General features: G+C 41.5%; 2 protein-coding genes and 1 long non-coding RNA gene across 5 annotated transcripts; 2 read left to right on the top strand and 1 right to left on the bottom strand.

The window, feature by feature from the left end:
• Window positions 1–1,010: 1,010 nt before the first annotated feature.
• LOC131494904 (uncharacterized) lies at window positions 1,011–23,167 on the top strand. Its single transcript, XR_009253634.1, has 3 exons — window positions 1,011–1,442; window positions 12,447–12,508; window positions 22,715–23,167. It is a non-coding gene; the product is annotated as an uncharacterized LOC131494904 (long non-coding RNA).
• Window positions 23,168–33,168: 10,001 nt separating this feature from the next.
• Window positions 33,169–42,812, top strand: LOC131494902 (cytochrome P450 7A1). Its single transcript, XM_058699641.1, has 6 exons — window positions 33,169–33,334; window positions 35,194–35,434; window positions 36,801–37,378; window positions 38,865–38,995; window positions 40,354–40,529; window positions 41,121–42,812. The coding sequence occupies exons 1-6, from the start codon at window positions 33,255–33,257 to the stop codon at window positions 41,418–41,420; spliced, it is 1,506 nt and encodes a 501-aa protein (XP_058555624.1). The 5' UTR covers window positions 33,169–33,254; the 3' UTR covers window positions 41,421–42,812.
• Window positions 42,813–71,415: 28,603 nt separating this feature from the next.
• UBXN2B (UBX domain protein 2B) lies at window positions 71,416–99,954 on the bottom strand. 3 transcript variants are annotated; one of them, XM_058699642.1, is made up of 8 exons: window positions 99,819–99,954; window positions 95,554–95,657; window positions 89,559–89,709; window positions 86,700–86,783; window positions 85,796–85,905; window positions 82,073–82,210; window positions 76,752–76,913; window positions 71,416–72,474 (listed from the first exon to the last, which is right to left on the bottom strand). In XM_058699642.1, exons 1-8 carry the CDS (start codon window positions 99,897–99,899, stop codon window positions 72,168–72,170), a joined length of 1,137 nt encoding a protein of 378 aa, XP_058555625.1. In that variant the 5' UTR covers window positions 99,900–99,954; the 3' UTR covers window positions 71,416–72,167. The 3 variants fall into 3 exon arrangements, with proteins under 3 accessions (XP_058555625.1, XP_058555627.1, XP_058555626.1); XM_058699643.1 differs by lacking the exon at window positions 71,416–72,474 and adding an exon at window positions 74,970–75,792; XM_058699644.1 differs by lacking the exon at window positions 76,752–76,913.
• Between the last annotated feature and the right edge of the window lie 22,704 nt (window positions 99,955–122,658).

The raw sequence follows: 122,658 nt of genomic DNA, 5'->3' as shown, positions 1-122,658 counted from the left end.
TTTAAACTGGGCAAAAGATCTGAAACAGACACTTCATCAGATAAGATATGTAAATGGCAAGGAAGTGTATGATGAGACTCAACAGCATATGACCTTAAGGAAATGCAAATTAAAGCAACAATGAGATAGCACTATACGCCTATTAGAAAGGCTAAAATCCAAATGACAACACCAAATGCCAGTGGGGGGGGGGAGGGGTGCAAAAAGAATGCCTATTCATTGCGAGAGGATAGCCAAATGGTTGATCTACTTTGGAAGATGATTTGGATATTCTTACACAGATCAACATAGTCTTGCCGCACGAACCAGTTACCACGCTTATGGATGTTTGCTCAAATGAGTGGAAAACTTATTCCCATGCAAAACCCTGCACGTGAATATTTGGAGCTGCTTTATTCATAATTGCCCCAAACCAGACACAAACGTGGTATCATTCAATAAGTTAAATGGATAAATGAACTGTGATACACCCATACAATGGGAGATTATTCAGCGATAAAAAGAAGTGAGCTATTAAGTCATGCAAACACATGGGGGGAACTTTAACTGCATATTGCTGTGTGAAAGCAGCCAGTCTCAAAAGGCTACATACTGTATGATTCTAACCATACGACATTATGGGAAAAGTAAAATCATAGAGGCAGTAAAAAATAGCTGTCAGAAGTCTGAGGAATAACAGGAAGGATGGGTGGGTGAAACATAGGTGGTGAAGCTCTTTTGCATGATACCATAATGGTAGACAATGACATTATGCATTGGTCAAAGGCCATAGGACAGTCTGTGGTCTTTATATGTTTAATCTTTGTCTCCAGTTCCTGGACCAGAGCTTCAGAAACCCTTCAAGTTTCCAGTGATAATGTGCGTCTTTGTTATGCTAATGAGGTAGCTAATGGCCGGATGTGAAAGGAGCCCTAGATAGCTTCGTGATGGAGGCTGGTTGCCAGAAAGACCAAGCTTGTGATTAGAGAGTTGGTACTTTCAGCCTTGGTTCCCAGCGTTTAAGGAGGAGACAGCATTGGAGACTGAGTTCATGCATAGGTTCCCAGGTAGAAGAAACATGTCCTAAGCTCCCGACTGAGAATCTGAATGGATTGGACTTCCCACCAGAAAGTCTTGAAGCTACGGAACAATGGAGCCATGCCTTCAAAATTCTAAGGGAAAGTGATTTCTAAGCGACAACTGTATACTGAACCGAACAAGATCATTCAAGTGTGATAGAACGAAAGACTTTTTCTACATACTACAAAGAATCAATCATAAAGTTTCTCTCTCATGCTCTCTTTGACAGGAAGTAAGTGGCAAATTAAATGTGCACTTGCTGCACAAAAATAAGACCGCAAGTCAAAGGAGGTGAGAAGTTTTCCACAACACAGAGGCTTCAGCATCAGTAAGAGGCAAACATTGGTGAAGGATGTTGTTGAAGGGAGACCCTGGGATGACAGGTGTGTAAGAGGCCCAGAAAGGAGCGATCCCATTTGAAACTGGATGATAGAGGGCTCTAGGCGGCATGTCTCCAAGAAAAGTAATGTATGTGAACATAGCAAGAGGTTCCTGCTTCTGGGAGAGGGGAGATGAATTAATAAGAAATTAGAGTACAAACCAGTGGGAAAAAATGAGGCAAACTGACCAAGAAAAGAAATGTAATCATATCGCTTTACATGACTCATCTTTGAATAATATTTATGTAGGCATAGTAAGATCAACATATTATTTATTAGTTTAGGCCCAAACCATGATCATGGGGTAGCCACAGACGCTAATGTTATTTTCCAGAACATGTTACTTTCCTTGGTCTGATACAAAAACAGATCCACAAATACGAATATGCTCTGACAATGACCATGGTAGGGTATGCCTAACCAAAGATGTTACTATATATTGGGGCGCCTGGGTGGCTCAGTCGGTTGAGCGTCTGACTTCGGCTCAGGTCGTGATCTCACGGCACGTGAGTTCGAGCCCCGCGTCCAGCTCTGTGCTGACAGCTCAGAGCCTGGAGCCTGCCTCTGATTCTGTGTCTCCTTCTCTGCCCCTAACCCACTTGCATTCTGTCTCTGTCTCTCTCAAAAATAAATAAACATTAAAAAAATTTTTTTTAAAGATATTACTATATATTAAAATCTCTTTATATTCCACGCAATGCCTAAAGTATAGTACTATTATTTAAAAATTGCACCTTGGATCTCTTCCTGGTTTATAATGTTGCTTATGGGTAGCAGTAAAGATAGGAACGACTATGATACATTTTTATTCAATCTCCAGAACTGAGAACTTTGTCTTTTTCAGGCCCTTGAAATACTAATAATGAATAGTACTATCCTAATTAGCATTATTGCTATTTCTAAAGATTTCATTTTACCATAAAGACAAAAAACAGTCAATCACTTATAGGTCACTTGCTCTATTGAATTATGTAACTTTCTCTTCCTTTTTAAACTCTCAGCCACATGACTAACTGGACTGCCCTAAACTCTTTATAATGTTAACCTTCATTCCGGAACACATTTCCTTCCTCAGGGTTTTGCATCAACGAGGTTATGAACAATGTTTTATTGAACAGTGAAGCCACCACTTAAAACCCTCCTCAGCTGACTTTTCTGGAACAAATTTACGTACATTCTAGAGAATCTCACTTAAAAGAGAATACCTTCCTGGAAAACAAATATGTGAATAATATTATGTCAATTCAGTTACTTCTTAAATATGCAAGGGTTGCTCCCTATTTCAAAAGAACATTGAAGTAAGTGTAAAGACACTTGCGAAGAGTGAATAATTATTCCTTAGTAAATATTACTTCTTAAGTTTGGATGTAGTGTGACTGGTTATTTTACAATAGAACACTGATGTGTAAATAATAATCGTCTCTGTTGTTAAATTACCATTTTTTCCCAGGTATTCACAATTTTTACAAAGCTACTTTTAAGTTTTAATTGTAATTCCAGTTAGTTAACATACAGTGATGTTTCCCCCCCTTTGCTTATTTGTCTTGTTTTGTTTCTTAAACTCCACGTATGAGTGAAATCATATAGTATTTGTCTTTCTCTGACCGACTTATGTCACTAAGCATCACACCCTCTAGCTCCATCCTTGTCATTGCAAATGGCAAGATTTCATTCTTTTTATGGCTGAATAATATTCCATTGTGAATATATGCCACATCTGCTTTATCCATCCATCAATTGATGGACACTGGGTTTGCTTCCATATCTTAGCGATGGTAAATAATGCTGCTATAAACATAGGGGCACATGTATTCCTTTGGATTGGTGTTCTTGCCTTCTTTTACAAAGCTGTGTTTAAAATTCCTTCATCATAGGTGATTTCGTCATGTTGAACTGGTCGTCTGCACTAAAAATTCCATCACAGGGGTGCCTAGGTGGCTCAGTTGATTAAGCCATCAACTCTTGATTTCAGCTCAGATCAGGATCTCACAGTTGTGAGATCTAGTCCTGCTTGGGGCTCTGCACCGGGCGTGGAACCTGCTTAAGAGTCTCTCCCCGGCCCCCCCAATAAATAAATAAATAAATATTCCATCACAGTCATGAGCCACACCTTTCACAGGTAATAAAAGTATGGTTGGATGACATACCAATAAGTTGAACATAACTCTTAAATATAGTTGAATTAACTTACATCATGGCACTTGACTCTCATTTCAAAGGTGTGTGTTGAATTCCGCTTCCCTAAGAAATTAAAATACATTTCATCTCATTTAGAAAGCCCTCTCCTCCACAAAATAGAAATATTCTAGGGGGCTACTGAAAAGTTTTAAAGCAAAGCTAATGTGAAGTGAGTCTTAAAAAAAAGAGTTTCAACTGTCAGTTGGGTCATTTGCTTTGTTTCAAGGTTCTATTTTCTATATTCTTTCACTGACCCTGATGAATAACACTTCCGAGGCAAGAAATATAAATACACTGTAGTGCACTGGATACAGAATTCTTATAACAGAAAATATGAGGAGATGGTCAGCAATATACAAGAATTTACTGTAGCGCATGCGAAATAGCCATGTTGATAAAAGGACACGGCTCTTTCTACACCAGTGTCCGTAACGATTATTGAAAGAACACCATAATATGTTGTGTCCACTCAAATTCAATTTAATGTTTAATAATACCTGGAATAGTTAGGAGCGTCTGGGTTCTATTAAGCAAGTAAAATCATTAAAGTCTCTGAATGCATCCGCATTTCGCAGGAGATGTGCCACATTGACATTTAGGTTACCCTGGGCTCCATCATTTATCAGCTGGGTATTCCTCTATCTCACAGGCCAGTACTCTTTCGGTATATTACAAATGGTATTTGCTTTTAACTGTGGCATTCTCTCTGGGATTCCTCCCTAAACGGTGAAAGCACACACCCTTCACAAGGATGCCAAATGCTCTGTTCCAAGTTTCGCGTGGCCAAAAGCGTTCCAGATGTTCAGAATGAGCCGTAGCAGTTGCATTTACACAGCCAGGAAAATGCATAATTTCTGAACTGTACTCATATGGAAAATTACTACAGTTTCAATCATTCAGTCTCTCGCGTGTGGATAATGAGGCAGTTGTAGTAACTTGACCTTTGGATGGCTCCCTCATCCTTCAGCTCTTTCGATAGCCTTCGTATGTAATTTTGCACGTCATCAGAAATGGCCTTGTCTTTGCTTTTCTTCCCTATCGTTTCTTCTATGTCATCATTACTTCATCTTATAGAAACTTCCTGAGGGCTGGGTCTATGCTGGAAATGGTCTTTGATGCCTGGCGCTGTGCCCGGGGAACGGCTATTTTTCTACACGTCTAGAGTTACCATATTTTTTGGTTCCTCGGATCCACGTTCCCATTGTTGTTCCCATTAAAAATTTTTTTTTTAACGTTTATTTATTTTTGAGACAGAGAGAGACACAGCATGAATGGGGGAGGGGCAGAGAGAGAGGGAGACACAGAATTGGAAGCAGGCTCCAGGCTCTGAGCCATCAGCCCAGAGCCCGACGCCAGGCTCGAACTCGCGGAACGCGAGATCATGACCTGAGCTGAAGTTGGACGCTTAACCGACTGAGCCACCCAGGTGCCCCTGTTGTTCCCATTTTAACAAGTCAGAACTTAAGAGTTCTGTAATCATCAGTGTCGATAGGATGTTTCAGCTGCCGGACCAAAAAGTAAGTTGAGACAGGTTTTTAAAAAATGTTTTGCCTGCTCATGTCGCCAGGCTCAGAAGATATCCCTTGAACACTTTGTCACCTGGCTGTATTATTTGCATTCTTAACCACTCCAACCGGTAGATTTTTAACATAAGTTTGGATTCCTTGTTGTCACGGAAAATGCATTCCAAAAGATTGCACAGGGAAGTAACTCAAAACCGCAAGTTAAGCGGCAGATTGTGCAATGAAAAGAAACAAAACAAGGCCAGAGGGAGGAATTCATGATCTCACTTGCATGTGTATTTTTAATTGTTTTTTCATCATGATAAGCATATTCTTTAATCCTCATCAAGTACTTCATCTATCTCCTCACCGTCTCCCCTCTGGTGACCATCAGTTTGTTCTCTCTAGTAAAGAGTCTGCTTCTTGGTCTCTCTGTCTCTCTCTCTCATTTACCTCAGTTCTTCTGTCTTGTTTCTTAAGTCCCAAATATGAGTGAAATTACAGGCTATTTGTCTTTCTCAGTCTGACTTCTTTTACTTAGCATTACACTCTCTAGCTCTATCCATGGTGTCGCAAATGGCAAGATTTCATTTTTTAATAATATTTATAGTATAGGTATATACACCACATCTTAATCAATTCCTCAGTCAATGGGTGCTTGAGCTGCTTCCCGATTTGGGCTATTGTCAATAATGCTGCTATAAACGTAGAGTTGCATGGATCCCTTTGAATTAGTGTTTTTGTATTTTTGGGGGGTAAATACCCAGTAGTGTAGCTACTGGATCATACAGGAGTTCAATTTTTAACTTTTTGAGGAAACTCCACCGTGCTTTCTGCAGTGGCTGCACTAGTTTGCATTCCCACCAACAGCGCAAGAGGGTTCTTTTTTCTCCATATCTTCACCAACACTTGTGATTTCTTATGATTTTGATTTTAGCCTGACAGGTGTGAGGTGGTATCTCATTCTAGCTTTGATTCGCATTTCCCTGATGATGAGTGATGTTGAGCATCTTTTCACACGTCTGTGGGGCATCTGGATGTCTCCTGGAGAAATGTCTGTTCATGTCTTCTGCCCATTTTTAAATTGGATTATCTGTTTTTTGGGTTTGAGCTGTATAAGTTCTTCATGTATTTTGGATATTAACCCTTTATTGGAGAAGCCATGTACAAATATTGTCTCCCATTCAATAGGTTGCCTTTTTGTTTGTTTTTGCTTTGTTTTGTTTTGTTTTGTTTTGCTATCAGAAACTTTTTATTTTGAGGTAGTCCCAATAGTTTATTTTTGCTTTCATTTCCCTTGCCTAAGAAAAATGTCCCATAGGGCCACCTTGGTGGCTCAGTTGGTTAAGCATCTGACTTTGGCTCAGGTCATGATCTCATGGTCTGTGAGTTCCCAGTCCTGTGTCTGGCTCTGTGCTGACAGCTCAGAGCCCGGAGCCTGCTTCAGATTCTGTGTCTCCCTCTGTCTCTGCCCCTCCCCTGCTCATGCTGTGTCTCTGTCTCAAAAATAAATAAAAACATTAAAAAAATAAAAAAAAATAAACATTTTTAAAAATTTTTTTAGAAAAAAGAAAAGAAAAATGTTCTGTGGCCAATGTCAGAGCCATTACTTCCTGTGCTTTCTTCTAGGATTTTTATGGTTTCAGGCCTCACATTTAGATCTTTAATCCATTGTCAATTTATTTTCGTGTATAGTGAAAAAAAGTGGTCCCCTTTCATTCTTTTGTGTGTAGCTGTCCAGTTTTCCCAACACCATTTGTCGAAGAGACTTTTCCCCTTTGTATATTCATTCCTCCTTTGTCAAAGATTAAGTGAGCATATAATTGTGGGCTTATTTCTGGGCTTTCTCTTCCAGTCTGTTGATCTCTGTGTCTATTTTTATGCTTGGTATCATACTATTTTAATTATTACCAATTTGTAATGTAACTCGAAGTCTGGAACTGTGATATCTCCAGTTTGGTTTTTCATTTTCAAGACTGCTTTGGCTATTCAAGGCCTTCTGTGGTTCCAGACAAATTTTAGGATTGTTTGTTCCAGCTCTGTGGGAAATGCTGTTGGTATTTTGATAGGGATTGCATTAAATCTGTAGATTGCTTTGGGTAGTATGGCCATTTTAGCAGTGTTTGTTTTTCTAATCCATGAGCATAGAATGTCTTTCTATTCTTTGTGTCATCTTAAATTTCTTTCATCAGTATTTTGTAGTTTTTAGAGTACAGGTGTCTTTCACGTCTTTGGTTAAGTTTATTTCTAGATATTTTATTTTCGGTGTAATTGTAAATGGGATTATTTTCTTGCTTTCACCTTCTGCTGCTTTATTATTAGCATATAGGAATGCAACATATTTCTGTACGATAATGTTGTATCCTGCAACTTTACTGAGTTCATTTATGTGTTCTAGTCGTTTTGTGGTGGAGTCTTTAGGGTTTTATATATATACTATCACCTCATCTGTAAACAGTGAGAATTTTACTTCTTCCTTACCAGTTTGGATGCCTGTTGTTTCTTAATGTTGTCTAATTGCTGTGGCTAGGACTTCTAGTACCATGTTGAAAAAAAGTGGTGAGAGTGGGCATCCTTGTCTTGTTCCTGACCTTAGGGGAAAAGCTCTCAGGTTTTCACCATTGAGCATGATGTTGGCTGTGGGTTTCTAACATAAGGCCTTTATTATATTGAAGTATATTCCCTCTAGACCTACTTTGCAGAGGGTTTTTATCATGAATGGATGTTGTACTTTGTCAGATGCTTTTTCCGCATCTATTGAAATGATCACACGGTATTTTTCCTTTTTCTTGATGTGATAGATCACGTTGATTGCTTTGCAAATATGGAACCACCCTTACATCCGGGGTATAAATCCCACCGGATCATGGTGTATGATTTTTTTTTTTTTTTAATATCTTGTCAGATTCAGTTTGCTGTTTTGTTGAGAATTTTTGCATCTATATTCACGAGAGATACTGGCCTGTATTTCTCCTTTTTTGTGGTGTCTTTATCTGTTTTGGGTGTCAGGGTACTACTAGCCTCAGAGAATCCATTTGGAAGTTTTCCTTCCTCTTCTATTTTTTTTGGAATAGTTTGAAAAGAATAGGTATTCACCTGTATATATTTTAAGAGGTTGTTTCCTCTCCAAGGATCAGCCTCTTCTTCAGTGATTGACCTTATGAAGGCCCACCTTTTGCAAGGGAGGCCTATATCACAATAAACCCAGTATCCGTCAAAGAGGCATATAAGATTCGCAAGGAATCTTTCAGGAGCAAGATCGGGGCTGGGCATAGGAAATTGAGAGAAACAGGTGTACTATTGTTATTTGAAGCCAAAGGTCTAGATAAGCACACTCAAAAAGAGCAACTAGACGATCAGAATTTTATACCTCTGGAAAATGTGCAGAGATGATGCTTCCTGACCAGGGTTTTAGGACGGAGGGAAACCCTCTGAGCTAGGCCACCGGCACAAAAGCACAAAATATCCCATGGGCTCAGGGCAAGTAAATCTCCTATTAAAAGCACAGGACTGTTACTGGAACTCTTGAAATGTAACAGGATGACATCCATGTTGTTATTCTTCAGTCCTAATGGCCAGCGTAGGATGCGTGACCCACACTGTATAGTGGGAGGTGCGAGTGTTGTCCTGTCTCTTGTTTCTTGAGTCAAGTCAGGACTGGCTGTCTGTGGTCTTACCGCTGATTCTTCCTGGTGTCCCCAGTAGAGCTGCAAAATACCTTTAGATGTTACTTTTCCATAGGCACAAGCGGATCCCCTCCTTTGCATTTCCAAGGAAGCCCGTCTGAGCCATTTGTCTTGTGTTAGCCCCAGAGGTTTTCCGGGACCTTCCGTCACCATCGCCTTAGACCTTACCCCACTGCTTTCCTGCCCTGAGCCCCTCACTCTTACATGCCTCCATTCATGCTCGCAATCTGCAAGAGTATTTCCCCTAGTAGCCTCCTGAGAAAAGGAGCATGGAGGGTAAAATGTTTAAGGCTTGGCGTTTTTCAAGATTTTATTCTAGATGATAAGAGAAATGAAATTATAGAAGGAAGCGGGTTGGAAAGCCAAGCTGGGCTAAAGAATTGGTGCTAAGATGTGGAAGAGGAATACTTTATCAGTTATAGTTTGCTCTAGAGCTATTCTTATTGTTTTCTTAACATCTAATTTTTTTATATGTATAAAATCATGTATGCATTCACTTAAAGCTTTGCATTCTACAAAAACATGTGCTAAAAATAACAGGCATATGGGATAAATAGGGTTAGGGGCAGACCATGCCATGCAACTTTATAACAGGAGCACTAACAAAACAACAAACATCTTTTTTTTTTTTTTTTTTTTTTTTTTTTTTTAAGGCTCAGTTAGTCTCCACTAGCAGCTTGCCCTGGGTAGCGTTTGAACTTGGTGGCTTGCACTTTCTTCCTTAAAACAAAAGGTCATTTGCTTGCAAGAGACCAGATTATCAAAATGAAACATCTGATTCAGGAGGCTTCATCTTTTTTTTTTTTTTTTAATATAGAAGGAAATATTGTTGCAACTTCCTTATCTGTCTTCACAACTTCATCAAAAAGTTTAATGTTGGAAAATGTGTAGCAGTTCTTGGAATCACCACCCCAGCCCTTGCTTTCGCGAAAGGAAGATACCTTGTGGGATTTTTCTTATGGCGTTCATGTATTGCTAAGGCTTGCTTTCATTGTGGAGAAAGTTTGCTCCTGATTTCTTGGAAATCACATGCAGGAAAAATGGTTTATGAACCAAAGTGACCTCACCATTGTTTCACTGATACCATTTCCCTGCTTACCAGTTGCGTATGAGCTAATTCGTGTCGCCAACACACGTGTGACAGCAGCACACATATGTACCTTTTGTTCTTTGAAAGACTTCAGGGAATACACCACCCCTAGAATCTTAACACTGTTTTGTTTTCCTTTCCGCCCACCGCCCCCACCCTCTGCCATTTCCTCCGTCCTCTCTCCATGTTTCTTTTCTTCTGTTCTCTACGGGCAAGGAAAAATATGCTTGATTTGGTCAGGATTATATTTAGCTGCCCACAGAAATCCAAAATAAAGTGGCTTAAACAATAGAGCCGTTAATTTTTCTCACATAAAAATAATCTAGAAGTAAATGACGCAAGAGTCCTGCTCTGCTCCAGCCGCTATGTTCATACTCCAAACACAGGAAAAAGGAAGAGAAGACCTGCCAAAAGGCAGGTCCCCTCCTTTTATGGAGCTAAGCCTCAGAGAATACTTAGTTACATCTCACTGGCCATATCTAATTGCTAAGGGTCTAAGAGATATCCTCTTCTAGCCAAACACACTTCCTAGGGTTTTATTATTAAAGAAGGGAGAATGGATATGGTGAAGCAATCAGTATTCTCTGCTACAGTATAACTTCAAAGTAATTCATGTGTACTGGGCATTTTTAATATGCCAGGAACCGTGTCACTTGATTTCTACCATTAAAGATACACGACAGCATGAGGGGCAAAGTTCGTCGGAAGAATTCATGGAAAGTCAGAGTAAGGATTCCTGCCCAACCATGGAAGGGTACACAGTCAAAAATTACGTTTGGTTCACTTGCTCTCTTTATAATTGCTACGTGCTTCACAGTCGACCCCAGGGACAGGAAAATCACCTGGAAGCACATTTTTCTTGTGTGGGGAGGGGCAAGAAGCAGTTAAAGAGTTCAGAGACTTTTTCGAGGCAAGGAAGCTGTGTTCTAATTCTTGTTCTGTAAGATTTGAAGTTATGGGGATCTCCCAGATCAACCAGACTAGATATGGGGAATAAGGCCCCTGAAATAGAGTTACTGTAAAGGTAGAGGGTGAGCCAGCTCTGCCGATGAGTCTCCGTCTCGCTGTCCCTCTCTCTGTCTCTTAGAGAGAGAAGTGAAGGGATGGCATGTCTGGGTCTGGGAGGTCGGGTCCGGGGACTGGCCTTGGCCCAGTATCCAGAGGTCAACTTGTGCTTATGAAGCATTGACACATATCTGCAAGAGCAGGTTGCTTCTAGATGTAATAGCTGGGGTGAAGAACTTTCAGGAAATAATCTGGAGATTTCTTTATCCTGTGGTCTCACAGCCGGGGTAGAGAATCTAGCCAGTGAGACTATGCCTTCCACCCAGCTCTCCGGCGTGGTTCATCAGGGCAGAGGCCCTTTCTTTTACTTGCTTCTTCTTCCCACATCCCTGATTTCATCTTTCACCAGTCCCAATGACTTTCCTGGGTTGTTCTGCCTTTATAGTAGCCAACACAACCCAATAGCATTGTTCCACTGAAGCACAAACCTCCACGGATTCCCATTTGTAAGGTAACTGGCACCTGCCCGTTCTTCTGACTCTAGGGCAAGGAAGAGGAAACAGGTTTCTCTGAAGAGCTTTGGCTTGGACCACCCTACCTTGAAGGGAGCATGGGGCATAGAGAACCCACACCCAAAGAGTCATTATTGCTGGAGAAAGATGCCACTGCATTAGTTTCCTATTGCTGCTATAACAAAGCATAACAAACTTAGTGCCTTAAGACAGCACCAATATATTACCTTACAGTTCTGGAGGTCAGAAGGCGGAAATGGGGTTTTAGGGGCTAAACTCAAGGTGTTGGCAGAGTTGTGTTCCTTCTGGAGGCTGTAGTGGAGAATTCATTTCCCTGCTTTTCTACAAGCTGCCTGCGTTCTTTGGCTCAAGTCCCTTCCTCCATCTTCAAAGTTCATGTCTCTGAACTTAGCTTCTGTGGCCACATCTGCCTTTCTGACTGTAACCCTTTCCCCAGTCTCATGATTACATTGGGCCCACGTTGGTAATACTGTACAGGACGTTCTTTCCAACTTAATGTGATCCTTCATCACAACCGCAAAGTTCCTTTTACCATGTACGTTAACACTTTGGCCAATTCTGGGCATTACTCCATGGACATCCTTGGAAAGTCATCACTGAGTCTACTGTACCACCCTGTACATATGGCCACTATGAAACCATGACACCGTTTAGCTTCTGGGCTTTGGACACAGCTCACCAGAGCCGCATCTGACTCAACCGGCAGACCGCTCTGCTGTTGTGAGTGCAGCGAGGGAGGTCCTAGTTAAACAGAAACAGACTCTTCCCCTGGGACACTCAGAAGCAGCCAAGTGATGGACAGAAGTGTTAAAGTGCCATGTTCCTTCACCCAAGAAAACTGTAGCCCGGAAGATATGCAGAAAAGCTTCAGTTTGAGGGTGTGGACATTTTACGGCAACTCCAAGGCCAAAGAAGTAAGTACGAGAAGCAGGAGAGAGTTCTTGGAATATTTAGAATTATCCATGGGCATCTGGGTACAGAGCAGGCACACTTCTTCTTCTCCTTCTTCCCAGGTGGACAAAGGGCGATTGCGGCCTCCTCACAGATAGAATTCTCAGTGTGGAAACTGGAGCAGGTAAGCCAGACGTTGCTCCAGCTAAGTGGTTCCTGGAAAAACTGAGGAGCCCTCATGGATAAGCAGGCTAAGGGGCATAGCCACTCATTCTTCCTAGAAGAATTGTTTGGGCATATATTCTAGGAAATTAAACAGCGACTTGAAAAGTGAGGGATATGTGTGTGGGATGTGAAAAATAGTGGTAATACTAGCAAGATACAGAAAGTCTACTTGTTGGTATAAAATGTGAAAAGAGCCAAAACTTTAACACAACAAACTGGAACTTACCTTGCACATTATCTGCACGTAGAAGATTCTGGAATGGAAGGAGGGAAGTCAAACCATGCTCAAATCACGTTTGAGAACATAAAAAGACACTGAATATCTCTAGATGTTACTAGAAGACTACAAATTAAGTAAGTGCATTAAACATGTGAGTATAAGCACTATTCTATTAATACATCATGTATATGTTAGGTGCTAGGAAGATAGATATATCGATCCATCTATATAGATACAGTTATCTGTCTATATATATGCCATAAAAGAGAATGAAATTAAATATGCAGAGAAAAAAATCCTCAGTCCAACAAAGGTAGGAAGGGGATGAGGAATAGGAAAGAGTGATAATTGGCAAACAAAAACTAGGATGGGAAGATATGAGAAACAAAGTAGACATACAATAATTTCATCCAATTAAAAGGCAGAAGCTCTCAGAGATGTCTGGCTGGCTCAGTGGGTAGAGCATGTGACCCTTGACCTCAGGTTGTAAGTTTGAGCCCTACGTTGGGCTTAGATCCTACTTTAAAAAGAAAGAAAAGGCAGAAGCTCTCATAGTGGGGTAAAAACAAATTCTAACTCTTCAATATTCAAAAATCATACATTAAAAATAAAAAGGGACCAAAAAGGGATGCCTAGGTGGCTCAGTTGGTTGAGTGTCCGACCCTTGAATTTGGCTCAGGTCATGATCCCAGGGTCGTGGGATCAAGCCACACATTGGGCTCCATACTGAGCATGCAGCGTGCTTGAGATTCTCTCTCTCCCTTGGCCCCTCTGTCCCTCTACCCAGTCATGCTCTCTCTCCCTCTGAAATTAAAAAAAAAAAAAAAAAAAAGCGAACAAAAAGAATGAGAAAGATATACAAGGCAAACACTAATATAAAGAAAAGTATGACTATAAAAATGAAAACAACTGGACTATATGGCAAAAATCTTTATTAGTGAGAAGGCATCCCTTATTGATGAACAACTAATGTACCTATCAATATACCTTCAAATGTATAGCAAACAAACTTGACAGAATGACAAGGAGAAAATGAGAAATCCCCAACCAGAGTAGGAAAGTTAATTATAACGGAGAAATAAAAATATCAAACTGAGAACAGCAAAAATTTAAAAATTTTCATGTAATTAACAATTTACATTAACATGTAAAAATTTTCATGTAATTAACCCATTTTACATGGGTGGCTCAGTCAGTTTTGTTTTGTTTGTTCAGACCCTTAGTTTTGTTTGCCAATTCACTATAAAGAGCCTTATACTGAAATCCACATGGAATACTTACCAAAACTGATGATACATTAGGCCACACTGAAGAATTTAGAGTCCCCAGATCAGAATTCACATAAGACCACATTCTTGGACCATAATGTAGAAAATGTGGAAATTCACAACAAAATAATAAAAAATCAAAACAAAATACATTCTTTCCATTTGGAAATTTATAATTAGTCTTTTAAATTACTCAGGAGCAAAGAAAAAAAAAACAAGAGTTCTAAATTAATTATCTGAGGGTATTATTTTCCCTATATCAATTAAATTTAACAAACAAAACACATACCAAATATTGATGGTTACTAACCATTTTTAACAGAATTAATAGACTTTATTTTAATCATTTATTATTCAGATTAGAATCAAATTTTACTTGGGGCGCCTGGATGACTCAGTCGGTTAAGCATGTGACTTCGGGTCAGGTCATGGACCTCGAGGTTCGTGAGTTCAAGCCCCGCGTGGGGCTCTGTGCGGACAGCCCAGAGCCCGGAGCCTGCCTCGGATTCTGGGTCTCCCTCTCTCTTTGCCCCTCCCCCACTCGTGCTCGCTCGCTCTCTCTGTCTCAAAAAAAAAAATAAACATTAAAAAATTTTTTTAAATAGAATCAAAGTTTACTTGTTTGCTTAGTCTTTATAAATCCTTGTTTACATAAACTGGGGAAACAATGTGATAGCAATTTACTGAACAAACCCAGAAGAAGAATTTGCAACCTTATTTATTTATTTATTATTTATTTATTTATTTATTTATTTATTTTTAAGTTTATTTTAAAGTTTATTTATTTATTTTGAGAGAGAGAGAGAAAGAGACAGAGAGAGAAAGACTCGTAAACAGGCTCCAGGCTGACAGCACAGAGCCTGATGTGGGTCTTGAACCCACAAACGGTGAAACTGTGGCCTGAACCAAAAGTCGGACACTTAACTGACTGAGTCACCCAGGTGCCCCCACAGCTTTATTAATGCTACAAAAGATTTAGGCAAAAAAGGAAAATTAACTGTGTCCAAATGAACTGTCTAAGAACTAAGCCACCAAGCTTAGTGAGTTGAGTAGGACTGACAGAAGGATATGTGGTAAATACAACATAACTTAAGATCCACCAAGTTTTTGAGTTGACCCTTTATTTATTTTTTTTTATTTAAAAAAATTTTTTTAATGTTTTATTTATTTGTGAGACAGAGAGAGACAGAGCATGAGCAGGGGAGGGGCAGAGAGAGAGGGAGACACAGAATCTGAAACAGGCTCCAGGCTCCGAGCTGTCAGCACAGAGCCCGACGCGGGGCTTGAACTCATGAACCTGGAGATCATGACCTGAGCTGAAGTCGGACGCTCAACCGACTGAGCCACCCAGGTGCCCCTTAAGTTGACCCTTTAATTTCATTCTCCTTTTCCAGTACATTTTCCCCAATCCTGTCGCTCTTGACACAGCTACTCTTCAGAGCTGGAGTTCTGTGCATCTACAGTATCCAGAAAAAGAGCCGTTTCCCTGTACCGATAAGTGGCACGAGTCACAACATGTGACAAACCCTTACACGTAGGGAAGACCGAAGGTGCACCGGCGGCCCCTTGCAGAGTGGGCCCCATTCAGAGACCTAGCCAAGGACTTCAGTGATGAAAAACGCCCCGTAATATGTCTGGGAGGGATCTGTGGGAAGAGGCTGAGCTATATAGGAGCAAACCAAACTATGGAGAAGTGATCAAGCTCTCTTTTGAAGGAACCAATGAGCGTAATCAAGGTATTGAAATAAATAATAATGAAAATCGGTGTTTACACGTTTGACTTTAAAACGATGTCTAGGGGCGCCTGGGTGGCTCAGTCAGTTGAGCCTCTGACTCTTGATTTCAGCTCTGGTCATGATCCCAGGGCTGTGGGATCGAGCCCCCGTGTTGGGCTCTGCACTGAGTGTGGAGCCTGCTTAAGATTCTCTCGAATGCCCGCGGGGCGCCTGGGTGGCTCAGTCAGTTGAGTGTCTGACTTTGGCTCAGGTCATGATCTTGCGGTCTGGAGTTTGAGCCCCGCGTCGGGCTCTGTGCTGACAGCTGAGAGCGGGGAGCCTGTTTCAGATTCTGTGTCTCCCTCTCTCTCTGCCCCTTCCCACTCATGCTCTGTCTCTCTGTCTCTCTCTCTGTCAAAAATAAATGAACGTCAAAAAAAAAAAAAAAAAAAGATTCTCTTTCTCTTCTCTTCTCCCCTGCTCATGCTGTCTCTCTCTCAAAAATAATTTTTTTTCATTAAAAAAAAAAATAAAACAATATCTAGATGACTGCCCTGTGGACAGAGTGAGAAAGTGTACCAGAATACAGCCAACAATATTTGAGTATAGGTTAAATATTTTCATCCACAAGGCAAAATATTCACTAAGCACTCACTGATACTACTCCCAGGGATAGAATTTGTAAAGAAATTCTTTTTTAACTTCATATTTGTGTGGTGTGATAGGAATACCACGTGGAAAGATTTCACTGCCTCCAGTCATTAAAAGCTCCATGACCAACAGAAGCATGCAACCTGGACTAAGAAAGCATAGGAAACCATAAACTCTGATCTGGCTGTAGGACTGGATGCGGGGCAGGACGGGGCCTGGGATCCAGGTAGAAAGGAGGGAAGGGATAGGGGTGGGGCAGTGGGGTGGGGTAGGGACTGGGGGAATTCGGGGTCAGGTTTGCAGCTTGGACAACTCACGGTGCATGTGTCGGAACCGTCACTATTTAGCTAATACGGCTTATCTGCCGTGACACTTGTGCCCAGCCAAAAGGCATTGTGGACCAGATACAGACAACCAGTAACATGAGGCAACATGTTCAGATAAATTGGGAAGTCATGTTTTATAATGAGTCATGGTATGCTAAATGTGTATGTCACAGAGGAAGCAGAATTGATAAAGGTAAGATAATAAGAGACGAAAACTATGCCTCAGTCCTTGGGCATGATATCAGAGTCCTGTGGTATATCAAGATGTAAGTTCTGCCCAGAAGTTTCACATCCACAGAAGTTCTCTATGTTTCTTCTGACCAGATGTCAACGTCTAACTTATCCAGTGATTCACATCCTCCCTCTCTATGGTGCTAATCCTACAGGAGATTTTACTGGCTCAGTTTGGGAACCCAGGTTTCTGTCATTACAGCTTCTGAAACATACCTGCCTTGGTTCTTAGCCCAAGGATGATGGGACCACATCGTACCACTAGTAGCAGGAAAATACTAGGCAGTTCTTACATTGATTCAAAGAACAATGAATGTTGATCTAATGAAAGTAATTAATGTCATTGCCAATGCTGCTTTGAAGGCCATAGCTGTCAGGGTTATGGAAAGTGTCTCCTCAGGAGCTGAAGGAAAATAGAATACCTGAAGAGGAGAATTTATGTTTGGATTAAAATTTATGAGAGCCAGAAATAACATCACCGGGCCCACCAGCTTAAAACTTAGATTATCTTTACCATTTTATTTTATTTTATTTTATTTTTTTTTTCAACGTTTATTTTATTTTTTGGGACAGAGAGAGACAGAGCATGAATGGGGGAGGGACAGAGAGAGAGGGAGACACAGAATCGGAAACAGGCTCCAGGCTCTGAGCCATCAGCCCAGAGCCTGACGCGGGGCTCGAACTCACAGACCGTGAGATCGTGACCTGGCTGAAGTCGGACGCTTAACCGACTGCGCCACCCAGGCGCCCCTATCTTTACCATTTTAAAACCAAAGTAAAACTTGTCTCATGCTACATGAAAAGCAAACACAATAGAAAGATGCCATAAAAGTATTCGTTAAACAAACCTACCAACAGGGTAGACACATTGTCAACTTAGTAACCAGTTTGGAACTCGTCAATGGTGATCTCTGAGCAGCTGGGTGAAGCCACCGTGCGTGACAGTGCCGTCTTTGTGTGTCATTATTTCCTGATTTGACGTCGTGGCTGAGTCAGACAGTAGCTATCTTCTTTCACTTTGTGTTGGATAATGGCCAAACACAAGGATTTATCGTGCCCGACATGGGCACCCATTGATTTCCAATCAATCCGAAGTGCTGAAAAGTATGCCTCGTGGCCCTGCTCTATGTCTCACAAATCAAAGACGTTGCAGTTCCCCCTCACGATTCTGATTTTCCATTTTTACTTTGTTTTCCCCTGAACATTTCCTCTCGTTCCGCTCTTTTTGTTATATACATACAAATGTTAATTCATTTTTGAGAGAGTAAGCATGAGCCAGGAAGGGGCAGAGAGAGAGGGGGACAGAGGATCTGAAGTGGATTCTGTACTGTCAGCAGAGAGCCCGATGCGGGGCTCGAACTCCCACACCCTGAGATCATGACCTGAGCTAAAGTCGGTTGCTCGACCGACTGAGCCACCCAGGTACCCCTCTCGTTCCACTCTTTTAACAAATAGCGCCCGCCTTTTTTTGTGCCAACACTGTTCCAGGCGTTTGAATATAGTGGTAACTAAAGCAGACAAAAATTATTGCCCCAAATATTCAAACTTTTAAAAGAAAATATAAAGGATATATTATCTATATCTGTAGCTACACCTTTATGATGTTGGGATAGGATAGATTCATTTGACCAACATGCAAATAGCACAAAAATATTTTTTGAAAGGCTGACAAGTTGACTACATTAAAATAAAAGTTACGCATATGTAACTTTCTATTAGTTCTGTTTCTCTGTACCGCAGTTTATTTATTCATTCACTTATTGAAGGACATCTTGGTTGTTTCCAATTTGGGGCAATTATGAACAAAGCTGCTATAGACATTTGCATACAAGTTTCTGTGTGGACATAAGTTTTCAGCTCATTTAGGAAAACACCTGGGAGCACCATTATGGGACTATATGGCGTATGATGTTTTGTAATAAATTGCCAAATGGGCTTCCAAAGCGTCCAGCCCGTTTTGCATTCCCACCAGCAATGAATGGGTCAAGCTGGGGTAGAAGGTAACGTGTTGTAAAGCACTGGCAAATACTTGGAAGGATATTTTATCTAATCTGCTTAACGTCTTCTCCTTTAAGCATCTAACTAAGGGGCACACGGGTGGGTCACTTTGTTGAACATCCGACTCTTGGTTTCAGCTCAGGTTGTGATCTGACAGTTCATGGGTTCGAGCCCTGCATTGGTCTCTGTGCTGACAAATTCTCTCTCTCTCCTTGGGATTCTCTCTTTCTGCCCCCCCGCCGCCCCCCCCCCCCCGCCAAAGTAAATAAATAAATAAACTTTAAAAAAAAAAAAGGATCTAACTAAAACCTGAAGGTTTAGTCAGCTGACTGCTTTTGCTTGTGTGTCTTTTGCCTTCTGGCCCTCCACTTCCACTCCTTACCACTGGGAAAGAAAAGAAGTATAAATGTTTTATATAACTCCAATTCTTAGCCACTTACGACTTTATAAATATAGATGCACCCTAGACTTTTGGCTTTTTAGCTTAAAGTTGCACGAGAATTTTCAACTGGGATTGAAAACTCCCTTTACCATTTATTAAAAACACACACACACACAGGAGGAGAAAATACCTTAGCAGTGTTCAGTACTTTCCGATAAATAACATGTCCAACAAATTGAGTAAATTAATGATGGCAGGTAAATTTCGAGCTAAGAATAGTCAGGTGTGGGTGGTGTGATAATGGCTCTGAAATGTTTCTTCATGGTTCTGGACATTTCTACGTATAATCTGTGTTTCTGCAGGCTACTCTTGCCTGGGAATTCAGGAGGCAAACGATAACAAGAGTAAAACAGGGTTCACGTTCCACCCTGTTTCATTCTGCAACACCACCCACCCCATCTCCACATACATCTCAAATTCCTCCGGGTCTACCAATGCTGTATTCTAGGCACTAAGGCAGACCATTGGAAGAAACCTTGATTATGTATCTGGAAATAAAAGTAGAACATGTCCCTGATGTAGAGTTTTACAAGTCCCAATTGATGGGGGGGGGCGCTTCTTGTCATTTGCCCTGCTTTCGCCTGGCCTTGTAAATATATGGTTTCTAGGTTGTTCCATATGGAGGAGTGTAAGTTAGTCTGGCTCTCTCTCTGGGCTGTTTTGTTCCTCTCTTCAATGTATATTTGGGACAAAAAGTCCACAGATCTGCAGTCCAAAGGCCTAAGAATGAGGAGAGTTGATGATGTAAGTTCCAGTCTGGGTCCTAAGGCAAGAGAAGACCTTCAGGCAAAGAGAGCGAATTCTCTCTTGCTCAGCTTTTTGTTCTATTCTGGCATTCAGTGGGTTGGATGGAGCCTGCCCACATTGGGGAAGGCCATCTGCCTTATTCAGTCTGTTGACTCAAATGTTAATCTCATCCAGGAACACCCTCACAGACATACCCAGAATAATATTTAACCTAATATCTGCCTGCCTCCTCCAGCCCGCCCTCCACGGCCCCGTCAAATTGACATGTAAACATTAACCTTCACAACATCCATACAATGGAATATCTTCCAACAGTAAGGAGAAATGAGCTATCAGGCCATGCAAAGACACAGAGGAATCTTAAACATGTGTTGTAAGTGAAAGAAGCCAGTTTTAAAAGGCTACACACTATATACTTCCAACTCTATGACATTCTGGAAAGGGCAAAACCGTACAGGCCGTAAAAAGATCCGTGGTTGCCAGGGGGTTGCCAGGAAAGAAGTCATGAACAGGTGGAGCCATGAAACTAGGAATATGATGTCCTAATGGCGGATATATGACACTAGGCATTCATCAAACCTCATAGAACTATACAACACAGGGGGCGAATCCCAATGTAAACCAAGGACTTTAGTTAATAATAATGTATCAACATTGGTTCATCAGTTACAACAAATGTACATTGATGCAAGATAATAATAGGGGAAACTGGGGGGCGCCTGGGTGGCGCAGTCGGTTAAGCGTCCGACTTCAGCCAGGTCACGATCTCACGGTCCGTGAGTTCGAGCCCCGCGTCGGGCTCTGGGCTGATGGCTCAGAGCCTGGAGCCTGTTTCCGCTTCTGTGTCTCCCTCTCTCTCTGCCCCTCCCCCGTTCATGCTCTGTCTCTCTCTGTCCCCAAAATAAAAAAAAAAAAAAAAAAAAACACGTTGAAAAAAAAAATAATAGGGGAAACTGGGAGGGGGTATATGTGAACTCTTTACTTTCTGCTCATTTCTTTGGTAACCCTAAACTTGTCTTAAAAATGGAAACCCATTAGTTAAAAAAACAAACAAACGAGCAAACTTTGTTGCGTACAGCCAGAGGTATCCCTGCTGCGTGTGATGTTGTTACTTGTCTGAATCCCTGTGCAGGCTGCAGGGTGCGTCTTAGACTTGATATTTTATTCTGTGGCTTTTAAAATGTTTATATTCACGCACTTTGCTATTTTTGCCAAAGCCTGGCTGCCTTATGCGGAGGCCTGGTTTCAGAGGCCCTTTCTACCTCCGTCACATATTCTACCAGACTCAACTCTTGCCCAGAAACCTCCAATTAGACGAGGGTCCCCAGTACAGATTCCCCCTTCTCTCACAGTGAGTTCTTATTTCCTGTTCGCTAACGCGGATGAATTTAAACATAATCACAGATAGCTTCTACAGAAAGTAAGAAAAGTCAATCCGTCTTCAAGGAATAAGGCATTCAATGGATCCAGACTCAGAGATGATCAAGATGTGAGAATTGACAGGGAATTTGAAAGAACCACGATTAAAATGTTAAAAGATCTGATGGAACAAATGGACAATGGGCATTAACTGATGGCGTGCTGATTGCATTAGAAAGATAAAAACTATCAAACAGTCCAAAGGAAATGCTAGAAATAAAATTTTAAAAATGGGATCAGAGATGAAGAATTTCTTCAATAAGCTTACTAACAGCCTGGAAACTTCAGAGGAAAGAATCAGTGTAGTTGGAAATAAGTCGACTGGAATCATACAAACTGAAACACAAAGAGGGAGTAGAAGAAGGAGGAGGAGGAGGGTGAGGAGTAAGAGAAAGGTGAAGGGGAGGAGGAGGGAGGAAAGGGAACAACTGTGGGATAAGGAGCTAACACACTTGTAATTGGAGTCGCAGAAGAAGAGAGTGAGAGGAAGTGTAAAGGATATTTGAAGAGATAATAGCCAAGAATTTTCCAAAGTCAATGAAAGAATATAAGCCAAAGATATATTAAAGAAAAAAAAATGTGAGGGGCACCTGGGTGGCTCAGTCGGCTAAGCGTCCGACTTCGGCTCAGGTCATGATCTCACAGTTCGTGGGTTCAAGCCCCACATCAGGCTCCATGCCCACAGCTCGGAGCCTGGAGCCTGCTTCGGATTCTGTGTCTCCCTCTCTCTCTGCCCCTCCCCCCACTTGCACTCTGTCTCTCTCTCTCAAAAATGAATAAACGTTAAAAACATTTTTTTAAAGAAAAAAAAACATCATTGTCAAACTCCTAAGTACAAAATTAAGGAGATCTTGAAGGCAATCAGAGGAGGAAAAACATTACATACAGACCTGCAACCACACCATGCCAAAACAACATTTGCTCAGTATAAGTCAAGCAGAAGCTGTGACCAGCTATCTGACCCGCTGCTGGGTTTCTCTTCTTTGTTTGCTATGAAAACAGGAAAACTTAAATGGACTTATCCTAGTATCTCTGGGTTTGGAACCTCCCCAGGATCCTCCTATCACCAGCTAGACCCCAAGACCTGACCTTTCCTGCCCACCTGCTTGTACTCACTGACCTTTGTCATACATTTTTTTTTTCTTAAGCTCTTCTCTCCAGCTTATCTCTTAACTCAGGCTAATGGACAGCAAAACCACCCTTCAGGCAATAGTGAATGATGTGACAAGACCTCCAGTTGGACCAGATGACCCAGACCAGTTTGAACTAAACCCCTGACTTGCACCTGCACAGAGGGGCCATGGAGTAACCTCTGGAATGACCAACAATCACCTTTACCTCATTATAATACTAAGATCTCCATTCAAGGAGGGAACACCAGCCTCATTTACATAACATGTATGTGTAGGCATGTTCCTTTGAGGCCCATGCATGACCTTAGGCCCACCTCTGCATATGATGACAAGACTTCCTCATCTAAACATTCATCTTAACCCTAAACAAAAGAAACCCAATCACCCTTGCTTGAAGAGTCAGGGGTTTGGAAGTTATTCCTTGCCATCTCCTGATTTGCTGCAAATAAAGTTTCCTTTGTGTGACAACTCACCTGGTATAGCTTCTGTGATTCACCAAAGGAGCAAATTCATGTTGTTTTGGTTACACTGCCCCTAGTGGTCTTACTGCTTTTGTATATCCCAGGGCGTTGGCTTATAATAAAAAATGGAGGCTTCCCCACGTCCAGGTTTTGCTGGCTCCAAAATGTGAGGTGGGAAACTGGGCTCTGTTTCTATGGGTTGGATTTATACAGCTTTCTAGGACTGTAGTCCATGGTTCCATCAGTGAGAGTTATGAGTGCTTCTTCTGGTTTCCTTCACTACAGAGGAAGTGTCAGTGTATATGGTTGTCCACTAGAGAGCGATATGAGCATTAACTTCTTTAAACATGGCACTGAGCCAGATTTCTAGCACAAATGTATTTGTACACTAAGGAAAAAACAATGAACTCTAAAACAACCAAAATTTAAATGATTTTCACACTACCTTGCGGTTGGAACATATTTAATATTTTCTAAAATTGCACACTAATGGGAGAAAAAGCAAGCAAATGTAAGAGCAAATTATTGTTAGAGACATTCTAGAATAAGAAAGGGGTCAATTCGTCAAGAAATTATAACAATTATAAACATATATGCACCTAACAATAGAGTTGTAAAATACATGAAGCAAAACTGACAGAACTTAAGGGAGTAATAGGTAATTCAATAGTAACAGAGTAATAGGTAATTCAATACTTAACTTCCACTAATAAACCGAACAATAAGAGACCAAAAGGGATCTAAAATACTTGAACAACATTATAAACAAACTAGAGTCAATAGATGTATACAGAACATCCCACACAACAAAAGCAGAATACAAAATCTTCAGCAGAATACAAAAAGTACACATGGTATATTGGACAGATATGATTTGTCCATAGAATAAGTCTTAACAAATATAAAAGATTGAACTCATGCATCTAATCATGATGGAATGAAATTAGAATTCAATAACAGAAAGAAATTTGGGGACTTTGCAAATGTGTGGAAATTAAGTAACACACTTCTAAACAACCGATGGATCAAAGAAGAAAACACAAAGAGAAGTAGAAAATACTTTGAGACAAATGAAATTAAATACATAACATGCCAAAAATTAATGCACCGAAAGCAGTTTCTTGGAAACTTATAACTGTCTATATTTTTAAAAAAGAAAGACCTCAAATTAATAACCTAAACTTCCACCTTATGAAGTTAGAGAAGTAAGAGCAAGATAAGCATAAAGCAATCAACAGGAAGGAGATAATAAAAATCAGAGCAGAAATAAATGAAATGGGGTGGAAAAACAATAGGTATAATTAATAAAACCAAAAGTTGGTTCTTTGAAAAGATAAAGGAAATTGGCAAACTGTTAGTTAGCCTAACCAAAAAAAGAGGGAAACAAGACTCAAATTACTAAAATGAAGACTAAATGAGGGGACATTTCTACTAACATTATAGAAATAAAAAGAGGGGGAAAATAAGGGAATGCTAAGAACAACTACGTACAAACAAATTAGATAACCCTGGTAAAATGGAGGTATTCCAGAGAGACCCAGATTATCAAAGCTAACTCAAGAAGGAATAAAAAATCTGAATAGACCTATAATAAGAAAAGACACTAATTTTTTTAAAATTCCTACAAGGAAAATACCAGAATCAGACAGCTTCACTGGTGAGTTTTACCACACATTTAAAGAAGAAATAATACCAACTCTTCACAAATTCTCCAAAAATTAAATGAGGAGATATCACTTCCCAATTCATCCTGTGAATCTAGTGTTATCTGGTACTGACATCAGATAAAGATATCACAGGTAAAATAATCTACACACCAGTATTTTTTAAAAATATGGATGCATGGGGCGCCTGGGTGGCTCAGTCGGCTAAGCGTCCGACTCCAGCTCAGGTCACGATCTCACAGTTCGTGGGTTCGAGCCCCGCATCGGGCTCTGTGCTGACAGCTCAGAGCCTGGAGCCTGTTTCGGATTCTGTGTCTTCCTCTCTCTCTGACCCTCCCCCGTTCATGCTCTATCTCTCTCTGTCTCAAAAATAAATAAACGTTAAAAAAATTTTTTTTTAGGGGCGCCTGGGTGGCGCAGTCGGTTAAGCGTCCGACTTCAGCCAGGTCACGATCTCGCGGTCCGTGAGTTCGAGCCCCGCATCGGGCTCTGGGCTGATGGCTCGGAGCCTGGAGCCTGTTTCCGATTCTGTGTCTCCCTCTCTCTCTGCCCCTCCCCCATTCATGCTCTGTCTCTCTCTCTGTCCCAAAAATAAAAATAAAAAACGTTGAAAAAAAAAAAAAATTAAAAAAAATTTTTTTTTAAACTAAAAATATGGATGCAAAAATCCTTAACAAAGTGCTAGCAAACTGAATACAGCAACATATAAAAAGCATATACGCCATTAACAAATGTGATTTATCCTAGGAATGCAAGGATGGTTCAACATACAAAAATTAATCAATGAAATACACCATATTAATGCAATAAAGATGGTGCAAATAATGCAAAAATAACACGGTCATCTCAATAGATGCAGAAAAAAGTACTTAACAAAAATCCAACACCCTTTCATGACAAAATCACTAAAAAACCCCTGAGAAATATGACACTGCCTCAACACAATAAAAAGTATCTACACAAAACCACAGCTAACATCATATTTAATGGTGAAAGGCTAAAAACTTTTCCCCAAAGGTAAGGAACAAGACAAGGACATCTGCTCTTGTCACTTCCATTCAAACTGTATTGGAAGTTATATCCAAGGCAGTTGGGCAAGAAAAAGAAATAAAAGACATACATATATGAAAGGAAAACTACCTCTATTTTCAGAAGACATGATATTCTATATTGAAAATCCTAAAGAAGCCATAAACAATTTCTTAGGGCTAATAAACAAGTTTAGCAAAGCTGTAGAATGCAAAATCAACATCTGAAAATTAGTTTATTTCTATACATTAGCAATATACAATCTGCAAATTAAATTAAGAGAACAACCTCCTATACAATAGCACCAGTAAGAATAAAATAACAAGAATAAATTTAACAACAACAAGAAAGTGCAAGATTTGTATAATGAAAACTGTAACACATCATTGAAAGAAATTAAAGACCTAAATAAATGGGAAGTCATCCGGGGCGCCTGGGTGGCTCAGTCGATTAAGTGGCCGACTTCAGCTCAGGTCATGATCTCACGGTCCGTGAGTTCGAGCCCCGCATCGGGCTCTGTGCTGACAGCTCAGAGCCTGGAGCCCGTTTGGATTCTGTGTCTCCCTCTCTCTCTGACCCTCCCCTGCTCATGCTCTGTCTCTCTCTGTCTCAAAAATAAATAAATGTTAAAAAAAAAAAATTAAAAAAAAAATGGGAAGTCATCCTATGTTCATGGATCAAAAGACTTAATATTGTTAAGATGACAATACTCTCCAAATTGATCTACAGAGTGAATGCAACCCTTATCAAAATTGTAGATACTTTTTTTTTTTTTTGCAGAAATTTACAACCTGATTCTAAAACTTATATGGACATGTAAGAGATCCAGAATATCCAAAACAATCTTGAAAAAGAACAAAGTGGGAGAATTCATTCTTCCCAATTTCAAAACTTATTACAAGCCTAAAACAGTAAAAACTCTGAGGTTCTGGCACCAGGATAGACATATAGATCAATGGAATATAGAGTTGAGAGTCCAGAAATAAACCCTTACATGTATGGTCAAAGGGTTTTCAACAAGGGTGCCGAGAGATTTCCATGGGAATGAACGTTCTTTTCCACAAACTGTGCTGGGACAATTGGATATCGATGTGCAAAAGAGTAAAGTTGGACTCCCTACCTCATATCATATACAAAAATTAACACAAAATGGATCAAAACTCCAAATAGAAGAGTTAGAACTATAAAACCCTTAGGAGAAAACATAGGTGTTATGTTTTCATGACCTTAAAGTAGGCCATGTTTCTTAGATACGACACCAAACGTATAAGTAACCAATACATAAATAGATAAATTGGATTTCATCAAAATTAAAAATGTTTGTGCATCCAAAGACCTTACTAAGAAAATGAAAAGACAACCCACAGGATGGGAAGAAATATTTAAAAATCATATCTGCTAAAGGTAAAGTATCCAGGATATGGGAGGAATTCTAACAACTGAACAATAAAAAGACAAATAACCTACTTAAAAAATGAGCAAAGATTTGCGAGGGCAAATAATCACATAAAAAGATGCACAACATCATTAGTTACTAGAGAAATGCAAATCAAAACCATGAGATATTACTTCATACCTAATGGGATGGCTATAATAAAAAAAAAAGACAATAATAAGTGTTGACAAGGACATGGGAAAATTGGAATTCTCATACATTCCTGGTGGGAATGTAAAATAATATAGCCATTTGGAAGCCAGTCATAAAGTTAAATATGAAGTTACCATCTGACCCAGAAAATCCAGTCTTTGTTATATACCTAGGAAATTTCAAACATATGGTCACACAAAAACTCGAATGTGAGCGTTCACAGTAGCACTGTTCGAAACAAGTGAAAAATGGAAAAAAAATGGAAGAGGGCTCAGCTGACTCCCTCTCCTCTGGCTGCCCTCCCCTTTCTCCCTCTTCCTGAGCCCTCTTAACCTCCTAGCAAGGTTGGTTGGGCCCAATGGGTCCAGTGAACCATTGCTTCTCTTCTCGCACTGTCCAGTTGAGCTTCCTGGACTGAGTTCCAGAAAGTTCTGATTAAGGTGAGACCCATCAAAAAAGGCTTGGGGCCAGAGCTTCACAGAGTCGAGTCATCTACAAATGGAGACAGCAGCGTCCATCTCATGGTGCTACCGTGCGGACCAAATCAGGCAAGCCCGTGAAGATCTTGGCACAAAACGCCAATGCGCTGCCTGACCTTTTCTGGTAACGGACACAATGTTTCTTTATCAGAAATCAAACAGTGGATTTGTGCTCCTCTGATTGGCAGTGTCCCCTTGAAGCCAGAGACTTTGCCTGTCTTAGCTACCTCCGTCCCCTCAGCACCTAAAAAGTGCCTTGCACAAAGTAGGTGCTAAATTAATATGAATGCATGCACGAAACAAGTGTTTGCTAAGGAATCTGTCCATCTCTCCCTCGTTACTTAACAGTGCCTTCTACATACTCAGTGTTCAAAACATGTTTGATGAATCATCTTCATGTCTGAGTATGTAGGTGGCATGGGAACTCTTTCCTAAATGCGTGGTCAGGTGCCCTTCGGTTGCACTGAACTTCTTGTGAGGTTCTGAGCCGTAAGGGAGGAATGCTGAGCTTCAACACAGAAAAATCGAGGGTTGTGGCCTGGATTTGCCAGGACAACAAACATTTGGAGCACAGGTTGTGCCAAACCCCAGGCCAAACATTTTACACACGTTGCCTTACCTCACCTTGACATCTATATTAGGAGTCATGCAGTATAATCATTCCCATTTTACACAGAAGAAAGCAAAGCCTTGGAGAGGATAGCGCCTTGTTCACAGGTATATACTTAGTCAGTGGCAGTCTAGACGCAGACCCAGATTTAAGGCCGGCTTTGAGCTATTTGACCTATTTCAAGCCATGTGACATTCAGCCACTAAACCTTCACGCCTCTATTTCCTCATCTTTAAAATAGCTAAAATACCTACCCTGCCCACCTGAGTTAATTATTCCATTCAAGGAGAAAAGATACAGTGGAAGCTTTTAAAAAGTGAAAACTTCAAAACAAATGTAAAAATGATTGTGATTCTCTGAAACAGAACTTACCAACCCCTTCTTATTCTCTAGTCTTGTGAAATTGTATTTGTCCAATGGACACATTTGGATATACCAGGCATTTACAACCGCAGAACCATGTGTTTAAGATTCAAAACTATGTTTGAGAATCAGATACTCTCTATCTGCCATAACAGAATGGGGTTTTTTATTTTCTGGAAAAAAAACAAAAAACAAAATGGATGATGGGGCTCAAATGTGAATCGACATACTTCCTAAATGCTTCTTTAAGAGCCCTAATTACTCATAATGGAATTTCAGCAGCTCATTCCACTTTCCTCTCCCACTGACTTGCCCTGAATTAGGAACCTGATGTGCAGTCTTGATCTGGGGGAAATGAGATGCTTTTGAAAAAATGCAAAGCACTGCATTAATTCAGGCAATCTATGTTCCACCATGGAGAGCTAGTCTGACTTGTAAATTCTGGAAAACCACTTGTTCGACTCAATTGTCTGGCCACATTCACAGTTCATTTTATTTAAAGCAATCATACTGATGTGCAAGTTCTTCATAAACCATGTTTCCTGCATTTATTTTTTTAATATGAAATTTATTGTCAAATTGGTTTCCATACGACACCCAGTGCTCATCCCAACAGGTGCCCTCCTCAATACCCATCACCCACCCTCCCCTCCCTCCCACCCCCCATCAACCCTCAGTTTGTTCCCAGTTTTTAAGAGTCTCTTATGTTTTGGCTCCCTCCCTCTCTAACCTCTTTTCCCCCCCCTTCCCCATGGTCTTCTGGTAAGTTTCTCAGGATCCACCTAAGAGTGAAAACATATGGTATCCGTCTTTCCTGTATGACTTATTTCATTTAGCATAACACTCTCCAGTTCCATCCACGTTGCTACAAAAGGCCAGATTTCATTCTTTCTCATTGCCACGTAGTATTCCATTGTGTATATAAACCACAATTTCCTTATCCAGTCAACAGTTGATGGGCATTTAGGCTCTGCATTTCTTAATAGAAACTACTGACATGTGTCATTAGCTGACATAAGTTGATAGCTGTAGTTGTCCTTTTTACTTTCTGTTCCTCTCGTCTGAGTTTCCTTGTTTTGTATACGTCTGTTCGTGGCCATGGGGTATCGACTCAGGCCTTATATTCTTTGAGGCTCAGAACAAGATTTTTCCTCTGCACAGCAGCATATGCTCTCTGCTACTATCTACAAAGAAAGAGGAAATTGACAGGCAATGGAGGGATTAGAGAGTTTAGATAAACTCGGTTTATCACGCCTGGCCTTCTGGCAACTAGAGTATCCTTCTTTGGGCATCAGGGCACTTAGTCGTCCCCCCAACTGCAGCAGAAGCCCCACAGAGTCAGGGCTCACAGCTGCCTAACAAAGCACTGTGTCCCCAGTGTTGATGTAGTGCCTGACACGAGTAGTAGGGGCTCAGTGTGGTGTGTATGAGTGTGTGTGTGTGTGTGTGTGTGTGTGAACGAGCATGAGTGTGTGAGTGTGGAACCAGAGAGAGCAGGGAGGCAAAGACGACAAAGAGAAGTTTCACATTTTGAAACATAGCAGAGAATAAAAAAGCAAGCAAAGGGCTTTCCAACTCAGCTAGCGTTTACTTAATGCCTGATGCTCTGAGCACCATGCTGAACACACTGAGATGTCCTAAAATTCATGCATGAAATTTTTACACCCTTAGGCATCAGGAGAGCTTGTAGGGATTTCCATGAAGTTTACTGATTGTTTTGACAACTGTAACAAGCATCTAATTCCCACTCATTGGAGTAGAAGCAGGATGTTAGGGGTGTGATGGAGGTTATTTGTGGACATATGACAGCAGCAGGAAGTGATATCCTCAGAAGGAACACATAAGCCGTATATAACATGAAAAAATATGAATATTTGTATTCAAGCCATTGCTTTCCCTCAGCCAACTGAAGGAAACTGTGTGTATGTGTGTGTGTGTGTGTGTGTGTGTGTGTGTGTTTCCGGGGCTGTTGTTGTAGAGAAGAGGGATAGCAAGTAAAGGAGTAAAAAGAATAGATCAGGGTAAGGAAAACGGAGATAAATACTAACCAGGCTGTATTTGAAAGGAGTTGGTAGGATTATAAGAGGTGGTAGGGAGGACAAAACTTCAGAAAGTTTGCCTGGGGTTGTGAATGTATTTCCCCTTCACCATTTGAAAATCTTTAATTTTGACATAATCATAGATCGACAGGAAGTTGCAAGATGATAGTAAGAGGTCCCATGCCCCCTCTCCTTTAGGTATTTTGCTTGTTTTCATTTATTTGAGGGGCAATTCTGAAGGGCTTAATTGTTCAGATATTAGGTTGGTGTTTTCTCTGTGATATCCTGCTGTGACATTCCATACAACCCATCCCTGTGTGTTTATATGTGATTCACCAACCATTTCCATGTTGTAAAATCCAGTGTTGGTCATTTTTTTCAACCTCCAGGTAGTATGCGATAGTTAATCACTGATCTCTCTTCAAATGCATTCTCCTTTTGCTTCCTGTGACACCTCATTCTCTTGATTTTCTTCCTGGTTCTTCCTTACCCTTCTCCTCTTCACCTGCTCTCCGACTGACCTCAGTAAGTGGAGTGCTTTGCGGCCTGGTGTGGCCTTTATGGTCTCCCTTGGTGATCTCGTAAGGCCTTTTGGCTTTAAGTACCACCCAAATGCTGAAGGCTTGAGGTTTCTATTCCCAGCTTGGTTTTTCTTCCTAGCTGCAGACTCTTTCAAGTTCAGTTGTCAAGTTGGCCACACATAGCAATCTACAGAACTAAAGATTGTATTTTGAGCTGTTGCCCTCCAAAATCCATCTCTCTCTACTCTAAAGCATCGCTGTATACGAACTAGCTCGTGTCTACGTCAAGCTCTTTGTATCTTAACCACGTCTCCTCTTATTGCCTCTGTTTGTTTCTGGTTCTTAGACATCCTTGTTCATCCTTGACTCGGGACCTTTCATGTGGTGTTCCCTCTTCCTGAAATTCTTTTCCTTGCGGTGCGCCTGGGTGGCTCAGTTGGTTAAGCATCAACTTTGGCTCAGGTCATGATCTTACAGTTCGTGGGTTTGAGCCCCGCGTCGGGCTCTGTGCTGACAGCTCAGAGCCTGGAGCCTGCTTGGAATTCTGTGTCTTCCTCTCACTCTGCCCCTCCCCCACTCGCACTCTGTCTCTCTCTGTCTCTCAAAAATAAACATTAAAAAAATTAAAAAAAATTAAAAGGCTCTTCCTTCTGATTCTCACTTGACTAATCGCTTCTTGTCATTCAGATCTTAAATGTCACCTCCTCAGACAGCCCTTCCCTGAACACCAAGTCTAAAGTTGCTCTCATCCCCAATACTCTCTACACCATGTTTTATTTTATTCATAACCCTTATATTTTAATAGCTGTCTCTCTACTGAAAGAGAGTCTCCATTAGATTAGGAAATCTGTCCATCTTGTTAACACCTATAACCAGAATACTTTTGAAGAATTCTTGGCACAGAGTAGGTGCTCAAGTAATATATATGTGTGTTGAAATAAAACTTAGAAGGATACGTACCATACAAGTTAACGGTTGTTGGCTCTGAGTGGGGAGTAGTAGGGAAGGTTAGTTATAAATTGACTTTCACTTTCTACCAAGATAGGTTTCAGTTAGTCTTAAATTATTTGAAATGAAATTGCATTACTTTAACAGCTAGAAAAAGTAACAATGTATTTTCAATGAGCAAAAATGGTTGATAAAATTTTGGTGCTTAAAATAAACTGCTTAATTGGCAGGTGGACTTATGTGGGATACCTGCTTGAGAATGTTAGGTAAGTAACGTGTTACTATATATAGCAAAATATTTATGATTTTGTGAAAGCGCTGAACCGTGAAGCAGCAGAAACATTTCACCCAGTTCTCTTTCCTTTGAACTTGACCACGATTATCTGTTGCAAATGATTTAAATTGATTTCTTCTTCAAAAGGTAACAAGATCTACTCATTAGCTTGATGATAATGTATGTTTATTTTTCTTTAAATTATTACATTTTACATTGCTATTCGATATCCTGAACACGTTTATGTTTTGTCCTTTTTATAAGCATACTAAACTTGCAATATTACCTGTTGTTGCCAGGTCTGAATGTTAAGTCAGTGTATGTTTGAGAGACCTTCAACTTATCAAGTATTCCAGGTCTCTGATTGTTTTGGAACCTCTTCTGATACCTGTGGACTTAGTTCAAGGCCAGTTTTTTTTTTTTTTTTTCTAATAAGATGAACAAATGGTTAATTGTTTGCTTTGGTCACTCAAGTGTAGGATCCTACCTTATATAAAAGTCTAGCTAGAGTCTCTGTTCGGTGACATCCTTACCTTTCTAATCAGAGAGTCGGATTAGAGTTTGCACTAGATTTGTAAAATGATGACCGTATCTTTGATCTGGGGGATTGTGGTAGCAGTGTGCTGTTGTTTGTGGCTTATTCTTGGAATGAGGAGAAGGTAAGGAAGGTTTTATCTTTAAATGGCATTTTAGTTCATTCATTTAATAGTCTTTTACCTTCATGGTTATATAATAAATTTGGTGTTATGCACTTATACTCATTAGCATTTTCTTCTGTAATTAAAAAACTTAAACATTTTAAATTAATTAAAATTTTTAAAGTGAGATCTTACATCTAACAAAAGATAGAATGACAGTGTTTCCCTTTTAGTTTTGACATACCCATGGTCATGCAAAAATGTACAAACTTGTTAAACATACCCGCCAAACCTTATAAGGTCTCTTTGCATGTGTATGTGTGTCTGGAAAGATGAAGTTTGGATTAGTAAGGATACGAATGGTAAGTGGGGTCTGCAGTGGGAAGGGTTTCTTTCTAACATGAGGATTAAAAAGATGCTCCGTTAGTTCTTGGGCATCGTACAGACTCAGCCTAGGTTTGGACAAGAGCACAGAGCCTGCATTGATTATTCTGTCACTTTCTTCTCATTAATGATAATTAACCATGTTACACTGGGAAACTGCTACATATATATACTATCACTTTTATTGGTGTGTCGTTTATACTTGGTTCAAGCATATGAGAAGTACCAATAGAGTCACATACATAGCCATATTTCTTTACCTTCTGATTGGCTCAAAGAGTATTTGGGGGAGGGGTATGTAAGTATTCTGTTGTATCAATCTCCAAAAGACGGAATTACCCAAAACATGTCTTCGGCTATGTAGATTGCTATGTGTTGTCCGTCTTTTACAAGTTTTCTGGTGTGTGTGCTTTAAGGTATTTTAATTCAGGCCTGATAATTTCTAGTTTTAGCGAACTTTACTGATCTTTGAACTACAATGAAAATAATTATTTTATGCTAAGTAATTCTGTCAAGAGGGATAGGAGTTTATGTTGGAAAATTAATGTTGATATTATTTAATAAAAACATTTAAAATAGCATGAAAGACTGTGTGGGGCCACCGGGGTGGCTCAGCTGGTGGAGCATCTGACTCTTGGTTTCAGCTCAGGTTGTGATTTTATGGTTGTGAGATTGAGCCCTGCATTGGGCTCTGTGCTGGGCACGGGGCCTGCTTGGGATTCTTTCTCTCTCTCCCTCTGCCCCCCCCCCCCTCACTTACACTCTCTATTTAAAAAAAAAAACAACTTTTGGGATGAGCACTGGGTGTTGTATGGAAACCAATTTGACAATAAATTTCATATATTAAAAAAAAAAAAGACTGTGTGTCAACTATACTTGAAAAAAGATGCAAAAAAAGAGCATGAATGTTGAATCACAATTGATGATCCTGTCAACACTTACATAATTTCATCTTATAATAACCTAATGTTTTAAATGAGATTCTTGTTGTCAAATATCACCATAGAATGATATCTTTAAGTTATGAAGATTCTGAACACTTCAATTTTGCCATCTTCTCTGCAATTCAGTATTCTATATCTTTAAGGGTAACAATAAAAAAAAAACATTCTGAGATACCCAGGCCAATGATGCTTAGAAAAAATATAAACACTAGAATGTAGGTAGTTTCATCTGTACTGAGAGCAAGAATCTTGTTGGCCTTGTTGATTCTTTTATCCTCATCACTGGGAAAAATGACTATCATTTAGTAGACAATAAGTTTTGTGGAATGCATGGATGGATGGATGGATGGATGGATATAGCAATCATTTTCATGTTACTAAGTTAATACAAGCCATTATTTTAGTAAAAGATGAGGGCCCCAGGGACAAAAAAACTATCTAGAACTGTAGAGAGCTTGGAAGCTGAAAGTCAGTAGTAAAAGTTTAAAAACCAGGTGTAAATAAAAAACAATGTGTAATTTCTCATATCTATCATGTATTTGTGTCTTACAGACAGATGGGTGAACCACCTCTGGAGAATGGGTTGATTCCGTACCTGGGATGTGCTCTGCAATTTGGGGCGAATCCTCTTGAGTTCCTGAGAGCAAGTCAAAAGAAACATGGTCCTGTTTTCACCTGCAGATTGATGGGAAACTATGTCCACTTTCTCACGAATCCCTTGTCATACCAGAAAGTGTTGTGCCATGGAAAATACTTGGATTGGAAAAAGTTCCACTTCACTACTTCTGCAAAGGTAACCCGTTTCCCGTGTGTATAGCATTCTGCTTGTGTGTCTTCTACTTCTGAACATGTCACTTTACTTAGCATTTTGATGTACTTAGACTTAAAAAATAGAGATGGTGGGGGCGCCTGGGTGGCGCAGTCGGTTAAGCGTCCGACTTCAGCCAGGTCACGATCTCGCGGTCCGTGAGTTCGAGCCCCGCGTCAGGCTCTGGGCCGATGGCTCGGAGCCTGGAGCCTGTTTCCGATTCTGTGTCTCCCTCTCTCTCTGCCCCTCCCCCGTTCATGCTCTGTCTCTCTCTGTCCCAAAAATAAATAAAAAACGTTGAAAAAAAAATTTAAAAAAAAAAAAAATAGAGATGGTGAAGAGGGTTACCCTTACACGGAGTTTCTTAGAAATATAATAGATCCAATTAGCTATAACCTCTTGGTACTAATCATTTCAAAAGTCAAAATAGGTATAGATTTGTCATTTCTTAACTACCTAGACTGAGAGAAAAATGAAATATTTTGCTGAGCCACATGGCACTGTACCAGTAAGACAGCTACAAACTCACTCTTGTCAACGATGTCTACATGACTCCCAGAGCACATGGGGTGGGAACTTACCCCTGAACAACTGTTTTGCCACACTCTATGCCACACCAGTTGTTCAATTTTGTTAAGCAACTGATCAGATATTTTGGTATTGCTTAGCTATAATCTAAATTTTTTTTTAACGTTTATTTATTTTTGAGACAGAGAGAGACAGAGCATGAACAGGGGAGGGGCAGAGAGAGAGGGAGACACAGAATCTGAAACAGGCTCCAGGCTCCGAGCTGTCAGCACAGAGCCCGACGCGGGGCTCGAACTCACGGACCGTGAGATCGTGACCTGAGCCGAAGTCGGACGCTTAACCGACCGAACCACCCAGGTGCCCCTGCTTAGCTATAATCTAAGAGGCTCCTTAATAGAGAAAGGAGTTAGCCAATATTTAGTGAGTCTGCAAGGAAGTATTAGACACAGTCTCTGCTCTAAGCAGATTAAAGTCTGGTAAAGTACATCTACAAAAAAATATAGAAGAGAACTGATGCCTAAGACAAATATAGATTAGTACCAAATTAACCTTCCATTAGATGCAATAGCATAAGAAAAGTAAGAAATAGGCGACTTGGGTGGGTTAAGGGATATTCCACCGAAGAACTGGAATTTCAACTTGGCTTTTCAGGAAGCCATGTATTTGAAAAGTTCTCTGTATGTGGAAAGGCCAATTTCCCTCCTTCCCTTTTTTTTTTTTTTAACAAGTAGAAGATTATGAAAGCATCTCATCTGTTTTTCAGCCACTTTCTAGCACTGCATCAGGTTTAATCTCTTTTCTCACACATTTCATCTATCGTCAGGTATTTGGGCACAGAAGCATTGACCCAAGTGACGGAAATACCACTGAAAACATAAACAGAACTTTCATCAAAACCCTGCAGGGCGATGCCTTGAATTCCCTCACAGAAACCATGATGGAGAACCTCCAACTTGTCATGAGACGTCCACTGGTAGCTAAATCAAACACGCCTGCCTGGGTGACAGAAGGGATGTATTCCTTCTGCTACCGAGTGATGTTTGAAGCTGGGTATTTAACCCTCTTTGGCAAAGATCTTACAGGGCAAGATGCACAAAAAGCACTTATTCTAAATAACCTTGACCACTTCAAGCAGTTTGACAAAATCTTTCCGGCTCTGGTAGCAGGCCTCCCCATTCATGTGTTCAAGACCGCGCACCATGCTCGGGAAAAACTGGCAGAGGGCTTGCGGCACGAGAACCTCGGAAAGAGAGACCACATCTCAGAACTGGTCAGGTTTCTGAATGATATGCTTTACACCTTAGATGACATGGAGAAGGCCAAGACACACCTCGCTGTCCTCTGGGCATCACAAGCAAACACCATTCCGGCGACTTTCTGGAGCTTATTTCAAATGATTAGGTAACGAGCCATGTACCCATTGGTTTCTTTATTTGAATAGAGCCAAGAAAATCTACTATTTTCACTTAAAAAAAAAAAAGAGTCATCGTACTTTGTCATGCTGTCAATCAAGAGTGTGACATTTACGTTATAAGTGCTTAACAGGTATCAGCTCATCCAATCCGCATAAAAACATAAGCAAATGTGACTGGTTAATGTATCTTGTAGAAGCGGAGACCTTCCTAGGGGAAAAGAACACACTATGTAGGGTCAGTTCAGGCCGCCTGGGCCCAGAGCCCTGGCTTTCAACCTCAAGCTGTTCCTCATGACGCCTCCTTAAGTTGATGAATTCTGTCTTCATAATCACAAAAATATATTTAAGCGCTTCTGACTTCTGGACAGTAAGAGGGCAGTACCTACGCCTTATTCACTTGTGCATCAATAGTTTGTTTTTTTCGCTCCCTTATGACTTCTTAGAGTTTATCTCACCAACTATGATAGCTGTGGATCAGTCATATTATTATTAATCGTTATTGATGGGATTTAGCTAGATTTTGCCTTTTAAATGTATGTAACGAAAACACCGTATGTAATATACACTTTACATAACATGATTTTCTTCCCAAGTGTTTTTAGAAATTTGCCATTCAAATTGTTTACTGAATTATCCCAGTTAAGTTGAGTGTTTCGTGTCACACGGATACAAAACTACGATTCTGTACCATTGGGAAAGCCAAATTTCCACTGATGGTTGACTATGCTATGCCTTTAATATAAAAAATATCTAGAAACAATTTCAGATATAAAACCCCATTACAAATATGCCTCAGATGTTAAATGGCTTCCAAAGTTTTTACTTGAGAAAGCTCTATCCAGAATAAATTTATATATTTACCGTAAGGTTACAACATCAACGTAATATCATCAAGGTAATAGTAGCCATTTTATGATAGCCACACATATACTTATGAGACTCAATTTACTGCAATCGTGTTCTATAGATCCCTTCCCATGGCATCTACTAAATGTCCATGCACTGAAATGAAGTGCCATTCATTTTACAAGTCAACACGCTAGAACAATAACTTATAACATGCATGGAAGAGCTATTGTTCTACCTGAAATCGCGGTATGGATTTTAAGAGTAAATTCAGATTTCCATTTGCACTCTATAATTGTTATCTTAGAGGCAATTTTCCTCCTCCATTGCTATGTGTGTGACTGATTTGGCCAGGTACTCCTTATTAGAATCATTTATTTATAGAAGTATGCCCCAAGTTTTACTTCTATGTCGCAAGGCCCCGTAAGGCAACGATTCTTGCGAATATCCAAGGACTTAAACACAAGTGCAAAACGGAGTAACAAGTAACTGCGAATGCCCCTTCCCCACTTTCTCTGGTGTCTTGGCCGCCTCCTTAAAAGAAGGGGAAAACTATTTGTTGGCAGCTCCTTTGGTATAGACACCATTTATTTTCTGCACATCTTTTCTTTTCTCAACGTTTGATAGGAGCCCTGAAGCACTGAAAGCAGCCACTGAAGAAGTGAAAAAGACCCTAGAGAGTGCTGGCCAAAAAACCAGCTTTGAAGGCAGTCCTATTTGTCTGAATCAAAGGCAACTGAATGAGACACCAGTGCTAGGTACGTTTACTATGTTACATTTCATTGACTGTGCGCCACAAACGGTAATCGTCAACGTGCATTACGTACTTACTTTGTAAGCATGAAGCTAAGTATTTCATGTGTGTTGTCCTGTTTGAGCCTCACAGCAATCCTATGACTGGGGACTAGTTTCTATATAACCAGAGAGGAAATTGATATTTAAAGGTTAAGTTCTGAGCTGGGATAGAACGGTGGACCCAGAGACAGTGTTTACGTGGGACTCCTGACCCTACACTTCTCAACTGTGTCTCTGCCCTGCCCGACTCTTACCACTCATGTTACGATTACTGGGAGCATATTACTCATTTTCATGGAACAGAGAGGAAAAAGTACCATCAAGAAACCACAATTAGCTGCATGGGGGGACTGATGGGATTGAAGGTTGTTTTACTTTTCTTATCTTTGCTTCTCCGTGTTTTACAGAAATACGAAAGTATTCTATGTGTGTAGTGATAAAGAGTTTTCTTCTTGTTTTTGTTCCTTTTCTCTTGAGGAAAGAAACCAGTGTATGCAATTAGGGGCAGCAGGCCTTAGTGGAGGTGACCATGAGGCAAGAAGCATAGATCCTATGTTGGGCTGTGCCCACCATGGATGACCCCCAGACATGTCGCTTCATTTTGGGGGGCCTTGCTTTTCTCATTTGTAAAATAAAGCTGCTAACACGCTATGATTTTATATACAATCATGTGATGAGCACCTAAAACACGAGAGTTAAGAGGACAGAGGCTAGAGGATCAGGCTGGACCTTCGCATGACATCTTCATATTTTAGCTACTTTCAGGGTGGTTCTTTCTGCCCCTTTACATCATACAACATCAGAGTGTAGTGATGAAAATGGGTTCTTGGAAACACTCAACGGAAGCTGCGGTAAACATCCGGGAAAATGTTTCCATATAAAAAGGTTAGCAGTATATTCAATCTCAAAAGTAATTAACTTTGACTGATTCACATGAAAGTGATTCACTGATTTTTCAGTTGTATTGGATGTCTAGTGTCAGATAGAAATAAGATGATTTTAGCTATAAAATTATGGAAGTCTAGTTCCCATTGGTGTCCAAGAAGATTATATCTTGATCAAATGATTATTTCAAACTCAGATTATCAGATTAAAAAGCACATTCAGACACAAGTGAATCACTGGTTATAGCACAGGGGCAACAGAATAAAGTTTGGGAAGGTTTTATCTGGCCGGCTGTCCCGAGTTTGTTCAACTTTGTGTAATAGGTTGCTATCAGTATTTCAGGCTCCATATTATGAGGCCTTTGAATACATGACTTGTTCTCCCATTCATCCTTCTTTCCCTCCTTCTCCTTCTTGCTTCCTTTAACAATATTTAGATAGTATCATCAAGGAGTCTCTGAGGCTTTCCAGTGCCTCCCTGAACATCCGGACGGCTAAAGAGGATTTCACTTTGCACCTCCAGGACGGTTCCTATAACATCCGCAAAGATGACATCATAGCTCTTTATCCGCAGTTGATGCATTTAGATCCAGAAATCTACCCAGACCCTCTGGTAAGTGACTGTTAATCCCAGTTCGATACCCAGGGGAGGCCTACCCAGATGGAAATAAAGAGGAAATTTATCACTGCAGAATTGATTTAACCATTGAAACCATAGATGGGCATTGCCTCCTGAACTATGTCCAGTATTCATATATGTTGGAAACCCTGGAGGCTGGCCTGAATTTTAAAATTCTTGGTATTTGTCATCTCATCATCTTTGCCTGATATTGTTTGCCGTCATGATAAGAGAGTTGCTGGCTTCCTTTTTCCTTAACAAGTACTGCTCCCGAATCCAGGAAATTAGACGCTAATATATATATTGGTTCTTCTAGTTTCTAATCTGAACTTGTCCTTCTTGTCCTGCCTAATAGAGGAACTAGTCACCCAGGCAGGATGGAAGGTATTATAAAGCTTTTTCTGTTCCCATCGGTTCCTGTTAAACTATTCCCTATTACTTTCTGAGTCAAGGTGGGGAATTGGCGAAATTACCCACAGATTGGATTAAAAACGAAAATGACTCGTTGGAGCCTCCAGGTCAAGCAAGAGACAGATTCCTTTAAAACTAGCTGATAGATTTATTTTCTTTGTATTTTTATTGCAGACTTTTAAATACGATCGATATCTTGATGAAAATGGGAAGACGAAGACCACCTTCTACAGCAACGGAATCAAGCTGAAGTATTACTACATGCCCTTTGGGTCAGGAGCGACCATATGTCCGGGAAGACTATTTGCTGTGCAGGAAATCAAACAGTTTTTGATTCTGATGCTTTCCTATTTTGAACTAGAGCTTGTGGACAGTCATGTTAAATGTCCCCCTCTGGACCAGTCCCGCGCAGGCTTGGGCATTTTGCCGCCACTAAACGATATCGAGTTTAAGTATAAATTCAAACATTTGTGAACACACGGTTGGCAAAAGAGGACGAGAGATCACGTGACTGGCCTGCATCACACCATCACGTATCAGTCCCTCTGGACAGTCACATTTGGCCGTGGTGGCACTGATTCACAGGTCAACGTGCTTGTAAATCTTAACATTTTGGTGACAGTTCCCAGATGCTATCGCAGACTGTGCTAGCGAAAAAAACTAGCTTCTAGAAGCACAATACTTTGTTTTCATTTAAGTCAGTGAATGTTCATAGAGCCAGGGACTGAAGTTCATTATTTTAAAAAAAAAAAAAAAAAAGTCTTTCCTCTCCCCCACCCCCAGAATGAAGATATTCTGATTGGCAAATGGTTTTATTTTTTTTTTTCCTAAGGAAATGATTTCATTTTTATAAAAACCACCCAACAATCATGTAGAAGGTACAGATTCACGTTTTAGTGAAACAACATGATGTTTTGAGTAGATATGGGATATCTGGTTGTTTTGTTTTTTGTTTTTTGGGTTTTTTTTTAGAGTATAACCCTTTCATTGTCCAGCATCTGTGACAGATTCATGTCATTCTAAAGGATACAGGAAGTTTAGAGCATGATTAGCCCTTTTAAAGGAAAAAGAGGGGGTAGGCACACCCAGAAGTTAGCAAATATCTTAACACATGGTAAATGTGCTGCTCGTACAACCAAGCCCACACCTGACATGCTCCCACCATAGTCAAATGTAGATGCATATTATAAAGATATTTCAAATGGTTTTATCATGCTTCTTAATCAAAATAAAATGGTTTTTTTTCAGTATTCCCTATAGTATTCAGGGCTTTTAAAATGATGACCTTGAGATCCTAAACACATTAGAGATGGTTTTAATATTCTCTATGGTTCAATGTACTTTTGCTGGAAACTCTAATGTCTACATCAGGTTTCAACTATTTTATCTATGTCTTCATCAGATTTCATGTGAATGAGAAGACTGTTTTCAGAGAAGGCAGTTTTTTCTGGTATTACTAAACATCCATCAATGAAGAGAATGTAGCTCTCATGTGATATCTTTTAAAATAAAAACTGGATGAAAATGACTGCTTAAAACAACTTTGGATATAAAACATGCAAAGAGTTCATTAACTATAGCTCGACATTGGGTTTTATTTAAATATGTTTTATCTTTAAGTGACTTGTAGCTGAAGGAAAAGTAATTGTGGGCTATATGGTAGTCTTTAACTCCTGTATACAACAGTGCCTTGGTAAAATATTTGAAACATTGGAGTTATCAGCTGTACTATTTTTATTGATATTTCTGTATGTATATATATGTAAATATAATTTACTTTTTTCTTGTACTACAAATTCTAAGAAAATCTGTTACATTTGAAAATTTTGAAATGATTCACCTTTCAGAAATAAACGTGTGAACGTGTGCGTATGTTAAATTCTTTTTTTTTTTTAATTTTTTTTTTAACGTTTATGTATTTTTGAGACAGAGAGAGACAGAGCATGAATGGGGGAGGGTCAGAGAAAGGGAGACACAGAATCCGAAACAGGCTCCGGGCTCTGAGCTGTCAGCACAGGGGCCCGACGCGGGGCTCGAACTCACGGACCGTGAGATCGTGACCTGAGCCGAAGTCGGCGCTCAACCGACTGAGCCACCCAGGCGCCCCTAAATTCTTAAATATTAAGAATGCTTCAAACATTCACCTAGTGACAGGCTGTGATAATTTTGCTTATTATTCATGTCTTAGAAAAAACAAAATATTCCTTCACTCAAAAATCTCCTCCATACTTCATACAAGTCATTGAAGATTTTTAATCTTGCTATTTAATATTACTATGGAATTATCTCTTGTGCGGGTTATTTTACATATTAAGAAAATCAAACTCATTTCTATATGGTTCAAGATGGACAAAATTCTGTTTTTATAGCAAATTGTTTTATCTATTTACTTATTGTTTACTTATGTTTACTTATTTTGAGAGAGAGAGACAGAGACAGAGAGTGAGGAGGGGAGGGGCAGAGAGAGAGGGAGACACAGAATCCCAAGCAGGCTCCAGGCTCTGAGCTGTCGGCACAGGGCCCGATGCAGGGCTTGAACCCACGAACACTGATATTGGGACTTGAGCTGAAATCAAGGGTCAGACACTTAACCGACTAAGCCACCCAGGCGCCCCTATGGCAAACTGTTTTACGCTAAATTTCTAATTGTGGCTCTCTGATATATTTTACAGCTTGGAGAACGTGTCTATACATCTTTCCACGTCTTGATTCTCGTAGAGTAAGGGCTGGCCGCGGATACAACTGTGGGCCAAAGGTACCTCTCCACCTGTTTTTGCATAGGTTGAAAGCTAAGAATGATGCGTTCAGCTTTCAACGGGTGCAAGAAAGTCGAAAGGCTATTGCGTGACGTCTGAAAATTACACGAACTTCAGATCTCCGCATCCATAAGTGAGGTCTTACTCAGGGACACAAGCAAATCCATTTGTGTTCATGTCTCGGCTGCTCTTGTAACGCCGCTGCGGGGCTGAGTAGTTGGCACAGAGAACATGCGGTTATAAAGCTTCACAGATTTATTAGGTTGTAAAGCCTAAAAGCCTATTAACGGCTCCATGTATCCAGGGTGATGCAGTCCGGGTCCAAGCCTGAACACTCACTTCACTTGCTTCACTTATCTCATTTGATCCTCCTAAGAGTCCTTGGAGGTGCTCGTTACTTTTACCCCTGTGTGAGAGAGGAGAGACAGAGGGAACTCCAGAAAGGTCAAGTCACGGACTCAAGGTTACAGCGCTGGCCAGTGGCAGCGTATTGGAATCCGGGCTGTTCCCTCTCGAGAGCCAACTTTTTTCACCTCGTGGCAAGTCAGAGTGACAGGCTGTGTCTCTGAACTCAGGTCGTCGAAGGTAGGCCACAGTTAACAGAATCCGTAATGTCATTTCTATCCTAAAATCTGGACCGTGGGGGAGCATCGTCTGGCCACGCTCAGCTGGTCCAGGGTTGCCAGGATGCTGGCGGTGGGACTCCAACCACGCGTGTGCAAGGAGCTGCTGTGTAATCACATACAAAGTCGCTACGTTCAACTGTGGTCCCTTTCGCGGGGAAGCCAGTCCTCTGCCTCACCGATAGCTGGGACTTGGTCTTTGTGGAGTCTCCGTCTGTCCCTCTCAGGATCAGTGTTAGACATTTTTGGGGCGGCTGGGTTTCAGGCTCCAGCCTCCATCTCATTGATAGATAACCGAATGCCAATGTCATACTCACCAGCCCCTTCTCTACATCGCCTCGACTGATCCCAATTCAGAGGCTTGGACACCCAAGGCACCCAAGGCATTAAAGTTTCGCAGAGCATCACAGATTATTCAGATTCTTCTAGTCTAAGCTCTCCTTTTAGTTAGAAACTGGTATCTCTTGAGAGAGAAGCGATTTTGCTAAAAAGGTTGCACAGCAAGGTCCAGGACAGGCCCGAATCTAGAAATCTCCAGCAGACAACGGTAGTCGCTGAATGAGTCGGTATATATTTAACATTAAGGACCTTGCTCTCCAAACCAGAGGCATTAGTTTTTTTTTTTCATAGACTCCACCAAGTCCATTTCTTTATCTATAAAGATATACATGAAAAAAAAAGAAAAATTATAAGTATTCATAAACTTTAATACTACAATATTTTTTTTTAATTTTTTTTAACGTTTTATTTATTTTTGAGACAGAGAGAGACAGAGCATGAATGGGGGAGGGGCAGAGAGAGAGGGAGACACAGAATCGGAAGCAGGCTCCAGGCTCCGAGCCGTCAGCCCAGAGCCCGACGCGGGGCTCGAACTCACGGACCGCGAGATCGTGACCTGAGCCGAAGTCGGACGCCCAACCGACTGAGCCACCCAGGCGCCCCAATATTACGATATTTTTATAGAATTCCAGCCTTTATTTGGAAAAAAAGCAATACACCAACAATGTCTGGTATCCTTAACCCCATTTGCTAAAAACCACTTCCCAGTCAGCGAAAGTTACCCCAAATCTGCTGTTAAGTTAATCAGATTGTAGATGGAACCGTTGGGAGTTCTAGAGCCAATTTATCACGGAGTAAATGAATGATAATTTTGAGAATGTTCAGAGTTTGTGTGAGACAGGTTTTGACACAAGGGAGAGCTTACAGGAGAAAGGACATCTCCCTGACGTGCTGTTTGGCAAAACTTCAAACGCTGAGACAAGGTTAGAGAACACAGTGAAAACGCCCCCCCACTCTCATCCAGATCGGCCACGTTCACACTTCCCCACGTCTGCTTTTACCAAGAAAGATGGCTTGACGAGTGATTTTCGCTAGGGTTTTCATTTGTAATTATCTTCCTTTTAAGTTTCCAATTTGGCGTTTTTGTCTCTGGTTCCTCTGAACCTTCTGGGAGGAAAAAGGGATGAGGGAACCAGGTGGTAAGTGAGGTATGGATTCTCTTCCCCACTGTCACCGGTGCTCCATCAATACATAATCTTGTTTTACTTTTCTGGCAGGAAAAAAAGATTCACTTCAACTCCCTGGGAAACAAATTGTTTTTCTTTTTGTTTAATTTTTTTTAACGCTTATTTATTATATTATTGAGAGAGAGAGACAGACAGACAGAGCATGAGTGGGGGAGGGGCAGAGAGAGAGGGAGACACAGAATCCGAAACAGGCTCCAGGCTCTGAAATGTCAGCACAGAACCCCACTCGGGGCTTGAACCCATGAACCCTGAGATCATGACCTGAGCCGAAGTCGGACGCTTCACCGACTGAGCCACCAGGCGCCCCTGTTTTTGTTTTTGTCTTTTTTTTTAAACAAACAGAGAGACCCCTGGGTGGCTCAGGTGGTGAAGCATCCGACTCTTGATTTCAGCTCAGGTCATGATCTCAGGGTTCATGAGATGGAGCCCTGCGTTGGGCTCTGTGCTGATGGCGTGGAGCCTGCTTGGGACTCTCTCTCTCTATTCTCTCTCTCTGCCCCTCCCCCACGCTTGAGCTTTGTTTCTCTCCAAATAAATAAATAAACTTAAAAAAAACCATGTGTGTATATATATATATATATATATATATATATACACATACATGTAGGGAAATACATCCAGGAAACTATTTTTGTTTAGAATTTTTCTTTGAGTGTGTTGGTGAGTATATGGCCAGGGAGAAGGTAGGTCCAGGGATTTAGGGAAGCCTTCGGTGCTCCAAGTAACGTGTGTCGGTCAAGGGCTGCCCTTGAGAAGCGAGGGCAGGTGTCCCGGGGGTGTTTTGGCGTGAACACAGGACAATTAGGCAGACTCAGCAGTTAGTTTCTCAGAAATATGGACCTTAGTTCCTTTACTTCATCACTTCTTTGGAGTGATTCCAGGGCAAGCCGGTTCCACAGGAGGCTAACTGTATTTTATTCCCCTCCACTGCTCGCCAGTGCTCCGGACTGGGGTTCTACCTACAGCAGGAGTTCCGATGTTTGAACACAGCTCCAAAGGAAATGAATGATGCGTGTGGAGGCGCTCCGTGCTCTGGGGTGGGGGTGTGGGGGTCCCCTGTTTTGCCTTAGTCCAGGCTCCACAAGTTGCAAATGCTTTATTTGGCTGCTTTGTTGGCAGACCTTTTTCCTTCTATTGATTTCTCACTCTATTAAACTATTGGGAAAGAGTTACACACAGAATTGAGAACACAGCTCAGCACCCGATTGCGTGACGAGGTGGGTTCACTATTTGCGAAGAGAAAGCCGAGGTGGACAGGGTCTCAGCCCCTCGCCCGGCTGAGCAGTCGGCCCACGGGTCCCCGAGGCAGACAGGTGGCCTGGTCAGCGGTGACAGAGGCAGAACATGCAGCACAGACTGGGCGGAGAGCCAACAGAACCCTTCAGGGTGCATTCGTTTACGGAAAACCTCACGTTTATACCGTACTTTGTCATTAACTGAAGTTTCGGAAATGGTCATAATCAGGCCTTCGCTTGTGGCACAGTGAAGTAACTCGTTCGCTGTGTAGTTTCCTATGGAGCTGTAAGGCCAGCCACCTTTTGGATTTCCGCTCGTGTTAGAATTAGCTCAGGCTGCTCATCTCATAATAACGAAGGCTTATCGCCAAAGAAATAGCGTCAAGATATGTGACTTCTTTCAATTCAACCGTGTTTATTACACAGTCCCAACTCCTATAGTAATTTCCAAAGATGCACTTGTGAATAGAATATGGGGGACTCAGAACATATTGTATGGACGAAACTACGTTATAAATGGGGTTTGAATTCTCAGAGAAACCAACAAAAGCTAATTTAATCCCTAACGTCACGCGGGTCATTCTGTTTTGAGTAATTTTGCAATGCAAAAGAAAGGGGGGGGGGACGCTGTTGAAATATGAATATTTTAAGTCAGTTAAGGAACAGGTTGATTTACCTCGAAAATATGTCTTAGAGGAGGATGGGAGATGGAATATGAAGCCCGAAGAGTCATCTGGGTACTTCGAAGGAGGTAATTTTACAGGAGGCGGTTTACAACCATAGTCTCTAAGGGAAGGATACTCCTTGATTTTATAGCTGAGGATAACAAGAGGCAGAAAGCTATTTCTAATTTTACCTCAAAGCGTATCCATTCGATTTACTTCTCAATAAGCTGTGTCAGCAGTGGTGTGGGGGTGTTAGGGAGAAGGCTAAGAGCACGTAAAGGAGAATTGGGGGAAATGGGACAGGTCAGTGCATTCGTTTCCTAGAGCCGCCATCACAAAATACCATGGACTGGGTGGCTTCCGAGTTCTGGAGGCCAGAAACTCAAGATCCAGGTGTTGGCAGGTTTGGTTTCTCCGCAGGCCTCTTTCCTTGGCTTGTAGGTGACCATCTTCTTACTATGTCCTCACACAGGCTTTCTTCTTTGCATATGCACATCCCTGGTGTCTTGGCATAGCTTTCCAAGGAACCGGCCATATGGGATTAGGGCCCACCGACGTGACCTCATTTAACCTTAATTATCTCCGTAAACTCACTGTCTCCAGACAGTCACATTCTGAAGCATTGTGGGGTAGAGCTTCCACACGCAAATTGGGGGTGGGGGGTGGGGTGGGGAGGGACACAATTCAGTCCATACCAGTAGGGAAGGTGAGAGAGATCAAGAAATGAGTTGAGGAGTTATGCGTTACCAACGTGACAAGTGAACGGGGCAGGGCACACAGAGTGGTGATTGGGAAGAAGCCAGTGGTCGGCTAGTTGCTTCTGCATGAGGACAGGGAGTGGGGTACGGGGCCCCTGAACCAGCCGGTGTGTATGTGTGTGTGTGTTGGGGGGGGGGGACTAAGGCACCTCAATTCTCATCCCCATGAATCTGACTTTTTCCTAAAGAGCAATGCCATCACACACAGTCTCCATGAAGACTTTTAACCCATCTTAAACTCCTTCAACAGGAAGCTGGCTGAGATGGCTGTGCGGCCTCCAATGAAGGCATCCTTCCCAGTACCCACGTCAGACATGACAGATAACATTGGCCAAGGGATTCCCTCTCGGACAGTGTGATCCAACACTAATCAAGGAGCTTCCCTTCATGTTAGAAGGCCTTCACAGTGTCTGGCCTGGGAATTTCAGAATGGCTGTAGAACATTGACCGCTGTATGTCTCCCACTCTTTCCTATTCTAAAGGGGAGTGTTTTCTTGCACTTATCCGACCCCTACTCAACCCTGGTTCATCAGTCCAAGGTGTGCTTTTTTAGTTCATAGATGCCCAGATCAAGAGGAGGCATCTCTGGGGCGCCTGGGTGGCGCAGTCGGTTAAGCGTCCGACTTCAGCCAGGTCACGATCTCGCGGTCCGTGAGTTCGAGCCCCGCGTCGGGCTCTGGGCTGACCGCCCAGAGCCTGGAGCCTGTTTCCGATTCTGTGTCTCCCTCTCTCTCTGCCCCTCCCCCGTTCATGCTCTGTCTCTCTCTGTCCCAAAAATAAATAAAAAAAAAACGTTGAAAAAAAAAGAGGAGGCATCTCTGACTTGATGGGCCTTCTGCTGGAGACCCTAGACTTTTAGCTGGGATGGGGCTGACAGTCCCTCTAAGGAGCTCCCCTTGGGTCGGGGTCAGTGTGTTCCATGAATGAGAAGAACAGTGGGATTGTTAGAGGTGCTCAGAGGGTGGGTTGCTATAGAGACAATGTTATGGGTCTTCAGATTCTATCTCCTCATTCTCTTCCTAGGTACATGGGATACTACCTGTCCTGGCTTCTCTTGTAGTGAGTTTGGGGCCAGATGTCTGGGTTCTGGTGAACAGGATGAGTTCACCAGAGCTGTTGGTTGCCCCCAACCCGGCCTTTAGGAACCCTCTCTGAGATCAGCCACTTCTCTTTTCCCTCACCGTGGTGACCGCAGATAACATGTTGGAGGCCAGCACGTGATGGACAAGGGCCACCTGACTCACACGCTGGGTGTTGCATCAGTGAGAAATAAATCTGCTTATTATGTGTATGCCACCAAAAAACAGGCATGTCCCAGGCGTTTCTAAAACTGAAATTGCCTCACTGTTGTGTGCTTTCCTCCTTTCCCATGTCCCTCGACCCTTGCTTTCATAAAGACTTCTTATCTCAAATTCCAGCCAGTCCCACGTGCTAACTCACTCCAAATAGTCCCCCCACATACCTTGTTCTCCAAAAATTTAGAGCAACCTCACAAAAGGCTGTTCTGAGGTTTTGTTTCTCAGCTCTCAGCCTGCTCCTCTGTGCTGCACTCTAGCCCCCCTCGGAATCGGAATCAAACGAAGGGGTGGGTCAGCTGGGCAGCTGCCCTCAGAGCCAACCCATGAGAGGCGACGGAAATGCAATAGAGCGAAGGGAATCGTATTTGCCAGAATTCCTCTCAGAATCCTTTGATCAGCTGTTTGTGGGGGGTGGGGCAGAAGGGAGACCCCCACAAGGGGCACGTTCCAGTAATGGCTGGCGTCTGCTCAGTTGCTTTCTAGGGAAAGAGACCGACGTGCACCCCTATGACCAGCTGATTGCTCGTGATGAGGAAGGAGACGCGAAGAACCACTACCAACAGCCCTTCCTCAGCCCTTTCCCCCCACTCAGTGCTCAGCCCTCCTCTGAGAACGTACATAACGGCCTGATTTGGTCTGATGATGACTCTTGTTGCTTTATGGCCAACTTGTCCGTATGTTTACCGCAACCCAAGAGTAAGAAGGGCAGCATAAGTATCTACACATAGTGGGGCCCCTTCTCACTCCTGTTTTCCTCTGGGTAAGCAGGTAATTGTAGGACTAATAGGCCCACAGAGCAAATCTCAGCCTCATTTGGGACCTTGTATTTACCTGCAGGCAGTGGGTCCTTTCGCAGCTAGAGATAACAAATATTGAACTGCCCAGAGCCTATAGCATTTCTGCAGCGAGAATGACCCCCATGACTCACCCAACATGATTTTAGCCTGAGACTTGAGAACAAGGCAAGGTGCAATTATGAAGTGAGCCTTACTCTCTGGCGGTCCCTTCCTCATCTCCCAGTGCCCATCTTTCATTCATGAAAGAGTTAGGAGTTGCCGAATGCCCAGACATGGTGCCAGGATTGGTAATTCATAGAGATGAAAAGACCCAATCCTGCCCTCCAAGAGTTCAGAGTTGAGTTCAATTGTTTTAGGAGCCCAGACAGATGAAATTCCAACAGCACGTATACCTAAGGGTGGATTTAAAATAACATGATACCTTTGGGGCGGGGGCAGGTCTTTAAAGTGTAACTTCTAACTCCAGAACAAACAGACCCCATCCTATATCAGAGGATGTCAAGTGGCAGACGGGTGAAGCTGTCTTCCTAAGGTCCTGCAGTCAGGCCTGGAGACAATTGCTCTTTGGAGGCTGGCCCTGTATTAGGGACACAGTGGCCGCCTCTTCTATCTGACTGCTCACTTACAAAACAAGCCTTTTGCTTTATTCATCAAAATTGCTCGGCCGTTATCAACCCTTGTGCACCGTATGAGTCTTGCAGAGCAACCCTGGCCTCAGTGCTCCAAACTAATAACCCTCATTGGATGTCTTCCAGTGCTGTCTCATGGTGTTTGAAATTTTGGCAGGAGATCTAGGGTCAACAGTTGTTTGCAAAGTATTCAGCTTGGTTACTTTGGGTGAAATGATGTAACCATCGCTATATCTTCGGTAAATCAGCGTTTGAATCTAAAGTCACTTAAGGGCAGTGGCAAGGCTGATGGGTAAGAATGCAAAAAACTGCAGGCCTGCCCAAATATGGCCAGTCAACACACACACACACACGCACACACACACACACACACACACACACTTTAAGTAACCTTTTGCAACTTATATTCAAAAAGAACAAGGAAAAAGTATTTGCAAATAATGAAACATCTCCAGACTAGATGGCAGGCTAAACACGATCCAAACCAAAGGACTTTGCAGAGAAACAAGAGAACAACACAAACAAACAAAGAAAACATAAAGTAGCCCCTTGGTAGTCAGAGATGTATTTTTAAGACCACCCAAACCCCCAAGCACCACTGCTGTTCAAGCGTCTATTCACCAGGTAAGTGACTCACTCCTGCACACAAATATCACAGATTACTAAATGCTAAGGATGGTGGGAGGGGCCCTCCCGAATGTCCCAAACTGTGATGGTAAATCTTCAAAGGAAGGGACCCTCTCATGATTATGGGGATAAGACCAAAGGAACAAAGGTTAGTGACTCACCGATTACGTACATCCTTGGCCTCTATTGATAAATATGTTAAAGAGGTTCTGGGCTCAAATTTATTAATAAAATGTACAAATTAGATGCACAAGACCACATTGCAGTTCCTCATCGTTTCTAAGCGACACTGATAAATATTTAAATAATTTAATGCACCTGAATGAAAATAATTTCATAATTTTGAATCTTGGGAAAAGCTTCTGGCCAGAATATGTTCACTTGTGCCAGAGGAGAAGATCACAAGCAGATTTCCTGTACACACACACACACACACACACAGATGCACTCATACTCACACAGAGATGAAGAAAAAAAAAAAAGAAAGACAGAAGAGGGTGTAAGAAAGACACTGAAAGCACCAGATGGGGAAGGTAAATTGGGTCACCACCTAGGGGTGATTCTTCACACTGCCCAAGCTCATGGAGCCTCCATCATATGACATGATCACGTCTCATTAACCAGAAGTTGACCACATAATTCCAGGAAGGTAGGCATGGCAAATGGATTTCTTTGAGGGAGGCATCAGATTAACAGGATGCAGTGGACACATTTAGAATTTCAGAAAGTCTTCGATAAGTTTCACAAAATCCATCATGAAATTGTTATAGAAATAGTTCTCATTGTATATGCATAAAAGAACTTGCTCAGAGTAAGCAATCAACACAGGCACCACAAACAGCCAAGTGCCCTCGCTAACTATAGGCTTTGTTAAGAAACGCAAGTTCTCGTTGTAATATCTCGTATGGTTTAAAACAAACAAAAAACCGAGCAGTATTGTTTTGCTCGGTTTACACATTATTGCTGTAGAGCAAAATACCCCCAGATTTAGTAGCTTAAAACAACAATAAATATTAACTCACGGTTTCTACAGGCCAGATGTCCAGACCTCTTAGCTGGGTGCCCGATGCTCAAGGTCTTTCCTGAGACTGTAGTCATTCAAGGCCGGATCGGGGCTGAGAAATCCGGTGCCAGGCTCTCTCATGTAGCTGTTGGCAGACCTGAGAAATTTGTATCCAGTTTACTTGTGTGGGTTTACTTATGTGGGCTGCTTCATGCCATGGCAGCTGGCGTTCCCCACGGAGTGTCACCCAAGAGATAGCAAGAGGCCCCAAATGGACCCTACAGTCTTTTTATGACCTGACCTCAGAAGTAATATCCCATCACTTCTGCCGTCTTCTAATTGTTAGAAGCAAGTCAAAATTTTTAGCTCCCAAACAAGGCATGAATCCCAGAAGGCAGGGATCACTGGGGCCATCTTTGGGGCTGTATAGCACAGTGGCTAGGAGTCTGATTCTGGAATCATAATACCTGTGGTCATGTCTCAGATTTTCCACTTACTAGCCTCATGATCTTGATCTCTCGGTGCTTGAATTTCCTTACATTTAAAAAGGGGGTAATAAAGCACCCACCTCACAGAGCTGTTATGAGTAGTCAGTGAGTCCTTAAAACACCGCCTAGCACTAAGTAAGCCTTCCAGAAGCTTTGGTGATTATTACAAGGGATTGCTTGGTACTCTGGGTTTCAAAATGTTCTGGGGCTAAAAATGAGAACTTTCTGTATTGGGTTACGTAGGGGGTAATATATTTGTTACGCGCATTACCCACAGGGAGGTAGTACTGAAGGAAAAATACAATGGCAAAGGTATAAATGGCTGCCCAAGTGGAGCACTGCCAGAGTTCCCATCGCACGGCAAGAGGGCCTTGGGTGGTGAGGGAGATGTTGATGGGAAGAACCAAAAATCTCATCAGGGAAGTCCAAATTCTCAGAACCTGAGGACCAGCAGCCTTCTTCTGTTTCTTTCTTTAAAAAAAATTTTTTTTTAATGTTTTTATTTATTTTTGAGACAGAGAGAGACAGAGCCTGAGCAAGGGAGGAGCAGAGAGAGAGGGAGACACAGAATCCAAAGCAGGCTCCAGGCTCCGAGCTGTCAGCACAGAGCCCGACACGGGGCTCGAACTCATGGACCGTGAGATCATGACCGGAGCTGAAGTCGGACGCTCAACCGATTGAGCCACCCAGGCGTCCCTACCTTCTTCTGTTTCTGATGGCTCCCTATCTCTATTTTACTCATAAGAAGAGGATAGGGGATGGAGAACCTCTTGACTTTGCCCTTCAGAAAAAATATATTTGAGAACTGCCCAAGGTTACAGAATTCCAATAGAGCTAAAGTCAAAGTAAACATATCTTTGCAAATCTTATTGACCTCAGAGTACAGCTATGCCTCCCCACTAGACCTAAAAGCCTTGCGATTGCCAGTAAAGAAAACACTCTCATGATTCACCTGTCAGGCTGCAAAGTGTAGGATCAAGGGAAGTCAGAGGCCAACCTCCAACTTCAGGATAAGAATTCCAAAGATTTTCCGACCCTTCAACTCCACCCCCAACCGATGTGTATATCCCGGGGAATGGGTAAATAAATCACCTAGAAGAAGAAATTTACTGATGGGAAGTGACATAGGCATTCTGTTGAGATTTTCACATATCAGACTTCTTGATTTATTAAAGCAGCTTGAAATCCCAAGTATCTAATTCCATCCAATATTTTGGACTGAGACTACTAATAATAGTAAATGTTCTACATGCTTATTACGAGGTTGACACTGCACTGGGGGCTCTCGTGGATTGCCTCAATCACCCTATGAGGTTTATACCATTATTGGCTCTTTTTCCGGATGAGGGAACTGAGATTTACAGAAGCTAAGTGACTCATGGCCAAGAATGATCTGTACCCCGAAGGCCCCAGTGCAAAGACCTTCCACTGCTATCGGCAAGAAGGGAAAGGCAGAAGGTGTTTAGTAACAAACCGTTGGTTGTGGGATGGGAGTATGCTGGGGTGCACTATGAATGTTGGACGTCCCAGCAGGGCCAGATCACTACAGACCCGCACTAACACGGTAAGAATGTTGGGAAACCTCAAGTTGTATCTCAACTCACTAGTCACTGATTAGAGGGTGAAGGAACTCTTTGTGAGGAAAGAAAGATCTGAGGCAGGCCAGCTGGGTTTGACAAAACAGGTAAGGGTAGACAGGGCGGAACGTCACTCTTGCTACGGTCCCAGCCCTTCATGAGCAAAAGTGGGGAAGGAGGACCGGGGATGGAGGTGGGGACAAAGGAGTCAGACACACAGAGCTGTATCATCAGAGACACCTTGAGAAGATGAGACCACGGAGTGGTCCTGCTCGTGTCAAGTTCTAGATGGGAATGTGGTAAAGCAAAAAGAGGAAACACAGCAGTCACTGCTTCTCTGCGAAGACGGAATCTCGCCAGGGCAGGGACCATAAGGATTCTGTGCCTGGAAGTGTGTGTGTAGCGCCTTAAGTAGACCTTGATCATGTTCCCTTGTCTGTGTTCTCCAGGCCCTGGGATCCTCCCTCTGGCAGGGTGTTCACTGGCCTCACGGTCACGTCTGAAGTGGGCTCTCGGGAATCTGGGCTCCTCGAAGGCTGCTAAAGCCAGTCAGTTGCTAAAGCCAGTCAACTGTTAACGGTTCAGTTAGGTTCTGAAGTTGTTATATTTTCTGCCAGGTGAAGGCCAGGATGCGTAGAGAGAGAAGAATGAGGCTGACAGACAAGAGAGAAGTAGATACAAGGGAGAAGGTCTTGATGTCATTTGAGTTCTGGGTCCAGCTGTTCTTATACCTCAAATAAGTCATTCTCTTTTCCTCCCTTTCTTTCTTTCTTTCTTTCTTTCTTTCTTTCTTTCTTTCTTTCTTTCTTCTTTCTTTTCTTTCTTTCTTTTCCTTCCTTCCTTCCTTCCTTCCTTCCTTCCTTTCTTTCTTTTCCTTTCTTTCTTTCTTTCTTTCTTTCTTTCTTTCTTTCTTTTCTTTCTTTCTTTGTTTTCCTTCCTTCCTTCCTTCCTTCCTTCCTTCCTTCCTTCCTTCCTTCCTTTTCCTTCCTTCCTTCCTTCCTTTTCCTTCCTTCCTTCCTTCCTTCCTTCCTTCCTTCCTTCCTTCCTTTCTTTTCCTTCCTTCCTTTCTTTTCCTTCCTTCCTTCCTTCCTTCCTTCCTTCCTTCCTTCCTTCCCTCCCTCCCTCCCTCCCTCCCTCCTTTCTTCAGAGAGAGAGTAAAGGGTGGGGGGATGGCGGTGGGGGGAAGGTTGGTAGGGGTAGAGGGAGAGAGAGGAGAGGGAGAATCTTAAGCAGGCTTGTGGAGCCAGATGCAGAGCTGGATCTCATGATCCTGAGATCACGACCTGAGTCAAAATCAAGACTCGGATGCTTAACCGACTGAGCCACCCAGGCTCCCCAGTCCTTCCCTTTCTACTCCTTAGATTCTCTTTAGATTTTGCGAGATGCCCTTGAGGCCTTGGCAACCAGGAGTCCTCACTAACACAATCCTGTGATGAATCCAGCCATCAGAGGTATTTCATTCAATGTCATAGTCAAGTGCTTTGACCTGGACTAGAGTTCTAATAATTTTTGCTCTATTTATATTACGTAACATCCATTACACATTACCAAGGCAAAAACAGAAACAACCCCCCCAACACCCCCCACCCAAATATTGTGGTTGACCTATGGCAGATGCATTTGTTTACGAGGGATAATAAATGAAAATGAATCACAATGCAATGGCTTCTAGATGCCCTGATCAGGCTCCAGAAGTAAGTCTGTATCAATAATAAAAACATGTGTAAAATATCAGTGGGTTAAACAAAACGTGGCAGTTGTACACAATGGAATATTATTCAGCTTTTAAAACGAAGGAAATTCTAACACACACTACCACACACGTGAACCTTGAGGACATTATGCTAAGTGAAACGAGCCAGTCACCAGAAGACATACACAGCACAATACCCCTTACATGAGGTGCTTAGAGGAGTCAAATGCATGGAGGCAGAAAAGAGAATGGTGATTTCCAGGGGCTAGAGGGAGGGAGCCATAGGGAGTTGTTGTTTAAGGGGGTAGAATTATAATTTTATAACAGGAAAAGAGTTCTGGAGATTGGTTGCCTAACAGTGTGAAGGAAATTAACACTCCTGAGTTGTGCACGTAAACATGGTTACGGTGGTAAATTTCATGTTATGTGTATTTTACCACAGTTCCAAAAAAATCAGCCAGTGAGATCAGTGTTCTAGAATCTTGCCATTGTGAGCAAACAAAGATATTTGTCGAGGGGCACCTGGGTGGCTCAGTCGGTTGAGCGTCCGGCTTCGGCTCAGGTCACGGTCCGTGAGTTTGAGCCCCGCGTCGGGCTCTGTGCTGACAGCTCAGAGCCTGGAGCCTGTTTCGGATTCTGTGTCTCCCTCTCTCTCTGCCCCTCCCCTGTTCATGCTCTGTCTCTCTCTGTCTCAAAAATAAATAAACGTTAAAAAAAAAAAAAGATATTTGTTGATAAATTAGTCCGGGTTTTAGGCTAGATGACCTTCCAACCTGGGTAGTTAAAAATTTGATGATAGCTATTCCTTGGGTGGGTGGGTGGCTCTTCATTTTTTTCCTTCAACAGGGTACACATAGAGACATTATTCTACTTCAGGCACATGGGATAACTGGAAAGGTCTGCTTGAAGCCGGAGGTCATCGGTCGGGGGACTGTAGCCGTCCCGGCACCCAGCCAGCTTGCCAAGTGCTGTCAGTGCACTCAGTCACCTATTCATGGCACACCTGTTCATGGCTCAATCCCATCAGCAGGGTCGCTTCGCACGATGATGACCTCTGTCAAGGGCTAGATTCCAAAGCCGACAAATTAAATGTGTATAACCTGTAGCTCTGAACAGATGGAGTGGTTTTACTCCGGCTGTTGTTCTTTTGTAGCCTGCTGATTTTGTCGGCAAAGCCTTGACCATCAAGACGACGTGTACTTAAAAGCGGCTGATTGATTAGCTGCTAGTAGCTGGTCCTCAGATGCTACACGAGATTGACAATAAGAATGAGCATTAGTTGGTTATTCAAGTAGATAGAGCACAACTACCAGACCCTGGGACATTAGTGTTCACATTCACTATGACTTTTGGATATAAACATAAGTATGCATTCCTTTTGAAAGAATTATTTCTTCTCCCTAGCCAACCACCCACAACTGTAATGAAATAACTTATCTTAACCCAGAGTGGGTATTTTCTGAAGTCACATAACAAGGACAATGGATCCCCCAAAGAGGGCATCTGCATTGTACTATATCACCACACATTACATCACATTAGGGTACACTTAGCTCCAAAATAAAGGAGGAACGTCTCTGTATCTTAGATCAAATACTGTGCCTATGTTACTCTTAGAATCCATCATGGCTTTTCGAAATGTCATTTTAGGAAAAAATGTTTGGGAGTGATGTTTCTGGAAAATGAACTTGTGGCAGACTAAAGATGACAGTCCTCTCTTTGAGAGGCGGGGTCAGTTCCCTCTGCCCTCGAGTCTGGGTGGGCTGTGGCTGGTTTGACCAGAAGTGATGCTGCCTTATAAAATGCCAGGCTAGAAGAAGCGTTACCCTCATAGAAATCCTGCTTTATGCGTGCAACGGGTTAAGTCTATCTTTGAGCTTGGATGTGCCCAAACAGTTCTAAGGTAAATCATCCAAAGAAAAATTCAAATAATACCTAACTAAGGCTATAACTGACTAATATGTCGCCTCTATATTTGTTTTCTCTTCTGGTCTGGTCACAATCCTCAAGAAATCTTCCAACCATTCCAAGGTTGAAAGAATCTTCAGAAACGGTGATCTATGTTGATTTCCTATTTGGGGAGAAATACATGCAAATAGACTTCTAAGTCAGCATGTTATTATTATGACCAAATGTTGAGAAAAGTTTTGGGGGATGACTGAAAGATCATGACCGCTATCAACAGAGTAACTTTATTTTTCATCAAATGTCAAGTTATTTTATTTTATTTTTATTTTTTTATTTATTATTTTTTTTTATTTATTTTTGGGACAGAGAGAGACAGAGCATGAACGGGGAAGGGGCAGAGAGAGAGGGAGACACACAGAATTGGAAACAGGCTCCAGGCTCCGAGCCATCAGCCCAGAGCCTGACGCGGCTCGAACTCACGGACCGCGAGATCGTGACCTGGCTGAAGTCGGACGCTTAACCGACTGCGCCACCCAGGCGCCCCGTCAAGTTATTTTAAATGTACTAGACTCCTTAAGATGTAAACAAATTTCAGAAAAACTAAAACTAAAAAGGACGATCTCTATTTCACAGACAGTGGTCAGCAAAGCAAGGAAGGCCTTAAATCAATAGATGACAGATACATAATGACTTCTTATGTTGTGGAACACTTTAGAGAGGTGAAGTGATTTGCCTAATGTCCCATTGATGGTAAGTGGTGGAATAAAGACAAGACTTCAGTTTATACAGTCATTGTCTTCCTCCTGCCAAGCCATGATGTGTCCATGAACCATATTGCTTCTGTGGAAATCCACATGAGACATGAACATTCGAGAAATACAAAACTTTAAACATGTAACCCAGTGAGCTCATTGCCATGGTGCTGATCTACCGAAACTTAATTGAAAAATTGGTCCAAGCACTGATGTCATGGGACATGCTGTTTTTGTTGGTTGCTTAACGGAAGTTCAAAGAAAGAAAGCAAGAACTTACCCCGCACTCCAGCCTCCAGTTTGCGTTGGGTTCATCTGATACTGGCCACACATTAGGTGCTATAAGTGTTTTGAAAATCTCCCTCTAATCAAGCAGGAGGACCCAAAGTTGGTTCTATTGAGATGTGTTATTTGAATATTTGATATTATTTCCCTCTCCCTGTTCTGTTCACCTTGAACTAGCATACTTTTCAAAGCTTATAAACAATTGGCTTGCACAAAAAGGTAAACTGATAACTCTATCTCTTAGGACAAAGAAATATCAGTAGAGGTAACAGTGTGTATTTGTGTGTATATTAGAAAGTTTGGAAATAGCAAGCATTTTGTCACTGAAGAGCTATAAAGCTTCCAATGTCAACATAAGCCAGTAGGTTATATACATGGCCTGTTCAACTCTGGACCCAATAGCCAAGATCAAGGCCATTTACTGATAAGAATAGACCTTGAACAGTACTTATCAAGGTCTTTTTTTTTTTTTTTTTGGCCCCCCTACAGCTATTTGGGAAGGCTGAAACCAAACTGTATTTGCATGTAGCCTTGATCCTGTGTGTGTTGTACTTCTTATGTTTACTCTCAGGTAGTTCTTTATTCTTAGGCCTATAAACTCTAGGTCAATGGCATTTAAAACAAAACAAAACAAAACAACTGTGATACCACAGCCACATTTTCATTAAGAACCAAGCCATTATGTAATGGATGGTGAAAATGCCATATACAGCTACTAAGGAAGACATCTCCACCCTTTTCTGCTGAGGACCTCAATTGGTTTGGTGAAGAGGCTAAGTTTATGATTATAGACAGAAAAGAGGGAATTGGCTTTACTTAGAAAATCTGGAGTTTTAGGGAGCATTAACTTCCTCGCAGAGAGCATAAAGTCGGCACGGTGGCATAAGCCTGGAGGTGCAGCACAGAACAAGGTGGCCAAAGAAAAATCCCCAGGAATAGACAGTGGTAGGGCTGGAATGTTCTACTGAAGTTGTTTGTCTTGCTGTAATATTTCTTTCCGCTTCCTCTGCAACTTTTATTAAAGTTGGCTGCCCAAAGAAAGACCCTGTAGGCAGAGTGTTGTTTTTGCTGGGCTTTTGGGGGAGGACAGGATGGGTGATGTCCAGGTTCGACATCTGCATCAATGTCGTGCAGAATAGGAACGGGGCGGTGGGATGGGGCAGTGGCATGGCGGTTCACAAATTGCACTAATTCGTTAGAAACAAGGAGCTCCGAATAAAGATGCTCATGAAAACAAGACGAATGTGGAGCAATGCTGGGGAGGGCTTTTGACTTCCGCAGGACGTGGAAGGGAAGTCAGAGCCGGTCTCATGTAGAAATTAGAAGGATGAGAAAGCATAGCTGTTCTGGGTAGAAGTAATTCCATGTTTCTCCTGCTCACCTTTTCCCTCTCTGGAAGGGGGTGGTTAACAAATACACAAGTATCTTTACAGAACTTTTCCTTATCTTGCCTTTAGGAGGTACTATGAGCTTCTTTTTGATTTTACAGAAGGAGATATTAGAGCTCTGGGCTGCTTTTCCAGGGACACTAATGAACAGTGGGAGAGTGAGGGATTACGCTGAGACCTGACCCCAGGATGATGTTTAGGGCACATGGACGCAACGTGGACCCGCCCCCTCCTCCCCCCCCAGAGTGACTGAAAAGCATACTTTCCTACACTGGGGGCAGGGAGGATCTCTGGTGGCTTGTGATCTAACCAACTCACTTTGCCACATATTAGTGAGACTAACGATATATTGACATATATATTCAGATCCCTAAAGGAAAAAGTAGGAGATTTTAAAGGAATGAATGACATTTGCCATATCATCATTTTCATTTAATCTCTTAACACTGGTTCTTCAGCAGTCTGTTTTCTTGGGGGAATTTGCTGCAGAAAACACACTGTTTCTGTTCTTTGCACAGAAATTGCAGGGACTGCAAAGTAAGTATGATCAAAATAGGGAAACTATGTGCAAATGAGGGACAGGTGGGAGAGAATGACAAGTAGCTGTAATCAAATGAGAGCGTTAAAGACATTACTGGAAAAGTAAGAAAGCCAGTTCTAGGTAAATTAAGACAGACTGATCACAATTACCAGTGGCTGAAAAGTCCGAAAGTTAAAGATCACCACGAAGATTTTGGATTTAGTTAAGAAAGAGGTTGGGATGCCTAGGTGGCTCGTTGGACTCTTGATTTCGGCTCAGGTCATGATCTCATGGTTTGTGAGATCTAGCCTTGCCTCAGGCTCTGCGTCAACAATGTGGACGCTGCTTGGGATTCTCTCTCCCTGCCTCTCTCTCTGCCCCTCCCCTGCTCAGTCTCTCTCAAAATAAATAAAGAAACGTTAAAAAAAAAAAAGAAGAAGAAGAGGTTAAGGAAGACCTTATCATGGCTGTTTCTGATAATTGAGGGCAACAAAAGTCAGAGCCCAAACTGGGGAGAGAATTGGAGAGTGGACAGCGAGGCAGTTCAAGCGTTTACACAAGCCAAGTGGGTTCGGACTCCACTGAGGAGCAAGACGAAGGAAATAGAAAGACACGAGAAGTAGACACTGTCAAGCAGAAAAACTATTCTCCCTTATATGAGAGAAAATCCGGCTCTCTTTAGTGACACAGAAAGAGACAGAATGAGAGAGAGTGAGAGAGGGAGAGAGAGGGAGAGGGAAAAAGAGAGATTGAACGATCGCAAATAAAGTACGCAGGACACTTGTGTTGAGCGCTGGGCGTTGTATGTAAGTGGTGAGTCACTGAATTCTATTCCTGAAACCAATATTACACTCTATGTTAACTAAAATTAAAGAAAAAAAAAAGAATTGGGAACCAAAATAAAGCAGGCAGGACTATTCTAGAAAATAGAGGGCTGAAGGAGATTAGGAAGTCAGTAAGAAAAAAGGTATTGTCCTAAATGAACTGTCACCAAGTGACACAGCAGCAGGGATTGTTGAATTCTTTAGTGACAAAAAGATCTAAGAGAAGTGAATGATTATGTATAATCAGAGTACTCAGCGGCACGGAGATAACAATGGATAATTTCACTCCGAGTCCTCACAGCACAGAGAGAATAGAAGAATATTGAGTGGAAATAAGGATGAAATCTAGTGAAAGCTTAAAACAGGAACAGAGAGATTTAGAAAAAAAAAATTGTAATAGAAAATAGGTCAACCATCAGGAGGTTAATGGGAAAGTGCCATAGACAGTTGTTAAACTATATATTATCTTGTACAATTCCCATTACCTATAAGGTAGGCATAGCATAACGAGGTAACTAAGGCATAGAGTTAACATGCCTTGACCCGCTGGTCAATGATGAAGTCAGGGGTCAAAGTCAGGCCTGTCTCCAAAGCCTATACACTCCACCACCATTAACATTTTTGTCATTAATGAGCATTAACATTTTTGGAATACTTTAGTATGCGTTAACCACTTTTTTCTACATAGCTGAAAATATTAACTACGCTTCACAAGATCAATCATAATTTTCAATATTCCCCGACCGTATTTCACAAGTTGCCCTCAAAATATCATTTAGAGTTTGTCTCTCCGGATCAGGATCTTGTTCAATGCACACTAATCCAGTTGTGTTCCTTATCCCTCCCTGAATCTAGAAGAGTCTCCTCTTTTCATGACATAGATCTGTCCTGTAAAATGTTTCACCTTCTGGATTTGTCTGATCAGTTCTGGTTGACCTTCAAATTATTCTTCTATATATTTCCTATGAAGTGCAGGCTGACAGATTCAAGTTACAGTTCTAGTAGAGAGTTATCTGGCAAGTTCTACGCGTATGCCACAGGCAACCCACTGGGAGATGTGCAGTGCCTGGCTGTTTCACCACCGGGGATGCTAAGTGCGGTTGCTGAATTAGGGGGTTGCTGAAATCAGCCATTTTTTTTTGAAGGGACTCTGGTTACTTTCGGTGAGGAATAATATTAGAGACTGAAACTTGGGCTAGAAATGGTAAGAAGTTTGTTTGCTTTGTTCTCCCTAAGTAAACTGTCATCCTACGGTAAACCTTTACTTTTTCTTTAAAAAAAATTTTTTTTAATACTTATTTTTGAGACAGAAAGAAACAGAGCATGAGCAGGGGAGAGGCAGAGAGAGAAGGAGACACAGAATCTGAAGCAGACTCCAAGCTGTCAGCACAGAGCCTGACGCGGGGCTTGAACCCACAAACTGTGAGACCACGACCTGAGCCGAAGCCGGACACCTGACCGACTGAGCCACCCAGCTGCCCCTATGGTAAACCTTTTCTAACATGACTTTGTTTTTAGCATGAATTTTTTCATATTATTAAATATTCTGCATTTAAAAGATGACTGAATAGTATTTTATACAGACACCATACGTTTTGTTGATTAGATCTGCACAGTTAGACACTAACAATTTTTTTTAAGTTCTCAAACAATGAGAAAAATTGTATTGACCTGTAAAATTGTCTTTTTAAAAAGTGTTTATTTTTGAGAGAGAGAGAACATGAGCAGAGGGAAAGGGAGAGAGAGAGGCAGGCGGGAGAGAGAGACAGAATCCCAAGCAGGCTCTGCACTGTCAGTGTGGAGCTGGACACGGGGCTTGAACTCACAAACCGAGAGATCAGGACCTGGGCTGCAGTCAGGAGCCAGACGCTTAACCACCTGAGCCATGCAGGCGCCCCAACCTGTAAAACTGTCTTTAACCTATTCGTTAATGCTATAATTTACCAGCTATTTACTATACTAAAAACGCTTTTGACAAGATTCCTCAAATTCTTTTACCAGTAGAACAGCGCCAGAAAACCCGCCTACAAGGAAGAGAATAAACAACACAAGGTATAGTTTCTGTGGATTTACTTATTGGCCATTTTTACCTCCATCACACCACCTTTAGGCATGTTATGTTGGTTAGTGCTTAATTTCGTGGAAGGAATCAGAATGAAGAGCTGAAGGACCATGTTCGAATGTCCTTGTTCTGGACAGAAGAAGACAAGGGACTGGCAGAGCTGGTGGTAGAGGCATGTTGAGCAGTTTAGGACACCCAGCTCTTATGCCAGTCTTCTCTGTTTCCACCTGCCAACCTGCCAATTTTGTCTGTATTAGCGGGCCCGGCGAGCATACGGCTTGCACACACAGTTTGGAAGAACCGGCCACTGCAAGAATCGAATCTGAGTAATCAGAATCTAGCCAAAGAAAACAGCACGGAATATGATATGGGTAAAAGGAAAAAAAAAAAAAAAAAAAAAAAAAAAAGGACAGAGCCTTTATAGCAGTGTCTTAAAATGGAAAATGCATTATTTAAAAAAAAATTTTTTTTAACGTTTATTCAGTTTTGAGAGACAGAACAGAGCGTGAGCAGGGGAGGGGCAGAGAGAGAGGGAGACAGAATCCAAAACAGGTTCCAGGCTCTGAGCCGTCAGCACGGAGCCCGATGCGGGGCTTGAACTCACAAGCCGTGAGCTCATGACCTGAGCTGAAGTCGGACGCTCAGCCAACTGAGCCACACAGGCGCCCCCTGGCAAGTGCATTAGTGAGGGAGTTGAGACATTTGGGGCATAAGAGTTGGATGCTCTCCGGAGAGAATGGCCCGTGGACAATGTGCCCAAGTGATAAACATCTGGGCAATGACACCACACCGAAAAATCCCTAAGGACTAGTACACGACACTGTCAACAGTTTCACAACTTACTGTCACATTTCTGACAACGCACGTTGTGTTCAGCCTCGTATTCCTTAGGCATCGCACAGGTCAGAAAACGCAGGGCGAATGATGTCGAGGTTTAACCAGTAGGTTCCATCCTCTCCCTACACTTGATTCAAACAGCTAAGGGAGAGACAACGATGCAAATTCTATCCCAGGGCCTCCTCACTGTCTGCTGGAGACAGTACTCAGGAGCCAAACTGGCACATACTGATGTCCCAGCACTAACTTGTCAAAGGCACTAACAGGATTCTGTCTTGTTAACAGCAGCACCTCGATCCTTGTGAAGATCAGCGGGGCCGGTGATGTTTACTACCGGATGATGACATACATATGAAAAAAGAAATTCTTCACTCACTGCCCTACCTCCCCTGGCTCCTCCTCCAGACACAGGCATTGGTGGGCGAAAATGCCGGCCTTCCACTTTCCACCCGGGTTGTTTTATAAGATTGGAGTCATTTTGTGAAAGAAGTTAACGGTAATCAACAAGAGCATGTCTGATATTGTTAATTGCTGCCCGGCAGTGATAACTGTTACGGTAAGCTCAGTTCTTTTCTTACATTGAAGATAACCACCGGCCAGCCTCCATCCACCGCCACGTTGTAGCACACAGGATTTTTCAAAGGCTGTACGAAGAATTTTTCAGATTCCTAGGCTTATTAACTTTTTGGCTTCAAGATATTCCGGTTTAAAGTTGAGCAAGAATACCAGATTCATGCGCTAGATCAATGTAAAAAGAATTCGACATTCACTGCTCCGATTAAAAAAAAAAAAAAACGACTTAGAGAACTAGTGCCTGATTCCTTCCAATACTGTTTTTTTTTTTTTTCTGCCTCATTATTCTTGGCGTAATAAAATTGCTAGGGAAACTGCAAACACTGAGGAAAAATATAACAAAACCTTGAACCATATTTGAATACTCCACACAAGAAGTTACAGAGCACCAAAGTGACCAAATCATCATGGAGTAAGATTGTATTTGAGGATGGCTTTGGTGGTAAAGTTAAGAGTTGCCATATTTGCTGAGTATGTTTTAGCATATTATTTAACCTTTTATCGACAGTCTGTAAAATGAGTGTCCTGATATCTCTGTACGTTCACTGTAGATGATTTTTTTTTTTTTCAACGTTTTTTTTTTTTAATTTATTTTTGGGACAGAGAGAGACAGAGCATGAACGGGGGAGGGGCAGAGAGAGAGGGAGACACAGAATCGGAAACAGGCTCCAGGCTCCGAGCCATCGGCCCAGAGCCTGACGCGGGGCTCGAACTCACGGACCGCGAGATCGTGACCTGGCTGAAGTCGGACGCTTAACCGACTGCGCCACCCAGGCGCCCCATGTAGATGATTAATCAGAAATGAGGACAATGTTTGTTGCCCGACCCTACTGGAAACCAAAGCACACCGAGAGGCAGGAGTCGCTGACTTCATCTCTGCTCACAACGTGATTCTTCCCCAGTCATTTCACTTTTTCTCCCATAAAGACAATGGGGATAACATTGATGCTGCTGGTCTCCCAGGGCTCTCGTGAAGGCTCGCCTCACCCCGTCTTCCCTACACGTGGCCCTTCTCCCTACACATTTGAGGATGAAGAACTGATTCTTCCATGGGAAGCTCCCAGCCAGTCAACAAGTTTGGGAAGTAATATTTAACAGCATATGGAGAAAAGAGAGAAAAGACAACCTGACAAGAGAAAGGCAGGGGAAATGAGAATGGAAATGAACGTTTGTGTGTTGTTGGAAAACACATCACCACCACCGCTCCCAGCCCCCCACATACTTATAGGATGAAGATTTTTAGATATTTTGGTAGACCCTATGAGTCAAAGTAGGCACTAACTATTGTTTATAACAGGAAGAATGAGGGAAATAACCAAAAATATGTTTACATATACCTAAATGCAATTATTTGAGTAAAAGTCTTAGCCTTGATTGGAGAACCATCCAGAAGTGGATTTAAGGGACTTCTTTGCAGGTATGAAATGAAAAGCTTAAGTCATAAAATTGAAAACTTCTAAAACTGCGAACAGTTTTTATAGTTGTTTTCACTGATGGGTTACGGTAGATCCTCTTATTAAAAAAAAAAAAAAACATTTAGAGAAAGAAAAGATAAATACAGTTTGTGAATCACCCAGTGGTCCTTGTCTGAGGAGACAAGATCAAATGAGATATACCACACACTCAATGAGTCATGCGTGTGCCTTGGAATCGAATGTAGCCTCTCTTGAAATTTTCATTACATCTCAAACAAAATGATTAGGATGCCTTGGGACATAATTCTATGTTAAAAGTCATTTATTTCATGGGCTGCACATAGGGAACCCCTGATCATTTACAGCTATGAGCTTTAGTGCCATTTTGAGTGTCAAATATACTTAATATTTGTATTTATTTACAGTATGTTAAAATCTATGCAAATTAAATAAGTACTAGGTGTTTTAACATAAAGACATAAAGGGTGCTATTAAAGAATATCAAAATTGGGGCGCATAGGTGGCTCAGTCAGTCAAGCATCTGACTCTTGGTTTTGGCTCAGGTCATGATCTCACAGTTTATGCGTTCGAGCCCCACATCGGCTTCCACACTGACCATGCAGAGCCTATTTGGGACTCTCCTCTTTCTCTGCCTCTCCCCCACTCACACATTCTCTCTCTCTCTCAAAAATAAACATTTAAAGAATATCAAAATTAAGAGAATTTTTTTTTAATATTTATTTATTTTTGAGAGACAGAGCATGAGCAGGCGAAGGGCAGAGAGAGAGGGAGACAGAATCCGAGGCAGGCTCCAAGCTCTGAGCTGTCAGCACGGAGCCCGACACAGGGCTCGAACTCACGAATTGTGAGATCATGACCTAGGCTGAAGTCGGATGCTTGACCGACTGAGCCACCCAGGTGCCCCCAAATTAAGAGAATTTTAAGCATTATTTTCTCTCTGAAAAATAATTTCAAGAACATTGAAACTCACACCTGTTTGCTGATATCCTTGTCTGTTTATAAAGGTTATTTGGAAATCCGTAACTCCAGGTCATTTCTGCTTTCTTTGCTTGCGTGGAAGATTGGGCAATGGGAGTTAATTTAGAGAACAAGAACGATATAAAGTGACTAGTGAGAATTTTATCAGTTCGGCCAAAGTGAGAGTCAACCCAAAGTCAACAAACAGTTCCTCACACTAATTTCATTTCAAAGGCACAAGCGATGTGCAAGCAAAGTCTCTAGTATCATCTGACTTTCTGCAGCTTTTCAGTTGATGAGAGTTGCCATAAACTGCGGCACACTCCCAGTTAAATAAATTTCAAGTAAATTTCAAGTAAATTTCATTAAAATCAACTTTCGCATTTTTGAGGTGTCAGTATTAAAGTTAACAGATAAACGATGACGAGGCATCACATTCTACCGTAAAACATCAACGGCTAACATTTTATGTGAAAGGGAGCAAGTTAAGTAATAGCTACTGAGAGGCTAGTGGTATTTTAACTCTGAAGTAAGGATAGAATCCATACGAGAAATCAGACTAGAAGCAATTAGATTACACGACAGGTGGGCAGCATACCTTTCTGAATAATCAAGTAGAACATAAGGAGTTGAGGGTCTCAACCACGCCTACAGAACAAAGTTCCTCCTCATTCTTGAACTTGTAGAATCACAGCACCTACCACTGGGATCCAGACAATGTCGGGTGTTTCTCTTACTGTTGGCTTCTCAGGAGGGCGTTATTCTTCAGCTCTCTTTATCCCAGTTCTACCACGGGAAATGCCGGGGCCATCCACTTAGAGTTATAGGTGGCACCGCTCCTGGGAATGAATCAAGTCTCCCACTTGTACAATACTTTGTTCCTCTTCCTTTAAAACCCAAACATCTGGACAAATGTTTTCTGTCACCGGTGTCAGTTCTGTTAGCACCTCTGAATCTCTGTTTCAAAATATGTATATACACATTCTTCCAACATTCGGAGGGTCCCATTCTTAATTCACTGGTTGGTGACTTATTAACCACTTAGGACTTTTACATTTAAGGTACTGTTCTAAGCTCCAAGCGATGTCCCCAGCAGTGGATAGCACGGGCTATCTGGGGCGATAAAGTGAGTTCATATATTGGGATCCACAAAATGTAGGATGCCCCCGGGGTCTGGCCCGCGTCACAAATTTAAACCCAAGCTTGCTCTTATGGGAAATGCCCTTCAAGGAAACCTAGCACACACCAATCATAATCCTCTGTCTCAGCTTTAGCTAGCTTACCTTTCTCTGGAAAACAGGCCCTGCCAGTCTTGTAAGGAACCCCCCCCACCCAAGCCAATCATGCGTGTCTCTCAGTTGCCTCTTGTACCATCTACAAGGCTCACTCTTGCCCCAAATCCCTTGGGGTCAGTGCTCCAGGGCTTGTGAGGCTGTGTATTCCCCGCTCCACCCCCCCCACCCCACCCCCAACCCACGGATTGTTTTCCCTTAGGTAAAGGACATCAAGCTGTTGCTAAATAGTTTTACTTTCGTCACTTGAAAGGGGGGACAGGGTACAGGAAAGACCGTCTCCATGTTAGATGTTGGTAAAAGCCAAACAAGTTAACGAGAAAATATCAGGTATTGCTAATACCTATAGTGAACAGGGTAGTGTGACAGAGACAAGGGCGTGATTTTAGACTGAGGCCTCCCGAAAGGTCTCTCTGAAGTCACATTTACACTGAGATCAGGGTGACAGAGAGGGATGTTGACCATGAGTGACATCTGCCTATCGAATATGGGACCCTGCTCTTCCTAAGCCCTCAATCAATGTTCAACCCAAGTACTTATTTATCTATAGGCCTTATTGCAAATGAATCACGCACAAGCTTAATTAAAGAATATAAAGTCAGGGGCGCCTGACTGGCTCAGTCAGTTAGGCGTCTGACTCTTGATTTCAGCTCAGGTCACGATCTCGAAGCTCGTGGGTTCAAGCCCCCCATCAGGCTCTGTGCTGCCAGTGTGGAGCCTGCTTGGGATTCTCTCTCTGCCCCTATCCTGCTCACTCTTTCTCTTAAAATAAATAAATAAATATTAAAAAAAAAAAAAGATTATAAAGTCAGATTAGTTTGAATTGCCATAGAATACCCATGTACACACAACGTTTCAGTGACATCTACTAACATTATGGACATTTACAGTGTGTTCAAATTTTTTTTTTTTTAACGTTTATTTATTTTTGAGACAGAGAGAGACAGAGCATGAATGGGGGAGGGTCAGAGAGAGAGGGAGACACAGAATCCGAAACAGGCTCCAGGCTCTGAGCAGTCAGCACAGAGCCCGACGCGGGGCTTGAACTCACAGACCGCGAGATCACGACCTGAGCCGAAGTCGGATGCTTAACCGACTGAGCCACCCAGGCGCCCCTACAGTGTGTTTCCAAGGGGGAGAAAAGACCCAGCCTTCATGTTATCATATATTTTATGATATGTGTATCTAAACCATTTATTTGCATGTAATTTTACTATGTTAATAAAAATTATCACCTCATGTCAGGGACTGTTAAATCCATGCTGAGGATGAACATTTCTTCCTATAAGGTGCTACTCTAGCCTACTACCTTCTACGCTCAGAAGCCCAGACCTGGCTAAAAAGTCCAGGCTGCTGGGAGCAAGACCTCCACTCGGATTCAACTATGTTCATGCGTTCACGTTCAAGCCTACTGATGTTCTGAGTGTTTCCAGTATTTGTAGTTGCTACTGTTTAATCAACACAGACTCTGATGGGACACTAAAAATTACACGTTTACCATTCCCAATCCTAGGACAAAAATGACAAAATCTGCTAACATTAGAAGAAACAAGCCTTTCCCACACAGACAAAAATGAACATAACGGGAAAGATGTTAAACGTGGAAACTCCGGCCTGACACGCTGTATAATTAACAATGTTCTACAAGGTACGTGGAAAGGTGCACTCTGCAGAGATGGGAAATATGAACCAAAAAGAAACTTACAGTTGCATAAAATGACACGTGCTCATTTTAAACAATCTTCCATCACGAAGGTCAAAGCAGGAAAAGGCGTTGCCTTAAACATGATTATGTTGCTATCTATACTAACCGTTAATTTTTGGGTGCTACGCTCGTGCATGTGCACACACACACACACAGTTACACATGTGCATTGGGGCTCCTTTTATAAATCACTTCTTTGGAGTTAAAAGATACTTAAAATTAATACAGAGAATTATACAGACTTATACAAAATCATACAGAAAATTTTGCACCTTTATTTTGATGGAATAAAAACAACAACGGTAACGGGAAATTGAGATACCGTAGCTACAATTCAGTTCTTCTCTGTCAATCAAGAAGATACACTACAGGAAATTAAAGCACAGGCAAGGATATTCATGCTTTAATCTATGTCACTCAAATAAACCTGCAAATCAAGGAGATTTTGAAAAGGATTTTCAATGACTTTCAGTGAAAACATTCTTTATTGGTAAAGCAGACACTTAAACTCTTTGATTACATATGTCATGCAAACCAACTGCCCTCACACGTGGTTGTCTAACAGCTCGATGTAATGGCATCTTTTTGGGGGGTGATGATAGATCTTACAGGTTACGGTGACTCCAGTAGTAAAAAGAATTCGGGGAAACGACTCTAATGCAGCAAAACGCCATGTAGTACGTGTGAAAGCGTTGTTCTGAATGCCCAGTTCTCCCTCCTAACTTCTACATTGTCCAAGACTATCATATATAAAGATGGCAGTGGCTTTTGTATGTGCGTCTACAGGCACGCGACCTACGCGATAAAAAGGAACTACAGGAATAGCATTTCAAACAATTTTACAGGGTTTTGCGAATCCAAAATATGGCAACGCCCTTTAATATAAAATGTCCATTTGTTCCAACAGATGACTTCCTAAGGAAGATGATTTTGCTCCTGTGACACCATAGCTCGTTCCTGGTAAGCGTTTTAGCCTGCCATCTGTTCACAGATCCTCCAAGCGGTTATCAGTCAGTGGAGAGGAGCATGGCTTCCTTTGCTCGGAGAAGACTCAGGAATGACGTCACTCCGCCTCGTGACACTGAGAACAAGCTTCTCCGTGGAGGTGAGATAACACTTCTCTCCGTGGAACTTCTGCCAGCCCTGCCAGGGGGAAGACCTCTGCCACGGGTCAGTTCACCTCCCTGAAAACGACCAGAGCACCCGAGGCAGGTGGATCCCAGGTCTCCTACTGGCGCATTCACGTCACGTGGCAGTGAGTAGGCATAGTGCTTTCCCAGACACCTGGAAACGGGGCGCCGCTGGAACAAATACCTAGAAATGAGGACGCAGCGTTGCAATCGGGCAGTGGGTAGAGGCTGGAAGAGCTTTCAGGAGCACGACAGAAAGAGGCAAGATGGCCCCGAGTGCCGCTAGCGAGCGGATCTACGCATGTTAACGCTCATGAGGGCAGGAAGGAGGTAAAGGGCAGGGTAGAGAACACCCAAACTGCCATGGAGATTACGTAAACCGTCATAAACAGACTGTTAGAGGAAATAAGGGCATTAAAGGTGCTGCCAATGAGGGCTCCTAGGAGATGAGGAACATGCTGCTGGAAACCGAAGGAAAAGATTCTGGTTCCAGAGTGGCAAAAAGCTTAGCAACATGGGGTCAGCAGCTGTGCGGAAAGCATTAGTTGTAAGGGATACACCGAAGACATTTGTTTGGTTGAAGAGATTTCCAAGCAGAGTGGGCCAGATGCGGCCTGCTTTCTTCTTGCCAGTTACAGTGAGAGGTGAGAGGAGCCAGATAAATTGAGGAAATACCTGTTAAAGAAAACAGGACTCAACAATGACTTGCAGATTCTCAGTCTACCGAAATGACAAAGGACCTTAAGAGATTCCCTGTCGGGAAAGCCTGCTCAGGGGAAAGAGAGGAGGGTGCAGCTATGGAACCTTTCGCTAATACCCGAGGAAGGCCTGAATTTTTTTGGTCACACTATAGGTTCTTTGAAGAGATTAAGGGTGTGACTCATGGATCCTCTCGGCCTTCTCACAAAAAGCCACAAAGGGAGACGTGATCAGCTAGGAATGCTCTGTGCAGGGGCCTCTGGTCTACTGGACCGAACCCTCGTAACACGCACGCAAGATCCCCAAGTTTCTTCGGATGTTATACGGGCAGCTACTGCTCTCTTAGGTTGAAATCGATGGGGATGGTACGAAGTGAAAGACGGTCAGACTTCCCACAATTCCACAGGTAAGAAACAAGCCGATAAAACTGCTCAGGTGCCACCTTTCACAAGAAAGGAAAGACGGCTCTGGGAGGACACCACGAGCCTAGATGGTGCTGTGGGCCACAGAAGGCTGTACCCGGGATTTGAGACCTGATGGCGTGTGCATGGCTCACTTCTAAATTGCTTGGCATGGGTGGCTCTTTTTCTCGTTTGTCTGTCTGAACAGGAATGATGCCTATAAACCCTATTGTCTGCCTGTCCCACCATTCTATTTGGGAGCAGATAACTGTTTTTCTAGGCTCACAGGTGCACAGGTGGAGAGGACTACGTCCCAGGAATCATGCCCAGACCCTCACTCACACTTGCTTTAGAGGATTTTAAATGAGGCGTGGGACTTCTGAACCGGTGGGATCCAGGTAAGACTTTGCAGTCTAAGTCGATGCTGGAATGGGCTGACACTTTCGAGCATCTTTGGATGGGGTGACTTTCTGTGGGATGCATATGGATCCTTGAAGCAGGAGTGGGCTGTGGTAGTCAGGACGGCCCCCAAAACGTCCCTGTTCCCATCACCGTACCTATAAATGTGTTACCTTACGTGGGAAAAGGATTTTTGCAGAGGTGGTTAAGTTAAGCAACTCGAGATGAGACTTTTCTGGTAATTATGCTAGGTAAACCAAAGGTAGTCACAAGGGTCCTTGTAAGAGGAAAAGAGGAGAAGTAAAGTCGGTAGTAAAGGACTAAGGACAGAAGCAGGCATTGGCGGGACGCAGCCAGAGTGAGGGATGCCAGCAGCCTCAGAGGAGGCAGAGAACAGACTCGCCCCTGGAGCCCCTGGAGCCCCCAGAGGGAAGCTGTGATGTGCCACTTCGTGTGGGAAAAGGGACTTTTTAAAGATGCGGCTAAGGTTACCACAGACCTTACAAAGGGGGAGATAATCCGGAATTATCTGGTGGGCCCAATCCAATCACATGAGTCCTTAAAAGCAGAGAACCCTTCCTGTTGTTGTTAACGAGGTGTAATTAACGACAGAGAAGGGTCAGAGAGGCAGTATTCCTGGCTCCGAAGATGTAAAAAGGGGGCCATAGGCCAAGGAAGGCAGGTGGCCTCTAGAAGCGGAAACATAAGGAAAAGGTTCTCCTTTGGAGCCTCTCAAAAGGAACACAGCCTTGTCAATGCCTTATTTTAGCCAGTGAGACCCATGGTGGACATCCAACCTACAGAATTACAAGATCATAAATTTGTGCTATTTGAAGCCACTAAGTCTGTAGTCGTTTGTTACAGCAGCCACAGAAAACGAACCAGGAGTGGTGACCAAAGATGAAATGGTATCTGGGAAGAAGAAAAAGCTTTTCTATCATTCCTGATGTAGCCTACCTCATTCGGGAAGCAGCTGGCTTTGGCAGAAATGCAAATATTTATGCTGGTAGTTCTTTAGATCCAGTCTGGCTGACGGAATTTACATTTCTGAATTTGTACACTCGTTGTGCCCTGGAGTAGAATACATTCTGGGTTGAACACTTAGAACAGTGTTCAGTATATATAGTGGGTCCCCTAGAAAAATGTGTTGAATAAATAAATGAATGCGATCAAGACAGGCTCTGGGAGGGATTGTAATTACTCTAAAGTGCTCTTTAACAGATCTTCTCAAGAACTGCTGGCCTTTATGTCTTTGCTTCTGGTTTATGATGGTCATAGTTCTGTAAAATACAAGGCCAAACTGTATTTTTTGACACAGTAATATAGCTAAATCAGTAAAAAGGATGCGTACAATCTTAATAGGAGGAATAATTATACGATCAACGTATTTCAAAATCAGAACACAGATACTTTTCAGTACATGACACAGAAAAAATTTCAAACTATTTGATCACAAGATTTCTTGATGGCTGTTGCTCAATGCAGCAACTTTAGTGCAAATTTTACCAAACGCATTTATCAAAATGGGATTTTGTTCATTTTCTCTGCAAACAAATGTTGTTACATTAACACAGAGCATGTAACAAATTGGTTTGCCTGGACATTTACAGGCTATCAACATAAGCCAGCCCTGCAACTAAAACCTCAAACATATTTCTCTCAAAAATCTATTCCTCGTCCAAATTCATCTATTCTAAGGCTGGAAGACAGAATGAGAATAAAACCAAAATTTATCTGTATAAATAATAAAAATAGTTTGTTTTCTTAATGCTATACGCATTTTCCTTATTATTATGGCACATTATCTTTCCTACATGCTATTGCATGGGTAGGAGCAATGTTATTTTAGCTGCTGGAGTATCACAGTGTTAAGAATATCTGCTTCTTGTAGTGTCAGGCTTTCATCTGTTAGCTCTTTGTTTGGAAATGAAGTCACAAGAATAAAGTCAAGAGTTGCAAATTCAGGACGGGACTGTATAATAAAGTCCCGGACATCCAGGATCCTGAAGAAATAAGACAAAAATGATTTGTGATATTAAAAGTTTTATTTTAATGTAAGCTTTTAGCTAAAATTAGACGATGGTAAGTCCTAACCCTTATTTAAATGTGTTGTAGCTTTTAAAAACGTACATTATTTCAGTGGATGGATTTATCTTGGACTATAGATAAAACATGAGCATTCACTCTGAGTGTAGCTAATACTTCCTTTAACTGTAAACAGAGATAATCTTTAGGTGTTTTATACATAAAATAAATGTTAACAATGTTATTAACACTTTTTTCAGAGTATAAAATATCTTAGCAGCAGACGGCCCAGAAAAAGGTACTTTGAGTAGCCTGGGTCAAGATGAGTTTATAACCACCAAAGGTGTAAGTCATAAGGATCATTTTAAAAAATGACTTTCACATATCCCTGGTAACTCAACTAAGATTATAAATATATCCCTTAGAGGGAATCAATGAACAAATAAAAATGGTACCTTATGAGTACAACAAAAGTACAAATGAATGTTAAAATGACATTGAAAAGTTTATTGACAGTGCTGGTCAACAGCACAATTATACTTTATCTACACCACAAATTTATATTATGAAGAATCTGCTAAGTAGAAAGTTAACTCCAATCAGAATTATAATTTTTAAATGAGTAAAGTCCAAATAAAGTTTTACTATATATACTATATTAAACCAAATTTGATCCCACTTACATGGTTTTAGCAACAGTGCAAAACTGCAACTTTTAACAATTTCATTTTGGAGAGATACCTGAATTTGCATTAGTCTGTGAGCAGTTCACAGAGGATGTTCTAACACTGACCTTTCACACAGCTATGACCCTTTTATTTTCCTTCTGTCAAAAACATACTTAAAAAGTGTATCTAATGAATTTCCTATTCCTCTGCTCACGTCGCATAGTTTTATTTGGATGAGGAACCACGTGTAAAACTGCGATCGAGCTCACCTGTGTGTACTATTGAATCTTTGTATCAAACGACTCCCATCTGCTAATCTGATCTGAATTTTTGTCGTTGGCACTGAATCATCAATGAGAACAACGGCGTTAAGTATGGACTTATCCTCCTCTTCAGGAGACGAAGGGGTACTGACTATTTCAGGTGTAAGGCTGAGAAGGAAGAATTGAAGAATTAGAACACAAGTCTGAATACGTAAGACGTGAAACAGGAAGACAGTGGAATAATGACTGACATCCACAGCTGACTCTCAAGTTTTCCCGCCTGGGATCTGGACCAGCAAGAGTACGGCTTCCTTTGGGTCTCCCATAATTCCTCCAACTTCTTTCATTATACTAAAATTATCGTGTATCCTAGGACTCTAATTTATGGTTTATCCAATCTCTTTCAACAGCTTAACTCTGTGGGGCGCCTGGGTGGCTCAGCTGGTTGAGCGTCCAACTCTTGATTTCAGCTCAGGTCATGATCTCACGGCTTGTGGGATCGAGCCCTGTGTCAGCACAGAGTCGGCTTGGGATGTTGTTTCTGTACTTTAATGCTTTCTGTTTAAAATAGATTCTGGGGGCGCTTGGGTGGCTCAGTCAGTTAAGCGTCCGACTTCGACTCAGGTCATGATCTCATACTTCTTCGTGGGTTCAAGACCCACGTCGGGCTCCGTGCTGACAGCTCGGAGCCTGGAGCCTGCTTCGGGTTCTGTGTCTCCCTCTCTCTCTGCCCCTCCACAGCTTGCACTCTGTCTCTCTCTCCCTCAAAAATAAATTAAAACATTCAAAAATAATAAATAAATACATACATACATACATACATAAAAACCAAAAAAACAGATTCTGACCGGGGTGCCTGGGTGGCTCACTCAGTTGGGCGTCTGACTTCAGCTCAGGTCATGATCTCACGGTTCATGGGTTCGAGCCTGGCGTCCAGCACTGTGCTGACAGCTCAGAGCCCGGAGCCTATTTCTGATTCTGTGTCTCCTTCTCTCTCTGTCCTTCCTCCCCTTGCCTCCCTCCACCCCCCCCCCCCCCCCCGCCCACCCCCGCCGCTCTCACTCTGTCTCTCTGTTTCTCAAAAATAAAACAGGTTAAAAGAATTTTTTTTTAAAACAGATTCTGACCAGATAAGCTTCTTCTCAAAATATAAAAAGAAAGTACCAGGTGGGGAAACTAGGTAAGGAAAGCTGTTCAATGCATTTCTTTATAAGATGTGTGTATGTCAAAATGAATTTATGTGGAATAATAACATTTGAGAACAGGAATGGATTTACAAGAAGGTTTAGGCCAACCATATCACTTTATAGGAAAAAAACAGAGTCACAGAGATTGAAAGACATTTTCAAAGCCACGAAAGATAGTTAGCTGAATAAGCTGGTTAGTAAGGTATAAAAACACATTTTAAAAAGTTGTGGCAACTTTAATATTTAGCCTTCAAAGTTATACCTTTTTATTACTTATTAAAACATTCTCCTTATCATTCAACTGATCAAAATAGAATGACATTTTTGATACAATGTTTGTATGTTTCAAGTATTACGTTAAAAAGAAAATGAAGAGAAAGAGGGAAGTTAATTGATAAAACAAACTCTCCAGGCAAACTGGAGGAAAGGATGGAGGTTGTCTGGAAGGAGAGTGAGTCTCTTGGTCAGGTAGAGAAGCACCTTCTAACTTAAGAGAGGGCAGTAAGGATGGATTTCCTGAACTTGGAGGCTAAGAGGAATATATTAAGAAAGTTAATTCCGGTCAGGCTCCGTTTTCTTAGGGAAGCTGGAAGCAAAAAAAGTCTGCTGAGGGCAGGAAACATTTGGGATGAGCCCTCTGAGAGTGGGAGAGGGCAGCTTGCCCGTCCGGCATGGGGGTGCCTGGCATGGGGGTGCGAACATCCCCAAAAGTACTGGGCTGCACAGGGGCAGACAAATCCACAGGCTGCACAGCAAGGCAAGGGGCTGCAGAATTGCTGAGATAAGAAAAGGAAGAAAAGGCAGGAGGGGAAGGATTGTTAGATTTTAGAGGAGAGAGCCCTTAAGGGTCCAGGGGTCGACATGAAGTCAAAACTCAGAACAGGTGAGTGGCAGGTGGGTTCTTTTGCACTGTACAGTATGAGAACAGGCAGCCACTGTTCTTAAGCAGAGAGATTTGCTTCAAATCATGATTTGCATCATCATACACACAAGCTCACAAACCTACAGCGACGGTCTACTTACTAGCCCTGCTTATCAGAAACGATTCTGTGATTTCCTGGGGCTTGTTGGGTTCTACTCCAGCTCACTAAGCTAATTTTTATGCAGGAATACAGTTTTTTCTGCCACTGTACATTTGTAGCTTCAAACCTATGATCTGCTTGCTCCTACGATACTACACGAAGGAACTAGGTAATATTTTTATTGCATTTAGGTTTTCCTCATAATTATTTGTCATATCACAGTAAAAAATTAAGTTAGCTTCCACCTGTGTAATGTTCTTATATTATATGTATTTTTAAGTTTATTTATTTTAAGAGAGAAAGAGGGAGAGAGAATCCAAAGCAGGATCCGTGTTGTCAGCACGGAGCCCGACACGGGGCTTGAACTCACAACCGTGGGATCCCGGCCTGAGCTGAAATCAAGAATCGGTAGCTGCACCGACCGAGGCTCCCAGGCATCCCTATCTTGTGTAACGTTCTGTCTGCAATTCGACTGACGGCTATGGAAAACAATGGACTTATTTCCATTTCTGTTTTGTTTGCCTCTGTTTTGTGATTTCTGTTCAGTCGTTATCTGGAATTCTTAGGAAATGAGCCATTTTAGAAAGTTGCTTTCTGAATCTGTAAAGGTGAACTGTTAGAGAACCTTTATATTTTAACAGACTTCTTAACGTAAAGCCTTCTAAAATGTCCTAGGTAGTTCTTCACTTTCTGAGAACGTAACATATACTCTACTACTCTACATTTCGATTCATGTGCATCCGAGAGGCTCACACCACCATGTTAATCTCCTAGTGTCGTTTCCTACACAGAAGCTGAAAATTCTGAAGACTACATTTCTCAGATGCCCTTGCAGCGAGAATTTTATATAATCCCACCCTTCTGCCGAGCGACAGATACACGCTTGCATGGTGAACGTAAGCACTACGAGGCCAACGTTTTGCAGCTCTTCTGGTCCCCCAGGTCTTGGAGGCATTTGATTCTTCTACAGCAGCCATGACAGAATGTTCCAGTGTCTGGTCCCTAGCTTCCATGGGCACTGAGCAGCTGAGGGGGACACAGGAAGTCTTTACTCTAGAAAGTTCTCTGTTGCGTTTGTTTCTTCCAGGAAAGCTTGATTTGCTATTTCCAGAAATTCTATAAACTATCCAGGGTTCTGTCAGAAGCCCCCTTTTTTTTTTTCAACATTTTTTTTTATTTATTTTTGGGACAGAGAGAGACAGAGCATGAACGGGGGAGGGGCAGAGAGAGAGGGAGACACAGAATCGGAAACAGGCTCCAGGCTCCGAGCCGTCAGCCCGGAGCCCGACGCGGGGCTCGAACTCACGGACCGCGAGATCGTGACCTGGCTGAGGTCGGACGCTTAACCGACTGCGCCACCCAGGCGCCCCCAGAAGCCCCTTTTTAAGCTAGTAAGTGGATTCTGTTTTCTACACTCGGAAACCCTGACCAATACGGCTAATGATTAACGACACAGCATTCTCACCACTTATTTTTGTCATTTTGTCAGGTATTTTTTGTCATATATTTTGTCATCATTACCTCCTTTCTTTGGGGGGGTCATGTTCTCTAGCTAATTGCCTTATGAGAAGAAAGACCGGTCTTTGTAAGATACAACAATGAGATAACACCCTTATTTTTATGAGTTGAAACTGTTGATTGTAATCACTGGCTCGTCTCAGCTATCTTCCCTTTATGCTACTTTCTTCATTTTCAGTTCTAGATTTACTGTTCTACTAACCAAGGTGTGCATTGTAACACTAATTCTTGGTCATAAATTTAAATAAAAAAGAAAGACTATGTACAAAGCAGAGAGATGCTGGGCATTTTACCTGTGTTCTAAATTAAAAATCATAATCTGACTAAACATTAAGAAAGAAATGAGGAGTGCTACATCTGGAGGTCACAGTTATAAAAACAAAAGAGAAGAAGAAAACCGTCAGGAGAAAGCTGACCCGTGTTAGTGGTAAGGAGAGATAAGGGAGAAAATTTCCAAACAGATCTGAGTGGGCACTGAAGGCTTTGGGTCCTAAGAAAAGCCAGGGCCACACATGTCCCTGTATTCCCTACCTGTCTCAGAAGTCAGTGTCTGTCAGGAGAAAAGGATACAGAAAGGGAGACTCGAGGTATGAGAGATGAGCATAAAGAACTGACGTGAATTCTTCCCTATTTTGAGAAACGCGAGGGGGATAGCGAACCAGTGTGCACGAGGCAAGGGAAAAGAACCTGGATGGGAAGGAATCACGTGGAAAGGAACAAAGGACGCACTGAAAAGGCTATGATGGAAACAAGGCCCGTGTTACTATTTTACGTGTCACTCGTAATACGTGGACAAAGACAGGGTAACTTTTACCAACAAAGTTCGCAAGATTTCTGAAAATTCTCTTAAGCCACGGCTATCATAAACGAGTCCGCTCACACACATATGATGCCACGCACATTGGTTTCTGAACTGTATTCACCAAAGTCCTAGGGGCTCTTTAGAAACATCTCCAGAGCAATGCCTTCCTTCTGCAATCCAAGCTCAGGTCGTGTGAAATGTTTTCCGTGCTGGGTTTCCCTAACTTGAAGAAAGGGTTTGGTGGCTTTAAATGTGCTGAACAGAAACCAACCTCAGCACACAGCTCCTGCTGCGAGAGCTTAGCAGTGCCTTATGGCGGACAGGCAAGCTCACAGCTGAGACCTAAGATGCCGACTGTCTCATCTAATCAACAACCCTTTACGATCTCCCCTTGTGCGCCCGTGTAATCAGAAAGAGGCAGGACCGCACAGGGGTCAAAAGCACCAGCTCGAGCCAGAGTGTGGGGTCTGAATCCCACAGAGCAACCACTTCCCAGACCCGTCGCCTTGGGCAGACTGCCGCGGCAGCAGACGAAGTCATCACAGGATCTGTATCCAAGAGTCGTGAAGATTAAGTGACTTCATGTATTTTAAAGTGTTTCCTGGGCCAGGGATGTGGTGACTGCTATCTAAGTATGAGCTACCAATATTATCACTAGATTTGCATATGTAATTCTACCGGCAAGGCCTTCGCGGTTCATGTTTTAGTTTTTACTTTCTAGGTTATTTTGCTTTTGTTATTCTCGAAGAAAACTCATGTTGGACAAAGACAAGTATTTTTCTCATTTTAGGATTTTACCTTCCAAGTTTTTGTCCTTCTCCACTGAAAGCCTTGAACCTCAGTCTAGGTTTTATGTATTCTTGATCCCGGCGGTCCTCCATATCCAAATTCACGTGGCCACCGTGAACCAGCCGCTGAAGCTCCAGGGGAATCTCTCTTTTAAAAAGGGAAAAAGGTTTTAGTTCACTTAAAAAAAAACCCCTAATCTACACCGTTGACATGATTATAATCAAGTTGTGAGCTACTCTGGGAAACAGTTATAATACAGAAATTCCCACGATGATGGATTAGTCCCTGTAGATCTTTTCTTCTTCAAGCTGCCTCACATTATGATGCCTCCAGCTTTGCTTTTCTATTTCAAAATTGCTTTGGCTATTCAGGGTCTTTTGTGGTTCCATTTACATTTCAGGATTGCTTGTTCTGGTTCTGTGAATAATACTGTTGGTATTTTAACAGGGATTGTGTTAAATGTATGGTTTGCTTTGGGTAGTACAGGCATTTTAACAGTATTTGCTCTTTCAATCCATGAGCCTGGAAGGTCTTCCCATTTCTTTGTGTCATCTTCCAATTCTTTCACAATGAGGTATTTCACCTCACACCTGTCAGAACGGCTCAAATAAAAAAACACAAGAAACAATAGGTGTTGGCCAGGATGTGGCAAAAAGGGAACTCTCTTGCACTGCTGGTGGGAATGCAAACTGGTGCGCCCGCTCTGGAAAACAGTATGGAGGCTCCTCAAAACATTAAAAATAGAACTACCCTGTGACCCAGCAACTGCACTACTGGGTATTTATGCAAAGAATATAAGAACACCAATTCTAAAGGATACACCCACCCCTATATTTATAGCAGCATTATTTACAGTAGCCAAAACACGGAAGTAGCCCAAGTGTCCACTGACTGATGAATGGATAAAGATGTGCTATATATACCCAATGGAATATTAGTCAGCCAAAAAAAAAAAAAAAAAAAAAAAGAATGAAGTCTTGCCGTTTGCGATGATGTGGAAGAAGCCAGAGTATTACGCTAAGTGAAATACTCAAAGACAAATACCATTAGGACTTCACTCATATGTAGAATTTAAGAAACAAAACAAACAACCAAAGGAAAAGTGAGAGATAAACCAAGAAACAGACGGTTAGCTACAGAGAACACACGGATGGTTATCAGAGGGGAGCTGGTGGGGTATGGGTGAAACAGGTGAGGAGACTAAGGACTGTACTTGTGCTGAGCACTGGGTGATGTGGGAATTGTTGGATCGTTACATCGTACACCTGAAATGCATGTAACACTGTATGATAACGATACCGGAATCAGAATTTGTAAAAAAGCTGTATCACATTATTCCTTAGTGGTTCTCAATACAGGGACTTTTTGTCATCAGTGATCCTGGAGTGCTTCTAACATTTAGAAAGCCAAACTGTAAGATGGCAATTTATCCCTAAATAAACACTAGCAAATTCCTGTGAGGACATAAGAGTTAATATAGATGTTTACTTCTAAACTCTCTGGAAGAAGCTGAAGTTTAAAAATCAATAGGTGTCTTTGACTGTCGAGTGATTCGCGAGTGCTGCCGTTCAGGGTCGGGACCCAGGTATGAGATGGTCTGCCACAGGGATTCAGTTTGCCGAATCAAGTCTTGTCTTGGGTTCCACAGAATCACTGAATGCCCTGCCTGAGACTCACATGGATGACAACACTGTCTGTAATGTCTGAGTCTAGAACTTCAGGCTTTGGGTCTGTCTTAGAAAAAAGCAAGACACTTTTTGGGGGGCGGGGAGCACTGTATTAATGTACTTCGAAAATTTCAGGAATATGTGTATCATATAAACAGAGAAGACTGTACTTTGGTTTGCTTGAAGCTTTACCAAGTCCCTGACTTCAACGCCACTGATGGTAATTATGTTGCCAAACTCACACACCTCATCATTCCGCGTTTATGTTTGTCACATTTTCTTTGAGAGGTGTAAGACTGCACATAGGTGCGAATTATCTGACTACTATTATTTTGTCTTCTGGTGTGGTCAGATGAAGCAGTTATAAATTAAAATATGTACAATTTGGGGCGCCTGGGTGGCTCAGTCGGTTAAGCGTCCGACTTCAGCTCAGGTCACGATCTCACGGTCCGTAAGTTCGAGCCCCGCGTCGGGCTCTGGGCTGATGGCTCAGAGCCTGGAGCCTGCTTCCGATTCTGTGTCTCCCTCTCTCTCTGCCCCTCCCCCGTTCATGCTCTGTCTCTCTCTGTCTCAAAAATAAATAAATGTTAAAAAAAAAAAAAATTAAAAAAAAATAAAATATGTACAATTTTATGATAAATTATTTTCCTTTATTTCAATACATTTAAAATAAATTTTAGATCATTTTTTGGGGAAATAATATGCAGAGGCGATTATGTCATCTGCGAGTTCTTCTTTGAAGACAGTGAAGGTGGTGGCACAAAATATTTGTCATAAAAAGAGGACAGTGATTCTACAGTTGCCAACTACTATCTGACATCAAATCATTGTTTTCAAGGAGTCTTTTTAAAAACTGTTCTTGATCATAATTTTACTTCAAATTAAAACTCCTAAAAAAACTCTTTTAGGATACCATGACTGCTTGAATATTAGTCCATAAAGTTTGTGGATTATTTTCATTTAAGAATAAATGAGTTTTGGTCTACATTATAGTACATCCAACATCAGCATGGTCTTGTCTTCCGCCATCTTGAAACAAGCATCAATTTCAATAGCAATGTTGATTTTCCCTTAGCAGATCTTCACTTTCCCTAACCAGTTGCTCCCAGCTCTTCCCAGTGACTGCAGGTCTCCCGGTCCACAGCACTGTCTTAAACTATTATTTCCTCGTGTTTACCCTCGCCACATACTGCCTTCTAGGACAGCTTCCCCACCTTTCTCAAGGAAGTCAGCATATCGCCTACAGCACTTTTTGGTATCCAAACATTATCTTTGTAGAATTCAAATTCAAAATTCATGCTGATTAGTGTTCTAAAAATAGAGGTTCTCAACTCCCTCAACACCAATGAGTTTCACCTCTACTCCACTTCAGCCACTCTCCTTGGACATATTTACATCGCTTGGAAAAGCTCCAGCTTCAGTTCCTGGATGGAGCATAAGCTCCTACTCCAGCCCCTTCTCTGCTACTTAAATCTCCCACTTACTCACCAACCTTCTCTGTTTAGTTGTGTTTCTACTTAGGAACGATCACATTGATGCAGAAAAGCTTTCATAATCATAGCAAAATCACCTGATTCCTCATCCTTTAGCAAGGAGGGCTGGTGAGCTATGATGTTCGTTAGATGGGTCAGAGCATTGTATAGATGGTTTACTTTCACGAACCACTACTCCAACTAACCTTCTGAAATCTTCTGCCAGCAGTAATGTCACCTTAAAAATTTTAATATAAGTTGCTGAATTTCAGGTACACATACAACGAGAGTCATCCTGTTAATGGTAAGCAGGAGAGTGGCTTAGTGGATGGACAGCTGCATGCTAATCAATGCACTGACTTATTACATTAAGAGGTTTCTTCCTGGAACTGGGACCATAGCTTGATCAGATTTTGGAAGGGGCCAATGTCTACTGTCCCTCCCCACCAAGTTAAGAACCAGAGACTTACAGATAGCAATATACCCTTTAGATATTTAAAGATACCCTTCCCTCAGCAACCACTTACATAATACATCCCAGTATCGTGAAAAAGTCCCACCCTAAGTGACAAACAGAACACAATACATCTTACCCTTTTTTAACAGACTCCAGAAATTGAGCATTTGGTGGGTCGTGATAAGGTCTCAGTTCTCCATCATCTAAACTGAAACCATTGCTCCACAGTTTAAGCAAAATCTGAACCTTTTGAGCATAGGAAAAAAGACAAAGGCATATAAGAATCCATCTTACTGAACAATCTTAAGCTTCCAATGTGATATTTCACAACATATTAAGCCACCCACTTTATTTAAAACATGGGAGTTATTATTTTTTATTCACAGTTAAAATAAAGACATAAATGAAAGCATGTGTTTGCCAGGCAGATTTGTATGTAGCTTAACAAATCAACAATGGCTGAAATACCAAAGGTCCCACAGCTAGACCCTGGCCTTGAAGTACAATTATTCTGGGTCACTGAGAAAATGAAAGGATTGAGAGCATACAGCTGTCACTCCACACCCACCCTTCTCATTCATCTGTGCCCATACTCTTGTCTGCTACAGGGCTTAAACAGTTATGTCAAGGGGCAAGAGAGAATTCCCAATGACCCTCCAAGGCTAAACTATACATGTTTAAATGAAATTGTAACTCCAAATTTTAAAAGGCAAAAACAAAGAATGACTGTTTACAACTCAGCTATTTCTATATTCTGACAGTCTACCACTAAGGGTAATTATTATTGTATGTACGTAAAGCTCATTTTGATAGTGAATCATACGTTCTTTCAACGTATAGAAAATATTTACAATCTAAGTACAAGGCATAATGGAGATACAAAATATAAAATCAGAGACTAAAAGCTTACACATCGATCCTTTTAAAATCCATGTTTCAAAAAATAACAGAAAAGAGATTATATTATCAACTTTTAAATTTAAAACAGCAGGAACTAGAGGCAAATATCTACAATTTTTCATTTTGGCTACTGTACCTACATCTTGCAGTTGGTTTTCTCCATAGATGTATTCAGACCGCTTACAAAAGGAATTGCCCAATCTATATCCTCCACCTGTAAATGACTAAAATACACCGCAAATGAGCGAAAAATTCACTAAGGTTTATAGTGAAAAACGTTATGATAATGTAGGATATATATTTTAAAACTAGATCAGTTATAATTAGCCCAACTGGTTTTACACTTTCGAGGAAAAATTTTTATTTAAATGAAGCTCTTATGTTACAGAGAAGTATACTCAAGTAAGATACTATGTTTCTTCCCTAAAAACATTAGTGACTTGAGTTGAAATAATTTAGACCAATTTTAAATTTAAAAATGCATTTACAGGGGCGCCTGGGTGGCTCAGTCGGTTGGGCGGCCGACTTCGGCTCAGGTCATGATCTTGCCGTCTGTGGGTTCAGCCCCGCGTCGGGCTCTGTGCCGGCAGCTCAGAGCCTGGAGCCTGCTTTGGATTCTGTGTCTCCCTCTCTCTCTGCCCCTCCCCTGCTTGCTCTCTGTCTCTTTCTCAAATAATAAACATTAAAAAAAAGTTTTGTTAATGTATTTACATACTGAAATATCTAATTTCAAGTATAAACAGATTTTTAAAAGCCACCATTAATATTTTATGTCTTATCATAAAAATTATGTTTAAATCATATTTCACAAAGTAAATAACAGTTTCACAGAGTTAAGGAAGAATTTTATAAATGGGTATAAATTACTCTGAAGAAAGGCTGCATATTTATTTTATAAGCTGCTTTTATTTAACTGTTGCAGTCAACTATGATTGTACTTTTTGTTTTATTACACTGATCACAAGGTCTTCTATTTTTCAGGGAGGAAGGCTTATGAAGTAAAAATACCATTCCTTTTAATCACTTTCCATATCATAAATACGCTTTTAATGATCGCATTCCTTTCTTTTCTATAGACTAAATAATCCATAAAAAGAAAAAGATACATTGGACTTTGTCAAAACTAAAAACTTCTGTTCTGTGACTAGCCCTGATAAGAGGATGAAAAGACCCGACTACCATCTGGAAGAAAATATCTGCGATCCAGGGGCACCTGGGTGGCTCAGTCAGGTGTCCAATTCGATTTCAGTTCAGGACATGATCTCATGGTGTCATGAGTTTGAGCACCGCATGGGGCTCTGTGCTGGCAGCAAGGAGCCTGCTTGGGATTTTCCCTCTCTCTTCTGCCCCTGCCCAGCTTATGTTCTCTTACTCTTTCTTCAAATACATATATATACACACATATACATATACACACACATGTATGGATATATATGCATATAGGTTTATAAATGTATATAAGTATGTATAAGTATAAATATATATGTAAATACACATACATATGTATGTAAATATATAAACATATATGTATATTTGCAATACACATATTTGACAAAGGACTCATACCTATTGAAATCTCTAAACAACTTTCAAAACTCAATAGTAACAAACAATCCAATTTGAAAAGAGGCCAAAGTCATTTTGCAGTGGGGGAGAGTAAAGATAATGGCAAATCAACACATGAAAAGATGTTCCACATCACTAGCCATCAGGAGAACGCAAACTGACATCGCTGGCCGTTAGGAAAGTGCCAACGAAAACGACAATGAGTTATAACCACACACTTATCACAATGGCTAAAATTTGAAATAGCGACAATGCCAAATGCTGGCAAGAATGGAGAAACTGGATCTGCCATTCACTGTGAAGAGTTCGGCAGTTTCTAAGAAACTAAACACACACTTACCTTATGACCCAGCAACTGGACTCCTGGGCATTTATCCCACAGAAAGGAAAACTGACATCCACACGAGAATGTGGACACGACTGCTCACAGCAGCTTTATCTGTAATTGTCCCCAACTGGAAACACCTCAAACGTCCCTCAGTAAGCAAAAGGTTCGACCAACTGTGGCACATCGATACCATGAAGTGCTACTCTGGACTAAGGAGAACAAGGTACTGAGACACTCAGTAACTCCGATGATCTCCAGGGCATGGAGCGGAGTGAAGGAAAGCTAATCCCGAAAGGTCACATACTATTACTGTATCATCCCACTCGTATAACGTTCTCAACGTTACGACGTTACGGAGGTGGAGAACAGGGTTAGGTGGCAAGAGGTTAGGGATGGGAAGAGGGTGTGACCACGGCGGGGTCCGCCATGAGGGAGATCCTCGTGATGACAGAGCGCTACCTTGACTGGGCTGACAATTACACAAATCTACACATGTGAGAAAACGACACAGAACTATGTATGGACATGGTACCAGCGTCGGATCTTGGCTTTGATTCTGTACTACAATTACGTACGATATAACCACTGGAGGAAACTGGGTGAAAGGCACATAGACCCTCTCTGTGTTCTTTTTGCATATTCATGTGAATCTATAATTATTTTTTAAGGAAGGGTAAACAGGCAAGTTTCACAGAAACGTAAAAACTTGCTGTGACTTTCAATCATTAATGGATTATAATCTTATAACAATAGAGCAAATGTTTAAAACAGAAACATGTAGGGGCGCCTGGGTGGCTCAGTCGGTTACGCGTCCGACTTTAGCTCAGGTCACGATCTTGCGGTCCGTGAGTTCGAGCCCCGCGTCGGGCTCTGGGCTGACGGCTCAGAGCCTGGAGCCTGTTTCCGATTCTGTGTCTCCCTCTCTCTCTCTGCCCCTCCCCCGTTCATGCTCTCTCTCTGTCTCAAAAATAAATAAACGTTAAAAAAAAAAAAATTTTTAAACAGAAACATGTAGTCAGAAAACAATGCTTCCAAATAAGATAAAAACCTATAGGTGAGATCAAATATATAAACAGTGTGTTTCAGTTTTAAATTTAGCACTTACCTTAGATTTGTTATCACCTGAAGCTCTTGTGGCTTCATTCAGAGGGACAGCCCCATGTTCTCTTGCCTCTTTGAAAAGTTCACTCACAATCTTCCCAGTTGAAGGTTGAACTATATGTAATCCACTGTATTCACGTTCACTTGAATAGAACCTTTCGACATTAAAGTTCATGAAGAAAAACTCAGAATACAAACATAAAACTCCTTTGAAGTAAAAAGCTACAGAGTCTTAGGACATGACCTTTGTTTAAGAAGAACCATTTCTATGACTTCTGTGGAAATACTTAATTTGAAAAATGGGATTAAGGAATGAAATAGTAAATGGTTCATACACTTTCTCCTGATGGGGTTTGTGGCAGTCAAATTCACATCCCACACGAGAACTGGCTTGTCATTTCTTCCATCCCCTTTCTGTAAGTGCTTAGCAAATGCATCTCTCGCACAACGTGGGCACTCTTGGTGTGGTGGGCAAAGCAGCGTTGACAATCAGAATTAAGTCTCTTCCCCTGACGAATCCACATTCAGTAGGGACCTACTTAGTGAAGGGACCTACTCCCACACAGGGAATTTATTCCTCAGAGACTTTTGGACTCAAAAATTGTAATTCCCTGTATCAAAGGTACATAATGTAGACCACAATTTTTCCAGTGTATTAGCTACATAGTGACTAATTTCTAGTCTGACTCCAACTTCACAATGGTCCTAGGGAACATAAAATTCACATCATGTTTTACATAAGATTTTATCTATTTTATCTTTCAAGATTTTTTTTCAGTCAAGAGTATCAGAAAATATAACCAGCGAAATATCAACGTGGAGACACCCAGAATAAGATAACAGAGCTCATATGTTCAGTTCTAAATCTGTCCTGAACTGACTCACAAAACAAAGAGGGGAAATTACATCAATACTGGAGGCTAAGAATAGCCTTTCTATAAGACTTTCTGCAAAACTGGTATATGGAAAACGGGACAGAAAAGACAGAATGGCAGAACGGCTCTTAATTCACTGTAAGCGAAGGAAAAATCCACCTGGAGAACAGGTGGGCACCATCAGAACCCTGCGAACACAAGACCAGCTCATGATTGCTGGGGACAGGGGTGCGGTGGGCTGGACCCCATCCTGCTAGGGCACCAGGCAAGCACAGAGGTGAGTCTGCCCAGAGCAGCAGACAATGGAAGCCTTAGGGGCCAACCTTATCCTCAGAGGGCCCGGTAGATCAGGCAAGGCCGAACAATGCCATAGCTGGCTCTTAAGGCGAGTGGTGGTACAAGGTGGGTAGCAGAGGATTTAAGGCAGCTGTGCGGAAGGAAAGGAAGAGGAAGGAGGAAAGGAAAACAAAAAGAAAAGCTGCCTGTTGCAGCTATTTCCTGTTGTAGCTCCTTCCCATGTCTCTATTCTGGAAAGCACAACTATATATTTCATCTCAGTCCTGGTTACAAAGACCTTACGGGAAAAATGTGACATGGGAAAGGATTTACCAGTTCCTTTATGGTTAATGATTTTCTTTCCTGTTTAAGAAACCTTTGCCTACCTGAAGGTCGTGGAGATATTCCACTTTCTTCCAGAAGTCTTATTTTATTTTTCTTATTATATGTTATTTTCCTATTTATATTTCCTTTTATATTTAGGTCACAATCCATCCGTTTCTCCTCTTTCATAATTAAGTATGCCTATATCCTTGACTCTCGTCCTCAAACGTAAACTCCTCTGATCATCAAAACATTTGTGCACTTCCCTAGGTAACGACCTCTTCTACAGGCGATTCTCAAGTATGTTTTTAGCCTCCTGTGACTTACGGGGTCCAGGGCTGAACTTAAAAGCACCTACTGAATTGAATTCATCTCTCCAAAACTAAACCTGTATTCCCCACACAAATCTTCTCATGAACAGTCACATTTTTTTCCTGTACAGCCTGTAGGTCTCTTTCCTACTCAGTTGCTCCCTATATCCCACGTTACCATGTTTCTACAGTAAATTCTTTGGAAGTATCCCACACTGATTTTACTCTTTCTCCTCCATTCCACTGACGCCACTTGAGTCCAAATTTTTATTGCCACATTTCTTAGATCACCGTCATTGTTTTCTTCTTAATTTCTCTCCTTATCTTGTTCTCCCCATTACTATTAATTTTACACTGTATCGCCAGTCCTATTTTTCTAAAATATATAACAATAGCTAACACTTATCAAGGAGTAACTATGTGCTCATTTAATCCTCGTAACAGTGGTATCATCTCTGATTTACAGAGAAAACTAAAGCTTAGGGAGTTTCAAAAACTTGTCCATTGGCAAAACCTTATTAAAACTGAGAGGAAAAAAAATTAGAACTGAGGTGTATCTGTCTCTAGAAACAAAGCTTTTCTCACTGCGTTACAGTTTTTAGCATAAAATTTACATTAAAAAACATGCTGGCTTTCCACTGTCTCCGACACAAGTACAAGCAAGCCCCTTTGGCATTCAAGGCTGTCTGCCCATAACGTGGCTCTATCCAGGACTGGCTATGTAATTTGCGGGGCTCAGTGCCAAGTGAAAAGGAGTCTCTCTGCTCAAAATTTGTTAGGAATTTCAATATAGTAACGGCACACCACTAACCCCAGCACGGGGCCTTTCGCAGCATGGGGCTCTGTGTGAATGCACAGGTCACACAGCCAGGAAGCACACCCTGCCAGCACTCTAGCTAGCCAACCTTATCTGCAGCTGGTCTACTAAAGTTCTGCTGGCTCCTATCCGGATCCCTCTCATCATACGTATCATTTTCTCCTCTGGGCCCATTTGTTTAGGAACCCTGTCCCTTGTCTTTTGTGGTACCCGTATCCTAATAATCTTTGAAGGTCCAGCTAGGTTCCCACACTGTGCTAGTCATCTTAAACACTTATCTCATTTAATTCTCAAAATAAAACTACTGCCTGATGACGCAAAAGAACTTTTTTTTTTTAAGTTCTCAAATTTTTGAATAAGTCCAATTTCATAGGCGTTCAGTGTGACAAGGAGGCACATTGTTTTTAGGTTCTGTTAGATGTCAACTTTTGCAGAAGAATGTGTTAAAGCTGGTGTCAGGCTGTCTTCTGAGTTCTGTAGATTCTATCCCTCCTCTCCTAAATTACAAGCATAGACCACATTATGTGCAGAGTTCCAGACAGTGAAAATATACTGGATTTAAAAATGACAAGGAGCAGAGAAATAATTTGATATGCAATAGTGCCCAAGAAAGCGAACCATGAAAATAAGCAGGTCTTCTGTACCAAATAAAGCAGCAGAAATGCAATGAAACTGAGTATATGTCAATGTGGAGGATGGAATCAAAAGAATTATATACTGGGGCGCCTGGGTGGCTCAGTCGGTTAAGCATCTGACTTCGGCTCAGGTCAGGATCTCGCGGTCCGTGAGTTCGAGCCCCGCGTCAGGCTCTGTGCTGACTGCTCAGAGCCTGGAGCCTGTTTCGGATTCTGTGTCTCCCTCTCTCTCTCACCCTCCCCCATTCATGCTGTCTCTCCCTGTCTCAAAAATAAATAAACGTTAAAAAAAAATTAAAAAAAAAAAAAAGATCGCCAGTAACTTGCTTCATTGTATTCTAAGCAGACTAAACACAGCTTAAGCCTCAGTCAATATCTTTTAGGGCAGCTCCTCCTTTTGGGTATGTAAATATTTCCAGAGATCAAATCTGAGGCACAAAGTTCTTCAAAATGGCATTACCAAATTGCAACTATTAATGGCAACACTGCTTCAGACAGGACAAAACAAAAGAGAAAAAAACCATTCATTAAAATATCTTAAAGATCCAGGTGCCTGGGTAGCTCAACTGGTTTTGCATCTGACTTCCGCTCAGGTCATGATCTCACAGTTCGAGCTCCACGTCAGGCTCGCTGCTGTCCAGCCTGGAGCCTGTTTGGAACCACTGCCTCCCACTCTCAGTCCCTACCCTGCTTGTGCTCTCTCAAAAATAAATAAACATTAAAAAAAAAAATCTTGGGGCGCTCGGGTGGCTTAGTCGGTTAAGCATCCGACTTCCGCTCAGGTCATGATCTCAGGGTCCATGAGTTCAAGTCCGGTGTCCAGCTCTGTGCTGACAGCTCAGAGTCTGGAGCCCGTTTTCAGATTCTGTGTCTCCCTCTCTCTCTGCCCCTCCCCTGCTCATGCTCTGTCTCTCAAAAATAAGTGTTAAAAAACAAAACAAAAAAAAAAAAAACTTAATGATTATATTTGAATAGCAAGGAAAACATTAATACACTAACCTTATTATAAGTAGTCAACTATTTTGTTATATCGTAAACAAATTAAGTTGTTCAAAATACGCTCAAATTGGCGAAACAATGGTCAAACAGTTAATGAATAAAACTTTGGTACATAAATATTTTAAGTATTTTCAAAACTTTGGAGAATGTGTAAGTCAAGAAGTTAAAATATATTGTATATATATTTTACATATATATGTACACACACACATACGTGTCAAAAATGAAAAGGACAGGATATTCAAACAGTGCCAAGATACCAAGCTGCCGATGTACAAAAGAAAAACCGTATCTTACAATGGAATGATGTGGTGATCTGCCCCTTTGTCAAGTGAACATATCACCAACAGTGAGAAAATCTGAAATTACATATGGCTCCTGATGTGATATAATACAGGGTAGACAGTATCACTTACTAGTATCCTTGACAAATATGTTTAACAAGAATCTAATGGCGAAGAAACAATGACCTTGAATGTCAATGTAATGAATTTTGGATTATACAGCTGAGCTAAGAGCAAACAACGAACAGATGAGGAGAATGCTCTGGATTCAGATTCAAAACCGGCACAATCAAGTGGATGGCACGGCCATTGGTTAGATCCTAAATCCAAAAAGGGCTTGAAGAGATATTTATGGACTAGACATTACAGGATTTCAGGAAATTACTGTTCATGTTCTCAGCTGTGATACGTTACCAGGTGATAAAGGTGTTTGTGCCTCTTCTTAGTGGATAGTCTATTGAAGTGTCTAATGAAACGTTATGATGGCTGCGATTTGCTTCCAAGTAGTTGAGTAACAGAGTGTTTTTACAGATGTAATGCTGTAACATGTTAACAACCGGGGAACATAGGGAAAGCATATACAGCATACATTCATTGTACTAATCTTGTGATTACCCATGGATTTGAAAATTCATAAAATAAAAAGTTTGGGGACAAATTTTCTTTCTTCTCATTCATGTCCAAAAAAGGTACATCATTTTTATCTCCCCTACAGAAAAAAGGATGTGGAGTAGTGACAAACAAAAAAGAAAGGATAATTTCTAGTGAAGTCTTAAATTTCTGGTAAAATGACAGACTTTCTGTGAATGAGATATAATGGAAAAATTCCAAGTTTCTCCACAGTGATGAAATTCGCAGTATTAAAAAGACATTAATGAAAACATTCCTAGAAACAGGAAAACTCATGGTAATGAAGTGTACCTGGCTCTCATCTCTTAAATCTAGTGGTTCTCCTTCTAGTTCAGGGGTTTAACAATAGCAAATACTGTCTAAGAGATCACTTATTCGATGGGTCATCATCCGTGAAAGCACAGACAGGTTCCTGAAGTTCTAGGTTCTTAAATGGAGGATAGAAGGCATATAGGGACTCCATGAGTGGGTTTTCAGAAACACAAATCCTTAAAAACAATTAATAAAATTGTGCGTAAATGCTATTTTGTGGGGAGATGGGCTATAGCTTTTGTCATATCCTCAGTGTGTCCTATGACTCAAAAAGGACCGCAGCGTCCAACAAAAATACTATTCGGTGTGTATTTCTTTATGATGTCTACCAAAGTGTCAGGACTTTAAGACAATTTTTCCATAAGTATGTTTTAGCCTTCTACTATTGTTCTAGGAATACTACCTAAATAATATGTACTTTAGAAATCATAGTTTTAGAAAAAATTCCCAAGGCCATTTAAAATAAGAGGATCGGTGAACTAAAAACACATGCAATGTTTAAAACCAAAACAAGACAAAAACAGAACAAAACTTACCTCTGAGGTGGTGTTCGCGGGCTTTTAAAGACTGCAGCGTTAGGTCTATCAGATTTGGAAGATTTGCATTTCACTTCATCTTCATATAATTCCGCCAAGGCCAACTATAAAACAACAGATTTGTTATGAAGTATAACCCTAGGAATGAACTCTTACAGACAAGTAGAAATGAAGAGTAGAATATTAACTTGTGATTGAGCTGTAAATTTTTTTTAAGTTTATTTATTTATTTTTGAGAGAGAGAGAGAGAGAGAGAGAGAGAGAGAGAGAGAGCGCGAGCGATCAAGGGAGGGACAGAAAAAGAGAGAGAAAGAGAGAGAAAGAGGGAATCCCAAGCAGGCTTTGCACTGTCAGCGCAGAGCCCCATTTGGGGCTTGATCCCAGGAACCGTGAGATCATGACCTGAGCTGAAATCAAGAGTGGGTCGCTTAACTGAGTGAGCCACCCAGCTGCCCCTGAGTTGTAAAAGTTTTAATGAAAAATAAAGGCTGCTGCTTCAGATGACCTCCTTCCAAAATAAAACCAAAGTATCTCTCACTTCATAAAACTAATCAAAATGCCACATATACTAGAATAAATTAAAGTTACAATAACTGCTGAATTGTTTTCAACTAACTATTCACCTGTTTCAAAAACTGCATTTGATAATATTTTCAAAGTTGGGTGTATAATTTTCCTATAATTAAAAAAAAATACTTGAAGATGTTTTACACTCATGTCAGTCTGCTCTGATAAAAATTATTTCATTTAGCTGTTTAAGTTTTCAAAATCCAAGCACATAAAATAATTTCAAAATTATTCTATTTAAAACTTTAACAGACATCTGAATTTCATCAAGTTTACGCAAATGAACTTTTACAAATATAAGATAATAAATTGTACATATGGTTTATATAACTTTCAGAAAACAGTATTACCAAATAATGCGTTATAGATACATGGCTGGGTACCTTCAAAATGGAAAGAAAAATCCAACATAGTTCTTGAAATTGGAATTTTAAAAAGTTATTCATAAAATTTCAGCATTAAGTTATTTTGTTGCCACTTCTGACAACTTGAACAATTCAAAAATTTCCCTTAATGTCCCCCGAATAGGCATGATCATCTCTGGAAAATCTTTTGGGAAAAAAGTAACCAAAAATGATATTTAGAGGGAATGAATGCTGGGATTCACGATGTCCCTGCAGCATATGGTGTAAGTTCATTCGTAAAAATTTCCACGGGCTAAACAACGAGATTATGAAGCTATTTCAATTGCACAGAGGGAATAAAGCACATAAGCACTGATCATCTTTTCTCTAGAATTTAAAATGTGAACAGCATGAAGCGAAACCTGAAGGAAAGGTAACTGAGAATGAGAATAATCAAGTAGACAGCAAAAGATGAAAACTCCTGGAATTCTCAGCCTTAGAGTGACAACTGCCAGAAGGTATAGTTTTTATACAGAAGAACAACATCACCATTACCGGGGAAGCTTTGAAAATGCACATACTCCGGCCCCACCCTGACCCAGTGAGTGAAAAACTCTTGGGGTGGGGGAAGGAGCCTGCAGTCTGTGCTATCAAGCCTTCTAGATGATTCTGACACGCACTAAATTGAGAACCAATGATATGGAATACTGATAGCCATCAGGATTAGGATACTTGTGGCAACTGTAACACAGGACCAGACATTCTTATTCTTTTGCCCACTTACAGAACTCCACTATTTCCCCCAACCCGTCCTAACTCTCGTTAAGTACTGAAGTGATCTCTAATCACCCCCGACTCCAATCTATAGGGAAACACAGCACTGAGAACAGAAACCTTTTTTCTTTTGATATGATTCTGGAGGAAAACTGGGACAGAAGCATACAATTAAATATGTTAACCAAGTGTTAAACATGTGCGTGTGGATTGATTGAGGGGAACCAGAAGAGAGAAAAGTCTCTGAAAATGTTCAGAAACTTACGAACACTGAGGTTTTTAGGGTTAGTATTGTCACTAACAATCCCATCCTAAGCCTTCCCACTGAATGTTTCCCACTTTGGGGGTACAGGAAGGGAGCTAAGATCTGCTCTTGGTTTGTTATCCAGAGGAGATTTTTGCGGTTTGTAAGTCAGAGGCTCACAGTGCCGGGAGGCTTTCTGGGGGACAGCCATCCATGTCTCCTCCTGTGCTAAATGAGGAAATCTCTTCTGATTTAGAAGCCAACAAACCCTACACTGCCTGGCAGCTAACATATACATACTTAGGGGTATCTTTTGCGTGTTCCAATTAGTAACACATTACTCTTTTCCTCTACAATATTGTGACTCGTAGAACGAGCTTTCCAGAAAGAAGTGTCTGCTGAAAAGTACACTTAAGAAAGCAGAGCTAGATTAAACAATAACGAGACAATAAAACAATAATTGATATTAAAGAAACTCATTGGGGAGAAGAACATCATTCTTTTAAACCTACTCTATTTCTTCGTACATCATCACTTTGGTTGTTTTTAGGTTTATTTCCAAGTTCTTCAGATGCTTATTAAATTCTAAAGGAAACATTATCAATACTTAATGTATTTAATATCCAAATCACGTTCATAAGATATTAGTTATCCACCTACCAACCTACCAGAAAGTAGATAAGAACAAAAAATCCCTATCCTCTAACTGATGGTGGAGAGGTCGGCATTCTCCAATTAGTGACATTCACCAAAACATCTGTAACCATTAATCATATCAAATCCACTGCATTAGGTCTGTAAATCTGCCAAGTATCAGGCAATCATTAACCAAACTTTTCTCATTTTTCACATGAAAAGAAGAAATGGATTGAAGTTAGAGACAGGATATTAAGTTACAGGGTTTTCACTTTAATAGTATTAGAATGGGCTAACCAGTTAAAGGTATAGTATTCTCCTCCTTTAAAGAAAAAAGAACCAAATATTTACCAAGCAAGTATAGAGCCTAAGATACTATGGGAGTGCATGGGCACTTCATAGACATTTCATTCCTGACACCACCTACATCACCCCTAGATTACAAATAAAGACACTGAGGATCAGAGGGATTAAGACATTTCTGACATTCACAAGTCTACTCAGTGGCAGGGCCGGTTTCCCCCACCATCTCATGTTGCTTCTTAACGAGGGTAGTCTACAACAGAAAAGAAGTAGATGGTAACTACCACTGAATTAATTTACGAGCACTGGGACTATTCCCCATCCAGTTTGTCTTCTAACCTGACACTGAGCTGTCCATTCTCCAAATTCTTCATTTTATGTCCTGCTTAACTTGGCATTCAATCATACTCCGCCTTAAAATGCTATGTTCAACATATTCATATATTATTTCTGCAACAAATAGATAGAAATGCCTTTTCCTCTTCTATCCCCTTCAAGAGTGGCCAGTACCAACTGTGGATTTGATGTCCTACTCGTCTCTTCATTCTGTGGCGTTTAGCGGAACGATGCATGGCAGGTGGTTCAATACTTGTTCAAAGAAGCAGAACTGAAGGTGTAACTGCATCAGAACTTCTCTACCAACGCATGCAGATTCCGTGTCATTTACTTCTAATTACACAGCTTATTATGATTGTTTACTTGTTGAATTTGTATCAATGGTCTCATGAGACAGGGAGAAAAAAGCCTAAATGAGGACAGTAGGGTTAAGTATCTGAGAAAGCGAGATTTGCCCCATTCTTATTTAGCTAACTAATGTCATCGTGAAGTTTTAAGCCGCCGTTTCTTATGTGCAATGTTTCACGCACTACAGTTTCTACAACGAGGATGCACAGCCATAGGATGAAATACCTTAGCTCGCCCTTCTAAAAGGGAAAAGCTCCCCGATTAAAAGCAATCATTTTTACACACAAGTAATCCAGACAGAAACAGCCTCCGAGACAAGAAAGATCAAGCCGGCACGTATCATTACTTATAAAGTGACCGCTGATTTCCCGCGGCCACCGGAAAGCTTTCTTCTACAAGAAGTCTCCCGAAGGCGGCACCAACCAGTGAGCCACCCCACACGCAAGGCCATTTTAAATGTACGGTTGCTTCTTAAATTGCAAATCGGGTGGAGGGGAAAGAGGCGCGGGCACCAGAGCGTTGGGCTGGGGCACCTGTTTCCACGAACACCGCTGTCCGCTGCACCGCCCTGGGGAGACCTGCATCGCGGGAGTTACAATTCGGTCCCCAGGCGGGGTCTGGCGAGGGCTCGGCCGCGGCCAGGGGCGGCCTCCGAAACGCACCCCGCCGCGCAGCTCCCGCCGCCGCGCCCCGCCCTCGGCCGTCCGCCGCACCTGCAGATCCCGCGCGCTCGGGGGCCGCGGCCCAGAAGACCTCTCCTGTTCCCCGGGATCGGCGCCACCGCCTTCCGCCATCTTGCACCTGCTCCCAGGCGCCTGCGCCGACGCGCGTTCCGCGACTTCCGGGCCGGTTGCCCGGCAACCGCGGGAGGGGCGGTGCCTGCGCGCCGCCACCTCCCCAGAGCGTGGGGCGCGCGACGCCCTTTTCCGGCGCCGTCCCTCCCGGGCCTTAATCCTCTTTTCCTTAAAGAAGTACGCTCGGAGACTTTTTTCCGCAGGGACGCATCTACGTAAGCCGCGCGCTGTCTCCACCACGCGCCTGGTGGTGTTGTGGGCCGCCCTACAGGGCGGCGTAGACGTGTAGGTTCTGTTAACTCAACAATGGAAACGTCCTCTGGATGCATTGTCTGTTAAAAATCGCAACCTTGCTTTTCTGGTCTTGGTCAAATTAGCCCATCTTCCCCAGCAAAGACTGGGTGGTATGCTCGCCCCCCAGTACGTGAATCGGTGTTGAGGATGAAGAACACAGTGAAAGTTCTTTGCACGCAGAGCTGGAGACTGTGAAACCCTCTTCATTCATCTGAGAGATGTTTAAACTCCTCGTGTCTTATTCCAGACACTTTTATGCCCCCGAGGTGCAAAGGTAGAAAAGAGTAGGCCCCAGTCATTCTAAAACTCACAATCTAGTGGGGAAAAGAGAGACGTAAACAGATAATAAAATGCAATTTGCAGTAGAGCTTTGCATTGAATGGTACGAGTGGGATGTGGGGTGTGAAGGAGAGTATTTTGCTGGTACCTGCCCTGTGCACCCTGCTAGGTGCACTCCGTGTGTAATCCCGTCTGTCTCTCTGTTTGTTACGTACTGTTATTATCGTGTTGTACCCAAGGAGACCAGACAATAAATAATGGATGGATTCACCCTGTTGTAAATGGCAGTCCAGGTACCAAATCCGGTATTGGCGGTTCCAGCATTCTTTTTTTCATACAACATCTGCTCTAGAAATCCCTGGCTCTTGGTTATGTTCCATAGAGCCAAGGACATTTTGGCCGAATCTTACAATTGACTACGGACCAAAAGGGATCACAAGGAATGGCATTGGTTTGAGACCCCATGTTCACGTTGATAAAGTACTACTGAAAGGGCGGGCCTACGCCGGCCAACTCCATCTTGTTCTGTGTCCTTCACCTAGACCACGCCTCCTCCCCTTGAGTAACCTCCCGCTCACCCCTTCAAACTTCCTGATCAAAACACGCCCAGCGACCTGCGTAACAGGACTCCTACCGTTCCCCAGCCAATCAGCTGAGGCCACAGCCATTACCTCACCAACTGCCCCTAGACCCCTATAAAACCTTTGTGCTTTTGAAACTCGCTCTCTCTCCCCGGTATCTCACTGCTGCGTCGGTGCAGGTAGGGGATTGAGCTCGAGCTACCTCGAATAAAGGCTCTTTTGCTTTTGCATCGGACTCGGCTCCCTGGTGGTCTTTGGGGATCACGAATTCTGGGCATAACACTGCATGGTTGAAGCTTAGGGGAAATGACAAAAGATAGAAATGGGTTGGGTGGGGTACAGATCTAGACTGAAGATGTAGGCTTAGCACAGACAGGTTCTGAAAGATCTTGTCTTAGTGAAGAGATTGAACCTTACCTCACGGCCAGTGATTCTCAAATGTTGCTGCACATTAGAGCTCACATTAGAACGCCCTTCCCTCCCCCACTTAACCCCAGAAACTCGAATTTAATTCATATGGGGTGGGACTCAAGCTCATATTTTTTTAAGTTGCTTCCCAAGTGGACTTTGCTTCTGGCCATGACTTTGCACCTGGCACTAGACTTGCTCTTGTTGCATCCACACGACTCCTGAAACAATGCTATGGGTACCAGTGACAGTCACAACAAAGTTTATTGCAATGAGAGGCAAGGCAAACCAATCGGTTGGGACCGACACCCTTGACCAGAGTGTGGTCACAAACAGCCGGGGTACTGAGTTTTTATAGCCGACCACATCGTCTTATTATCACCTGGGAACAGAACAAAGGAATAGTTGCCAGGTGGAAACAGTTCAAACCGGCCCTTGCCCCAATCCAATCAAGCGCTAATCCATCCCTTGATTGATAGGATAAGGCTGTTATCTCAACCTATAGTGTTAAAACAAAGCTGTTATCTCTTAAGGCTACAGGTTAGCCCTACTCTTCCACTCTCACTCCCAACAATGAAAAAACTTGACAAAGTACATGAAATAACTGTTTTCAGATATTGAATAACAGGCAGTGCAGGTCTGTGATATCCCAGAGAAGAGAAACAAGCAAGATGAGCTGTGTTTGCTCTGACTTTCTGCCTGGAACTCACACAGTGCTGGTAGGAATGGAGAATGGCACAGCCCCTTTGGAAGATCATTTCTTCTAAAGTTGAATATTCAGTTATCATAAGGCTTAGCATTTCCACTCCTAAGATTGACCCAAGAGGAATGAAAACATGTTTACAACAATATTTGTACCCAAATGTCCACGGAAGCTGCATTCATAATAGCTCCGAACTGGAAATAATCCAAATGCCCATCAGCAACTGAATGGGTAACATTTTGATAAATTCATACAGTGGAATGCTACTCAGCAGTAAAAAGGGAGAAAGTATGGACTCACACACCATGGATGAATCTCAAGGACATCTTGAGTAAAAGAAGCCAGATGCAAAAGAGTAAATATTGTGTGATTTAATGTATATGAAATTCTAGAACAGGTGAAAATAATCTTTACTGGCAGAAAGCTGGTGGTTGCTTAGGGTTGTCCCTTTGGGGAAGATAAGCCCTGGGAAGGTTGTCTGGAAAAGGGCATATGGGAACTTTCTGAGATGATGGATATGTTTTATATTTTGACTGCTGTGGTAATTACGCAGGTATATACATTTGTTAAAAACACACTGAACTGCATACTTAAAATAGGCAGGCCTTATTATATGTAAATCCTACAGTTATAAACTTGGTTGAAAAAATCTCTCCAGATAATTCTGTTCTGCGACCATGGTTGAGAACGACAGATCTGAGGCAACTGGGGGCCATGAAAGGATTTGTGATTCGAAAGATCGCAGAGGCATCAGTGTGTAGGATGAAACGTTGTTAGGAAATTAGAACTTTCCTCAGTGGCAGTGAGTACAGAAAGAAGCAATAGTTGGTAGCGATATTAGGGTCAGACCCAATGATGCTGGAGGTTACATGGGAAATGCATGGACGGAAGAATAAAGAATGACATTCCAGGTTTTGGTCAGGTGGTTTGAGAAATGGTGCTACCCGCAAATTACTGAGTAGAAAGGCAGACACAAACTTCGACAGAAAGAAGCCATTCCGTTAAGGACATTTTGAATGTGAAATTCATGCGAAACGATACAGTGAAGATACATCACGGAACAATCGCAACTGTGGATGTGGACTCTAGGAGACCAGGAGAGAACGTTGGCGTGGAGACAGATTTGGTGTTGATTGCAGACTAGTGAGAGCAGAGTAGGTGAGGCTTCCCGTGGCAATGTGAAACACGAGAAGCTACGAGGACTGACAATACACGGAAACACCAACATTGAAGGACGCAGTGGAGAAAGGAGAGCATTCAAAGTAAACCTAAGGAATAGTCAGGTAGGATGAAGGCGAGAGACTGGAAAAACTAGTGACAGGGTGGTTTCAAGGAAGAGACCAACAGTGTCATCTCCTACGGAAAATCAAGTAAGATTAGGACCAGAGAGCGTCTGCTGGATTAAAGGAAGAGGAGATTGGCGTACCAAAGGTCACTACTAATTTCATACAGAGGAAAATCCATATTTTAGTAGTTTGAGAGTGGCAGCTAGGACAGTGAGGTCTATGTTTTCAATGTACTTAAAGTCAACGGTGTGTAAGAAGTGGCTTAGGCTGGCTTGCGAGAGCCTATTGTTAAATTTTCAGGAATTTTACAAGCAGTTGTAGAACATAGCCATTATTAAAAAGTAAATTACATAAACTTACAATGAAGTCATATTAAAAACCAACGTAATGAATACTCAGAAATCATTGTTGCTTAATTATTTGAATACATTTTATTATTCATGCTGTTGAGGTTATTTATATCTCTTGTATCCAGATGGTGGAGATACTATCTAAGCTACTGAACCCCTCTTCCTAACTCTATTCATTCAGCAACAGCATGTGGTGGCTTGAAATTTACCATGATGGGAGTATCACACCTCAGAAATTGACAAATACCGTAAGGAAGGGTTTGATTTGTTTTGTTCGCAGTCCACTCTAGATTTAAAAATGTGGTGGAGAGAGGCACCTGGGTGGCTCAGTTAAGGGTATGACTTTGTTTTTTTAATTTTTTAAATGTTTATTCATTTATTTTTGCGAGAGAGATAGCACAAGCAGGGGAAGGGGCAGCGAGAGGGGGAGACAGAGAATTCGAAGCAGGCTCCAGGTTCTGAGCTGTCAGCGCAGAGCCCGACGTGGGGCTCGAACCCACAAACTGTGAGATCATGACGTGTGCCGAAGTCTGATGCTTAACTGACTAAGCCACGCAGGTGCCCCTGCAATGAAGTTAAGATTTAAAAGTATGCTGTGTCTATAGCTGTTAATAGTATGAAAAGCAAACAAAAAAAAAAAAAAAAAAAGGAAAAAAGACCTTTTATTCCAGTATTTGTAAATTATTAGCTTATTAGAGGATTCACAAAAGAAGTTGCTCATGTCATGTCATTGAGTTCCTCCATACGTTTGTGTTGTTTCACTCAAATCTTGTTAACTTCAATAAAAATATCAGCTGACATTCACATGGTCACTTGGAACTCCCCTCTCTTTTAGCTTGTGATGAAAACTATAGTATTTCTTTCCATTCTTCTCCAAAGAGTTATGATTACAAATACCTCACTGCCCTCCATCTTTTATTTTATATTCTCAAAGTGGTTGGGGTGGGGGTTCAAGAATCATGACATTTATTCTATGATATAAAATCCAGGAGATTCTGTCTCACACTTGCTTCAACATACAATATGTCTTGTTCCTTGGGGTGCTTAAACTAGAAACGTAATTTTATACCTTGTTATACTTCGTTTTTCCTTCCATTAGATGGTAAGATCCTGGAGGCTACAGGCCATTTCTTTATCTCCAGTGCCTTGATGTAGAGCTTGGGACATAATATCAATCTTTATTTTTTTTTTTTTCAACTTTTTTTTTTTTTTTTTTTTTTTAATTTATTTTTGGGACAGAGAGAGACAGAGCATGAACGGGGGAGGGGCAGAGAGAGAGGGAGACACAGAATCGGAAACAGGCTCCAGGCTCCGAGCCATCAGCCCAGAGCCTGACGCGGGGCTCGAACTCACGGACCGCGAGATCGTGACCTGGCTGAAGTCGGACGCTTAACCGACTGCGCCACCCAGGCGCCCCCATAATATCAATCTTTAATAAGTGGATGAGTGAGTGAGTGAGTGAGTGAATGACGGAGGTAGGGATCCATAACTCAAACCGAGATTTGACTCTCTCCAGAGACAGAGCTGCAACTCTGCAAGAAATAACAAGAAATATCAACAGAGATCATCATGTATGGATAGGAAAGACAATAAAATGCAGTCCTATCCATCACGGACTAATAAACTGCATCTCGCTGCGAACTTCCCAACCTAAGTGAAACGCACACTTGTGTAATTTACTTCTGCTGGAATGTAACAAGATCCGAGGTCATTGTAGTATACGACCCTTTAAAACACGTTAATCTTGACTTTTTTGGTGTTTACAGAATATGGAGAATTTTTAGTTGTTGATTATTTCATGTAAACGACAACAATCTACTGGGTTAGGATTTGTCTTCATTCTACAGAATTAATTAAAGACCAGGGAAATAAGCTGAAATTTTTTTTTTTTTTTTTTTTGTATCACCCAGCTATTAGGTAGCAGAACTAAGTTTTAAATTCAGGTCTATTATGGGCCCCCGGGTGACTCAGTCAGCTAAGTATCTGACTCTTGGTTTCAGCTCAAGTCTTGGTCTCAGGGTTCGTGAGATCGAGCCCTATTGTCGGGCTTTGCATTGATAGTGCCAGGCCTGCTTGGGATTCTCTCTTTTCCTTTTTCTCTAGCCCCTTCCTCATGTGTATGCACACACACACACTCTCTCTCTCTCTCTCAAAGTAAATAAATCAACCATCTTTTAAAAATAAATAAATTCAGGTCTATTAGGTCTAAAGACATGCGTTTCCTTTATGCCATCTGTGGGTCTCCTGGGAGCTTTCTTATCAGCTCTTGACATTGGGGATTGCTCCCTTAATGAAATTTCCTCAGGATACTTCTTGGCACTCTCTGCTTACCTACCTGACCTTTCCTTTTGAGCTTCCCCTAACATTTTGCTTTTCGTCCACCCTCTAAATACTGGCATTCCCTAGAATTCTGTTTTTAGCCTTCTTACTTTCTTGCTGTATATGCTTTCACTATTCAATGTCTCCCAGTCTCGTACCGACTATTCTACACAGAAAATCCTCATTATTTGCAGTGGTCCTGTCTATAACGTTGCCAAGAACATTGAATTAGTGAGTACTGAACCATTGCTCCCAGAGGAAATACAAGGTTAGGGTTCTCCAAGCTTCCGATTATATTTTCATCAACCGATTGATATATAACCTTGTTTTCTGTTCCTGTTAAAAGACATCTTATTTAATATACATTGTCGAGGGGCGCCTGGGTGGCGCAGTCGGTTAAGCGTCCGACTTCAGCCAGGTCACGATCTCGCGGTCGGTGAGTTCGAGCCCCGCGTCAGGCTCCGGGCTGATGGCTCGGAGCCTGGAGCCTGTTTCCGATTCTGTGTCTCCCTCTCTCTCTGCCCCTCCCCCGTTCATGCTCTGTCTCTCTCTGTCCCAAAAATAAAAAATAAAAAAACGTTGAAAAAAAAATATACATCGTCGATTCATTAACACTGAACTCACAGCCAATAGCACCATAACTCACGCCTGAATGAAGATTATCTAACACATACATTTCCTCCATTTCCTACAAGGTGCATTACAGCCTTGTACTTATGAACTTGGATTTCGGAATAGCAGTACCGCATTCCACTTGGGGCCCTTTTCGATGACAAAATCATCAACCAAATGCACAAAAATGTAAAAAATGTGACACTAAATAGACCTTGCAAAGGATATTTGCATACAGCGAAGATCTGAAACAAGAAGGCAGAGGATTGCCAGCTTTGCCCTCGGCTGGGAACATGCTCCTTGAGTAATTTGAGTATTTTGCTTCTGTGTTTATGTCTGCCAATGACCACAAAAGCCCCATGTATATTGACTTGGGGTCACAAATAAGTTTTACCGAGTAGGTGAATTTGCAAATATGGAAATGTGAATAGAGGATTGGCTGCATTTAGGATTTCCAAATCTATTTTTGTAATACCTAGCTCTTTCCTCTACTCCAGACCCGCATCTCCAATCGTCTTTTCAACCGTAATTTTCATTTGGATGTCTCAAAAACATCGTGTCTCAAACCAAAAACTCTTTCTTTTTCCTCCTATAAACCTTCTTTATTAGTTTCACGTTTATTACATCACCATTTAGCAAAAGCTACAAATCAGAGTCATTTTAATTCCTCTTTGCTTTACCCACACCATTTATTGTTTACCAAATCTTTTAAGTTTGCCCCCAAAATATCTCTTGAGCATGTCTTCTCTTTTCTACCCTTCCACTGACATGATACAAATTCTTTTTCTTTTGAAAACTGAGGTATAACTGACAAATTGAATTGTAAGATATTTAAAGTGTGCACTGTAATGATTTGTTATATGTATACATTATGAACAGATTCCCCTCACTGACTTAATTAACACCCCCATTACCTCACATTTACACACACACACACACACACACACACACGGCAAGAACATTTAAGTGCTATTTTCTTAGCAAATTTTAATTATACAGTAGAGTGTTATCAGTGGTCACTGTGTTATACATTAGATCCTCAGACCTCATTTATCCTGTAGCTGAAAGTTTGTACCTTTTAACTTCCTATTTCCCCTATGGCAGCCAGTTTTCTACTCTCTGTTTCTGTAAGATTGACTTTTGTTTTCAAATTCCACATATAAGTGGTAGCATGTAATACCCAGCTTATTTTACTTATCATAGTGCCCCCAAGGTCCATCTGTGTTGTTGCAAAAGGCAGGATTTCCTTCTTTATTAAGAGTGAAGAACTCCAAGACAAGGCAGTGGAATTCATCCGATCAGGGGAGCAAAAATTAAAAAGAATGAAAAGGAGTGAAGCTAGCTTGAGGGAATTATGGGACACCATTCAGCTCACCAATATATGCATTGTGTAGGCTCCCAAAGGACCATTATTTCTTCGAATAAGCATATTTGGTTGGCCAAAGCAAATCATATGGCCATCCCCAACTCAAGGAATTGGGGAAGTACAATCCTATGGTGTGCTTTGAAGAAGTGGAAATCTCAGAGAATAATAGCACTGACTATTTCAGTGTGATTCATAAATTACGAACAGGGGAGTATTAAAGAGTTTTCCTGCACTGGTTCTGAAGCACTGGTCCTAAGAGTGAATAGTCTCTTTCATCTAATGCTAAAATTGTGACCAAGATACTATACAGCCGTTGGTTCATAACCCTCCCAGGAACTTCCCAGGTGAAATGTGAAACTGGCCCCCGTATGCAGAGGGCAGGGAGAGACCAGACAAAGAGACAGGCCACTCCAGGTTGGTATGGTAGGTGGTGGTTTCACTAAGCAAAAGCAACTTACATATGGCGCTTGTACTGGGCAACAGAATGAATGGATCCCGGCACCCACCATCCAAATCTTGAAAGTTTATTAAGAGGTCTTAGCTGGTTTCAGTCATATATACCATGCAGGTGTTGCCAACACCACATCACTGTCTCAAGTCCATGACCTGGGAGCAGCCTCTGGAAGTAGGAGAGGCAAGTCTACCCAGTTTCCCAGCACAGGGAGGAGGTGAGGAACTTCTAAGTGCCCAGTCTAGCTCTTGGGTCAATTGGTGTCATGTCTTTTTTTTTTTTTTTATTCCAGTGTAATTAACATAGAGTGTTTTATCCATTTCAGGTGTACAATATAGTGATTCAAAAATTGTATAAATATAATATATATTGCACATATATATAATATATAATATAATATGTTATATATATTATATATATATATATATATATATATATATATATATATATATATATATATATTAGTGCTCATCAAGATAAGTGTACTCTTAATCCCCTTCACCTATTTTACCCATCCTCCTATCCACTTCCCCCTCTGGCAACAATCTGTTTGTTCTACGTAGTTAAGAGTCTGTTTTTTGGTTTCTCTCTTTCTTTTTTTGCCCCTTTGCTCATTTGTTTTGTTTCTTGAATTTTACATATGAGTGAAATTGTATGGTATCCGTCTTTCTCTGACTGACTTATTTCATTTAGCTTTATACCCTCTAGCTCCATCCATGTCGTTGCAAATGGCAAGATTTCATTCTTTAATGGCTGAATAATATTCTGTTATATATGTGTATACACACACACATATTTATATCTTCGGTATCCATTCATCTATCAATTGATACTTAGGTTGCTTCCATATCTTGGCTATTGTATACATAGGGGTGCATGTATCCCTTGGAATAAGTGTTTTCATATTATTTGCATAAATACTCAGTAGTGCAATTGCTGGATCATAGGATAGTTCTATTTTTATTTTATTTTATTTTATTTTATTTTATTTTATTTTATTTTGAGGACCTCCATACTGTTTTCCACAGTGGCTATACCAGTTTGCATTCCCACCAACAGGGCACAAATGTTCCTACTTCTCCACATTTTTGCCAACACTTATTTTTTCTTCTGTTTTTGATTTTAGCCATTCTGACAGGTGTGAGGTGATATCTGACTGTAGTTTTGATTTGCATTTTCCCAATGATGAGTGAGGTTGAGCATCTTTTCAAGTGTTCATTGGTCATCGGGATGTCTTCTTTAGGAAGAAACAGAAATGTCTATTCAGGAAGAAAACAGAAATGTCTGGTCATGACTTCTACTCATTTTGTATTTGGATTATGTGTGTGTGTGTGTGTGTGTGTGTGTGTGTGTGTGTGTGTTGAGCTGTATCAGTTCGTTACATATTCTGGATACTAACCCTTTATGGGGTGTATCATTTGCAAGTATCTTCTAGAGGTCATGTCCTTTTGATGACCTTCCCCAACAATAGCTGACTAGGAAATGTAGCTATGGAAAAGATACTTAGTAAATCGGGACAATCATCACTGCAAATTTCCCAGAAAGCTGCTCTCTTTTACCTCTAAAAGCACTGAGATCTTCCCATAAGCAATGCTGAGATGTTAGCATTGTCCTCAGATAGTGGTTTCAGGATTATGCAAACATTACATCAATCTCACACATGGGCTTTGCAATATCTGTTTTGGCTGTTCAGAGGCATCCCCCCCTCCCCTCCACCCCCCCCCCCCCCCCCCAGCCCCAACTTCCCTGTTCTCAGTTGTGTAATGTGTTATCATCTTTGTTAGTGAAGCATTTAGCCGGAGCAAAATGACCATGCAGAGGAAGGGTAAAAACAAAGGAAGAAAGGTGGCCACCAAACTTGTAGTATTGCATTTCTATCCGCCTGTGACTGAAAATAGAGCCATTGAGTACATTCACAGAGGAACTAAACACCCGGTTGAAGCTAGCCAGGTAGCATTCGGTAAAAGAGGCCGTTCCACGACGACAAGACGACACAGAACAGGATGACGCAGAGCCGCGGAAGACCCGGGGCAGGCCCAAGGCCTCAGCCCTGTCCAGAGGGCGACGCTCAGTCCTGTTGACCAAGTCCCTGCCATTTCAGCCACCCACGTGCCGTCGACCTGCCACAGTGGTGCCTTCGGTGGGCTACAGTGGTGCGGAGGTACTCGTGCTCCTGGGTCTTGGAAAGCAACACCGGGTGGGAGGTTACCCTGCACGGGCTCTGGACCGGCGCCTCGGTCAGGAAGCTACACGTAGGCCGCCATTTCCCGCGCTGGCAAACGGCGTTGGTTCTGACTCTTACGAGCGCTCCGGTCGTATTGAGTCAGAGACACTGCAGCATCATGGGCTTATGCATCTTCCCAACAAAGGACCATAGTGGTAATTAAGGTTGGCCTCCAACATTCAGCAGCCCCTTCGGACTCTGAGCTGTGTCTCAGGCAGCCACCCCCAGAACCCCAAATCACCCGGCACATAGAATCAGCTTCTGCACCATTTTCTGCTGTAGGACCTGCACAAAGCCAAACGACAGGGGTGCCTGGGGGGCTCAGTGGGTCGAGTGTCTGACTCTTGGTGTCGGCTCAGGTCATGATCGCCTGGTTCGTGAGGTCAAGCCCTGACTTGGGCTGTGCTGACAGCGCGGGGCCTGCTTGGGATTCTCTTTTCCTCTCTCTCTGACTCTCAGGCTTCACTCCTGTGTGCACTCTCTTTCAAATACATAAACATTAAAAAAAAAAAAAAAAAAAAAAAGCCCCTAAAAAAAAGCATGCGCAATGTAAAAACTGTCCACCAGAGGGGGCACCAGCCCACAGACTTGCCTGTAATTTGCGATTCCCAACTTGAGCTTCAGATTCCTCCTAATCTTGACTGAAGTTCTCAGCCATACGGTGTTATAAATGTATAAATGTATAAAATATACATTAAAAGCGGATTAAGTATATTACTTTGATAGCTATTATATAGAAATGTAAAGCTGAATTTATTAAAAAAAATTTTTTTTAAAGTTTTATTCGTTTTCTGAGAGAGGGAGAGAGAGCAGGGAAGGGGCAGAGAGAAAGAGAGAGAAGGAGACACAGAATCCGAAGCAGGCTCCCCTGCCCGGAGCCTGACGTGGGACTCGAACTCACAAACCACGAGATCATGACCTGAGCTGTAGTCAAATGTTTAACATACTGAGCCACCCAGGTGCCCCTGTAAAGCTGAATTTAGGAAACAGAGAGAGAATGGGAGGGAGAGGGAGAGTCGAATCGGTGAGGTGAAATTTGCAGGGTTTGTTCCCATTCTTTGCCAAATAACCTGGGAAAGAAAGTTGAAAAAAATATTTAGCAGGTTCTTCAAAAAATTAAATATAGAAATACCATATGACCCAATATTTATAATTCCACTACTGGGTGTTTACCCAAAGGAAATGAAAACACTAATTCTAAAAGCTATATGTTCCACTATGTTTACTGCAGCTTTGTTTACAACAGCCAAGATATGGGGATAAGATAGATATAGATACAGATATAGATACAGATATAGATATAGATATAGATATAGATATAGATATATAGATATGTATGATACAGCCAATAAAAAAGGATGAGATCTTGACACCTGTGAAAACAGGGATGGACCTAGAGGGTATTATCCTAAGTGAATTTAGTCAGACAGAGAAACACAAGTACCATGCGATTTCACTCATGTGTGGAATTTAAAAAACAAACCAAATGAATAACCACATAAAAAGTAGAATAAGATCCATAAATACAAAGAGCAAACTGGTGGTTGTCAGAGGGGGTGGGGGGAAAGGCAAAATGGGTGAAGGGGAGTGGGAGATACAGGCTTCCAGTTATGTCATGAATAAAGCCATGGGAATAAAAGGCAGAGCTTAGGGAATATAGTCAATGATGTTGTCATGGTGTTATATGGTGACAGATGGGACCTACACTTTTGAGCACAGCATAATGTAGAGAGGTTGAATCCCTATGTTGTATATTCGAAACTACTGTGTCAATTATACTCGCATAAAAACATTTAAAAAGCCATTTAAAGAGTCTAGTGTAATCAAATTGTATTGATTGATTTGATTGCACATTTTACCAAGCTATTCCTTAAGCCCTCAGCTTTTTGTGGAGAGCACAGATCCAGTGGTTTTCTTCTTCATTACCCCAGGCCCTTCCCAGCACCTGACCTTCACCCCTCTTCCTGGGCCCCAACGCAAACACAGCCACGACAAGACAAACACACCCAGTATCTGCAGAAAGGACCAGACTTAGGGCAGGCAATGTGAATGACAAAAATGCAATGAAGGAAATTTCACCCTAAATTCCTAGACAACACCAGGTACCGTCCCCGCCTAGAGAAGGAAGCCTGACGGCTAAGTATGCATCTCAGAGAACCCCCATAGGTTGTCCTGCATTCTTCGACATGTAGGAACTCAAGGGTTATGTCCTGCCATTGTGCTAAGTGAAATCATTCAGAGAAGGACATACACACACCGCATGGTACCATTGATACATGGAAGCTTAAAAAAAAAAAAGCCAAACTCATAAAACAGACAGGAGATTGTGGTTGCCAAGTGTTGGGGTAAGGAAATGGCAGGGAGAGACTGTGGAAGGGTACAAACCTTGAGTTGCAAGGTGAATAAGGTCTGAGGCGCTAACGAATTGCATGGTGACTATGGTTGATAATACTACATTGCATAACTGAAATCTGCTAAGAGAATAGATCTCAAGTGTCCCCCTGGTTCCCAAAAAAGGTAAATATGGGAGGAGATGGGTGGGTTCACTTGATTGTGGGGAATCTTTTCACTATATATGTATATATATACAATATTTAAATGTATATCATTTAATGTTAAATGATATTTAACTATATATCACATATTAATATGATCATCATATTTAATATACTTAAATATACAATAGTATATATTGTAATATGTAATGTGTTAAATATTTACATATTTAAATATAGCACATATTAATATGATTATCATATTTAATATATTTAAATATCTACTATATATACAAAATCACATACACTTTAAATATCTCACAATTTTTTTGGCAATCATGTTGCACTAAAGCTCTAAAAACAAACAAAAATTCATGTCAGAAAACAAATTCTGAGGGCTCTTCACTTTAAAGATACTTAAGTACCTTATAAACAAAAGAGATTAATAACAAAATAAGTATTTTTGCCGCAGGAGGTTTTTTTCAGTGTCCAGAAGGGTATTTTCTGTGGTTCTTACAAATAAAAACATTCTATAGAATGTTTAGATATGATTATATTTGTAAAATTTGATTTGTGCACTCTTTTCACGGATTTAAGTGCTGTGAAAACAGTGATACTGTGTAAATATTTTTATATTTTTAAGTTTATTTATTTTGAGAGAGAGAGAGAGAGAGTGAGCAAACATGAGCAGGGGAGGGGCAGAGAGAAGGAGAAGCAGAATCCCAACCGGGACCTGTCATCAGCACAGAGCCCGAGGTGGGGCTTGAATTTACAAACTACGAGATCATGACCTGAGCAGGAATCAAGAGTTGGATGCCTAACCAACTGAGCCACCGGGCGCCCATAAATATTTTATATTATAAATATTGTATTTCTTTTGAACCAACTATGTCTTGCTCTGTTCTAAGCCTGCATGGATATTAGGGTGATTGACACTAAGCCCCAGCCATTAATACACTGAAAACCTGGAGAATATCTCTCTGCCCACATTCTATGTCCAAGATACTTAGGATCATTAACCAAATGTCCTTCAGTTTGGTGGTCTCAGAGGAAGACTTCATTTAACCCTTGTCTGAGAAGATTCTCTTTCCCAGAATCATTTTGGAGACCATGGCATGACCTAGTATCAGGTGGCTGAGGTTCACATGTGTTGATATTTTCGAAGATGTTTTTCAAATATGACCTTTCATCAAACTCACTGTCTATGTGCTTAAAATTTTCTTGACATTCCAACAGTTTTTTTAAGGTTTTATTTATTTATTTTGAGAGAGAGAAAACACGCGAGTGAGCGGGGGAGGGACAGACAGCGAGGGGGAGAGAGAATCCCAAGCAGACTCCCCGCTCGGCATAGAACCTGACACAGGGCTTGATCTCACAAACCTTGAGATCATGACCTGAGCCAAAATCGAGAGTCGGACACTTAACCGACTGAGCCACCCAGGCGCCCCTCCAACAGTTTTCTTTTGTGGAAGATGCTGCTTTCTCTGAAAAAGCCTGATCATTTTCTTCATTCTCTACGACATTTTACTGCACTGTAACGGGAATTAAATAAAGATCTTGTTTTCCTGAGCTGTTCTCTCAGTGTTGCCCTCACAGGTTGTTTCCTTGAAGCGTTTGTATGGGGGGCATGGGGGAGGTGGATTGGCCCAGGCTGTGGAGTGCTGAGTAAAGTCACAGCTGAGCCTCATGGGTGTTCTATCTTGAAACTGAAATCTTGGTTTACCTCATGGAAAGAGAGCTCTACTGGACTCCCCACCCGACCCCAGGCATCCCATCCTCGAGAAGGCGTCCCATGTATACTAGTGTCCTGGGGATGCCATGGCAAAGTTGACTGGACATCATAAACAAACTAGGCTTTAAAATAACGAATACCTTCTCTCCCAGTTCAGGAGGCCACCAGTCTGAAGTCAATGCGTCACCGGGGTTGGTTTCTTCTGGAGGCTCTGAGGGAGAACCCAGTCCCTTCCACTCTCCCAGCTTCTGCTGGTGGCCCTCAATCCTTGGCCTCCCTTGGTTTGAGGATGCATCACTTCAACTCCTGTCTGTATATTCACATCACATTCTTCTCAGTATCCCTGGGTCTTTTCCTTTTCTGTCTCTTTTAAGAAAAGTCCCACTGGATTTTGGGCTTACCCTGATCCAAGATGATCTTATCTTAAACATGACCTAGATCACATCTGCAAAGGCCCCTGTTTCAAATCAAGTCATATTCTGAGGTTCTGGATGGACATGAATTTTGTGGAGGACACTATTCAACCCTGTGCACCACAGATATTGTATAATTCTGCCTACTTGGGGCAGACGTGCCCTTTTAGGGCCGTCCAAACCACTTTGAGGGTGACTGCTCTAACAAGGCCCATGTCTTTTTGCAAATTAGAGATTATTTAGACTGAGAAATACTTGGTAGGAAAGCATCTGGTTAACTTGGAAATCCAGTCACCTCACCAAAGAACTTTTAACATTACATTTATTGATGAAGGAAAAAGATAAGACATTAAGTGAAAAGACAAAGACTCTCAGGTATATTAAAGTTTTTGCATGGTTGTAAAGTAATTACAATTTTTTCAAATTGTATTCTTGTGCAAATAAAGATTTTCATCAAAGGTGGCCATCAAGAGTTAGACTAAGATGGCTGGGTGGCTCAGTGGGTTAAACATCCGACTTAGCTCAGTTCATGACCTTGTGGTTCGTGAGTTCAAGTCCCGCAGTGGGCTCTGTGCTGACAGTTCAGAGCCTGGAGACTGCTTCAGAGTCTGTCTCTCTGTCTCTCTCTCTCTCTGCCCCTCTCAAAAACAAACATTAAAAAAAATTTTTTTTAAATGGCAGTGTAAGGTCATAACTCTCTTTTAGAGTTGAAGGACTCCTTAACCCATTTGCTAAATTACAGATAATTAAATATTAAGATTAGGGTTTATTTAACAGTCTAAAAGGTAGGTACATTCAATACACTCTAGTTTTTATAAAGAATCCACTACAAAATAAATACAGAAAACTCAAGTTTAGTCAGCAAAGAACTAAACCCACATGGATACTTATACTCCTATAAACTCTCAATCTCACGTGTTGAATATTAAAAAAAAACAAGAAAAAAAAAAGAAAAAAAAAACAAGTACAGGGGCTCCTGGGTGGTTCAGTCGGTTAAGCATCCAACTTCAGCTCAGGTCATGATCTTGCAGTTTTTAAGTTCGAGCCCCACGTGAGGCTCTGCGCTGACAGCTCAGAGCCTGGAGCCTGCATCAGATTCTGTCTGTCGTCTCTCTCTCTCTCTCTCTCTCTCTCTGCCCTTCCCCTGCTCACACTCTGTCTCTGTCTCTCTCTCTCTCAAAAATAAATAAAATAAAAACTGGCTCTTTTTTTTTTTTATTTTTTTTTCAACGTTTTTTATTTATTTTTGGGACAGAGAGAGACAGAGCATGAATGGGGGAGGGGCAGAGAGAGAGGGAGACACAGAATCGGAAACAGGCTCCAGGCTCCGAGCCATCGGCCCAGAGCCTGACGCGGGGCTCGAACTCACGGACCGTGAGATCGTGACCTGGCTGAAGTCGGACGCTTAACTGACTGCGCCACCCAGGCGCCCCCTGGCTCTTTTTTTTTAAGCATAAAGGTTAGGCTTTGTTTCTTATAAGTGTGCACAGAACCATGTGATTAAAAAAAAATAGCTGAACAGTACTCCATATAGTATTGACTGTGTCAATGTTCCATAATTTATCAGTATCTTTTTATATAACATTTAGGTTGTTTCCAGATTTGTTTTTGCTATCACCAATAATACTGCAATGAATATTTGGGCAAAACTATCAGGAGAATGAATACCCAGAAGTAGAATTGTGGTGTCAAAGTGACATTAGGTAAGCTTCTGGTAGATACAGTGCTGTGAAATTACTAACAAAACTTTAACACTAATTTATTCTCTCCCAGTTTGAGAGGGAGCCTGCTTTCTCATACAGTTTCCAGCAACCTTTTAATTTGTAGGCAGAGGGTTGGAAAGTGCTGTCTTCCTTTTTAGATTGTGGGTGGGAAAATGCAAGAGAGATATTGAGAAATTGGCTGCTAATATAAATAATTTGATCAGCATTCATTTGTAGGATAAAACCTAAGGATGCAGTGAACACTTAGCTCTTCATTATTCTGAGGCAGTTAAGGAAAAATGGGAAATTATGCTAAATAATTTGGTAGGAAAACATGAGTGTTTTTCGCCTTTATTATGAAGGTCACTGACAATGAGCATGACGAGTGTTGCAGTAGGAGACACAGGATAGAGACCACAGATCATGGGACTGAGGACTAGTAGAAATGCGGCATAGTCTTATCTACAATTTAGCATATATACTCATCTTATGCATAATTAGTGATTTTAGGCAAATCATTGAACTGTTTAGCCCTTCTGTGTCTATTTTTACATGTGTGTGAAGTAAGGGGTTAGGACCCCAACATCTTAAGAAATGTTATGAGTCTAGGAATGTCTAAATTCAGTAAATATTGCCATTTGATGAGGATTTCCACAATGAAAATGTTGCAATTCTAATTCTCCAGTAGGTGGTGATACTGTAACACTCTAAACAGTTCCTGATCTGATAACTGACTGTAATTCTCAGAATTCATTTCAGAAATAGCCTTTGCCATTGTAGTAAAATTTTATTTTTCACAAAAAAATGCATTTACAAAATGTGTTACAGTATACTTATGGTTATACAAAAAGTGCATTTGTAAAATTTTTTACATTACACTTATTCACTTAGGATAGCAATGGATTGGTAATTTGTTCTTTTAACGTCTATAGAAATAGAATTCCAAATCCAATTACGTCAAATGATATAATTTCCATCTGTCACAGTTTCCTTAATTCAGTTAATTTTATAAATATTTTGGTTTTAATAGGTTTACTTAATCACAAAACTAAGAGTGCATACAGATTGAACTTTGTATATCTTAATGAAACCTTAAAACTACTGTATAAGAAGCTAGTTAAAGGAAAGTCTCAAATAAGGTTCCTGGATAGTTTGTTAGGAAGTCAACCTCTACTAATTGTATAATCATACAGAAAATCAAGGATATCAACCAAAAAATTAGAAGTTCACAAAATGGCAAGATTTTAATGTGGTCTTCAAAAAATCAATTGCACACTTACATTAATGACATGTAGTTAGAAGATAAAATAAAAAAATAAATGTAATAGCTTAGCAACAAAGCCTTGCATAGATGGATAGTGATTTATCTTGGAACATATAATATATATTAACAGAATATAATAAAACTTTCGTAGGAAAAATAAAGTAAGACATTATGAGTGTCATAATAAAGTATGACACTCATATGTCATAAGACATAATTAAATACATTAAACATGCAAATATTATTTAAGGTAAACATAGATAAAGTGTAAATATATATTAAGAGCCTGTAGGAGACATTTTATAAAAATTGGCAAATTAATAGTAAAAAATCTGGAAAAACCACAAAGATACTAACAATCAACTTACTTTAGAAAACCTTCAAACGTTTTTCAAAACTTTTGTTAAATTTAAAAGGTACCTGGAAGGACACCTGGCTGGCTCAGTGGGTAAAGCCTGTGACCCTTGATCTTGGGGTTCTAAGTTTGAGCCCCACATTGGGTGTAGAGGTTACTTAAAAATAAAATCTTAAAAGAAAAAAAGGTGACTGGAGAACAATGTTAAGGTAATCATGGAAACGGATTTTTTTTTTTTTTTTTTTTTTTTACTAAAGCACTTTATTAAAACACGGGGAAAGAACCCATGGGCAGGAAGAGCTGCCACAGGAAAAAAAAAAACAAACATTTTTAGAAATGGATTATCATATAAAGATGTTCTATGCTTCAAATACAACATGTTTACAGGCCCTTATATAAACAATCTGTGTTAATATGAAACATTTCTACAAGAATTGACCCTGATGAATGTTCTCAATGCATAACCAAACACTAGTTCTTAATACGCAGGGAAGAAAATCTTAGGAATTTTGCTTTCTCTTAGAAAACAAACAAACAAAAAAATTTAGGGGCGCTTGAGTGGCTCAGTCAGTGGAGCGTCCACCTCTTGATTTCGGCTCAGCTCATGATCCCAGAGTCGTGGGCTCGAGCCCTGGGTTGGGCTCCATGCTGAGTGTGGAGCCTGCTTAAGCTTCCTTCTCTCCCCCTCTGCCCCTCTCTCCCCTTCGTGTTCTCTCTCTCTCTAAAAAACAAAGCAACGACCACAACACAGACACACACACACACACACACACACACACACACACACACACAAATTTAGGTTAGGAATAAAGAATCACAGAAATGAATAAAGAATCACAAAAATGATTTTTCGGGGTTGTTCTTTGGCAAGACATGTCATCTTGCTGTAAAATTTTTAAATAGGACCAGCAATACTCAAGTCGGTTTAGGAGGTATTGTCTGACATGAAGGATAGGGGATGCATCCAGAGAGGCTGCAAATTTCAATTTTCTTTTTTTAAGGAAAGAAGGAGTAAACCATAGCTATCAAAACTCTTCCTATCTGAACACAGGAACCTGATAGACTTGGATAAGTGGTATAAGTGGTGTCTAAACTCTCATAATCTGGACTCTGGAACTAAATAGATTAAGACAATAAAGAATACTTACGTATTACTACGGAGTCCAGCAAAATTGAAAAGGAAAGAAACCTAAGAACCCCAGTCTAATTTTGTTAGGTGCAGCGTTATGTAGGCACAGAAGCATCCCTTCATGTCTAGGGCACACAGCTAGGTCACTTCTCCCAGCCTGTCTTCAAGGTAGATGTAGCCAGGTGTGTGCAGGTCAAGTTCAGCCTTCTAAACCTGGCCATGAAAACCTGCTGTGTGATCCCCCAAATTCTTCTTTCATCCGCCAGCCAAACGCAGAGGAAGGAAGGGCCAAGAGTGCCACAGCCCAGGGCGGGTGTTGGGGGGGGGGTACAGCCCCAGGTAGAAGGATCCTGGGTCCCTTAGTGGTTACTTAGCCTGAAATAAGGTTTTGCATGAATGAAAAATTCAACTTTTACTACGAAACTTTGGAATTTGTTTTACAGCAACTAGTGCTACTTATTCTAACTAAAACATGTTTCTGGATTTTCATTTCTATTTGTCAGGTCGTATTTTTTCTCAGTTGAAATTAATGGATAAATAATACTTTCTGTGCCACTTTCTGCACTTAACATTTCCATGAACTTCTATTTGTGTGCCAAGTATGTTGACGTGTTAACAATCTTCAACAGTGTATTTTATAACGTTAATATTCTCTATTCTTATGTCTCCATTCTCCTCTGTTTGGCGGTAGGTTTCCTATTTTTCACTGTAAATTGTGCTGCTCAGTACATCGGCACCAATTGTTTTAGGGACTTTATTCAAAATGGAATTATCTGGTCAAATAAATGGATGGTTGAAAAGGTTCAATGTGGTCAGTGGCTATCACAGTCTATGAATTCCTAAAAATCGTTGACTTGTGCAATAAAAAACATGACCCACGAAAGAAAAAATGGCAAGTTGGACTTCACTGAAATTAAAAACTTCTGCTTTGTGACAGACACTGTTTAGAAAAGGTCTGAATGAATGAATAAAGAATCACAAAAATGATTTGTGAAACAAGCCAGGTTTTTGAGAAAATCTTTGCAAAATACATATTTGATAAAGAAGCGGTATCCAAAATACACAAGGAATTCTTAAAACTCAACAGCGAGGAAAGAAACAACCCAGTTAAAAAATGGGCGAAAGTCTGAAAAGACACCTTACCAAAGAAGATACGCAGATGGAAAATAAGCATGTGAAAAGATGCTCAACATCAAGTCATGAAGGAGTTGCAATAAAAAAAATGAGGTACACCTACACACCCTGTTACAATGCCCAGGATCCAAAACGTTGACAACATCCAGTGATGGCAAGGATCTGGAGTAAACGGAGCTCTCCTGTATTGCTGGTGAGAATGCAAATTGTTACAGCCACTTTGGAAGACAGTTTCATAGTTGGTTTTTTTTTTTTTTTTTTTGCAAAATTAAACCTACTTTTACCGCACAATTGCGTTCCTTGAGTTAAAAAGCTTAACTGCCCCTCCCAGCGTCTGGGTGGCTCAGTGGGTTGAGTGTTGGACTCCGGATTTCAACTCAGGTCATGATCTTGCAGTCCTGGGGGACTGAACCCCACATTGGGCTCCGTGCTCGACATGGAGCCTCATTGTGGTTCTCTCTCTCTCTCTCTCTCTCTCTGTCCCTCTGTCTCTTTCCCCAGCTGGTGCTTTCTCTCTCTCTCTAAAACAAATAAAACAAAACTTAATTGCCCTTAAATGAGTTGAAAGCTTATGTCCACACAAAAGCCTGCACACAAATATTTATAGCAGCTTTATTCGTCATTGCCCAAACTTGGAAGTCACCAAAATGTCCTTTCGGTAGATGAATGGGAAAATAAACTATGGCACATCCATACAATGGAGTATTACTCAGCAATAAAATGAAATGAGCTATCAAGTCACAAAAACACGTGGTAGAATCTTAAATACCTATTACTAAGGGACAGAAGTCAGTCTGCAAAAGCTAAATACCCTACGGTTCCAATTACATGATATTTTACTCCCCGTAGGGCAGTAAAAAGATTATGGGGAGTAAAAAGATTAGCATCTACCAAGTGTTAGTGGGGTGGGGGGAATGAGTAGGGGGAGCACAGAGGATGTTTAGAGTAGTGAAACTATTGTGTAAGATGTGGTAATACATGTTACACATCTGTCAGAACCCGTACAATGTACAACACAAAGACTGAACTGCGGGCTTTAGTTAATAATAATTCATCAATATTGGCTCCTCACTTGTAACAAAGGTACCACACTGGTACAAGATGTTAATAACAGAGGAAACTTAGTTTGGGGGAATTCTATGCTTCCCATTCAATTTTTCTGTAAGCCTAAAACTGCTCTAAAAAATCAAGTCTATTAATTACGCATGCCAAACAAACCCGACAACAAACAAAGACCGCAGGGCAAAAAATGGAGTTAGGGGCATGACAAAAATGTCGTCAGTGACATAAATTGACTTGACACACAGTGAACAGAATGGACATAACATTTTAACAATACTTTCGTTAAGAGCAAAATAAAAAAAAATAGCTAAAATTGTCAATGCTGGCGTGACTAGGAAGAAACAGCCATACTTCCATTCTATGAAGCCATACTTCATAGATGAAGATACTATTCATCTTCAAGAGTGATACTGATGCATAATAGGGGTTGTGGAGGGGTGTGGTTCATACACATGGTGCATGGAGACAGCTGGTAGATATCTGAGGGGTGTGTGTGTGTGTGTGTGTGTGTGTGTGTTTTGTGTATTCCCACCAGGTCAGCTGGGTGCAATATTGCTCGTGTTTCTTGCAGCCAAATTTGCACATAAGGAAGTGGAAAA

Source organism: Neofelis nebulosa, chromosome 14 (genome assembly GCF_028018385.1).
Source record: "Neofelis nebulosa isolate mNeoNeb1 chromosome 14, mNeoNeb1.pri, whole genome shotgun sequence".
Taxonomy (NCBI): Eukaryota; Metazoa; Chordata; class Mammalia; order Carnivora; family Felidae; genus Neofelis; species Neofelis nebulosa.
Note: the sequence above shows the minus strand (reverse complement) of the source record. Positions and strands in the feature narration are given on the sequence as shown.

Bases quoted from the DNA above. Each gene is read 5' to 3' on its own strand.
- LOC131494902 (XM_058699641.1), top strand. From the start codon at position 33,255: ATGATGACCGTATCTTTGATCTGGGGGATTGTGGTAGCAGTGTGCTGT. The intron at 38,996-40,353 runs GTACGTTTACTA...AACAATATTTAG, and splicing joins GAATGAGACACCAGTGCTAG to ATAGTATCATCAAGGAGTCT. The intron at 40,530-41,120 runs GTAAGTGACTGT...TTTTTATTGCAG, and splicing joins AAATCTACCCAGACCCTCTG to ACTTTTAAATACGATCGATA.
- UBXN2B (XM_058699642.1), bottom strand. From the start codon at position 99,899: ATGGCGGAAGGCGGTGGCGCCGATCCCGGGGAACAGGAGAGGTCTTCT. The intron at 82,211-85,795 runs GTAAGATGTATT...CCTTTTTAAAAG, and splicing joins CTGGAGTCTGTTAAAAAAGG to AGAGATTCCCCTGGAGCTTC. The intron at 76,914-82,072 runs GTAAAATCCTAA...CTTCCTTCTCAG, and splicing joins GAAGGACAAAAACTTGGAAG to CCTTACACCTGAAATAGTCA.